General features: G+C 47.7%; 5 protein-coding genes, 1 long non-coding RNA gene and 1 pseudogene across 7 annotated transcripts; 3 read left to right on the top strand and 4 right to left on the bottom strand.

Annotated features, from left to right (window-relative positions):
* The first annotated feature begins 7,169 nt into the window (after window positions 1–7,169).
* Window positions 7,170–9,514, top strand: LOC120961896 (uncharacterized). The gene is made up of 4 exons (XM_073509166.1): window positions 7,170–7,348; window positions 8,476–8,688; window positions 8,855–8,914; window positions 9,061–9,514. The coding sequence occupies exons 1-4, from the start codon at window positions 7,298–7,300 to the stop codon at window positions 9,442–9,444; spliced, it is 708 nt and encodes a 235-aa protein (XP_073365267.1). The 5' UTR covers window positions 7,170–7,297; the 3' UTR covers window positions 9,445–9,514.
* A 12,078-nt stretch (window positions 9,515–21,592) lies between these two features.
* Window positions 21,593–23,623, top strand: LOC109754633 (uncharacterized; annotated as a pseudogene).
* Window positions 23,624–27,520: 3,897 nt separating this feature from the next.
* On the bottom strand, window positions 27,521–29,238 carry LOC109754632 (protein FAR1-RELATED SEQUENCE 5-like). Its single transcript, XM_020313551.1, has 2 exons — window positions 27,717–29,238; window positions 27,521–27,594 (listed from the first exon to the last, which is right to left on the bottom strand). The coding sequence occupies exons 1-2, from the start codon at window positions 29,236–29,238 to the stop codon at window positions 27,521–27,523; spliced, it is 1,596 nt and encodes a 531-aa protein (XP_020169140.1).
* A 58,522-nt stretch (window positions 29,239–87,760) lies between these two features.
* On the top strand, window positions 87,761–93,126 carry LOC109754648 (ent-kaur-16-ene synthase, chloroplastic-like; the record flags this gene model as incomplete). Its single annotated transcript, XM_045233653.1, has 12 exons — window positions 87,761–88,055; window positions 88,179–88,359; window positions 88,686–88,903; window positions 88,989–89,109; window positions 89,181–89,278; window positions 89,361–89,575; window positions 89,669–89,781; window positions 89,865–89,966; window positions 90,041–90,256; window positions 90,367–90,508; window positions 90,621–90,866; window positions 92,375–93,126. Coding segments are annotated over 12 exons (2,283 nt in total), but the record flags the coding sequence as incomplete, so codon positions are not given.
* Window positions 93,127–111,704: 18,578 nt separating this feature from the next.
* On the bottom strand, window positions 111,705–114,716 carry LOC109754640 (G-type lectin S-receptor-like serine/threonine-protein kinase At2g19130). Of its 2 annotated transcripts, XM_073509164.1 has the most exons (2): window positions 114,151–114,716; window positions 111,705–114,059 (listed from the first exon to the last, which is right to left on the bottom strand). In XM_073509164.1, exons 1-2 carry the CDS (start codon window positions 114,552–114,554, stop codon window positions 111,806–111,808), a joined length of 2,658 nt encoding a protein of 885 aa, XP_073365265.1. In that variant the 5' UTR covers window positions 114,555–114,716; the 3' UTR covers window positions 111,705–111,805. The 2 variants fall into 2 exon arrangements, with proteins under 2 accessions (XP_073365265.1, XP_020169147.3); XM_020313558.4 differs by having other exon boundaries at window positions 111,705–114,416.
* A 168-nt stretch (window positions 114,717–114,884) lies between these two features.
* Window positions 114,885–115,959, bottom strand: LOC123497169 (uncharacterized). Its single transcript, XR_006670690.1, has 2 exons — window positions 115,617–115,959; window positions 114,885–115,284 (listed from the first exon to the last, which is right to left on the bottom strand). It is a non-coding gene; the product is annotated as an uncharacterized lncRNA (long non-coding RNA).
* A 19,456-nt stretch (window positions 115,960–135,415) lies between these two features.
* On the bottom strand, window positions 135,416–138,477 carry LOC109754638 (sucrose transport protein SUT5-like). Its single transcript, XM_020313555.3, has 9 exons — window positions 138,153–138,477; window positions 137,957–138,022; window positions 137,570–137,668; window positions 137,265–137,448; window positions 137,067–137,169; window positions 136,727–136,985; window positions 136,242–136,616; window positions 136,024–136,140; window positions 135,416–135,928 (listed from the first exon to the last, which is right to left on the bottom strand). The coding sequence occupies exons 1-9, from the start codon at window positions 138,369–138,371 to the stop codon at window positions 135,758–135,760; spliced, it is 1,593 nt and encodes a 530-aa protein (XP_020169144.1). The 5' UTR covers window positions 138,372–138,477; the 3' UTR covers window positions 135,416–135,757.
* Between the last annotated feature and the right edge of the window lie 5,702 nt (window positions 138,478–144,179).

Below are 144,179 nucleotides of genomic sequence, written 5' to 3'. Positions count from 1 at the left end.
CTCGGGTTTGGGTTCAACCTTGGGTTTCTTCACTAGAGCAGCAACTGATTTGCCGTTTCATGAAGTATCCCTTCTTGCCCTTGCCCTTCTAGAAACTAGTGGATTTACTAACCATCAACAATTGATGCTCCTACTTGATTTCTACTTTCGCGGTGTCAAACATCGCGAGTTGCTCAAGGATCATCATGTCTATCCCTGATATGTTATAGTTCATCACGAACCATCACTATCTTATCTGGAAGATTAACTCCCACTTGATTCAAGTGATTGTAGTACTCAGACAATCTGAGCACATGCTCAACGATTGAGCTTTTCTCCCTTAGTTTGCAGGCTTAAGAAACTTGTCAGAGGTCTCATACCTCTTGACATGGGCACTAGTCTGAAATTCCAATTTCAGTCTTTGGAACATCTCATATGTTCTGCGACGTTTCAAAACCGTCTTTGGTGCCACAATTTTAAACCGTTCAACATTACGCACTGAACTATCACGTAGTCATCAAAACGTGTATGTCAGATATTCGCAACATCCACAAAGACGCTCGAGGTTCAGCACACCGAGCGGTGCATTAAGGACATAAGCCTTCTGTGCAGCAATGAGGACAATCCTCAGTTTACGGACCCAGTTCACATAATTGCTACTATCAACTTTCAACTAAATTTTCTCTAGGAACATATCTTAGTAGAACTAAAGCGTAAGCTACGACATTATTTGCAAAGACCTTTTGACTATGTTCATGATAATTAAGTTCATCTTATTATTTAATGAACTCCCACTTAGATAGACATCCCTCTAGTCATCTAAGTGATACATGATCCGAATCGACTAGGCCGTGTCCGATCATCACGTGAGACGGACTAGTCATCATCGGTGAACATCTCCATGTTGATCGTATCTACTATACGACTCATGTTCGACCTTTCGGTCTCTTGTGTTCCGAGGCCATGTCTGTACATGCTAGGCTCGTCAAGTCAACCTAAGTGTTTTGCTTGTGTTCCGAGGCCATGTCTGTACATGCTAGGCTCGTCAACACCCGTTGTATGCGAACGTTAGAATCTATCACACCCGATCATCACGTGGTGCTTCGAAACAACGAACCTTCGCAACGGTGCACAGTTAGGGGGGACACATCTCTTGAAATTTTAGTGAGGGATCATCTTATTTATGCTACCGTCATTCTAAGCAAATAAGAAACATGACAAACATCACATGCAAATCATAAAGTGACATGATATGGCCAATATCATCTTGCGCCTTTGATCTCCATCTTCGAGGCGCGACATGATCACCTTCGTCACCGGCATGACACCATGATCTCCATCATCGTGTCTTCATGAAGTTGTCTCGCCAACTATTACTTCTACTACTATGGCTAACGGTTAGCAACAAAGTAAAGTAATTACATGGCGTTTTCATTGACACGCAGGTCATACAATAAATTAAGACAACTCCTATGGCTCCTGCCGGTTGTCATACTCATCGACATGCAAGTCGTGATTCCTATTACAAGAACATGATCAATCTCATACATCACATATATAATTCATCACATCCTTTTGGCCATATCACATCACATAGCATACCCTGCAAAAACAAGTTAGACGTCTTCTAATTGTTGTTGCATGTTTTACGTGGCTGCTATGGGTTTCTAGCAAGAACGTTTCTTACCTACGCAAAAGCCACAACGGTGATATGCCAATTGCTATTTACCCTTCATAAGGACCCTTTTCATCGAATCTAATCCAACTAAAGTGGGAGAGACAGACACCCGCTAGCCACCTTATGCATCAAGTGCATGTCAGTCGGTGGAACCTGTCTCACGTAAGAGTACGTGTAAGGTCGGTCCGGGCCGCTTCATCCCACAATGCCGCCGAATCATGATAAGACTAGTAACGGCAAGCAAATTGAACAAATCATCGTCCACAACTACTTTGTGTTCTACTTGTGCATAGAATCTACGCATAGACCTGGCTCATGATGCCACTGTTGGGGAACGTAGCAGAAATTCAAAATTTTCCTACGTGTCACCAAGATCAATCTAGGAGATGCTAGCAACGAGAGGGGATGAGTGCATCTACATACCCTTGTAGATCGCGAGCGGAAGCGTTCAAGAGAACGGGGTTGATGGAGTCGTAATCGTCGTGATCCAAATCACCGATGATCCTAGCGCCAAACGGATGGCACCTCCGCGTTCAACACACGTACGGAGCGGGGACGTCTCCTCCTTCTTGATACAGCAAGGGGGGAGGAGAAGTTGATGGAGATCCAGCAGCACGACGGCGTGGTGGTGGAAGTAGCGGGATCCCGGCAGGGCTTCGCCAAGCGCAAGCGGGGAGGAAGAGGTGTCACGGGAGGGAGGGAGGCGCCAGGGCTTGGGGTGCTACTCCCATGCGCCTCCCCACTATATATAGGGGTGGAGGGGGCTGGTTTCTTGCCCTCCAAGTCCATTGGGGCGTTGGAAAAGGTGGGGGAAAGAAATCCCATCATTTCCCTTCCCCACCGATTGTTATCCCCCTTTTTTAGGGATCTTGATCTTATCCCTTCGGGATATGATCTTATTCCTTCTAAGGTGGGATCTTGGTGCGCCTTGACCAGGGGTGTGGGGCCTTGCCCCCACTACCCACGTTCATGTGGGTCCCCCCAGCAGGTGGGCCCCACTTCGGAACCTTCTAGAACCTTCCCGGTACAATACCGAAAAATCCCGAACATTTTCCGGTGGCCAAAATAGGACTTCCCATATATAAATCTTTACCTCCGGACCATTCCGGAACTCCTCGTGACGTCTGGGATCTCATCCGGGACTCCGGAGGACTTTCGGATTTCCGCATACTAATATCTCTACAACCCTAGCGTCACCGAACCTTAAGTGTGTAGACCCTACGAGTTCGGGAGACATGCAGACATGGCCGAGACGACTCTCCGGTCAATAACCAACAGCGGGATCTGGATACCCATGTTGGCTCCCACATGTTCCACGATGATCTCATCGGATGAACCACGATGTCGAGGATTCAATCAATCCCGTATACAATTCCCTTTGTCAATCGGTACGTTACTTGCCCGAGATTCGATCGTCGGTATCCCAATACCTTGTTCAATCTGGTTACCGGCAAGTCACTTTACTCGTACCGTAATGCATGATCCCGTGACCAAACACTTGGTCACATTGAGCTCATTATGATGATGCATTACCGAGTGGGCCCAGAGATACTTCTCCGTCATACGGAGTGACAAATCCCTATCTCGATTCGTGCCAACCCAACAGACACTTTCGGAGATACCTGTAGTGCACCTTTATAGCCACCCAGTTACGTTGTGATGTTTGGTACACCCAAAGCATTCCTACGGTATCCGGGAGTTGCACAATCTCATGGTCTAAGGAAATGATACTTGACATTAGAAAAGCTCTAGCAAACGAACTACACGATCTTGTGCTATGCTTAGGATTGGGTCTTGTCCATCACATCATTCTCCTAATGATGTGATCCCCTTATCAATGACATCCAATGTCCATGGTCAGGAAACCATAACGAAAGATTTGGTTGAAGCGAAGCTCGCTCTCAGACGAGCTAGGATACGAATCGAGGCTGTCAATTGGATTCCCCCATCCAATTGAAGACAATCCAGTGGACGTGTTTATTAAATGTATAAGGTATAAAACCCCTCTTTCTCTAATTTAGAATTAGAAGGAATTCCACTAACAACACAACGTAATTAACTCGATTCGTTAGAACAGCTTCCATTGAGTCTCTGCACGTTCCGCTCGCAATAGTCCGATTAATTCCCCAGGCGAAAAAACATTAGACATTCCATCTTCGGAAACCCGCACTTTTGATGCTAAACCTAAGCAAAAGAAAAAGAGGTCCAAGAGACAGACCCGAATAAAGAAGAAATAGTAATCTTTGACGAATTAGGAAGAAAAAGGCGTCATTGGGTCAAGAGAAGTTCCGATTGAAGTTCAATCAACGAGCTAGTCAACTAGAGGCTTACTAGGGACATGTTGTGGTCTATGTATTCACACATGTATTACGGTTTCCAGTTAATACAATTATAGCATGAACAAAAGACAATTATCATGAACAAGGAAATACAATAATAACCATTTTATTATTGCCTCTAGGGCATATTTCCAACAAGCGCAACCGGGGGTCGGGGCAGAGGGCTGTCGGTGCCGATGAAATTGGTTCCATTTTTTCTTTTGTTCTGGGATTATTTTTGTTTGTAGTTGCAACCGCACCAACCCGAGCGCAATCTCAACTCAACACACCCAAGCGCAATTGCAAGAAATAGAACGTGACCGCAACCGGGGGTTGGGGCGGAGGGCTGTCGGCGCCGTTGAAATCGGTTCCATTTTTCTTTTTGATTAGGATTTTTTTCTTAGCAGTTGCAACGCCCCAACCCAACCGCAATCGCAACTCTGCACACCCAAGCGCAATTGCAAGACATATAACATGACCGCAACCAGGGGTCAGGGCGGAGGGTTGTTGGTGTCGATGAGATCGGTTCTATTTTTCTTTTGTTTTAGGGAGTTTTTTTGTTTGTAATTGCAACCGCCCCAACCCGAGCGCAATTGCAAGTCAGCACACCCAAGCGCAATTGCAAGACATATAACGTGACCGCAACCGGGGGTCAGGGCGGAGGGTTTGTCGGCGCCGATGAGATCGGTTCCATTTTTCTTTTGTTTTAGGGAGTTTTTTTGTTTGTAATTGCAACCGCCCCAACCCGAGGGCAATCGCAAGTCAGCACACCCAAGCGCAATTGCAAGGCATATAACGTGACCGCAATCGGGGTCGGGGCGGAGGGTTTTGTCGGCGCCGATGAAATCGGTTCCATTTTTTATTATTGTTAGCTTTTTTTTCTTCGTAGTTGCAACCGCCCCGACCCGAGCGCAATCACAACTCAGCACACCCAAGCGCAATTGCAAGATATATAACGTGAACGCAATCGGGGATCAGGGCGGAAGTCTGTCGGCGCCAATGAAATCGGTTCCATTTTTTCTTTTGTTTGGGATTCTTTTTGTTTCTAGTTGCAACCGCCCCAACCCAAGCGCAATCGCAACTCAACACACCCAAGCGCAATTTCAAGACATATAACGTGACCGCAACCGGGGGATCGGGGCGGGGAGGGCTGTCGGCACCGATGAAATCGGTTCCATTTTTTCTTTTGTTGGGGGGTTCTTTTTGTTTGTTGTTGCAACCGCCCCAACCCGAGCGCAATCGCAACTCAACACACCCAAGCGCAACCAGGGTTGCAACCGCCCCAACCCGAGCGCAATCTCAACTCAACACACCCAAGCGCAATTGCAAGAAATATAACGTGACCGCAACCGGGGGTTGGGGCGGAGGGCTGTCGGCGCCGTTGAAATCGGTTCCATTTTTCTTTTTGATTAGGATTTTTTTTCTTAGTAGTTGCAATGCCCCAACCCGACCGCAATCGCAACTCAGCACACCCAAGCGCAACCGGGGGTCGGGGGAGAAGGCTGTCGGCGCCGATGAAATCGGTTCCATTTTTTCTTTTGTTTGGGATTCTTTTTTGTTTGTAGTTGCAACCGCCCCAACCCGAGCGCAATCGCAACTCAACACACCCAAGCGCAATTGCAAGACATATAACGTGACCGCAACCAGGGGTGGGGGCGGAGGGCTGTCGGCGCCGATGAAATCAATTCCATTTTTCTTTGCTAGGGTTCGTTTATTTGCAGTTGCAACCGCCCCAAGCCAAGCGCAATCACAACTCAACACACCCAAGCGCAACCGGGGGTCGGAGCGGAAGGCTATCGTCACGATGAAATTGGTTCCATTTTTTTAACTTCTTGTTAGGTTTTTTGTTGTAGTTGCAACTGCCCCAACCTAAGTGCAATCGCAACTCAACACACCCAAGCGTAACCAGGGGTCGGGGCGGAAGGCTGTCGGCGCCGATAAAACCGGTTCCATTTTTGTATTTTTTGTTAGTTTTTTTGTTGTAGTTGCAACCTCCCCAACCCGAGCGTAATCAGAACTCAGAACACCCAAGCGCAACCCGGGGTCAGGACGGTTGTCGGTGATGATGGGAATCACGGCCCAATCCTCAGCGCAATCTCAAACTCAACACACTCAATCGTAACTGCGGAACATCTATTTGCGACCATGACCGAGGGTCTGGGCGGACGGATATCGGCGCCGATGAAATCAGTTCTGTTTTTTAGGCATTCTTTGTTTTGTAGTTGCAATCGCCGCAATTCGACCGCAATCGCAACTCAACACAACCAAGTGCACCTGCAAGACATATAATGTGACCACATCCGGGGGGTCAAGGGCAGTGTTTGTCAGTGACGGCGAAAACTTTGTTTAATCATTTTGTACAGGCCGTCTGTTGTTTTTAGCGTTTTTTAGATGGTTGTTTGTAGTCATTATTTTTTTCATATATCATAGTTATATATTTTTTCACACACATATGTAATCATTTTCTAAGGATGAAAATAGTATAAAGCCACTAGTTCTTGTATATCCTTCTTCCTTTTTCTTTATCCTAAAGTCTATGGCAGGTGGCCCCTCCTTTAACGTATCTTTTCCAAAGAGCCGTCCTCATTTTTGGTGGGTGTTGTTACTGTTTCAAATCAGATCTTTTGCTAGCTTTTTTGGGCTTCCAGAATAAGCTGCCCCCTACCCAGCTTATTCTAGAAGCCCAAACAAAATTTTCTTTTTATAAGCCTAAGGGACACGGAGGAATTGATCCCGAGCTCATATGCTCCCGCATGAACAGTAAAATCGAAAAAATATCGAATTTTTTTTAAAAAATTCCAATTTTTTTTGGGAGAAACATTGACAAAACTTCTAAGTGCCTGCAAAAATTCGTCGTGAAATCACATTCCTAGAAGGCATGGCAAAAAAACAAAAACAGTACTCTGAAAAAGCTACTTTCAAAAGCATTTTGAAGCACTGAATTTTTTTTTTGCCACGCCTTACAGGAATGTGATTTCATGATGAATTTTTGCAGGCACTTAGAACTTTTGTCAATGTTTCTCTCAAAAAAAATTGGAATTTTTGGAATATTTTTGATATTTTTTCGATTTTACTGTTCATGCGGGAGCATATGAGCTCGGGATCAAAAGATGACTTTCGATTAGTCAAGCCCTAACTACTAGGCTTCTAAAAAGATAATTTGATTGGGCTTTTAGAATAAGCTAGGTAAGGGGCAGCTTATTGCAGTTTATTCTAGAAGCCACCAAAAGAACAGGCCCGAAGGCAGGGGAGGGACGAGAGGAGGTCTAGCACGGGAGCCCGCTGGTCCAAGGTTGCTGCGGCCGGAGTCGCTGGCGTCGAGATGCCCGCCGGCGAGGGCAAGGATCCAGGGTCGTCACGCGCAGAGGAGCAGGTTCCTTCCTACCCCCCGACCCCCTCGTCCCCAGCCCCCCGCCGCCGTACCAAATCCCGCCCGCAGCTGTGTGCCGAGGTCAAATCCCTCCGTCTATAACCTCAGATTCGCCTCTAGGGTTCACGAATTTTGTGGTTACGGTGACTATCATGTACTGAGAGGTTTGAATCGCAACAGAGATTTGCCAAAATAGCAGGAGGCCCAGGGGATTATTCTGTGTTCTGCGTAGGGGGCGTGGTTGTGTGTTAGGCAGCAAAATCCCCACTGTTAATCCACATGTTCATTTTCGTCTACAGGAGATTTTGATTTTTTCTTGTTCAAATCAGGCATAGCTAGATGCGCCTACTATGTAGTCAATCGATATGGGTATTTTTTGGTTTTCCAGTTTTGGTTCTGTGAGTACAGAGCATACGAAAGTCATGCAGAAGGACACACACTTTGCTGCATATGTGTGTTCAACAGCCTGGGAAACTCAGTAACCTTTTTCTCTCACTCCATGGGATGTACAGAGTCAGATGAAAAGTCCATTTTGGAACTATAATCAAGTTGGGGCGGTCTTCCTCTTGACAAAATAAGAGAGATAATTTGTGGTAGTTCAACAAAGTTTGTTTGTTGTTCGTCAGTATTTACGCCCAGTTTTTATCCGTTGAATGTTCATGGCTACAGGGGATGTGCACAAAATCTTCAGCAGTAGTTATTGTTTGTTTCTGTATTTTTGTACCCTAATCATCATTTTCCTATGCAAAAGGATACATGTTTTTTTTTTCTGAATTCAGCTTTGAGGCAGAGGTTAGATTCACAGGAGACAAGCCCAAAATCACTAGAAGGTCCTGTGTTTTTTTTGGGTTTTGTCAGTAACTGAATGTAAGCTAGTTTTTTGGACACTGATCAAAATAGAAGAGTACGTGTGGAGCCTGCGGGATGCGTCGATGTAACGGGAATAATTTGATGGTTACGCTCACGTCAGTGTTACTAGTAGCCGGTAGTAATAGATGAACTGAGCAACTGTGTTTTCTAGTATTATGGCACACTGACAGACCAGCTGTGTTTTTTTTTATATATATGTAGCCTAATCATCCTTTTTTCTTTTTTTGTTATTTTTTTGTGTTGGTAAAATACATGATCAGGATGTTAAAGGAGATGATGAAGAGAATAAGGGAGGCATTGATCAACCCGAGGGCCCAACAGTTGATAAAGAGAAGAATGACACAACTGCAAGTCAGATCTTGAAGATTGACGAAGATACAGTGGATGCCGAAAGCGAACAGTACCACGGGAATGATGACCTAACTGAAACCGATGTGTCCAACGACCTACTTTGTGCTGGAGTAAATTTTTTGGTGAAGTCATCCCCCCCCTCCACCCCCTGCATTTCTTCAGCTTCTCTTTTTTTTGTACATTCAAAGTTCCTCTTATATATATATATATATATATATATATATATATATATATATGTTTTGTTTTTACTCACAATGATTTTTTGTTCTTATTTTATCACAATATCAGATTGTGAAGAGCTTTAAAAGGAAGCAAAGACGGACCATTGTACGAAAGGGGAGCATAAAGGTAGACTTTAGTTATCCTTGTCACGCGTAATTCATTTTTCATGCGTGTAATCATTTCTATGTCACATACTACTTCAATTTTATTCATTTATAACTCTTTTTTTGTTTGGGTGAAACTTTTTAATTTCCCCCTTTTGATGTACACAGAGACCAAGACTAACTGAAGCGACTTCACATGATGATTTTGGCGATGCAGTATGTAAAGCATATAGTAGGTGCAGCATACCATATTTCTCCGAGGTCGTGAATAGCATTTGCAAGAGCAAGAACAAAGTGGACTTAGTCAGGTCTACTGGTTTTGGTTACATGCTGGAGTTAGATGATTGTCTTGTGCCTAGGCCGTTTGCTCAGTGGATAGCAGACAAGGTCATTGTTGACGATGAAGCAATTTTCATCAACAAGAAGCGCATACCACTGAATGCACTGGGTGTTCTGCATGTTTTTGGCATTCCGGCAGGGGACATCAACATTAGCATGGTCGACGATGCAGGGAAGTCAGAGTTCCTTGCATTTTTCGGGCTCACACACTAGTAGAAAAAGGATCATCTGTCCCGGTTGGTAAGGGCCTTTTGTCCCGGTTGTTGAACCGGGACTAAAGGGTCGTTACTAATGCCCTAGCCCTTTAGTCCCGGTTCTTACACGAACCGGGACAGATGGGCCTCCACGTGGCCGGTGCGGTGAGCCCAGGCAAGAGGGCTTTTGGTCCTGGTTAAACCGGGACCAATAGGCATCCACGCGTCAGTATTTCAGGGGCTGGGGTTTTTGTTTTTTTAAGGGGGGAGGGTTAATTTAGGTGTTTCATATATTGTGTTAGCTAGCTAATTAATAGAGAGAAGTGTCCTCTCTTATCTCCGTGCTTGGTCGACGCTACGTACTATATACGTATAGAGAGGACTAGACACGCTAGCTAGTAAGCAAATGAAGGAAACAGAAGATCGTCATGAACATATATATGCATACAGAGAGAAGTGATATTGACCACCTCTCCTTCTCCGAGAGATTGGTCGAACAACAAGTTCTCGTATATCTATCTGACACTACCGGCTACATATATACAATAACTATCTCTTACAATATAATCTCCTAATTATATATGTACACAGGGTCCACATAGTATTCTCCGTTTTTAGCGATCGCGTGGTCAAGGAAGAATGCCGTCAATTCCTCTTGAATTGCTCGCATACGATCTGGTGGTAGGAGTTCATCCCGCATCCGAAAGATCTAATTTGAAGAAGGGGTCGATACATATATATATGAATAAATGAAACTCAACACAAATGATGGTAATAAAATAAAATTGTGAATATTATTGCTTACACACTTCATATTGTTCGTCAAAGTAGCCCGCTCACAGGTCGTGTAGCGGATTGACTCGCAAACGTAGTATCCACAGTAATTATTCCCGGCTTCCTGCCACAACCACTTTACAAGAAATAGATGATAAGCAAGCATGCTAAATGGTATTGATGAAACTAGCGCTTGAATCACTAGGAGATGAGCGGAACATGCTACTATTGTACTTACTTACGGGTGTCTAAGTTGCAGCTTCTTCGGCAGTCCCGAAGCTTTTTTGGTGAATTTTCTCCAAACCCTGCCAGACAAAAAAAACAATTAATTGATATCAGGAAATGAACAAAGTTGCTGATATGGTGGATAATGATCGATTTAACTTACTTCTCGAGCATTTGAGTCATGTCCGCATAGTCCTGGGGATCTTTTCGTCTCGAGTCTAAGACGGTTACTAGTCCCTGCTCAAGCTTAATCTCTAGGAGAATATAGTGGAAGCTGCGCACACATGCATAAGTCATCAATTACATCACTATAACCTGGACTAATAAGGGAAATCGGATATGCACAAGACAGTAACACTCACTTGAAGTTGTAAGGAAAGAGTATTATATCTTTGTTTTCATTTATTACCAACGATCGTAGCAAGTTGGCCTCGGTATTTTCGGCATGATATTTAACCTCAGTTGCATCTATGAGATTTGTGTTAATGAATCCAATATCACCGATTTGTCTTTTCTTCAATTCGGCGATCTTCAATCTGCATAATATAGTGAGGATAATTATAAATACATGCAATGAAAGAGCTGACCTATATAGAGAGACTTAATGACAGAAGTAGTACTACTTACAGACAGTAGCAAGTGATCGTTGATTTATCGAGGGCCTTTTGATTGAAAAACTGGAAGAACTCCTCAAATGGAACATTCAACATTTCAATTCCAACGAGGTCATGCTCCTCTTTAACTCTCAGCGTCAAAGTATTCCTCCCCCCAGACTCTCTGCAGGTTTTCATGTACCAATCATGTAATCTTCGCATCATCGTTTTTAGAGATCTTTCATCTTTGACGAGAGGCTTCCCGTAATGGTATTTGTGTTCGTCCACCTCCAAGAAATCATAATGTATATCGTCGGGCAGGTAATCTCCAAGATTGCTATAACCGGGCACCATCCTCGGATCATTAGCGACGATGTCGCTAGACACCTTGAGCGGGGGGCACGATTGGTTCGCTTGTTCGCCGAGCTGGGCAATTTTTTTTCCCAGCTCGTCGTTCTTTTAACCTTTGATCACTGACAGTACTTCCCGACCGCTCCGCTTCGACAAATGTCTTTGCAATAATGTGCTCATAGTTGCCTTTTGGCGGAGACTTTGGTGGTTTTGTCAGGGCAGCCAGAGTGCGCTTCGCTTTCACCAGATCTACCTTCTCCTCCGGAGGTGGATGTTTCTTTGCTTTCACCCCTTCAAAGAAGTTCGTCACTTCGGCTCGCACGATCTTCGTGGTTTCCTCCTCGGTCCTCTCGTATGGTAACTTCTCTGGAGTCTTCAGAGAAGGACCGAATCTGTATTGCCTCCCGCCTCTGGCTGTACTGCTAGACGCCGGCAGAGCAGATGGAGCGGCTGCGGCTGTCTTCTTTCCTTGCTTACGAGGCGGAGGAGAAGGACTACGACGCGCCGGAGCAGCCGGAGCGGCGGCGGGTCTCTTCCGCCCTTGCTAACGAGGCGGAGAAGGAGGAGGCTGGCTGCTTGGGCGCGCCGGCGTAGGTGGAGAAGGAGGCGGAGTGCCGCCACGCGCCGGAGAAGGAGGCTGAGTGCCCTGATCACTCGCCGGAGGAGGAGGCGGAGTGCCGCCACGCGCCAGAGAAGGAGGCTGAGTGCCCTGATCACTCGCCGGAGGAGGAGCCGGAGGAGGAGGCGGAGTGCCCTTACTCGCCGGAGGAGGAGGAGGAGGCGGAGGCGTCCAGTTCGGAAGGTTGATGAGATCCTTCCGCCATAGGCATGGAGTCTTCAGAGCAGAACCCAGCCGAGTCTCCCCTTCACCGGTAGGGTGGTCAAGCTGGAGGTCCTCAAATCCCTCCGTTATTTCGTCCACCGTCACCCTAGCATATCCTTCTGGAATCGGACGACAGTGAAAAGTTGCGCCGGGTTCAGGAGGTCGAACAGAGCCGACAGCCGCCTTGACTTTGAAGTTCTGCCATTGCGTCATAAGGTGGCAATGTTGAGTCTCCGTGATAGCATCCACGGGGTAGCTAGCAGGAGCCGTCAAGACATGCTCCGGCTGAAGCAGCTCGGTGGAAGCCACGCTGCTTCTCCGCTGAGATGGCGGGGTAGTTTCGGCAGGTCGCTTGCTGCGAGCTACGTCTCGTTCCTCTAGCGCTTGAACCCTTTTCGTGCAGCTTCTGAATTTGGGTCTGCTCCACTTTTTTCTTCCTCTCCTGGCATTTGTAACCGCCTGCGTCCGGAAAACCAGCCTTCCACGGAACGGAGCCTGGCGTGCCTCGTGTCCGTCCAGGGTGCTCAGGATTCCCGAGGGCCATTGTGAGCTCGTCGTTCTCTCTGTCTGGAACGAACGTCCCTTGCTGCGCTGCATCGATATAGTGTTGAAGCCTCTTGACTGGTATTCTCAAAAGCTCGTCCGTCCAAACGCACTTCCCTGATACAGGGTCCAAGGTTCCGCCAGCCCCGAAGAACCAAGTCCGGCAACGGTCTGGCCAGTTCATTGTCTCTGGTTCGATCCCTTTATCAAGCAGATCATTCTCAGCCTTGGCCCACTTAGGTCGGGCTTTGCGGTAGCAACCTCACCCCGTGCGATGGTGAAGCTTCTTCTTTGCAGCATTTTTCTTGTTTGTCGCTGACAACTTCTTACTCTTTTCCGATGTCTTGCGGGCCACAAATGCGGGCCAGTGATCTCTGATCTTCTCATATTTGCCGATGAATTCTGGTGTCTCTTCTTTGTCGACAAACGTTTTCAGCTCATTCTTCCACCTCCTGAAGAGGTCTGCCATCTTCTTAAGAGCATGAGACTTGATTAATTGCTCTTTAACTGGCTTCTCCAGATCCTCCTCTGGCGGTAGGGTGAAATTTGCCTTCAGCTCAGTCCAAAGATCATCTTTCTGCATATCATTGACATAAGACACCTCAGGGTCTTCCTTCTTAGGCTTATACCATTGGTGGATGCTGATCGGGATCTTGTCCCTAACAAGAACCCCGCACTGAGCAGCAAATGCTTCCTTTGTCCGGATGGGTTCAATCGGTTGGCCGTCACGCGCGATTGTTGTGATCTCAAACCTTTCATTCGAGCGCAACTTTCTCTTTAGGCCTCGTCTCTTTACCAAAGTTGTGCTCGATCTGGAGGGCTAGAAAAAAGAAGAAAGACGAGAGTTAATTAATATGTGTACATACCAAAACAATGAATGCATCAATTAGCTAGTCAGCACAGGCTTAACTAATATATTTACCTGGCCGGACTCTGTTCGGTCACCGGAGCCGTCACCACGGGCTCCTTCTTGCACCAGTATTGGGTCACCAGAGCCATCATAATCATGTCTTTCTTCCTCCACTCTTCGATCACCGTAGCCTGCTTCTTCACCCTGTTCTTCCAGACCATCATTGTCGTTAAGATACGACAAGACATCACCTCCGGCTAAGATTATGTCCCCCAACACCTCTTCTGCTTCCTCGTCTCGTCCATGCTCCATTGTTTCTGCAAATATTACAACATGGCAATTATTACACAAACATGATAGCAGGTGGATATATTAGTGCAAACGTAGACCTAGCTTATTCCGGGTTTGGGGTGGCCTCGGCAACGCTTCAAGGGTAGGGGCGCGGCGGGAGGGGGTAGGAGACCGACATCGTTTTTTCTAGGGTTTGGGTGTCCTCGAGAGTTTTGGTCGAGCGAGAGGGCTGGGGGGTGCTCCCGTGGTATAAGTTATCACGGTCGAAGTTATCCGGGAGGGGGTTATATCGACAACGACGACATACATACATGGGAAAATAATGTTATCGGGGAGGGGGTAGGTCGAACCCCCCTCGTGTTGAAGTTATCAGGACACGGGGTATATCGACAACGACATATCCGATAAAAAATAAGAAGACGAAGAAGAAATAAAAAGAGGAGAAGAAGATATTAATAGAGGAGAAGATTGAAGAAAAAAAGAAGAAAAATAGAGGAGAAGAAGAAAGGAATAGAGGAGAAGAAGAGAAAATAGAATAATATTCTATTTTCTCTTCTTCTCCTCTATTCCTTTCTTCTTCTCCTCTATTTTTTCTTCTTTTTTCTTCTTCTTATTTATTTCTCATCTTCTTCCTCTCCTCTTCTTCTCCTTTCTTCTTCTTCTTATTTCCCTTTTTCCTCTCATTCTTTTTCTTCTTCTTCCTTTCCTAGCTAGATATATAAAACTTTTCAAAATATGTAACTTTTGCATATATAAAACTTTTTCTTTTTCCTTCTATTCCTTCTTCCTAAATATATAAATTTTTTCTAAAAATGAAACTAACCTAAAATGTACTAAATCAGAGAACATATATAGATAAACTTTTCTAAAAATCTAACTTTTGCATATATGTATTTTTAAAACATCATTACAATTGAAAAAAATACATACATACATACAAAAAACATGTAAAAAATACATACATACATATATGAACATACATCAAAAAAATACATATATCTAAAAAATACTTACATACATATATGAAAATCTAAAAACATGTAAAAAATAGCACGGCGGCGGGGCCGGCAGAGGCGCGGTGCTCACAGAGGGAGGAGCGCGCGGCGGGCGGTGTTGGGGCAAGCAGGGGCGCGGAGACGGCGTCGGGGCAGGAGCGGCGCGCATCGGGGCAGGGGCGGCGCGCGTCGGGGCAGGGACGGCGCGCAACGACGACGTCGGGCGAGGGCGCGGCCACGGCGAGGGCGCGGGCGAGGGCGACGGCGACGGCGGGGCGGGTCGGGGGCGCGACAGAGGCACGGCGAGGGCGCGCGGCATGGTCGGGGGGCAGGGGCGACGGCGGCGTGGTCGGGGGACGCGACAGAGGCACGGCGAGCTCGGGCAGCCTGACGTCATCGTCGGAGGGATCAAAGAACTGACGAAATTTTCACAAGTGCTGGCTTATATAGCAAACCCATTGGTACCGGTTTGTGGCACAAACCGGTACCAATGCCACCCTTTAGTCCCGGTTGGTGTCACCAACCGGGACCAAAGGCCTCTTTTCAGCAGCCCAAAGGGCGGGAAGCGGCGGCCTTTGGTCCCGGTTGGTGGCACCAACCGGGACTAAAGGGGGGCATTGGTACCGGTTAGTGCCACGAACCGGCTTGTGCTGCTGCGCCCGCGTCGAAACTTTAGTCCCACCTCGCTAGTTGAGAGGGGCGCGCAGTGGTTTATAAGCCCCACTGCCGCTCCCCTCTCGAGCTCCTCTCCATTGCAGGCTTACGGGCTTAATTGTCATTGTATGCCTAATGAGCCTATTGGGCCTTCTGCGGGCCTGAATCCTGGCCCATCCATGGGTTTCTAGTCGTATTCAGGCCGTGGTGGCCCAGTAGGTGGCATATTTTTGATTTTTTTGCCTGTTTTTTTGTTTTCTTTTTTGCTTTATTTATTTTGTTTTGTTTCTACTTACAACAAAAAACTTATTTATTTTATTTTATTTTGTTTCTAATTACTTATTTATTTTACTTTATGATAATTCTTTTTGCTATTAAAGTTTCTAACAAAAAAAGTTCTTTATGAAAATTCTTTTTTCTTTCAATGATTTTGAACAGAAAATACTTCGATAATTTTAGTTGCATCAATTTTATATAATTTTAGTTTCAATAATACTAGAGGCTGCTTATAATGTTTTGAACAGAAAATACTTTGATAATTTTAGTTTCATAAATTTTATCTATGTTATTAAAGTTTATTTTATTTTGTTTCTACTTATATATTTTATTAAATTTTATATTATTTTGTTTCTAATTACTTATTTATTTTATTTGTTATTTTTCATGCACCATTTTTCATGCATTTACTGATTATTTTGAGCTATAAGACCCTAGAATTGATAAGCATTTCAAATGAACTCTGAAAAGGTTGAAAGTTGGCATGGTATCATCATTTCATCCACATAACATGTGCAAGAAAGTTGAGAGGGTTACGACAAAAACTGGATGCACTTCGTGTACAAAACGGACAATCTCTTTCGAAGTATCGGGATTTCATACGGAAACTCGTCTGTTACAAAGGGATTTCATTTTTTAAAACTTATTTGAACTCCTGACTTTTTGTGTGTTCAAAATGCACCATTCAAAGCCACATCATCAATTTTCAACCATTTCTGACTTCATTTGTTATTTTTCATGCATTTATTGATTATTTTGAGCTATAAGACCCTAAAATTGAAAAGCATTTCAAATGAACTCTGAAAAGGTTGAAAGTTGGCATGGTATCATCATTTCATCCACATAGCATGTGCAAGAAAGTTGAGAGAGTAACGGCAAAAAGTGGATGCACTTCGTGTACAAAACGGACAATGGTATCATACTCGTCTGTTACAAAGTTGGCATGGTATCATCATAATAGTTGCGGGAGAAAGTCTTCACTTTTTCTTCGCTTGTGTCATTTGCTTATTGCGCCGTAACCATGGATAATCTTCATCGTTTATCAGGATGCTTGGGTCAGCCTTGACTTTGAAGGGAGGAATTTCATGAAACTTTTCATAATCTTTAGACATGTCTGTCTTGCCCTCCACTCCCACGATGTCCCTTTTTCCTGAAAGAACTATGTGCGCTTTGGCTCATCGTATGATGTATTCGCTTCCTTATCTTTTCTTTTTCTCGGTTTGGTAGACATGTCCTTCACATAGATAACCTGTGCCACATCATTGGCTAGGACGAACGGTTCGTCAGTGTACCCAAGATTTTTCAGATCCACTGTTGTCATTCCGTACTGTGGGTCTACCTGTACCCCGCCTCCTAACATATTGACCCATTTGCACTTAAACTAAGGGACCTTAAAATCATGTCCGTAGTCAAGTTCCCATATGTCCACTATGTAACCATAATATGTGTCCTTTCCCCTCTCGGTTGCTGCATCAAAGCGGACACCGCTGTTTTGGTTGGTGCTCTTTTGATCTTGGGCGATCGTGTAAAATGTATTCCCATTTATCTCGTATCCTTTGTAAGTCAATACAGTCAAAGATGGTCCCCTGGACAACGAGTACAGCTCATCACAAACAGTGTTGTCACCTCTGAGACGTGTTTCCAACCAACTGCTGAAAGTCCTGATGTGTTCACATGTAATCCAGTCGTCGCACTGCTCCGGGTGTTTGGAGCGCAGACTGTTCTTGTGTTCATCGACATACGGGGTCACCAAGGTAGAGTTCTGTAGAACTGTGTAGTGTGCTTGAGACCAAGAATGCCCGTCCCTGCATATTATTGAGTCCGCTCCTAGCGTGCCTTTTCCACTCAGTCTCCCCTCATACCGCGATTTAGGGAGACCTATCTTCTTAAGGCCAGGAATGAAGTCAACACAAAACCCAATGACATCCTCTGTTTGATGGCCCATGGAGATGCTTCCTTCTGGCCTAGCGCGGTTACGGACATATTTCTTTAGGACTCCCATGACCCTCTCAAAGGGGAACATATTGTGTAGAAATACGGGCCCCAGAATGACAATCTCGTCGACTAGATGAACTAGGACATGCGTCATGATATTGAAGAAGGATAGTGGGAACACCAGCTCAAAACTGACAAGACATTGCGCCACATCACTCCTTAGCCTTGGTATGATTTCTGGATCGATCACCTTCTGAGAGATTGCATTGAGGAATGCACATAGCTTCACAATGGCTAATCGGACATTTTCCGGTAGAAGCCCCCTCAATGCAACCGGAAGCAGTTGCGTCATAATCATGTGGCAGTCATGAGACTTTAGGTTCTGGAACTTTTTCTCTGGCATATTTATTATTCCCTTTATATTCGACGAGAAGCCAGTCGGGACCTTCATACTGAGCAGGCATTCAAAGAAGATTTCTTTCTCTTCTTTCGTAAGAGCGTAGCTGGCAGGACCTTCATACTGCTTCGGAGGCATGCCGTCTACTTCGTGCAAACGTTGCAGGTCCTCCCGTGCCTCAGGTGTATCTTTTGTCTTCCCATACACGCCCAACAAGCCTAGCAGGTTCATGCAAAGGTTCTTCGTCACGTGCATCACGTCGATTGAAGAGCGGACCTCTAGGTCTTTCCAGTAGGGTAGGTCCCAAAATATAGATTTCTTCTTCCATATGGGTGCGTGTCCCTCAGCGTCATTCGGAACAGCTAGTCCGCCGGGACCCTTTCCTAAGATTACGTGTAAATTATTGACCATAGGAAGTACGTGATCACCGGTACGCATGGCGGGCTTCTTCCGGTGATCTGCCTCGCCTTTGAAATGCTTGCCTTTCTTTCGACATTGATGGTTGGTCGGAAGAAATCGACGATGGCCTAGGTACACATTCTTCCTGCATTTGTCTAGGTATATACTTTCAGTGTCATCTAAACAGTGCGTGCATGCGTGGTATCCCTTGTTTGTCTGTCCTGAAAGGTTACTGAGAGCGGGCCAATCGTTGATGGTTACAAACATCAACGCGTGCAGGTTAAATTCCTCCTGTTTGTGCTCATCCCACGTACGTACACCGTTTCCATTCCACAGCTATAAAAGTTCTTCAACTAATGGCCTTAGGTACACATCAATGTCATTGCCGGGTTGCTTAGGGCCTTGGATGAGAACTGGCATCATAATGAACTTCCGCTTCATGCACATCCAAGGAGGAAGGTTATACATACATAGAGTCACGGGCCAGGTGCTGTGATTGCTGCTCTGCTCCCCGAAAGGATTAATGCCATCCGCGCTTAAACCAAACCATACGTTCCTTGGGTCACCTGCAAACTCAGCCCAGTACTTTCTCTCGATTTTTCTCCACTGCGACCCGTCAGCGGGTGCTCTCAACTTCCCCGTCTTTCTTACGGTCCTCACTGTGCCATCGCATCAACTTGGCATGCTCTTCGTTTCTGAACAGACGTTTCAACCGTGGTATTATAGGAGCATACCACATCACCTTCGCAGGAACCCTCTTCCTGGGGGGCTCGCCGTCAACATCACCAAGGTCATCTCGTCTGATCTTATACCGCAATGCACCGCATACCGGGCATGCGTTCAGATCCTTTTACGCACCACGGTAGAGGATGCAGTCATTAGGGCATGCATGTATCTTCTGCACCTCCAATCCTAGAGGGCATACGACCTTCTTTGCTGCGTATGTACTGTCGGGCAATTCATTATCCTTTGGAAGCTTCTTCTTCAATATTTTCAATAGCTTCTCAAATCCTTTGTCAGGCACAGCATTCTCTGCCTTCCACTGCAGCAATTCCAGTACGGTACCGAGCTTTGTGTTGCCATCTTCGCAATTGGGGTACAACCCTTTTTTGTGATCCTCTAACATGCGATCGAACTTCAGCTTCTCCTTTTGACTTTCGCATTGCGTCCTTACATCGACAATGACCCGGCGGAGATCATCATCATCGGGCACTGGTTCCTCTTGATCTTCAGCAGCTTCCCCCGTTGCAGCATCATTGGGCACATCGTCTGGTTCCTCTTGATCTTCAGCAGCTTCCCCCGTTGCAGTATCACCATATTCAGGGGGCACATAGTTGTCATCGTCCTCTTCTTCTTCGCCATCTTCCATCATAACCCCTATTTCTCCGTGCCTCGTCCAAACATTATAGTGTGGCACGAAACCCTTGTAAAGCAGGTGGGTGTGAAGGATTTTCCGGTCAGAGTAAGACTTCGTATTCCCACATTTAGGGCATGGACAACACGTAAAACCATTCTGCTTGTTTGCCTCAGCCACTTCGAGAAAATCATGCACGCCCTTAATGTACTCGGAGGTGTGTCTGTCACCGTACATCCATTGCCGGTTCATCTGCGTGCATTATATATAATTAAGTGTGTCACAAACCATTACAGAACATCATGAATAGATAAATAAGTGACCAAATTAATACAAGTTCATCATCACATTAAAACCAAAGTACATACATAGTTCTCATCTAACAACATATAGCTCTACAGAGCATCTAATTAATTAAACCATACATTGAAACTATGTAAAACATTTCAATGCGAAAACAAATGCGATCATAATCGCAACCAAGGTAACAATTGATCCAACGGCATAATGATACCAAGCCTCGGTATGAATGGCATATTTTCTAATCTTTCTAATCTTCAAGCGCATTGCATCCATCTTGATCTTGTGATCATCGACGACATCCGCAACATGCAACTCCAATATCATCTTCTCCTCCTCAATTTTTTTTTATTTTTTCCTTCAAGAAATTGTTTTCTTCTTCAACTAAATTTAACCTCTCGACAATAGGGTCGGTTGGAATTTCCGGTTCACATACCTCCTAGATAAATAAAATCTATGTCACGTTGGTCGGCATAATTTTCATAAACAATAAATGAACCAATAGTTATAAAGATAATATATACCACATCCGAATCATAGACAGGACGAGGGCCGACGGGGGCGGATACCAAAACCATCGCACTATATAATAACAAGCAATAAAATAGTAAGAAAATTAGACAAGTATCTATCTAAAGCAAGAATTTTTTTTCTTTCAGAAAGAAGATAAGAACAAGAGGCTCACCACGGTGGTGCCGGCGACGAGATCGGCGCGGGCGATCGACGGCGGTGAAGACGGGAATGGGACGTGACGGGCCGCTAAACCTAGACAAATCTCGAGGAAAATGGAGCTTTGAGGTCGAGCTTCGAGACGAGAAAGCTTAACTAGTGTGGCTCGGGCATTTCATCGAACACCTCATGTGCATAGGAGGTGAGGTAGAGCACCACAAAGTCCTCCCCTCGCCGGCCAGAGAAAAACAGAGCACTGGAGTGCTCTGCTCGCGGGCGAGGGGTATATATAGGCACCTCATTGGTCTCGGTTCGTGGTATGAACCGGGACTAAAGGGCAGCCTATGGTCCCGGTTCAAGCCACCAACCGGGACCAATAGTGGTGGGCCAGGAGCGAGGCCTATTGGTCCCGGTTCGTCCCACCAACCAGGACCAAAGGGGCCAGACGAACCGGGACCAATGCCCCCACGAGGCCCGGCAGGCCCCTGGCCTCACGAACCGGGACCAGTGCCCCCATGGGTCCCGGTTCTGGACTGAACCGGGACTAATGGGCTGACCCGGCCTGAACCAAAGCCCTCTTTTCTACTAGTGACAGAAGTGCCCACAATAAAGTTTTTTGGCAACAGGATTATTGAAGGAGAAGATTTGTCTGACGAGCAGCTCATTCGATGTTTCATGATTGTTGCCCTGTCAACTGTGTTGTGCCCAACTTCAAACAGTAAACCAAGCACGAAGTACATGGGATCACTAATAGATGTCAGTAAAATCAGAGACCTAAATTGGTGCAAGTTCACTCACATGTGGCTGTTGCAAGCTATTAGGAAGTATAAAAAAGAGAAGACGAAGCAAAACCGCTTGACACTGACACTAGGAGGGTGCATATACCAACTAGTGGTACATTTTCTTTTATTTTTTACCTTCTTTTTCTATTTATAGTTTTTGTGTCTTCCTTTTTCCTTTCTTTTCCTTTTTTTCATCAAAACAAGTTGACATCTGTTATTCTTTTTTTCTTTTTCCAAGGTCTGCTTCCTTGACTTCACAGACTTTGGAGCAATACAAGTACCATCAATCATGTATGGAAAGGCAGTCTTGTCAAAAATTTCAGTGATATGCTCATAGACCAAAATGGCATGTACAGACCAAGTAAAGTAAGTTTTTCTCATATATACTTATTTCTATCTTTGTTTGTATTCTCTGTTTCTAATGTAACGACAGAGAACAAAATAGCAGATATTCTGTTGGGCCAGGGTCAATTTAAGAGAACTTTAATTTCTTTTACTTTGGTCTTTTTTCACACATGTAGATAAAAGATGAATCTGAAACATGCTATGCTCAAGAGTCATTCAGTTGGGCCAGCACGATAAATAACTCAAACTTAAGGGCTGCTATTGACAGAACAGTGGGGAATTCTCTTCCCGAGGAGGTTCCCCCCTAATCTTATTTTTCTATTTTTATTTTTCTGCATGCATTTATGATTTATTTTTTCATTTCATCATTTTCTCACTTTTTTGTTTCTTCACATGTATCAGGTGAAAGAAGAGATATACACATCATTCCAGTTTTACATGAAAGATGAAAACGTAAGCACTTGCATGAAAGCAAAGAATTTGCTTTTAAAGACCCTGGAATTAGTGACACCAAGAAATGGTGATTCAGAGAAAACTTTGAAACTTGAGTCATCCGAGAAGAGCCATAATACAGTGAGCAATCAACACTGGTCAGGATCTACTGTAAAGTAAACTCAGTGGAGATTATGAAGAAGATGAGGGTAAATATCCTATTGTTTGCAAAAGAGAACCCTGTTTTTTACAACCATGTGTTTAAAGCACTGTTATTTGTTTTTTAATTCTATTTCGACAGGCCTTCTACTCATTTACTTTTTCTCTTTTTTTATTTTCTATAATTATGCTCCCTTTTTTAGGAACGACTCTACTTCGAAGGACTAAGAGGGTGAAACAAATCAGCGAACAATCACCTGCTTCAATTGAAACTGAAAGAATGAGCCATGAGCAAGAAGTATTCCAAGGAAAGAGTGATGAAGGGGTTGATGTTATTGGGAGCTCAAAGTTAGAAGATGCATATGTAAGTTCATGAATCTTTTTACTGTACTTTTTTAGGATATATTCCCATGTTCTTTTTCCCTTTTTATTGTCCATTTTTAAAACTCTTGCTACTTACCTCCCACATTTTTTCAGAATCAAATGGACAAGGGTAATGAAGAATTTCAAGAACACAACAACAAAGAGACAATAACCACACAAGAAGAAATTCAAGATCAAGTGAACACAAGCAAAGATGATACAGAGGCAGTGAAAGCACCCCAAGAAGTGAGCATCGAAGATGGACTAGGAAGAGAAAACAAGGTTACAGTGCAGAACAAGGTGCTAGAAGTGAAGATCAATGAAACAAGAGCAGAGAGCACGACAAGTTTTGAGTACTTACTTCTACCAGACAACACTGCTCTGTTACCTCAGATTCAGAGCAAAGAAGCTGGAAAAGGAAATGCATCAAGTTTTTCCGGTTTCATGAGCCAGAAGACATCCAGTAATGAACATATCTCCCAAGTAAGAAGTTTTAACTAGCTACTTGTTACTTAACATCTTTCTTTTTCTTTTTACTACTTTTGTTATTTTTTAACATCCCATGCTCCTTGTTGTTTTTTTCTCGACAGCAAAAAGACGACACCAACGTGATCAACCAGCAACAGAAGGGGTCCTGCAGCAAAATAGATTTCGACATAAATGTCACATTAGCTGCAGGTACCTTTAACTTTTTTGATGATCCTTTTTCCTTCGCACCATTTTTCTGGTTCAAAACTGAAGAAACCAGCAACAACTATTCATTTTGGTTTCATTTTTTTTGGAACTGATGATCATCATTTGCTTCTCAAATCTAGATGAGGATGACGCAAATGACCATGAAGCAGACAAGCATGTCATAGATAATGCTATAGGAAACAAAGACGAATCCTGGGCTGATTACTTGGATAAAGCAAGGCAAAAGTACTTCTTCTATGATGATGACACACCAACTTGTCGTATACTCGAAGATATGGATGACTGCGGGAATGAAATAACTGAGCCTGAGCTATGGCGTCCTGTGCACATGGCAACAAAGGAATATAACGAAAAAATCGAGGTGCGCAAAACGTAGGAAAGGAGCCTCATCAAATCAAAATATATGCCCCCATGTGTTATATGTTACTAGTGTAGACACTTTATGTCTTTAACTCGTTTTCTTTGGTGCGTCAATAATCAGAATGCAAAGAAAATCATTGTTCACCAGACAATGAAAGAAAGGGAATCAGGCAACTACCATCAAGAGCAAGAGATCAAGAGCTGCGAGGTTTCATCTTCTTTTTTCCTTTTCAATATTTTTTATTTAATCACTTTTTTTAGAAAAAGATAATTTTCTGCCTTGTTGCTTTCAAGCAACACCTTCATCCCCTGTCCTTTTTGTGTCAACAGTTTTCTGTACATTGCGCGCAACAGCAACAAAGTGTTGGACAAAGATGCACTTCACCACGTCCACTGACCGCAATAACACCAGACGGAGGAATAATTGACCTGGTTTTTTTTCTCTGCATTTTGCTGCTGAGCAGTTTCTGTTTTCTTATGAAATGTTTTTCATTTTTTTATTCATGGTCTTTGATTTTCTCTTGCTTTCTAAAATGATACAGACATCACCAAACACAAGCATTCGAAATGAGTGGAACGAGCCGCATACATGCTATTCTCCTGGGAATAGGAACACAACTTACAAGACAACGACTACCACACCAAAGTACATTTTTCTTTTTTCTCTTCTTTTTTCTCCCCATTTTTTGATTTTTTTCTACATTAGCAGTTTTCCTAGGCACATTTCTTTGATTTTCTCATATTTCTTTCTTTTTTCGTTTTTTGATACAGCATTTTTTCTCAGAAGCCACAATGACAGGGAGAATTCTGTTCCCAGAAAGAGCTAACATTGAATGCAATTTAGATGGGACAGAGGATAACCCTATAACGTTCTTGGATCATAACAGTGTAAGTATTTTTCTTCTTCTTTGTGTTGTTTTTCCTAAAAGCTGAAGTCCAAAAGAAAATATCCCAGAATGTCTATAGTTTCATACTTATATTTTTTTATTTGTTGAATTTTACCAGGCATCACCAGAGGTCCAAATCCTCAGTCAAAGTCCTTTCAAACAGTCCTGCAGCAACTTAGTTGATAGATCAGATGATCACTATAACACCAGACTCTTCTTAGGGAGTACAAGCAGCTCTAGGGGCAAAGAAAATATACCACCTAAAAGGGTAATACAACCAAGCAAATTTTTGTGCTTGCCTTATGACCAAGACAGGGGGCCCATCATGAGATACGAGCTTCATCTATATCACAACATCTTACTCCTAAGCGAGAATAATTACTACAAAGGGTTAGGACACTTTTTTCCCTCCCAGACCACCGACTTTTTGTTGAGTTGTTCGTGTGTGTTTTTATTTTTTCTTCCTTCTTTTTGTGCATCTGAAGTGTATATAGCAGTTCCCCCCTTGCACTGACATTTTTTCTGTGGACAAATCATGAAAATGCAGGGACTACTGGGCAATTGAGATTGATAAATGCAGAGTGTCATTGGAACAACTAGGCAATTCATTCAAACCATCAGGGTGGGTGGAGTCATATGTCATCAATGCATACTGTCGAAAATTATTCAGAGATAACCACCCCAGAACATCCCAGAGGCACTACTTTTTCCACACGGCGGCAGTGAGTTCCAATACAATCTTGTTTTGATGTTTGTTTATCTCTCACTTTTTTCAGTTGAAACTTTAATTTTATCTTTCTTTTCTTTTTGTTTGTTTGTAATAGGAGTACTTTTTGGAGAAGTGGAGGACTGAAGTGGGGAGACTATCTTTCAAATATAAAGTTCTAAGGAGCTTCCACAGAGCAGGGAAAGCAAGACGACTAGAGCTGAGCAATGAAGTAATGTCTCAAGCCAGTTTTTGCTCACCAAAACACTTTTGAAGTCATTGAATTATGGTTTCTTGAATTCCATCTACATTTTCATTTTTTCATTTTTGTTCGTTCTAATTGTTCTTTCCTACTCTTCATGTGGATCATTGGTTTGTCTTCCTCGTCGACTTGAAAGCACGACAGTTCATATTCCTTGACTCAAAGTACGCAGAAAACAGCGAGTACCACACGAACATCAAGAACATGATGGTTATGCATCCTTCCTTTTTAAAGAAAATCAAGAGAATTTTATCTTCTTCTTCCTTCCCCCAAGATTTTGTTGTCTTATTATAGGATTTTTTCCAGATAACAAAATTTATCAAAGCGTGGCGTGATGCTAACCTGAGAAACATGGGGTTCAATCAATATCAAACAGCATATCCAGTATTACCGAAACAAGTAGGGAGGTAAATCATAAACAACTTTTTCCAATACCATTTTTTCATATGAAATATCAACTATATTTTTATTCCCTCTAATGTTTTTAAATTGATTTTCCTCATCTGTTGGTTTTTCTTTTTTCTCACACCCCCCCTTGAAACAGCGATGATTGTGGAATTTTCACAATAAACAAGATGCAAAATTATCGAGCAAGGAACCCGTTGCAGACAGTATTCCAATCAAAAGATGTTCCAGATGCGCGCGTGAGACTTGCTGTTGATCTACTATTCAGCACTCACAACGAAATAGATGAAGCAAAGACACTTGTCAAGGACTTGTGATACAGAACTGTATATCTTTTCCCCTATTTTTCCCATCTGTCATGTTTTTTTTTGCGTTTGCAACTATAAACAAATATCCTTTTTCTTGTCTCTCATTTTAAGGTTTCTAACTAGTTCATTTTTTTGCACATCCTCACATGGGCAAGCAGGTCAATCAACTAGAATATTTCTGTCATACATGGAGGAACAATACCAGAACGTTCTTCAGCAAGATGATAAAAAACAATCACAAAAGTTAACGAGACGACAAAATGTCCAGTGTACATGGAGGAACGATACAATTTTTTTCTCTTTTATTTTTTTCCTTTTCTTACTTGAAAGCGAATCCAAAATGTAAAGCAGTGCGTGTATTTTGACCTCAAGGATTTTTTTACCGTCATATGCATAGTTGTAGAAACTGGTCATTAACCAGAAAACAATCCCATGTGTATAATGTTGCTTTCATGTCAATATCAAACATCGGTTCTTAAGCGTTTTTATGATTATTTTTTATTTTTTCAAGTTTGATTTTTCTCCCTCGCCCAGACATTAACCAGAAATTGTTTTTTCGTGTTTTTTCTCCTCTTGTTTCTATCACTTCTCCTCCTTCTTTCTTTTGTGCAGGTTTTCAAAATTCTTACTGGACAGAAGATAGCTAAACAGCACAAGCAGAAAAGTGGATCAAGAACCTTAAGTAACCAACTGGGGTAAGGTAAGTGTCGCTACCCCCACGTGAAACATTTTTTCCCTGGTTTTTTTCACAGTACAAATAAAAGATAGAAACATCGGCATTTTTCTTAAAAACAGTAGCAAAAGTGCTATCATCCATGAACCATCATATAGTTCTGTTCTTTGGTTTATGTTCGTTGGCAGAACGAGGACCACACTTGGCTCATTTTTACATTTTTTCAGTGCTTGCGGGGACAATAAAAAAACCAGCCAATGCCTTCTTGAACTTGTAGCACCCAGTTTCTCAGTTTCCTTTTCTCGCCTTCTTGCTCGGTTTTGCATGAGCTAGCTGCTTCTCTGTAGATGTCCCAGCAGAGGCTGCAAAATTTTTAGGGCATAAACAATTCATCAAAATCAGATTATATGAAGTACAAGTCCATTTTTTATGCTGAAAATTACTTGCTAACACTCAAAAGAAAAAGTTTTTTTTGCTGGGAAACCTGAGACATGTTTGCGGCTGAATTTTTCTTTCTGAGCCAAATTGACATCTTCAGTACTTGCAGTACAAGAACTTTTATAATGATCAGGCTTCCCACAGCGACTGCATGTGACTTTCTGTTTAGATGCTAAACTTTCCATGAAAGTTTTGTAACGTCCTTTTTGTGGACGCCCTTTTGACACTGCAACATCAGGATCTTGAAGTTTGTCTCCATAGCCATCATGATGCGGTGCTGCATTAGTCTCTGTTGTGTCCTTGTCAACATTTGCTTGTTGCGCTTCTGCAAGTTCATCCTCTTTAGTCATCTCATCCAACCTTTGTTGCACCCTTTCACATTCTGCTACAACATACAGATATTTTCTGTTTGTTGATGCACCGTCCGAGGCCATCTCATTGAGCCTGTTGGATAGCAGGGTATACCTTAAGTGTTGACTTCCAGCAGTTAGTTCCAAAGGAACATTGAAACGGATGTCCCGTATGTCCATTGTATTTTTTGGCCTCCACCTGTCTATGTAATATTTTTCTGGCAGCATAGACATGTTGAGATGAGAAAGGACTCTCAAGACATGGCAACACACAATGCCATCTTTCTGAAATTTCCCACAGATACAACTGAACAACTGTTGCTGCAAGTTCACAATCACAACAAATCTTCGCGTTCTGAAATCCTTTTCAGCTAGCATTGGTGTCTTGTAGACTTCATATTTCACATTTCTCTCAACCTCTTCAACATGCAAATTCAGCACAAACTTTATCTGTCTTTGGAATCTGTAAAATATCTTTCTGTTGTACATTTTTGCAGCTTGTATCTCAAGCTCACTTCGTGCCCAGAATGTCGGCGAAGTTGTTCTTGTGATAGAGTCTTGCTCCCTCTCCTTATCTTGTATGGTTTCTGAAATCTTCTGGTACTCTTGGAGGAAGCTGATCACATTGTGAGTTGACGTGATGTTGTCCTTGAAAATGGCGTTGGTGCCTTCACTACACGCAGTAGAGTGAATGAAGGGGAAGAAGTCCGTCTTGAAATACACAGGGACAAACCTTTTCCTTTTCTTCCACATGATTTGGAAATACTTCACATGCCCAATGTTGTATTTCTGGATCATCTCTGTCCACAATTGCTCAAACTCAGCCACCGTCAGAGAGTTGTGAATGATGTCACTGAAATCATCATGCAGTGTTTTATTTGCTGCAAAAGTCCTAGTACATTTTTCCTCAGCCTTCTTTTTAATATGAAACAAACAACACCTGTGGCAGATATGCGGGAAAACTAAAGGGATAGTTGTCGTCATCCAAGCATCCTCGTCTGTTATGATTGTGGACGGAGATTTCCCACCCATGCAATGCAAGAATGTCTCAAACAACCATTGAAAGGTGTCAGCTGTTTCATTCTCTATGATAGAGCAAGCAAACAAACAGTTCTGGCCATGTCCTGTGACACCAACAAAGGGAGCAAATGGGAGGTAGTATCTGTTTGTCTTGAATGTTGTGTCGAAGCTGAGGCAGTCTCCATACAGCTCGTACATTTTTCTAGAATACCCGTCAGCCCAGAAAATGCACAAAACTTTACTTGCGTCATCAGAGACTTTAGTTGTTTTGAACGCATAGTAAAATTGTGGATCTTCAGCTTGTCTCTTCCTGAAATATGTGAGCACCTGCATCATGTCATTTTGATTGCTCTCTTTGCCAATGGCTGTTCTAACATTGCTTACATGCTTTTTGGTGTAAGGAGTGTTCCCGCCTCGCAAGTAACTTAGGATTGCTATTATTTGTCTTGTTGGTAGCTAAACAGCATTGAAAGTTCGGATTAGGAGTTTCTCCTCCTCTGTCATGTAGTTATGAGAACGAAGGTATTTCACTTCTGTGTGAGGACTCAAATCATGTTTGTGTTCTAGGTTTATGGTTGTTATCACCCACTTCTCATCCTTCTTGGTGACAATGAGCTGAGCTTTACACCCTGCTATTGCAATGGTGTTTGCTTTTTTCTTCCTTGCGTTGCGATAGGGCTCTTGTCCTGTCTTCTATTGCCTTGTGTCACATCGTTTCTTCTTCCTATTCTCTTCTTCTTCTTCTTCTTCATCAATTACTCTTCCTGACCGATTGCACTTGAAAGTTACCCGAGTTGCTGCACTGCCTCCTTGTTTCTTGCCACAATAGCGAGATGCTTTAATCACAGAAAAACCAGCAATTGAGGCATACTCATTGTAAAAGTTGTAAGCTGCATCATCCGTATCAAAGACCATGTCCACATGGGGTACGTGATGCTTCGCACTTCTTGGCTAGCACTCTGAGCAGCTTCTATACTGTCATTTTCAAGGAAAATCAGTATATCTTCCTGTGTCAATTGTTCAACTTCGTCAGCTGCACCACTGTTTTCTTGTTGTCCAGCAGTTACAGCAGTCATATCAGAGCTTCTTTGCAACAACGTTGGAGGCAGATCATCCTCAGAATCATTGTCACAAGGATTATCAGTTGAATCTATCAAGCAGTTTTTGTTTCCTCCATCCATCTCCATATCTCTGTCCCAGTTCAAATAATTCAAGCTTTCTGTAAAATGGTTGTCAACAAAAGGTTCCACCTCTTCTTCATGTTGTGTATCAAGTTGAGACAAACACTGATCTGCAGAACGAGCATCAGGTCGGGCTGTATCTTCGGATGATCTCCCATATCGCCCAGTTATCATGTACATATCATTCTGCAGTTTTTTCCAGAAAAACAAAGAACAATCAGAGAATTTTCCATAGTTCTACCCAACAGGCACACAATTTTTGTTTGTGCGACACAGATAGAAGTTTAAGCACCAAAAAACATACCTCAGTACGGACTAGGTGATCTTCTTGCGATTGTGAGGATCCGTATCTAGCCCCCTGGAAAAATAAAAACATCATTCAGTTACTTTTTTGTCAAATTTTTACTGCTGACAACAACAGTTTATTCTTTTGTGCATGTACATATCGTTGAAAGAGTACATTTTATTACTATACATTTTTTTGGGATTCTATGTTAAAAGAATACATTTTACTACTATACATCAACATATATGACAAGTCTGTTAGGGGGGTGGGGGTGGATGGGCAAATAACCTCTTGTTCAGCAGCAAGGAGCAGCTGCATGTATGATATGGGGGCATCATGCACCATGGTCTCTACCTGCATATTCATTCATTTTTTATGAAAAATATGAGCAAAGTCTTGGTGCCTTTTTCCCCCTTCTATTGGTCACGACATCATTTTTTTCGCAAAATACTTACAAGGTGTTGGAGTGGTGGAGACATTTGAGTGGACTTGCCCTTTGAAGTGTCTCCCCTCATGTTTGTATGAAAGCCCACCTGCGCACGACAGTGTTTTCAGACTATTTAAAGACAATTTTTTTGGCAAGGTGGAAATACCTCTATGCTATCAACATTATTGTAGCTACAAAAGAGAGATGTATGCATTACATTGTTTTGGTCATTCCCATGCATTGTATTGTCATCAGCAGCAACATACACTGGGTGTTGCATCCAGGGGTATGCTTGATATGGCATTTCATTCGGAGAAGCAGAACTTAACCATTGTTGTTGCTGGCTTATATGGGTGCCCTGCATTTTGTAGTTTCAGAGACTCTTTTTTAGGCAAAGCAAAGTGCAAAATTCATTTTCAGTTTGATAACAATCATCACTTTTCTGTTTTTTCAGGACACTAACCTGAGAACCATGAAGATAAGCTCCATATGCATCAAATATAGCTGCAAGCAAGGCAAAAATTGTCATGTATGGACATTTCTGTTCACAACTTTTTTTCTATAAGAAACAACCCTTGTCTATTTTGTTCACAATGAAAATCAATTCTTTTTCCCTATTTTTCAAAGTCCTGAATGTTCTACTCGATTTCCTGTGTAGGGATCAACACAAAGCAGAACTAGATCTGAGGGGAGGAGGAGGAACATACCCTGGTGAGTGTTGTCTGCTCCTGGACCTCTCCATGCATCCATGAGCAGCTTCCCCTGTATTTCTTCTCTCTCCTCCAACTTTTTCAGAGTTCTTCAGAGTTTTCTGCTGTTTTTGAGCAAATTGAGTGAGTTCATCTCCTCAATTTTGATTGAGTAGAGGGGAAAGGTTGGGGGTGGCGGCATGGAGGGTTGGGGAGGGGGAAGAACAGGGACGAGGGATGTGTCTTTGGGGGGGGGGTTGGGGGGCTGGGTTTACCCTAGGGACATGGGAGATCACCTGGGAAGAAAAAGTGATCGAGAAAAGCAGAGCAACTTTCTCTCTTTGTCTGTATCCGGGGCTCTTATGTTTTCTCGTGACAACCCAAAACAAACAACCCAAAACGGCCCACAACCCAAAAAAAGGCCCACAACACAAAGGCCCACAACCAACAACAAGGGAGAAGTTTTCAACCCAATTGTGCGGGGGAGAGAAGAGCCTGGCTCGGTCTGCTAGGTGATCGGGCTGCGACAAATAACGTGCAACGTCATCACCCACGTCATTCGACTGAGACCATTTTCTTTCTCATTCGAATGAGTTCCAGGCGCTCCCTTTAAATTTACCTCTACACCAGCTAAGCAGGCACGGGGATTGGTTGACGATCCAGATTCCTTATGTGCTATGTTTTTGAAAGCTAGATATTACCCAACTGGAGATTTGTTGAATGTTGAGTCTAAGAATGGGAGTTCTTTCACTTGGCAAAATAGATATATGGAAGGATGAATGGATTCCAAATTGTGCTACAAGGAGAATTATCAAAGGAGAGGACTGAATGCACACTGCGCACCACCGGGCCCACCACCACCAACGACCACCACCAAGGCTACAGCCGGGAAAGAACGGGTGTGGCTCTCCTTCCTCAAACATTGCTTCTAGCCCTAGACACTTCCTAGTGACGGGTGCAGCTCTCTTTCCTCAAGCATTGCTTCTAGCCCCAGTCACTTCCCGGTGATGGGTGCAGCTCTCCTTCCCACGGTGGCAATTCCGCCTTGCGATGGCTTTCCACGTCTTCGTTTCCTGATCTGATAGCTTTTGGGATTGTTCCGTGGTAGGCCGGGCGAAATCCCCGCTCGGCTTACCGATGCTGACGGTGGCGACACCTACGGGTGTCGTTTCCTTCTTGGAGGCGCCACCATGATCTTCTCTCTGTGACCCTTTTTCGAGTAGGAGGGGGGACTCTGGATCCGGTTTGCCGGATCAGACAACAGCGGCGTCTTGTCATCGTTTCCCTTCATGAAGGCTCCATCTTCGTTGCTCGAGGTACGCTCGGTGTTGGAATTGGAGTTGTTTGGAGGCTATGTTGGGTTAGGGTTGCTAGTCAAGGCGTGGGCCTCCGGAGCGCAATGTACGTCATCGGTGGCGCTTCCTCCATGGCTTCTCCCTCCGGTCCGGCTGGGTCCTACAACCCACGTGGCGATCCTCTAGGCGCTTGAGGTGGGAGGTACGTTAATTCAGACTGTCCTAGAGTCGTGGTCATGCGATGGAGGTTTCTAGCGTTGGTCGTGACGCGGTCTAGATGCCCTATATCTCTTCTCTTTGCCTTCTCGGACAAAGTTTGAGCTAGGAGAGTTGTGTGATGTACGTGTTGTACTCGTTTGTCCTCTTCCCACACCTAGCGTGGTGCCCCCGCCTTCCTCGTGTACGTTACTATTGTTTCTCTCCCTTCTATCAATGAAATGATATGCAAGCTTTGCGTATGCAAAATGAGGGGACCGAATGCCCTGTCTAGGGTGACTGAATAGAATAAATGTGGGCCTAAGATTTAATTATTCCTAGCACAAATCAGTGGATGAAGATTTGATAAGGAATATGTTCTAGCCGACAGATGTGCAGAGAATTTTAGCTATTCTATCGTGGAATTGTCACGGCAGATGTCCTAGCAGAAGGACTTATGTGGAGCCGCCGCAACTAGGTTAGCTTAAAGGGGTTAAATGGGACAAATGACACGAGGAGTTTATACTGGTTTGGCCCCTTGCGGTGAAGTAAAGGCCTAATCCAGTTTGAGGTGGTATTGCTTATGTTTCGATTACCAGGGAGTGAATACGCTTGACCTAGCTTTCGATCTCTTGTTTCTTGTCCTAAACCGCCGTCGGGTCATCCCTTTATATACACAGGTTGACACCCAGTGGCACACGGAGTCCCGGCCGGCTTATAGACAATGTGTCCGGCTCGGTGACTAATTATACTTGCCCTACAATGGTAGCCATACATATATGGCGATTTACACTTATGGGCCTTAAGTCGCCTTTGGGCTTCGGGCCCTTAGCCAGTCTGCTTCCTGAATCGCCATCTTCAACATCTTCATGGGCTTTGTCTGATGAACCGCCATAGGTATAACCCGGCCCCTCCTGGGTGGGTCATACCAAATAGTTATATCCCCAACATTAGGCCCCGGGTTGATTTGAACTTGTTCATATCAATCTTGAACACTTAGAAAACAATCCTTCTTCATTTATCCTTGCGAAGCCCTGTAACTCGCCGTGACGTCATATCTTATGATTGTGGTAACCCACCATGACGTCACCTGTCATTAATATTACACAAGCCCAAATCTTAATATATCTTCTCTTTTAATGATCCTCCGAAAATCGAGGCGTCCGCGCTGTCGCATATCCATTTTTGGCCTCCTCGATTCCCGAGCCAGTCACTTATCCTTTCGTCTTATAAATAGGGCCAGGGGTCCCTTTCACTTTTTCCCCTTGCCTCTTCATCTCTGTCTTCCACCTTGCGTCGTCTCAGCACCCGTGCGCCGCTGCCGCCATCGACCTTCGCCGCTGCCTCAACAACGGCCGCTGCATCGACCTGATTTGACCAGAATTCGCCTCCGCTGTTGAACAGCTCTGGTGAGTTCTCTTCCTTTTCCCATAGATCCCATTAGGGTTTCCACAAGTTCATCGGAGTTCTTCTTCGTTCTTCGCTGTAGCTTGTGTTTTAGATTCAAAGTGGGTATCCTTCCTGCGCGGTGATAATTGTAGCACTCATTTTTGTTATTGGAGCATCTCCTTTACTACAAGAAATCCGATCTGGACACATGAACTGCTCAAGCACTGTAATTTAGGGCTAAATATTTCCTTTATCTGAAGTGCCGTAGACCCAGAATTATAGCATCTGTCTGTGAAATTTGTTTTTCCAACACTTAGCAATTTTGCCACTCTCAGATCTATAAATAAATATTTGTGTGGGCGGCTTAACTCAGAAATCGTAACCCGCCAGGTATCATTAGTCCCCTCTTAAGCCGCCAATAGCTCCTCTTTATGGCTTTAGTGCCAATCTCCGGCTTAATACCTATGCATGCTTCATTACTATTTTGCCTTCTAATTCTTTAACCGGCTTAACCATATAATCTTGAACCGGCATAATCTTTCTTTCAGATCATCGAAAAAATGGCTAAGACATACACCGCTTGCAACTGGGTCCAATCCCGGATTACTGAAGAAGAGCTAAACATTTTCGTTGCCACTGGCGGCCTAGCCAAGAAAGAGGACATCCACTGGAGGGCCCCTGGTGAAGAAAATCCTCCTAAACCCAAGGATGGAGAAGTGATTGTCTTTGCTGACCATCTGAGTCGGGGGTTCAGCCCACCCGGCTCAAAAAAAGTCCGTGATGTGCTTCATTTTTTCCAACTTCACCCTCAAGATATTGGACCCAACTCCGTATCCAACATTTGCAATTTCCAAGTATTCTGTGAAGCTCACCTTCAAGAGGAGCCCACGGTTGATTTATTCAGAGAGTTCTACTATTTGAACCGTCAGACAGAGTTTGTTGACGGGCCCAACACCGAACTTGGTGGGGTTTCAATTCAAAAGAGAAAATATGTCAGCTTTCCCCACGCTAAGCCGCCGAGTCATCCCAAAGATTGGAACCAGACTTGGTTCTATTGTCAAGACACATCTCCAACTGGCGAGAATCCTCTGCCAGGTTACCGCAAACACTGGCTTAGCAGCACACACCCACTCCCCACACGGCTCAGCGCAAAGGAACGGGCCAAATGCGCGCCATCATTTTCAAAACTCAGAGCCTTTATGGCCAATGGCTTAACCGGCATTGACTTTCCCCGGTGCTGGGTATCCTGGAGTATCTTGCCATTAAGTCATCGCCCCGGCTTAATGTGCGAATACACTGGTGATGTACGAGGTCCCCAACGCCACTGTGACATTCAATTGTCTGATGCAGAAATTACTGAAGCCACTAAGAAATTGCTAAACGAACCCTTAAAGGAATGTAGCAAGACAGGGCTTAGCCCTTTCAGCACCTTCAATAAGCCGCCATCCGTAACTGTTGCACTCCTTTCGTTCAACAACTTTTTCAATGATTGTGCCCAGCTATGACCCCTTTTTTAACTTCAACAGGCCGATTCTCCATTTTGGAAGAAGAAACCACAGGATAAGCCGGCCAAACCAGCTCGTATCAAGACTAAAGCCACCAAGAAACCTGCCAAGAAGAAGATCACCGAACCTGTCGGGTCAAACATTGATGATGATAATGATGATGAAGAGTCAGAGGTAGAACTTGATTCTCTTGGCTCTTTTTTTATACATCTCATTGACAATGATTGTTATCACGACGACACAGAAGACAGCCGTGCAGGTGACGCAGAGGTAATTATTCTTTCCTCCAGCTCAGAACCTCTGCCAACACAGAAAACCCGACAAGCAAGCCGGAAAGTAAGCTTTTCTCACTCTCTAGCTCACTTGGATCCCAACTTTCTATTGAAGAAACAGCAACATGAAGCTCGCCGCACCACCCGACATAGTGGTGGTGTGATTACTTCTTCCGGCTTACCAAACACGCCGGCTCGCAAACGTCGCTCAGAGGTCGTACATACTTCTAATATACTTTATCCCAAGGCGGGTCATTTCCGACAACCTCTTAACCCATCTAATTCAAACTGTCAGGGGACTTCTCATTCCTTCTCTGGCAATTCAATGGGAACTCAAATCCCAGCTTTCAAGACTGTACTTGGGTAAGAATATATTCCTTTATTCAAACCTTTATACCTAATCATTATACTGATCTCTTTATACTCTTTATTTTCAGGGGCCGGGGCAAACCCAACAAGAAGGCGAAGCTGAATAAGCCGATCGACGACTCCAACCCGTCTGAACCGGAAAAACAACAATCAGAACCTTCTAACCCGATTGCTGAGGCCACCCTTGACGATACACCACCACAAGATCATGGAGTCTCCCCAGATGATATGGATGTTGAACCGGCTATCTCTAAGCCGCCAAGCCCAATCAAGCCTGCTGAGGAGAAGACTGATGATGTTGTTTTCACTGGATTTGGATTCACAGCTCCGGGTCAACCTACTGTCTTGTCCAAGCACAGTGCTAAGGAAAAAATTTCCTCTGAAGATAAAGGCAAGTGGAAGGTAGACTTAGAGAGCTACACCCATTTCAGTGCCCAAGACATCCACTCTGGTTACTTGAACCGTCTGTACACCAGCCGTGACTTTGAAGCCGGCTTAGTAAACCTGAGGAAGGAGCGTTATGAGGTAAACGCTGCAACTCCTTTTTATATAAATATGCTTCCCTTAGCCGCCAAGTTTATTGGACATGATAGAATAGAATGTACTGTAAACTTTAATAGTTGCATAGATCAAATCCAGTAGCCCCCAAGGGCCAGTTTAATAGATATGTTAAGCCGGGACTTTAAGTAACAAGGATCAATATTGCATCCATAGCCCCCAAGGGCCGGCTTAACTCGCATATTAAGCCGGGACTTTAAGTAACAAGGATCAAAATTGCATCCGTAGCCCCCAAGGGTCGGCTTAACTAGCATATTAAGCCGGGACTTTAGTAGCAAAAATCAACTTTGCCTCTGTAGCCCCAAAGAGTCGGCTTAACTAGCATATTAAGCCAGGACTTTTAGTAGCAAAAATCAACTCTGCCTCCGTAGCCCCCAAGGGCCGGCTTAATCAATGTTGAATAAGTCAGGACTAATCATCTTGTTTAAAATCAATCAACCCAATTTGTAGTAATATGACTTGAAAAAAAGCAATAGGCACTAGCCCCCAAGTGCCAAGAGTAATACTTGTATTGTACTTGGGACTTTCAAAATTTTGTGTTAAAAAAGAGCAATATGCATTAGCCCCCAAGTGCCAAGAGTAATACTTGTATTGTACTTGGGACTTCAAAGAGTTACCATGACTGCAATCTTATCCGCATGTGCTTATGTCCCAGGCTGAATTGACTGAAAAAGACTCGCAGCTTAATGATCTTAAGGCCAATATCAAAACTCAGCAGTCGGAGACATCCAAGGCCAAGTCAGAACTGAAATCTGCTTTGGAGAATATTGAGCAGCTGAAACTGAACTGGAACTCTTACAAAGAGGGCTGGGAAACTGAAAAATTAGCTCTACTGAAGAGAGCCGAAGAGGCTGAAGCCGCGGTTAAGCCGGTGACTAAAGAGTTATCTGGCTTAAAGCAACAGATTAATATCATGTCGTCAGCCATCTTTGGTAAGTTGAAAAACATGTCTCCCTTGTACCTCAAGAATCATCTCGTCAATATCTGCCGGCTTACCCATAAATGCACTAATGTAGGTTCACGGAGCACGAAATTGGGATCAGACATGCGCGTCCGGCATAAGGTTGTCTACACTCTTGTAGAACATTTATATACTGGTGCCCAACGAACCATTGCCACTACAGTGCATAAGAAAACTCCTTCAACACTTATCCAAGATACCTTGAAGTAGTTGTCTGTGCTGCCCAAAAGAATTGACGACTTAAAACGGGGAGCTGCCAGAGCCGGAGCCTTAACTGCCTTAAGCCGAGCAAAGGCGTGGCAAGCTGATCTTGACCTGGAAGATTTGGCCAACGGCTGCCCCAGTGTGAAAGAAGATGGATCTGCCTTCAGTGCTGACGATTTCGCGGAGATAGCCAGAGCGATGCGTCCCTTAGCAAGCAAGCTGGCTGATGAGACCAGTCTGTCTTCATACCAGGCGGCTTATGATGCTGACAACAAGAAAATTAGCGTGCCGGTTCACGAGCCAAAAAACCTCATCCCGCCGATTCGTAAGCACACCTTCGCTTCTGACATTGATCCATCCAATCTTATTGATGATGAAGCTGTGTTTAGAGCGTTGACGAGTATCAACTGGGCTACGCCTGACTTCCAGCTAACAGTTAAGCAAGGAACTGAAGATGAAGAAGAGGCGCAGGAAGATCCGGAGGCTTCAACCCGCCCACAGTCATAAGCTGGTTTATTAAGCAGAATACTTTGCTGTGTTGACAACTCCAAAACACTTATTCTGGTTGGGCCATCAGATGCCTTGTAATAGGTTAGTTTAAACTCTTGATCTGCCATGCCATCGTGCATGTTTTGTTTTGCATGATACTGCTGATCCACCAGTTGAAGATATGGCACGTATGTTGTGACGCCCCCGATTCAATGAAATGGGTAGTATCTGTGGACTGAACTGCAGAATGCTAGAAGAGAAGGGGAAAGCCTAGCCTATCGAAGACTAGCATCTTCAACATCTTCAGAGGTCTTGCAGCATTAGAAGAGTGCATATTAGCATAATGTAAAGTAGTAGTGTCATCAACCTCGCCCAGAGATCCTTTCTCGACTCCCTGCGAGAAAGCAATCCCAGAGCCATACTATCCAGATATCACCTCAAGTATCCAGTTTAGTTGTATCGATCGGGATACAACTCCGAGTGTCCGTTACCGTAGGACAGGCTATCGGTAGATGTTTTCTTCCCTGCAGGGGTGCACCAACTTACCCACCACGCTCGCTTAACTCCGGCCGGACACACTTTACTGGGTCATGCCCGGCCTCGGCCAAACGATACGCCACAACCCGACCTAGGCTTAATAGAGAGGTCAGCACGCCGGACTAAACCTATGCCCGCATGGGTCTTGGGCCATCGCCCCGGGAACTCCTGCACGTTGCGTGGGCGGCTGATAAGCAGACCTAGCTACCTCCTTAAAAAGGCAGGTGCTTACCAGTCCAACCCGGCACGCGCCGCTCAGTCGCATGACATCTATTAAGCTTCAGGTGATGCATACGACGCAGAACGCCCATACTATGCCCACGTGATGGTTAGTGCTATCAGGCCAGAGGCCTTCTCGGATCAAATATCCAAACCGTTAGTGTGTTGGTAGTGCGGTCACGAGCAGAGACTCACGAAAAATGTGACCCCGTTGCCCCGTCTCGAGGACTTGGGGCAAGGGCGAAGAATGCCCGGCCACGCCTCGTATTCAACTCTCGGGTACCCTCCAGGTCAACCCGTCTCCACATCACTCGCGGGTACCCCTCAGGGTCGACCCACCTTTCCAAGTAACAGTTGTAAAGTCCAAGTATCCGTGTGTCAAAACACCAGGGGGAAACCCCGAGGAATCACCCTCGGTGGATTCCACTTGATGTAATCATCAAGGTGAACGTAGGAGGAACCACCCTCGAGGTTCACACTTGAGGGGTTGCACGACAGAGTCGTATCGAAAGTGGTTAAGGAGGAATCACCCTCGATGACCACGACCAAATAGCTACACTACAGGGTTAACATCAGAAGTGCTGATGAGGTATCACCCTCGGCACTTGATAGTAACTCTGCAGAGTCGTACAACTAAGGGGGGGGGTGATGTGCGGTGCCGGGGCCTGGACGTCGATCACGTTGGTCGAGTCATCGAACATAAAGCGGGGCAACTGTGACAAGGTGGTGGTCACTGATGGATCACTAACCAGCCTATACTAAGCAGTTTAGGATAAGCAGGTAGGTAACAATAAGCAGGTTACAAAAGAAGGCTATGCATCAGAATAGGAGCAAACAATAACAGTAGCAAAATCTAATGCAAGCATGAGAGAATGGAATGGGAGATATCGGGATGATCAAAGGGGGGGCTTGCCTGAAAGCTCTGCTGTAAAGGAAGAAGGATTGTCGGAGACGTAGTTGATCACAGGGGCAGCATCAGTCTCAGGGTCTACCGAAGAGAAGAGGGGGAAGAAACAATTATAAAGCAAACAAAGCATCATAAAGCAAACATGGTAATACGCAATGTTAGGGTGAATGAAAGTGCGTTATATCGACTAGAGGGGGGTGAATAGGCGATTTTTAGAAATTCTTCACTGAGGAATTTGTGGGTGAGGAAATTCCTTAGCGAAGAACTACTTGCAGCGGAATAAGTACTCAAAAGTATGCATAGCAGAACACAAGCATAGTCATCATGATGAAATGAAGACAATCACAGAGTACAGAAAGCGTAAACACGGGATAACACAGGATGAAGACAAACAGACTAAAGAAATTGAACTGAGGAAATTGAGAAAGTCTTCAGTCAAAGTCTTCAAACACAGATATGAACGAGCATACAACACAGTAATGAGGAAATGAAAGAGTTGAGGAAATAGAACCAGTTGGCTTGGTGAAGACAATGATTTGGTAGACCAGTTCCAACTGCTGTCTCAGTTGTACGTCTGGTTGGAGTGGCTAGGTATTTAAACCTGAGGACACCCAGTCCCGGACACACAGTCCTCACCGTATTCTCCTTGAGCTAAGGTCACACAGACCTCGCCCAATCACTCGTGGTAAGTCTTCAGGTGACTTCCAAACCTTCACAAACTCGGTCACTCGGCGATCCACAATTTCCTCTTGGATGCTCTAGACCATGACGCCTAACCGTCTGGAAGAAGCACAGTCTTCAAAGGTAACAAGCATCGGATCCACGCAGGATCAATCTCTTCAGTGATGCTCAATCACTTTGGGTTTGTAGGTGTTTGGGTTTGGGGTTTTCCTCACTTGATGATTTTCACTCAAAGTCCTCGGAGGATGGGATGCTCTCAATTGACAAGTGTCAGTTTCTCTCGGAGCAGCCAACCAGCTAGTGGTTGTAGGGGGCGGCTATTTATAGCCTAGGGAGCAGCCCGACATGATAAGACATAAATGCCCTTCAATGATATGACCGTTAGGTGGATAAGATATTTTGGGACAGCTGGCGCGCAGCACAACAACGGTCGGAAATTTGCGGTTCAAATTCCTCAGGGCTATCATGTTCCTCACTGTGTAGGCAATCCGCACTGGCGAATTCCTAACTCCTCAGTCAGAACAAATTCCTCAGAGACCAGAAGAACTTTGTCTCTGTCACTGAAGAATATGACTGAACTGTATGAGATTTTCAATGGCTTCACTCGAAGGGATTGGTAGGTGTAGGATTTTGAGTTGAGCATCACATGGAAATGTTTCCTTAGTATTTCCTCGACCCCCTTTAACAGTACGGTGTTTCCTATGACTCAAGAAAGAGAAAAATGAAAACTACGAAAACAAAAGTCTTCACGCTTCATATTCCTCAAATGAATACTAAGTCTTCAAGGTCACACCAATTTCTTCACTTTCAAAGTCTTCAGAAAGTCTTCAGAAATCCAAAGTCTTCAGTCGAAGAACTTCATTTTTTAGTGGTCGACTTTCTTTGTAAATATCAAACTCCTCATAGACTTATAGATCTGTGTACACTCATAAACGCATTAGTCCCTTAACCTATAAGTCTTCAATACACCAAAATCACTAAGGGGCACTAGATGCACTTACAATCTCCCCCTTTTGGTGATTGATGACAATATAGGTTAAGTTTTCAACGGGGATAAACATATGAAGTGTAAATACTGATATTGAGGAATTTGATTGCAAGATATAGAAGAACTCCCCCTGAAGATGTGCATAGTGAGGAATTTGCTTTTGAAGCAATGCACACTTGAAGAGTTGAATCATGGAAATCTCCCCCTATATCTTGTAATTCATACACGCATTTGACATAATATATGAAGAATTTGAAATGCATGATGAAATATGGTGACTGATGTAATTCAGCATGCGTGCAATAACATTAACGAGGAATAAGCATGCAGAAGAAACAGCAAAAGTATCAGGTCACCATAGAGTTTAAGTTTACAACTCGATCCAGCAAAGTCTTCAAAAGAACGAGAGTTGCAACTTAGAAAAAAACGCCCATATAAGATAGACCCGCTTGAAGACTAACTCAAATTTCTCCCCCTTTGTCATCAAATGACCAAAAGGGTCGAAAATGAGGACTAATGCCCCTGAAGAATATCAAGGTGATGAAGGAGCGTCAGCGTTGTTGGGGTCGTTTGTCGATGTAGGGCCTGCCGCAGTGTCGTCCAAATCTTCATGTTCATCAGTGTCACGTGATGAAGAATAGGAGCTGGCCACCAAGGAAGGAACCTTGACCTTGTACTTCTTCAGAGGAGGTGCAGCCTAGTCAAGATCGTCCTTGAGACCCATTGTCCTCAGATCTTCTTCAGCGTAGACTTGAGACAGAACAACCCAGGTGCGGTTGAGGATTTCATGAAGGTAGTAGTGGTTTTTCTTCACTGCATTTTGGGTAGCAGTCATGTTGTGAAGAATTGAACCAAACTGACGTTTGACCCATTTATGATTTCGATCAACCTTCTGGTGAAGACTGAGGAGAAGCTCACGGTCAGTGATCACCCTGGGTGCTGTGCCTTGAGGATTTTGCTTGGGTGTGTTGGCGGCAGAGTCATGGGTGGCAGAGTCATCATTGGTGGAGTAGGATGCAGCCTTGCGAAATTGTCCATCCAATGGACGAATGCCTTCATCAATTACAGCAGTAGCCTTGCCCTTTTCATCAGCTGAGGAAAATGTCCGTTTGAGGACTTCAATTGGGGGCAACTAGCTGCAATGGTTCAGTGTATCAGCCTTATAGTTGAGTGAAGACCTTGTCCTGATGAATCTCATAATCCAAGGTGCATAAGGCTTCAGCTCAAACGGTGACATGGCGACGTTGGCCAGAGTCCTCATGAAGAAATCATGGAAGTTGATGGGAATGCCATGAATGATATTGAAAAGCAGATTCTTCATGATGCCAACGACTTCTTCTTCATTTGAGTCGTGGCCCTTGATTGGACTCAATGTCTTCATCAGAATGCGATAGACAGTCCGAGGGACATACAACAATTCCTTCATAAGGAATTTTGTTCTTGAGGTCTGACCTGGCTTCAAAGGCTTCATCAGCACTTGCATGTAGTGATCGCTTAGCTCAGGTTCATTGTAGACGCAACAAGCACCTTCAAGAGGCGGACTGAGAGGTAAGGCATGAAGCAATTCAGTAGCTGGTGCCTTGTAGTGAGTGTTTTCAGACATCCAATCCAGCACCCATGAATTCACATCTTCTGAATTTCCGGTGATGTGCAGCGTTGCATAGAATTGAAGAATAAGTTCTTCATTCCAATCACAGATGTCAGTGCAGAAATTTAACAGTCCAGCGTCGTGAAGAACGCTAAGGACTGGCTCGAAGCACGGCATGGATTCCATGTCCACGTGAGGAATGTGCTCATGATCGAAGACTTTGTCTTTGTCGAACAACACTGAGGAATAGAAATTTGCCTGGCTGGCAGTCCAGAAATGCCTCTTCCTTATGCGAGCAGAGTCATAAGGGTTGTAATCAGTGAAGAATACACGCTCGCCAAAGAAGGCATCAGTCTTGAATTTCTGCTTCCTGGAGAATGGATCCTTTGGCTTGGGCGGAGGAGTGTCAGTGGCTGGAATTTCTTCAGTGGCAGGAATGCAGTCATCAGCCTTGGAACTCACATTGTCTTCAGCAGCCTGATTTTCATCAGCGGTGCTGGCATGTTCTTCAGTTTGCTGAGCAGATGCTTCAGCCTGAGTGAATTCAATGTGCACAGGGGCAGCGGCACTTGAAGTGAGTGTCTTCGTCAGATTGATGAACCTGACCTTGGCTCCTTTCCAATCAGCATAGTAAGCATTGAAATCATCGCTGAGGACTTTGATTTCAGACTGGAGCTTTACAAGTTCATCAGTTGTCATAGAGACAACGTTGTTCTTCAGGAACTTCTCCTTCCTGTACTGTGCTTTCTTGAGCTGCCTGGCCTTCTCATATTTCCATTTTTCTTCACTGATGAAATGGGTCAGCATGTGACTTTGGCCAGGTGTCAACTTGAAATCAGGCATAGGAGTGTTTGGGTCCTTGTGCCAGAGATCAATATAGTCGAGGATCAGTTTTGGATCCAAAAGCAGTGGCACTTCTGTGCCCTTGGCTCTAGCGGCCCTGACTTGCCTGTCTCTGATGATCTCAGCAAGTTCTTCATCATCAGCTTCGTCTTCTTCAGACGATACTTGGAAGGCGACCTGCTTCTTCTGAGGACTTGGGTGAGAGCCTCGTCCTGCAGTGGTCTTAGTCTTCAGCAGAGAGGGTCCTATTGAAGAATTTGGTGCAGCTGAGGAACTAGCTGAAGCTCCTGAGGCAATGGAGATGCTTGTGGTCCTTTGGCACGTGGCAAGATGCACAGGTGCTGAGGATTTTGTCGGAGCAGCTGAGGACTTTGGAGGAGCAGGAGCGGCTTGAGGAATTGCCATGAGGGCTTGGCTGAGGAAATTGGCCGTGAGGGCATTGAAGATGAGGCACTTGGCTTGTGCGCAGGCTTCTTTGCCATGGATTTCTTCGGCCTTACAGAGGCCTCAACAGCAGCAGTGGAATCTTTGTTGAATTTCCTCACTGCATCTTTAGCCTGTTTGGCCAACTTGGCCTGGCGCTTGGGCCATTCTTCAGGAAATTCCTCACCGCGCTTGATGCTAGTGGGATCTGCCTCTTGGCCAGGTGCCAATGGAGGTCTTGAGCATGGAGGAGTAATAGCGAATTTCTTCATGTATTTTGGAGTCACATACCTGTACTCCCTCCACTCTTTTGCCCATCTCCTTTCTATCCTCTGAATGCGCACCTTGCACTGGTTTTTATCTTCCTCAGGGGTGTGCAGTACCCAGCATAAATGTCCTCAGGGATTTCAAAGGCAGTATTGACCTCAGGCCTCTTTCCTCCTTTTTGTGGCCTCTTTTCACTAGCCATTTTCTTCAGTTGAGGAATTTGAACAATTGAACTCTCTGAAGAAGTATGCAACTTTTCTTCAAGGAACACTGCAAATGAGTTAAGTTGAGAGAACCTAGTGATTCAGCAGCGGACATGAGTACCTGTGAACAGAGTATAGTTGCGAGGAATGTGGAGAGGTCATATGCGTTCTTAGAAGGTTTTTCAAAAAGAACAAGTTTGAGGAATTTGACCAGATGAGTCTTGAAGAATTTCACTAAGCGTTCTTTGTCTTAGGTTCCAGAGTTGTATAGATCGAAGATCCACACGATTGAGGAATCTTGAAGAAAAATGATGCTTAGAGAAACGAATCAAGAACAGATGACATGTGAGGTGTTTTAGCGTGTGAGGATTTGAAGAAAAACACCTTTGAAGATTTTGTAGTAAATATTTGAATCAAAGTGGGCAGTAAAAGTAACTTTTAATTACCCTGAACGAAGAACACGACGAACTGAGGTGTGGAGAAGTGAAGCTCGTCTGTGCAGATCTTCCACGCCCTAACTTGGCGGAGGAAGACGGCTACGGCGGCGGCGGAGTGAAGATTTCCGCAGCCGGCGTGAGTACGGCGGCGACGAGGTCGAGGCAGTGAAGCTCTTCCTCACCGGCGACGATGATGTAGCGCCAGCGCTAGGGTTTGAGAAGCTCGAGCGGGAGAGAGGTCGAGCGGAGTAAAAGAAGTGAGGAAGGGGAGAGGGGGTATTTATAGCCACAGTGAAAAACGGTTCGCCCGAAGAAATTGGACGAACGTGCCCCTGACCCTTCTCATCCGCATGACATGTGTCACCCACGTACTGAGAAGTGGAGATCGTGTTAGATCGTGGGTGAATAGATAAGTATATCGTGGGAAGCGGAACGGTTTGAGCGGCAAAGCCGAAAATTTTGGATAAGATAAGTTAAAAGTTCCGTTCGCAAATTCTTCAGCTGTCAAGGACACAGTGAAGATTTTGAACGAGTTTCAAATAGAACGCACATGAAGAATTTGTGAATAGATTGGGTTGAGTATAGCATAGAGGGGGAAGGGTCCGATCACATTCACTTAGCAGAAAAACCAACTTGAAGAATTAGCCATAAGTGAATGTTGTAGAGGACATAAACTTATATATATAGCCAATGAAGAAAAACGACGGAAACAGTGAAGATTTTGCAAAGTAGAAGAATATGAACAACTGAGGAATTTCAAAACTGAGGAAAAACTCAAATTGAAGATTTTCAATTTTTGTGGTGGCGTGACCCACCGTATAAGAATGATGATTTCAGACACCGCGTACAATTATCGTAGGGTTCTGAGAATCAAATTCTTCATTAATTTCTTCACACTTAGAGTGTTATTCTTCATCGATTGAAGAAAAACGTTTCTTCATGTGTTGCACATCTAAGTCATCAATTTTGCATAAGTGTTAGGATGAGTGTCCTTTTCAAAGAACATTCGAAGATTATAAGATATTTAGCTCACACCGCAACTTGCTAAATCTCTTCTCATCCAAGGGCTTTGTGAAGATAACGGCTAGCTGTTCTTCAGTCTTCACATGCTCAATAGAAATGTTGCCCTTCAACACATGATCGCGAAGAAAATGATGACGAATCTGAATGTGCTTTGTCTTCGAGTGCTGAACTGGGTTGTGAGCAATCTTGATGGCACTCTCATTGTCACAAAACAGAGGCACATTCTTCACGTTGACGCCGTAGTCCTTGAGAGTTTGCTTCATCCATAGCAATTGAGCACAGCAAGAACCAGCAGCAATGTACTTAGCTTCAGCAGTAGACAGTGATACGCAGTTCTGTTTCTTCTAGGACCAACAGACCAAAGATCGTCCGAGGAAATGACATGTACCAGATGTTGACTTGCGATCCACACGATCACCAGCATAGTCAGAGTCAGAATATCCAACGAGATCAAAAGCCGAGCCCTTGGGGTACCATAATTCTAGTGTTGGTGTGTGAGCTAGATATCGAAGAATATGCTTCATAGCCTTATGGTGTGATTCCTTCGGTGTAGCTTGAAATCGGGCACACATGCAAACACTAAGCATAATATCTGGCCTAGATGCACATAAGTACAATAAAGAACCAATCATGGAGCGGTATACCTTTTGATCGAAGTCAATACCATTTTCATCAGTGCACAGATGGCCATTTGTGGGCATCGGAATTTTGACGCCTTTGCAATCTTGCATGCCGAATTTCCTCAGTACATCCTTGAGGTATTTCTCCTGAGATATGAATATGCCATTTCTCTGTTGACGAATTTGAAGACCTAAGAACAATTTCAACTCTCCCATCATAGACATTTGATATTCTTCACTCATCATATAGGCAAATTCATCACTATAACATTGGTCAGTACAGCCAAAGATGATATCATCAACATATATTTGGCATACAAACAATTCATCATCATAGGATTTAGTGAAAAGAGTAGGGTCGAGTGAACCGGGTTTGAAGCCTTTCTTCATGAGGAATTCCTTCAAAGTATCATACCACGCCCGAGGGGCCTGCTTGAGGCCATAGAGGGCCTTATTTAGTCTGAAGACTTTGTCAGGATGCTTAGGATCTTCAAAACCTGGGGGTTGAGCAACATATACTTCTTCTCAAGCTTACCACTGAGGAATGCACTTTTCACATCCATTTGATATAAAGTGATATCATGATGGTTAGCATAAGCAAGTAATATGCGAATAGCTTCAAGTCTAGCAACAGGTGCAAAAGTTTCATCGAAATCAATTCCTTCAACCTGTGTGTAGCCTTGAGCTACTAGTCGTGCCTTATTCCTCACCACAAGGCCATTTTCATCTTGCTTGTTGCGGTAGATCCACTTTGTGCCAATGATATTGTGTTTGCGAGGATCTGGACGATTGACCTGTTCCCAAATGTTGTTGAGCTCGAACTGATGTAATTCTTCTTGCATGGCCTGAATCCACTCAGGCTCCAGAAATGCTTCATCTACCTTAGTGGGCTCTGAGATAGAGACAAAAGCATAGTGCCCACAAAAGTTAGATAAATGTGAAGCTTTTGAGCGTGTGAGAGGACCTAGTGCTTCAATGTCATCGATGATCTTCTCAACTTGCACTTCTTTTGCAACGCGAGGATGAGTTGGTTGTCGTCGAGGAATTTGATCAGCATTTTCTTCAGCACCATTTTCTTCAGCAATTTCTTCAGGTGCATTAGCTCGACGTTCTTCACGTTCTGGAATGAATTCTTCAGCAGATTCTTCAGTAGGAATGACATCCTTAGTAGCCTTGAACTTGATAGTTTCCTCAGGTGCTGGTTAATCTATCACAGAGGGTAGGTGCTCTCTTTGCGAGCCATTAGTTTCATCGAACCGCACATCTACAGTTTCAACAACCTTGTGAAGAACGGTGTTGAAGACTCTGTAGGTGTGCGAGTCCTTTCCGTAACCAAGCATAAAACCTTCATGTGCTTTCGGTGCAAATTTAGCATTGTGATGAGGATCTCTAATCCAACATTTAGCACCGAAGACTTTGAAATAAATCACATTGGGTTTCTTGTCAGTGAGGAGTTCATAGGAAGTCTTCTTGAAGAATTTGTGAAGATATACCATGTTGATGATGTGGCACACAGTATAAATTGCCTCAATCCAGAAGTGACGAGGCGTCTTGTACTCATCAAGCATAGTGCGAGCCATCTCAACAAGAGTTCTGTTCTTGCGCTCCATGACGCCATTTTGCTGAGGAGTGTAAGGAGCAGATAACTCATGAGTAATACCAAGTTCATCAAGATAGTCATCAAGACCAGAATTCTTGAACTCAGTTCCATTGTCACTTCTGATGTGCTTGATCTTCACACCAAAGTTGGTTGAAGCCCTCGAGGAAAATCGTTTGAAGACTTCCTGCACTTCATGTTTGTAAGTAACAATGTGTACCCATGTGTAACGAGAGTAATCATCAACAATAACAAGCCCATAGAGAGATGCGTCATTTGTGACAGCTGAGTAATGGTTAGGACCAAAGAGATCCATGTGAAGCAATTCGAATGGTCGAGTAGTGGTCATGATAGTCTTCGTTGGATGCTTAGCCTTGGTCATCTTTCCAGCTTCACAAGCTCCACATAGGTGACCCTTGAGGAATTTGACATTCTCAATGCCAATGACATGCTTCTTCTTCGCAAGCGTGTGCAAATTCCTCATGCCTGCATGACCAAGTCGTCGATGCCATAGCCATCCTTCTGAAGCTTTTGCAAGTAGGCACACGGCTGGTTGCGGTCCTGTAGAGAAATCAACAATATACAAGTCTCCTCACCTAAAGCCTTCGAAGACTTTGGAATTGTCAGCTTCCATAACCACAACACAACGATACTTGCCAAAGACAACTACCATATCAAGATCACAAAGCATTGAGACAGACATGAGGTTGTATCCTAAGGACTCGACAAGCATGACTTTGTCCATGTGTCGATCCTTTGTGATCGCAACCTTACCTAGACCCAATACCTGACTTTTGCCTTTGTCAGCGAAGATGATATGCTTCAGATGCGATGGTGATAAGGGAGCATCAATCAATAGATTCTTGTCACCAGTCATGTGATTTGTACATCCACTATCGAGGACCCACTCAGTGGCTTTGGGTTGATCATCCTGCAGATGAATTAGTGCAGCTTACGAACTTCATATACTTCTTCAGTGAAGAATATGACATCAATTCATCAGATCAATTTCATCAAGCAATAGAACAGCTAAAGCAGTATGAGGACGAGAGAAATGAAAGTTCATTTCTTCATGATTAGCCTGCGTCCTTTCAGGCAGACTTCAGGTCTCCAGCAAATTCTTCAGACGTTTAAGTACGTCTGGAGACCTGACCCTGCAGGAGAGATTAGTTCTTTTTCTTCACCACCCACATCTGAAGGGGTGGCAAAGAGTTCATCACTCTGCGAGCTCCATATGAGAAAGGTGGCATAGAAGCCAATCCGTTTCTTTTCACATAAGAGAAGTTAGGGTAAGCATATGAATAAGCAGAGAAATTCTTCGAGGACTTATGAACATAATGATTAGAAGAATAATGCTCATATTCATAGCCCTTGGCACTTCCCTGCGAAACAGAGTTGTTAGCACGATGATGTTCATATGAGGACTTTGATCCTCTTGAGGAATTTGATCCATGTGAGGAATTTCGTCCGTATGAAGAATTTGATCTGGGGTTCCTATTCCTCACAGGTGGTGTCATGAGGACATCCACCTGAAGACTTTCAAGGCATCTATTGGGAACCCAGATTTTCTTCATAGGGGAACCGTTCCTGCAGTTAGTGCCAACATATCTAGCAAATACTTCACCATTCTGATTTTTGAACAGTTTATAGTTGGAGTCAAATGACTCATCAGACGAATGAGAAGATTCACATGTAAAGCCAGATAAATTAGATGGATCAACCGGAGGTCCCTTTGCAGCAACCCATGAGGTTTTGGGGTACTGCTCAGGCTTCCAATATGTACCATCAACATTGAGTTTCCTCTCAAAGGCAATACCCTCTTTCCTAGGGTTCCTGTTGAGGATCTGCTTTTTAAGCACATCACAAAGAGTCTGATGCCCTTTGAGGCTTTTGTGCATGCCTGTCATGTACAATTCCTTCAGCCCTGCATCGTTAGTGATACTAGCAATGTCCTCAGATGAGGAATTAATGATAGCAGAGACAGTTGAGGAATTTGTAGCATTAGAAGCATTTGAACATTCAGGTGAAGAATTAGAAGATTCACGTTCAATGCATTTCAAACATGGAGGAACAAATTCTTCCTGAGCAGCGCTGATTTGTTGAGCAAGTAATGAATCGCGCTCCTTCTGAAGATCTTCATAACTCACTCTTAGCTTTTCAAGATCTTGCTTTCTTTGAAGAAATTCATAAGAAAGCTTCTCATGATCAGACAAGAGAGTGTTATGATGACCTTGAAGGTTGTTAAACCTAGTCTTAATTCTCTGAAGATTTTCAGTCAAGGTTTTAGTGCGATCCATTTCTTCACCCAACATATCATCACTTTTGTCTAGCATGTTTTGAACCTTTTCAAATGCCCTTTGTTGTTTCACCGCAATCTTAGCAAGTTTAGAATAGTTGGGCTTAAGGTTTTCATCAGCATTTTCACTTGATTCAGATGAGGAATATTTGAGTACCTTGGCACCCTTTTCCATGAAGCAATAGGTGGGAGCGTAGTCATCATTGCCTTCATTAGCCTTGTTGGTGAGGTCATTTTCTTCAGGGTTGAAGATAGACTTGGTGACGAATGCAGTAGCGAGGGCTAGGCTCGCCACACCGGATTCGGAATCCTCAGATGCCTCCTCTTCCTCATTTTCTTCAGATTCAGCTTCAGAGTCCATTTCCTTGCCAATGAATGCCCGAGCCTTCTTGGAGCTGATCTTCTTGTGAGATGAAGACTTTGAGGATTTTGATGATGAAGATTTTGAGGATTTCTTCTTTTTCTTAGCATCATCAGAACTGTAATCCTTGTATTTCTTCTTCTTTGATTCCTTTTCCCACTGAGGACCATCTTGAATGTAGTGTCCTGGTTTCTTGCATTTGTGACAAAGCCTCTTCTTGTAGTCACTGGATGAGGAATCATTGCTCCTTGAGGGTCTTCCAAAGCGACCACGTCTTGAGAACTTCTGGAATTTCTTCACGAGCAGTGCTAGATCATTGCTCAATTCTTCAGGATCACCAAGGCTGCCGTCAGAGTCTTCATCTTCAGACTCAGAAACTGCCTTGGCCTTCAGTGCACGTGATCTGCCATAGCTCGAACCATAGAGATCTCTCTTTTCAGCAAGCTGGAACTCATGAGTGTTTAGCCTTTTGAGGATATCAGCGGGGTCAAGTGACTTGTAATCAGCACGCTCTTGTATCATCAATGGCAGAGTATCAAATGAAGAGTCAAGCGATCTCAGCTGTTTCTTCACCACCTCGTGGTCGGTGATGTCATTGGCACCAAGTGCTTGAAGCTCATTTGAGATGTCAGTGAGGCGATCGAAGGTTTGTTGAACATTTTCATTGTCGAGTCTTTTGAAGTGGTTGAAGAGATTGCGAAGAACATCAACTCGAGAGTCACGTTGTGTTGAGACTCCTTCATTTACTTTGGGCAGCCTATCCCAGATAAGCTTAGCAGTTTCCAAAGCACTCACTCTTCCATACTGTCCTTTGCTCAGATGGCCACATATGATATTCTTCGCTTGAGAATCGAGTTGCTTGAATCTCTTCACATTGGCAGCGTTCAGTGAGGGTGAGACAGAGGGAACACCTTTTTCCACAACATACCAGAGATCGTTATCAATTGCCTCAAGATGGATTCGCATCTTATTCTTCCAGTAGGGTAGTCCGTCCCATCGAAGGTAGGACACCCAGCAGAGACCTTGATCATACCTGCGGTTGACATAAATAAAACTCCAGGCGGTTAAACCAAAATCACACAGAACAAGGGAGTACCTTGCTCTGATACCAATTGAAAGTGTGTTATATCGACTAGAGGGGGGTGAATAGGCGATTTTTAGAAATTCTTCACTGAGGAATTTGTGGGTGAGGAAATTCCTTAGCGAAGAACTACTTGCAGTGGAATAAGTACTCAAAAGTATGCATAGCAGAACACAAGCATAGTCATCATGATGAAATGAAGACAATCACAGAGTACAGAAAGCGTAAACACAGGATAACAGAGGATGAAGACAAACAGACTGAAGAAATTGAACTAAGGAAATTGAGAAAGTCTTCAGTCAAAGTCTTCAAACACAGATATGGACAAGCATACAACACAGTAATGAGGAAATGAAAGAGTTGAGGAAATAGAACCAGTTGGCTTGGTGAAGAAAATGATTTGGTAGACCAGTTCCAACTGTTGTCTCAGTTGTACGTCCGGTTGGAGTGGCTAGGTATTTAAACCTGAGGACACACAGTCCTCACCGTATTCTCCTTGAGCTAAGGTCACACAGACCTCGCCCAATCACTCGTGGTAAGTCTTCAGGTGACTTCCAAACCTTCACAAACTCGGTCACTCGGCGATCCACAATTTCCTCTTGGATGCTCTAGACCATGGCGCCTAACCGTCTGGAAGAAGCACAGTCTTCAAAGGTAACAAGCGTCAGATCCACGCAGGATCAATCTCTTCAGTGATGCTCAATCACTTTGGATTTGTAGGTGTTTGGGTTTGGGGTTTTCCTCACTTGATGATTTTCACTCAAAGTCCTCGGAGGATGGGATGCTCTCAATTGACAAGTGTCAGTTTCTCTCGGAGCAGCCAACCAGCTAGTGGTTGTAGGGGGCGGCTATTTATAGCCTAGGGAGCAGCCCGACATGATAAGACATAAATGCCCTTCAATGATATGACCGTTAGGTGGATAAGATATTTTGGGACAGCTGGCGCGCAACACAGCAACGATCGGAAATTTGCGGTTCAAATTCCTCAGGGCTATCATGTTCCTCACTGTGTAGGCAATCCGCACTGGCGAATTGCCAACTCCTCAGTCAGAACAAATTCCTCAGAGACCAGAAGAACTTTGTCTCTGTCACTGAAGAATATGACTGAACTGTATGAGATTTTAATGGCTTCACTCGAAGGGATTGGTTGGTGTAGGATTTTGAGTTGAGCATCACATGGAAATTTTTTCTTAGTATTTCCTCGACCCCCTTTAACAGTACGGTGTTTCCTATGACTCAAGAAAGAGAAAAATGAAAACTACGAAAACAAAAGTCTACACGCTTCATATTCCTTAAATGAATACTAAGTCTTCAAGGTCACACCAATTTCTTCACTTTCAAAGTCTTCAGAAATCCAAAGTCTTCAGTCGAAGAACTTCATTTTTAGGGGTCAACTTTCTCTGTAAATATCAAACTCCTCATAGACTTGTAGATCTGTGTACACTCATAAACGCATTAGTCCCTTAACCTATAAGTCTTCAATACACCAAAATCACTAAGGGGCACTAGATGCACTTACAGTGAACTAACGCAGTGCTAGACATTGCACACGGAGAGGGAAAACATCCGGAGGGGTTTTTCCGCTGTCTGACATTTTCCGGACAGATGAAAAGAGAGGGGACGGTTCCATGTTCAGCATGCTAGGGGGCATGTGACAGATGAATGGAATGCGTATTCGGATTCATTGGATTTTTCTGAGCAACTTTCATGTATAAGACATTTTCATCAGACTAACGGGTTAATTACTATGATTTTCCAAAGTTTTAAGTATTTTCTACATTTCTTTTATCTAATTCGTTTAATTACTAAATAGGCAGAATCCTTTTTACACCTACTACAGGGCTAGCCATGTGTATGACAGTGGGGCCAGGGTTGTAATCAACAGTTGACCAGTCAGGGTTGACTAGTCAACAAGGTCAAAGCGGGGCCCATTTGTCATTTGCCCATGTGCAAAAAGAGAATTAACTAAACTAATTTAAAACAGAGGGCCACATGTCATGGGGTACAACTAAACGAGACATAAAATAGTCTAACCAGGGGGTGTTTTAATAGGGGATTAGCCCCTAATCTAGAGAGAGAGATGGCTAGCCCGTACGTGAAGTGGCCTTGGGCCATGGCTGGGGCGGACGCAAGCTCAACTTGGCCACGGCCGAGCGCGGCCAGAGGAGGTGCAGGGCGAGGGCGAGGGTGATGCGCCGGCTGGCCGAGGTGGGAGCAGGCAAGGCACACGGCCAGGGCGCCGGCGCAGCTGTACGCAGATAGCAGTGTTGAACATATGGTTTGTGCATGTATATTGTATACCTCGGTCCACCTCCTAGACATTGTATAGTTGAGGTTGTGGCCCACTTTGTACTTCATATATACGTGCGCTATGCACCGGTCAATATATCGTGTAGCATTGTCAAAACTCTCGTCTCCAACAGGGTATCATACTTGCGATCCTAACCCTAACCCTTGTCGCCGCCGCCGCCGCTGCACCACGCCGCCGCTGCCACCACCCGCCGCGGCCGCCGCCGCGTCCCTACGCCACCACGCCGCCGCCCACGTGTGCAGCCGCCGCCCCCCTTCTCCACGCTTCCGCCCGCTCCACGCCACGTCGCCCCAAGCCGCGCCGCCCTTCCTGCGTGCCGCCGCACCACCTCCCCTCTCGGACCCATGGCCTCTCCCGATTCCTCCGGCACCACCCGCAGTCGCTGCACCAACCCGTTCGATGGTCCCGACCCCGTCGTCATCCGCGATCTCAACATCTTCGCTCGGGTTCCCGTCGCTCTCGATCATCACACCTCCACCTACTATGCCTGGAAGACGTACTTCTCCCTTGTGTTCCGTGAGTACAACCTCTGCGATCACATCGATGGCTCCGTGGATTCCCGCTTCATGGAGGACGATGAGGAGTGGACGTCCATCGACGCCACTCTCATCCGTTGGTTCTACACCACCAACTCGAAGGACCTCTTCCACACGGTGGTCTCCGCCGACGATGATGCTCACGCCGTTTGGACCAAGCTCACTGGCCTCTTCACCGACAATGCGCTCCAACGCAAGGTCTTCTTGCTCGACGAGTTCTTTGGGTGCCAGCAGCTCGACTCGTCTGTTGATGACTATTGCATGCGCCTCAAGAAGCCTGTTGACGAGCTTCGTGACCTCGGTGAGAAGGTCTCCGACGAGCTTCTTCTTAGCACCCTCATCGCCGGCATGAACGACGACTTCGGGAACGCCGCCTCCAACACCCCCCTCATCACCAACCCGACTTTCCCCAAGATCGTCGCGTACCTGAAGCTGGAGGAGAGGAGGATGCTGATGTCGCGCACACGGGTCACTCACACGGCCCTCACCGCCGGTACCCGCGGCGGCGCGCCGCCCACCGCCCCGGCTCCTCTGCCGCGGCCTGCACCGGGTCCTTTCCAGGCGCAGCGGCCACCCGGGTTCCCCTACCCGCAGCCGCCGCCGGCTCCCCCGCCGCCCCCCGCCGAGCAGCAGCAGCGCCGCGATGGCCGCCGTGGCCGCGGCGGCCGCAAATAGCAGCAGCAGCAGTCGGCCGCGCCCGGCGGGGCGCCGCGCCACCCGCAGCAGCAGCTCCCGCCGGCGCCCTGGCAGGCCGGCCAGAACCCCTGGACGGGGGTCGTTCACGTGTACTCCATGCCTGTACCGCGCGGCCCCATCCCCGGCTTCTTCGGCGCCTGCCCGGCCTCTCATCAGGCGCTTCACGCGGCTCGTCGGCCGTACGCGCCCGCGCTGCCCTACGGCCCCTCTGCGGCCTACGGGTTGCCTTCGGCTGGTGTTTGCGGCACCGCCGCCATAGTCGCTGTCGTCGGCCCCGGCCCTCCCGCCGGTGCCTTGGGACCCCGCGCTTCTAGCAGCCCTCCACACCGCTCCCACGCCACAGCAGTACACTGGCGGTGGCGACTGGTACATGGACACCGGAGCCACGGCTCACATGGCCGCCAACCCCGGTAACCTTCTTACCGCTCACCCCGTTCACACTGCTGCTCGCATTACCGTGGGCGACGGTTCCTCCATGCCTATTACTCATGTCGGTCATGCTGCTTTTCCTTCTAACTCCATGCCATTATATCTTTCTAACGTACTTGTCTCTCCTGACAGCATTGAAAACCTTGTTTCTGTTCGTTCTCTTACACGTGAAAATCCTGTGACCGTTGAATTTGACATGTTTGGCTTTTCTGTTAAGGATGCCTCTACCCGGATGGTGCTCCACCAATGTGACAGCCCCGACGAGCTCTACCCGTTCCACTCATCCACCTCCTCCGTCGCTGCACCCATGGCGCTTTCCGTCGGAGTGGACCTTTGGCATGCTCGTCTCGGTCATCCCAACACCGCCCCCTTCGTCATATTCTTCGGGGTTTTTCATTCACATGTAATAAGATCGACGATCACACTTGTCATGCTTGTCGTCTCGGCAAACATGCTCGTCTTCCTTTTAGCACTTCCTCACATGTTGCATCATACCCGTTTGAGTTAATTCATAGTGATGTTTGGACCTCTCCTGTTGCAAGTAACACGGGCTATCTTTATTATCTTGTCATACTTGATGATTTTTCGCACTGTGTGTGGACCTTCTCGTTGCAGCAAAAGTCGGATGCTGTTGCCACTCTCACTGCGTTCTACTCCTATGTGTCCACCCAGTTTGGACGTCCCATACATGCGTTGCAAACAGACAACGGGAAGGAGTTTGATAATCTTGCGATCCGCAACCTTCTCGCCACACACGACACGATTTTTCGTCTCACTTGCCCATACACTTCGCAACAAAATGGCCGCGCTGAGCGCGTGCTTCGCACTCTTAATGACTGCGTCCGCACCCTCCTTTTGCACGCCAACGTGCCACCACGGTTTTGGCCTGACGCGCTTGCCACCGCTTCACTACTCATCAACATTCATCCCTGTCGCACTCAGGGGAATTTTGCACCTCATCACCTTTTGTTCGGCACGCCCCCCTCCTATGCTGAGCTCCGCATCTTCGGTTGCCTGTGCTATCCTAGCATCGCTTCCACTACTCCTCATAAGCTCGCACCTCGGTCTGTGGACTGCATTTTCTCGGCTATCCCCCCAACACCAAAGGCTACCGCTGCTATGATCCTATCTCACATCGGGTGATCACTTCCATACACGTTTACTTTGATGCGATGGTTTTTCCATTTCAGCAGGTACCTTCATATGTTGCGGCTTTGCCCGCTCCCGGTGACGGCCGCCCGCGTGCTTCTCTTGGGCCGCCTTCCGGCTTTGAGGATGCCCCCCGCGCCACGGGTCGAGTTTCTCCCCGGCTGGCTGCCTCAGGGGTTGCACCCCCCCGGCGCCTGCGACACCCTCGGCGTACCCGGCCCCAACCACGCCATCGGTATCCATGGCCGCCACGCCGCCGTCGGCCTCCCCGGTGGCCGTGACGCCTCATGCGTCCCCTGCACCCTCCTCGGCGTCCCCCGCGGCCTCACCCGCGGCCTCGGAGGTGGCGGGCTCTTCTTCGTCATCGCCCGCCGCCACCCCGGACTCGCTGCCCCGCCTGATGACTCGCTCTCGGGCTCGCACTTTCCGCCCGAGCACGCGGTACACCAGCGATGAGTACCTTCTTGCTGCTTCCGTGTCTGAGCCGTCCCCTCTCCCATCGTCAGCTTGAGCCGCCCTTCAGGATCCTCATTGGCTCACTGCAATGCAGGAAGAGTTCGACGCTCTCCAGCGGAACCGCACCTGGCAGCTTGTCCCTCGGTCGCCTCGTGCCAACATCATCACGGGCAAGTGGGTCTCTCGGCACAAGACTCGTCCGGATGGCACTCTCGAGCGCTACAAAGCTCGCTGGGTGGTTTGGGGATTTCGGCAACGTGCGGGCGTGGACTTCACTGACACTTTTGCCCCGGTTGTTAAACCGGGCACGATCTGCATCGTGCTCCAGCTAGCCGTCTCCCGAGCTTGGCCTGTGCATAAGTTGGATGTTTCCAATGCCTTCTTGCCCGGCCACCTCGCTGAGCAGGTGTTCTGTGAGCAGCCCACCGGCTTCGTTGATGCCACGCATCCAGACCATGTGTGCTTGCTCTCCCGTTCTCTTTATGGGTTGAAGCAGGCGCCTCGGGCCTGGTACCAGCGCATCGCTGCATTCCTGCAGACGGTCGGATTTACATTGACTCGCTCTGATGCGTCCCTCTTCATGTACCATCACGGAGTTGACATGGCCTACTTGCTGCTATACGTCGACGACATCATCCTGGCGGCATCCGCTGCCGAGCTCCTTCAGCGGCTCATTGCTCGTCTACGCGATGAGTTTTCCCTCAAGGACTTGGGGCCCCTACACTACTTCATTGGCATTGAGGTGGTTCGATGGCCAGATGGGTTCTTCCTGCATCAGCAGCGCTACGCCCATGTGCTTCTTGATCAGGTCGGCATGCTTAACTGCAAGCCCGCTCCCACGCCCATCGACACCAAGGCCATGGTTTCCGCTCTGGAGGGTTCTCCTGCATCCGATGCGGCCTTCTATCGCTCCATTGTGGGCGCTCTGCAGTACCTGACCCTGACGCGCCCCGACTTGCAGTACACTGTTCAGCAGGTCTGTCTTCACATGCGTGCTCCGCGTGACTCTCACTGGACCCTGGCGAAGCGTATCCTCCATTACATACGCGGCACGCCGTCCATGGGACTTACGCTGACGGCCTCCGCCTCCACCGACCCCGTCGCCTACTCTGATGCGGACTGGGCTGGCTGCCCGGACACACGGCGCTCCACCTCGGGGTACTGTGTCTACCTTGGGGCCATCCTTGATCTCTTGGTCCTCCAAGAGACAGCCCACCATCTCCCGCTCGAGTGCCGAGGCCGAGTATCGGGCAGTGGGTAACACCGTTGCTGAGTGCTCTTGGCTTCGTCAACTGCTCCAGGAGTTGCTTTGTGATGTTCACAAGGCCATGCTCGTCTACTGCGACGACATCTCCGCCGACCGTGTACCTCTCAACCAACCCGGTCCACCATCGTCGAACGAAGCATATTGAGTTCGACATACACTTTGTTCATGAGCAGGTGGCTCTTGGGCGCATACGGGTCCTCCACGTCCCCACGGCGCAACAGTTCGCCTATGTCATGACAAAAGGACTGCCTACTTCTGTTTTCGAGGAGTTCAGGTCCTGTCTTTGCGTCTCTGGCGATGCTTCGACTGCGGGGGGGGGGGGTGTTGAACATAGGGTTTGTGCATGTATATTGTATACCTCGGCCCACCTCCTAGTCATTGTATAGTTGAGGTTGTGGCCCACTTTTTACTCCATATATACGCGCGCTATGCACTGATCAATGTATCATGTAGCATTGCCAAAACTCTCGTCTCCAACAAGCAGCAGGCAGCGGCGGTCGCAGGGAACGAGCAGCAGCGGCAGCGCTGGAGGCCGCGGCAGCAGCAGCCAAAGGCAGCGGGGCCATCAGCGGAGCAACGCGCGGCTGGCGAAGGCCGCTCCTGGGGCAGCCATGAGCAACAGCAGGAACAGCGCCGCAGCAAAGCATCAGCAGCAGTTCGTGCGCGTACATGAAGCTCCAGCCACGGTCGCGGGACAGCGTCAGGTGCAGCAGTACGCGCGCGCGGAAGGTGACGGATCCGGCCAGGGCGGGCGACGACCGGCGAGCGGGTGGCGCGGGCGCGGACGACGAGCAGGGGGCCAACACGGCGCGCAGCGACGGCAGCTGCGGCAACAGCAGAAGGTAGCAGCGAGTGGGGGCGCGCAGGCCTGAGGCAGAGGCGGGGCGAGGCAACAGCGGCGGTGGCCAACGACGGCAAGCAGCAGCAGCAATAGAGCGACATCGGCACGCAGGAGCAACCGCTAGAGTCCAAGCAGAGAGCGTGTGTGCGCGGACGAGTTCCGGCCATGGTGAGCGGCGGCGCGCATGGGACGACATCTACAGTGATAGATTCAAAGGGGAAACAGGGGGGCTGGGAGAGGAGCTCACCGCGGAGCCGTAGGTGTGCTCAGGGAAGGCCGGAGTGGTCGGAGCAGAGTAGTTGGGCGGTGGCGCGCCGGCGACCGAAGAGGAAGGAGCGCTCGATCCCGGCGATGTAGAGGTGCCCAGCTCGAGCCATTCGATGTAGTCGAAGTAGAGGAGCGAGGCGGAGCTCGCGGACATGTCGGGACAGTGCGGGCTGGCTAGTGGCCGCAGGGTCGACACGGTGACGGCGATGGAAGCGCTCGTCGTTGAACAAAGGAGGAGATCGAGCGAGAGGAAAGCAAGTGCGGCCTAGGGTTTGTCCAAGGGGAGTGCTCGGGGTCAAGTAGGACGCCGGGAGGGGTCGGATGGCCGCCACGCAAGTGGCCACGACCGGCGGATGGCCACCACGACCATGCTGACTCCCCTTTGTACAGTAAAGAGGTAGGGGAGAGGCCGGTGGTGGGCTTGGGCTGCATTGTTCATACGGGCCAAAGTGCATAGCAGCACTTTCTCATTTCTTTTTCTGTCTAACCTTTTGTCTCAGTTTTCTATTCATTTTATGCACTAAATGATATTAGTTCTACAAGGTACTGCACCTATAATTCAAATACAACATTTTGGGTCCTACCCACAAGGTTCTATTTTATTTGGGAAGGTTTAGGCATTTGTTTAATTTGAAAAGGCCATTTTACTTTTGTGTTAGACCACTTATTACATTCCTAGGAATTTATATGTGAGTCCAAAGAAGTTGGTTTCGGCGTGAAGACGATCAGGGGAACTTATAGAATTATTCAAACATTTTTGTTTTACCTTGAAGAAATAATTATTTTGCCTTTATTTTAAGTTTGAAAATGTCTTTGATTTTTACCAAGAGGAAATTTGGCTTAGCTAATAATGATGACACGGCACCATTAGCATGGGTTTACTGTAGCTTGACATCGGGGGTGCTACATATGTTTATGATATCATCATGTAGATCAACGGTTTATCCTTCTTTCCTGCACACAAACAAATCACAATTGCCCTGGCGGTTTACCGCGGGGCGGGTCACGATGCCCCATACAGAACCACTGGTGACTAAAACAGTTCATAACTAGGGCCGGTTTAATCATAACCATATATAATCATAACAAAAATATCATACCTGTGACATTTGATCATACTGCTGGCTTATCATACCAGTGCAGTAAGGGTGACAACTCAAAAGATTGAGCGCACAATGCCCTGTTCAATTGTCATGTACTGCCGGCTTACAACGCCGTAGGCAGCAAGGGGTAATATCCCAAAACTTAGAGCACAACACTTCCAAGTATATAAAATCATCATATACTGGCGACTTATAGTCCAAAGCCAGGCTGGGTTAATAAACACCGGATAATTTCATATATGACCCGTAAAGCCCTTATAGCCCTCATTGATTTTCAACCATGTATTAACATGTCACAATAGATAAACCTCAAAAAATGTTCAGATCAAAAAACAAAAAATCAAGGCTTTCATAGGCGGCCAGGCCTAAAAATCAAGTGCTTTCAAAGGGCCGCACAGCCACTGAGTTAAACCTTTATGCAAACCTTATAAGCCGGGCCTCACGTGACCAATCGTCGTTTTAACTTTGACAAGTTCAGGGTCTGTATAAGATTGACTGTCAAAAGACGGCGGGTCATTCCAGTCAATCTGGGCGGAGTGGCAGACTTAAAAAGGCAGGATAACCCGGATTTTTAGGTGAATACACCTGGCTTTTAAGCCTATTACAAGGGTCATAAAAACTCTTGTCCGTTGAATGAAGAGCCCCAAGTAATATTTTATTCCAGGCATACAAGTCGGATCAACAAGGGTAGTCAGAGCTATGCTCAATGAGCAGGAAGCCCCCAAGTGATATATATTGAGCCGTCAAGGCAGGGTACCTATGAAGTGACAATAAAGGCTCATTATTACCAGAAATGAAACGACAGAGGCCTTGATTTATCAGGGATGCCGGCTTTATTATATTCATCATAAAATATACATTGTCAAAATATGCACATCACAAGAGCCAGTAGCTCAGGTGTAATAAGGTCGAAGATGAGCAATATTCCACGGCCGGCGAGTCTCCTCCTCCGACGTGCGTGATTCCTTGTGGTCTCGAACATCAACAAGGTAGTATGACCCATTGTTCAGATTCTTGCTGACCACAAAGGGTCCTTCCAAAGGTGGGGATAGCTTGTGCATATCAGTTTGATCCTGGATAAGCCGGAGCACCAAGTCACCTTCTTGAAAGGTTCTGGTCTTAACCCGGCGGCTGTGATAATAGCGCAGATCTTGTTGATAAATCGTCGAAAGAGTCGCCGCAAGGTCACGCTCCTCATCTAATAGGTCAAGTGCATCCTGCCGTGCTTTTTCATTGTCAGCTTTAACATAAGCCGGCATGCGGGGCGAGTCATGACGGATGTCACTAGGGAGAACCGCCTCTGCTCCATAAACCATGAAGAAAGGTGTATAACCCGTAGATCTGTTGGGGGTAGTATTGATACTCCATAACACTGAGGGTAACTCCTCCACCCAACAACCCGGCGTCCTTTGCAAAGGGACCATAAGCCGGGGCTTGATGCCTCGCAAAATCTCTTGATTAGCTCGCTCAGCTTGACCATTGGACTGGGGGTGAGCTACCGAGGATACATCAAGTCGAATATGCTCTCGTTGACAAAATTCTTTCATAGCGCCCTTGGACAGATTAGTGCCATTATCAGTTATAATGCTGTGGGGAAAACCAAAACGGAAAATCACTTTTATGATGAATTGAACCGTCGTCGCCACATCACACTTACTAACCGCCCTGCTTCAACCCACTTCGTAAATTTGTCAACTGACACCAGAAGGTGGGTCTTTTTATCCTTGGACCTTTTGAAATGCCCAACCATATCGAGCCCCCAGACTGCAAACGGCCAAGCAATTGGAATCATCCTCAACTCTTGAGCCGGCACGTGAGCCCGTCGTGAGAATTTCTGACAACCGTCACACTTACTGACCAAGTCTTCTGCATTAGCATGAGCCGTCAGCCAATAAAATCTATGACGAAAAGCCTTGGCTATGAGAGACTTAGAACCGGCATGATGACCACAATCTCCTTCATGAATCTCTCGCAGAATCTCACAGCCTTCCTCAGGAGAAACACAACATTGAAATGCTCCTGTGACACTGCGGTGATGCAACTCTCCATTGACAATAGTCATTGACTTAGACCGTCGGGTTATCTGCCTGGCCAAAGTTTCATCCTCAGGTAACTCGCCCCGGGTCATATAAGCCAAATATGGAACTTTCCAGTCAGGAATAGCATGAAGAGCCGCTACCAATTGTGCTTCTGGGTCAGGAATAGAAAGACCCTCCTCTGTAGGCAATTTGACAGAAGGGTTATGCAGAATATCCAGGAAAGTTTTAGGTGGTACTGGCTTACGCTGGGATCCTAACCGGCTCAAAGCATCAGCCGCCTCATTTTTCCTGCGATTAACATGTTCCACTTGATAACCCTTGAAGTGCCCTGCAATAGCATCAACTTCTCGGCGATAAGCCACCATGAGCGGATCCTTAGAATCCCAAGTGCCAGAAACTTGCTGAGCCACTAAGTCTAAGTCACCAAAACACCTCACCCGGCTTAGATTCATCTCCTTAGCCATCCGAAGACCATGGAGTAAGGCTTCATACTCAGCTGCATTGTTAGTACAAGGGAACATCAACCTTAAATCATAACAAAATTTATCACCTTGTGGGGAAGTCAAGATAACTCCAGCCCCCGAGCCTTCCAACTATCTGGATCCATCAAAGTGAATAGTCCAATATGTGTTATCCGGCTTCTCTTCAGGCGTCTGCAACTCTGTCTAATCATTAATGAAATCCACAAGTGCTTGAGACTTGATTGCTTTGCGAGGCATATACTTCAAACCATGGGGTCCGAGCTCAATGGCCCACTTGGCTACCCGACCTATGGCTTCTCTGTTCTGAATAATATCCCCTAAAGGAGCGGAACTAACCATAGTGATGGGATGACCCAGAAAATATTGCTTGAGTTTTCGACTAGCCATGAACACCCCATAGACAAGCTTCTGCCAATGTGGATACGTCTGCTTGGACTCAATAAGCACTTCACTGATGTAGTAAACCGGCCGCTGAACTGGATGCTCCTTGCCTAATTCCTTTCTTTCCACCACAATAGCTACACTAACAGCTCGGCTATTGGCAGCCACATATAACAATAAAGGCTCCTCATCAATAGGAGCAGCAAGAACCGGCGGCTCAGCCAATTGTTTCTTTAAGGCCTCAAATGCCTGATCAGCAGCATCACTCCAGACAAAGTGATCTGTCTTTTTCATCATCTGGTACAGAGGGATAGCCTTCTCACCCAACCGGCTTAAAGCCACAATACGACCCGCCAAACGCTGAACATCATTGATACACGCCGGCTTAGCGAGAGAGGTGATAGCCTTTATGTTCTCCGGGTTAGCTTCAATACCCCGTTCCGAAACCAGAAAACCCAAGAGCTTGCCTGCTGGCACACCAAAAACACACTTGGCCGGGTTAAGCATCATTTTGTAGACCCGGAGATTGTCAAAGGTCTCCTTTAAATCATCTATCAAGGTCTCCTTCTTCCTGGACTTCACCACAATATCATCCACATAGGCATGAACATTGCACCCAATCTGATCATGAAGACAATTCTGTACACATCACTGGTAAGTCGCCTGGGCACTCTTGAGCCCAAAAGGCATAGACACATAACAGAAGGCTCCAAAGGGAGTGATGAAGGTTGTCTTCTCCTGGTCCTTAACTGCCATTTTGATCTGATGATAACAAGAATAGGCATCCAAAAAACTCAAATGCTCACAACCCGCCGTAGCATCAATAATCTGATCAATATGGGGAAGAGCAAAGGGATCAGCCGGACAAGCTTGTTTAAGTCCGTGTAATCCACACACATGCGCCGGGTGCCATTTTTCTTAAGCACCAGCACCAGGTTAGCCAACCACTCAGGATGAAAAACTTCAACAATGAACCCAGCCGCCAAAAGCCGGGCTACCTCCTCACCAATAGCCTTACGCCTCTCTTCATTGAAACGGCGAAGGAATTGCTTGACCGGTTTAAACTTTGGATCAATATTGAGAGTGTGCTCAGCGAGTTCCCTCGGTACACCCGGCATGTCTGAAGGCTTCCATGCAAAGATGTCCCGGTTCTCACGGATGAACTCGATGAGCGCGCTTTCCTATTTCGGATCCAAATTAGCACTGATGCTGAACTGCTTGGATGAGTCGCCAGGAACGAAATCAACCAACTTAGTGTCATCTGCCATTTTAAATTTCAACAAGGGGTCATGCTCTGTGGTTGGCTTCTTCAAAGATGTCATATCCGCCGGGTCAACATTATCCTTGTAAAATTCCAGCTCCTCTGTTGCACAAACAGACTTAGCATAAGCAGCATCGCCCTCTTCACATTCCAAGGCTATCTTGCGACTCCCATACACCGTGATAGTGCCCTTGTGACCCGACATCTTAAGTTGCAAATAAACATAACATGGCCTTGCCATGAATTTAGCATAAGCCGGCCGTCCAAACAGAGCATGATACGGGCTCTGGATCTTAACAACTTCAAATGTTAAAGTCTCCGCTCTAGAATTATGTTCATCCCCAAAGGCTATTTCCAAAGCAATTTTGCCTACCGGGTACGCCGACTTACCAGGCATCACTCCATGAAAAACAGTATTTGACGGCTTAAGATTTTGTCAGTCAACCACATACGACGGAAAGTATCATAATAAAGGATATTAATACTGCTGCCTCCATCCATGAGTACCTTAGTGAACTTGTACCCTCCAACCTGAGGTGCCACCACCAGAGCCAAGTGACCCGGATTATCAACCCGGGGCGGGTGATCCTCACGACTCCACACAATGGGCTGCTCAGACCATCATAAGTAATGGGGAACCGCCGGCTCAACGGTGTTCACAACCCTTTTATGGAGCTTCTGATCCCGCTTGCATAAACTCGTGGTGAAGACATGGTACTGCCCACTATTCAATTGTTTCGGGTTACTCTGATAACCATATTGCTGCTGCTGCTGAGCCCCCTGACTGGACTATTGATTATAACCACCTTGATTGCCTTGATTGCCTTGGCCGTGGAAACCGGAATTAGAACTGCCACCACCGTAACCCGGACCGTGAGAGTCGGAACCTGAGCCGCCGCCCGGCCCATGATTGTTCTGGAAAAGATCGGAACTTTTGTACTCCTTCGTGATGAAGCAATCCTTCCAGAGGTGAGCAGACGGCCTTTCCCGTGTACCATGCTTCGGGCAGGGTTGATTCATCATCTGCTCAAGATTGAAACTTGGCCCTCCAAACCGAGGAGGTGGCTTTCCCTTACGACGCTAACCATTATTCTGCATGTTGGTATTAGCCACAAAATCCAAACTATTGTCAGCCTTGCGCTTACCATTGCCCCCCTGACTTGCTGGGTTATGATGTTGCCCCTTGGTGTTGCTACTCTTCTTTCCCTTTCCCGGTTTTTCATCATCAGACTCGGGGTCCTTGGTACTATCAGAGTCGGCATACTTAACCAGAGCCGCCATCAGCTCCCCCATGTCACTGCAGTGGCGCTTGAGCCGCCCTAGCTTCTGCTTAAGGGGCATAAAACGACAATTCTTCTCTAACATCAAGACTGCTGAGCCGACATTGATACAATCTGACGAATGCAGGATAGTCGAGACCCAGCGCACCCAATGGGTTGTTGACTCGCCCTCTTCTTGGACACAAGAGTCCAAATCCACAATCGACATAGGCTGCTTGCACGTATCTTTAAAATTCTGGATAAACCGGGATTTTAACTCGGCCCATGATCCAATGGAGTTACCAGGCAACCCTTTCAACCAAGTATGGGCCATCCATCCAACATCATGGTGAAATACTTAGCACACGCAGCATCGCTAACATCCAGCAGCTCCATGACCATCTCATAACTCTCAACCCATGCTTCAGGGGGTAAGTCAGCTATGTAGTTAGGCACCTTACGAGGACCCTTGAAATCCTTGGGCAAACGCTCATTACGCAGAGCCGACACTAAACATGGCACACCCAAGGTTCTAGAGGTCACGCCTGCCTCTACCGAAGTCGTCGGATGAGCCGGAGAATGTTGATGAGCCGCGTACTGAGCCGCCAACTCAGCCTCCCGACTAGCTCTACCCTGATCTACCAGAGTCTGAGCATTAGCACCACCGCGCGTCGGGTCATGTCCACGAGGCGGGTTATGACGCAGTTCACTGCTTGAGACCGCCGGGGAGTCAATGTGTCTGCTGTAACTCCGGCTTGGACGAGGGGTTGAGTGAATCCGCTCACGGTTATAAGAATAAGCCGGTTGCTTCTCTAATGCTGTGTGAAGAAGTTCTCTGGCCCTCTGCGTTTCAACCGCCGTCGGAGACTCGCCTTCGACTGGCAGAGCCGCCAATCGTGTCGCCGCAGCAATCATATTGTCAAAGGGTTGGAATAATGACCCGGCAGCGTCAAAACGTGCTAAGGCGGGGTATTATTCATACGTGGAGAACCCATCACTCGTGGCTGAACCGGCACTCCGCCCCCAGGCGCTTCAGCCTTCGGGTTTACCCCCGGCGGGTCACTGATCCCTGCTCCAGGTGTGTTGAAGAGGTTTCTCGGCTCATAAACCGGTGGTAGATGACTCCGGTGCCTCCTCCTCATAACCTCATTTGAATCATTCTGATCCAACGTGAGCCGGAAGGACTCTGCCTGAATTCGTTGTGCCTGAGCATCCAGAGGAGCCCACTCCATGGCCATCCTGGCGTTTTCTGCATTCAGCTCCTCCTTGGCCTGTGCTATTTCGTCTCGTAATTTTGCAACCTCCGCGTTATGCTGAGCTTGATTTGCCGGGTTTACCTCCACTGTTAACAGTGTTGTCAGAGTATCCAACAAGTCGGACAAGACCTGAGCCAGCGGGCGCATAGGGCCTCCTGCCCCGGCCGCCGTTGTCGTTGCTGACCCGGAGATCATTGCTGCTGCAGTCGTAGAATTCAGCCCTGGCTGTGTACTGGCCATAAAAATCGCGACCCTATTCGGCGGTTCATAGGGGTCCGGAATACTACCGCCATCGGAATAGCCCCCAAGCCGGCCGTCTTGCAGTTGATACAACGACTCAGTCTCGCCGATGGATGACCAACCATCAGAGTAGATGACCGTCTCACCGCCAGACACGGATCTATCCTCAAATTCCGCCCCATGGATGAACCCAACGAAGGCGCGTTTCACGGCAGGCTGGACTCGGGCGGGTCGTGCACGCCGAGCCGTCCCGATGATGTCGGTGCAGATGTCCGGCTCAGGGCCCGGTTCGCCAATCTTGCTGATGAAGACGTGGATTCCGCCGAAGGGGACCCGGTACCCATACTCGATTGAGCCGGCCTCGATTGAGCCGGCCTCGGGGCCCCATCCTGCATCGTCGATGTAGAGCTTGCCGCGATGTAGAGCATGCCGCGACGACTCTTGGTCATCCGGCCCACAGCGTATCCCTTGATCCCTTCAAAGCTGCCCTTCAAGAACTCGAAACCACCGTGCGCTGGCCCCACGGTGGGCGCCAACTGTCGTGGAATTGTCACGGCAGATGTCCTAGCAGAAGGACGTAGTCGTAGAGCCATCGCCACTAGGTTAGCTTAAAGGGGTTAAATGGGACAAAGGACACGAGGAGTTTATACTGGTTCGGCCCCTTGCGGTGAAGGTAAAGGTCTAATCCAGTTTGAGGTGGTATTACTTATGTTTCGATTACCAGGGAGCGAATACGCTTGACCTAACTTTCGATCTCTTGTTCCTTGTCCTAAACCGCCGCCGGGTTGTCCCTTTATATAAACAGGTTGACGCCCAGCGGCTCACGGAGTCCCGGCCGGCTTATAGACAATGCGTCTGGCTCGGTGACTAATTATACTTGCCCTACAATACAAGTCATACATATATGGCGATTTACATTTATGGGCCTTAAGTCGCCTTTGGGCTTCGGGCCCTTAGCCAGTCTGCTTCCTGAATCGCCATCTTCATGGGCTTTGTCTGATGAACCGCCATAGGTATAACCCGGCCCCACCTGCGCGGGTCATACCAAATAGTTATATCCCCAACATATTCCTTTGGCGTCTTAATTATCATATGGAAGATTTTGTTGCATGGCTCTTAACTCTTTCTGATTGCTTCTCTATTAAACCTACATACCATGTTGAGTGGGACGCATAGTATCGAAGTAAATTCCATCAAGGGATGCAAGCACAAGGTACTAGACCAGATGTCATCGTATTTACGATCTGTAAACTAAAAGTGCTAGTTGAAGTCAGAATATCTGCATGGCGACTGATGCATCGAATCATACCATGTCGAATTATTCTTGCAGCTCGACATATTAAGGCTATGGGTCAATGTCCGATATGTGCCAGTGAAGCAGAAACTATTTTACATGTTTTTCCATTGTCCGGCAGAGAGAAAGGTTTGGGAAAATCTGGGGCTAGAAGCAATGCTTGAGGAAGTGGGCGCTTAGTTTTCAGAGGGTCAACAAGCGTTTGAGTATCTATTACTCCCTCAGCAATGCTAAAGTAGTGATTTAAACGCTTTTATATTTTTTTTATGGAGAAAGTATCTCTTAAACCTATCCAGTCTTTTGTGTTCGGGTTGCGACCATCTGCTGAGATTATTGTTGAAGCTTGCTAGTGTTTATGGTGGGAGTGTAGCCAGCATTGCCACGAGGAACAAGTCTAGCCTCCGGCGCCGTCAGCTATGACCATAAGGACACTAGCTTCAAAACTTCATAGCGACATCTAGCGTTCGGCCCAGAGCTAGGAAAGCAATATGGGTTCCATCTCTTGTGGAGTTTTTTAAACTTAATGTTGACCCCTTTTTTGATGAGGACAATCTCGAGGGTCCAACGGGTTCTGTGATTAGAGATGGTAAGGGGAGATTCATTGCTGCTAGTAATTCGGAGATCGCTGATGTATATGGTGTTCTTTCCGTGGAAGCAATGACTTTGAGGGAAGGTCTACTTAAAAAAACAATATCGACTTTATTAATTAGAGATAATGGTTACATCGTCTATAAAGAGAGATACAATTTTTTCCATGGGCTCCTCAATCCAATCTCTAATCATGGATCATTTTGCTAATCTAGCAAGCTCATAGGCTACTTTGTTCGCTTATCTATTACAATGCTGAAAACTAGTAAGAGGAAATTCACAAGCCATAAAAAAGCAATCCTAAAAAATTGCAGCTGCCGCTCCTGCAGAATAACTTCCGTTCTTCATTGTGTTAATTACTTCCATGTTGTCAGAATAAATAATTAGACGATTGCAACCCGTCTTTTGTGCCAGTAATAGGCCAAACATAAGTGCTAGCGCTTCCACTGTCAGAGCGTCCGCGCAACATTCGATCTTGCATTTTCCACCTACAATGAAATTTCCTTTGTCATCCCTGATAACAGCACCCACTGTGGCCTTTAGTTGATCATGATCAAAAGAAGCGTCGACATTCAATTTAAGAAAATCCATGGGAGGTCTGCTCCATCCTCCATTCTTTCTCTTTGCCTCCGGTGAGTAGGCATTTACATAATTTGACGTTATAGCCCGAATCCTTATTGAGGTTTGTGACACCTCTTGTGACTTAACATCATGAACTAGCTTCCGTCTATTCCATCATAAGTACCATGCAGTTAGGGGCTGTTTGGTTGCTACCCTGAGAGAGATTTGCCTGGCCAGAAGCAAGCCGGACAAGCATCCACATCTTGTTTGGTTGGTGCCTAAGCGCTATTTGGAGTAACCTGACCTGAGCTCCTCCGGCGAGTAGTTAGCCGGAGTCAGGCCAGCAAAATCGGAGGCCTGACTCAGGCAAATGAAATCAGTGCGTGCATGCTATTATTTTAATATTTGTCAGGCTCCCATGCATGTCGTAAGCTGTATGCTATATTATTTTAATAATGTTTAGGCTCACGAAATGTTCAGGGAACGAACCAAACAGGCTCTCTCCAAGCTGCCTCACAGGCCAATGTCACGGAAACCTTTCATGCCTATCAGGCACCGATTTTCTTCAGGCAAAGTGCTCAGGTCACCAACCAAACAGCACTACCAGAATAACTGCTTGCGCCGATGGCCTCATCTATGTCGACGGACCTATGCCGACGGCCAAGGATAGGCCGTAGGCGTAGAAAAGCCATCGGCATACATCCATCTATGCCGACGGGGCCGTCGGCATAGACGATGCCATTGGGACCGCTCGAGATACGCCTACGGGGCCCGTCGGCATAGGCGCGGCCGTCGGCATAGCCCGGGCCCACCTACCCGGTCAGCGCTGACCGTTTGACGGCGTTGAAACTACGCCGACGGGAGGTAACGGCGGCCGTCGGCATATCTATGGCAGAGGTATGCCTACGGCATAGCCGTCGGCATAGACCTGGCCCATGCCCCTGCCACGTCATCGATCCGTGTGCGCAGCTATGCCGACGGCCTTGCCGTCGGCATATGTTTATTTAGTTTTATTTTTAATTTTGCTTTATACTATCTATGGCAAAGGTATGCCTACGGCACAGCCGTCGACATAGGCCCCTCTGCCACGTCATCGATCCGTGTGCCATGCCATGTCATCGATCCGTGGGACTGCACCTCCGTGTGTGCACAGATATGCCGACGGCCTTGCCGTCGGCATACATTTATTTTACTTTATTTTTATTTTTACTTTATTTTGTTATTTTTACTTTATTTTAGCTTTTGCTTTTGCATAATATAATTATGCCTTATCTTAAAAAAATACCCGATGGTATATCGATTGCCCCCTGCGAACGTCGCTATCGCCGTGTCACGGAGGGGGGAAACGGTCGACACGGAGGGAATTCTGGTTGGTGGGGGGATTCGGGGTGTAGCTATGTCACCGAAACATCGCACGGGTCCCGATGCATATGTGAAAGTGTTCAGGCATGCGTAGACGCCCGTCTTGGGGTTCCGCGGTGTGCCCCCTTGCACGCAAGGCAGTGCCGCCGTCACTTGGAGGGGGCCAAACCCCGGAGACGCGTGCCGCCTCTTCGGACATGCCACCACACCGTACGGCATGTATGAGATCCCGGTGCGATGCTCGGGTGGCATTGCTACCCCCGCAGGCCCCCCGTCCCGCTTAACCCTGTAGCGTTTGACCACGGGATCTAGCCCTTTGACTTTGCACGGACGGGCTTTGAGCAGTGGACCTATCCACCCGGTTGTGTTAGGTCAGCCCATAGGAACACTTTGGAGCAACATCCGGGCCAGACCCACAGCAAGATCCCCTCTGTGTAGACCCGACGCGTCCGTTTCCCCCCTCCAGGTGCCGGCGGCGGCGCCGTCCGTGAGGGGGGCACACCCCGGAGACGCGTGCCGGGCGTTTGCACCCGCCACAACACTTCCAGACTTGTGAGAGGCCGCCTACGCAAGATTTGGCGGCATGCTAGCCCCCGGAGGCCGCCGGCCACAGTCGTAGACACGCGAAGAGCAATCCGCGTAGAGGGAATTGTTCAGATACTACTCCATCACGAACAATTATGAAAAATTACCATCAGTCCTACAGCACATGTGCCCACGTCGTGTAAAAAACACATAATTTTATCGCACTCCGAGTATTTAATAATATTCACGCCGCATCGTTACCGCAGAACATCTACTACCGTGTCATCGCCGTCCGAGAGGGGGGCACACCCCGGAGACACGTGCTGCCTCTTCGGACATGCCACAACACCACCCCGCATGTATGAGGGCCTGGTGCGACGCTCGGGTGGCATTGCTACCCCCAGGGCCCCCGTCCCGCCTAACCCTGTAGCGTTTGACCACGGGATCTAGCCCTTTGACTTTGCACGGACGGGCTTTGAGCAGTGGACCTATCCACCCGGTTGTGTTAGGTCAGCCCATAGGAACACTTTGGAGCAACATCCGGGTCAGACCCACAGCAAGATCCCCTCCGTGTAGACCCGATGCTTCCGTTTCCCCCCTCAAGGTGCCGGCGGCGCCGTCCGTGAGGGGGGCACACCCCGGAGACGCGTGTCGGGCGTTTGCACCCGCCACAACACTTCCAGACTTGTGAGAGGCTGCCTACGCAAGATTTGGCGGCATGCTAGCCCCCGGAGGCCGCCGGCCACAGTCGTAGACACGCGAAGAGCAATCCGCGTAGAGGGAATTGTTCAGATACTACTCCATCACGAACAATTATGAAAAATTACCATCAGTCCTACAGCACATGTGCCCACGTCGTGTAAAAAACTCATGATTTTATCGCGCTCTGAGTATTTAATAATATTCACGCCGCATCGTTACCGCAGAACGTCTACTACCGTGTCATCGCCGTCCGTGATGGGGGCACACCCCGGAGACGCGTGCCGCCTCTTCGGACATGCCACCACACAACCCCGCATGTATGAGGGCCCGGTGCGACGCTCGGGTGGCATTGCTACCCCCGAGGACCCCGTCCCGCCTAACCCTGTAGCATTTGACCACGGAATCTAGCCCTTTGACTTTGCACGGACGGGCTTTGAGCAGTGGACCTATCCACCCGGTTGTGTTAGGTTAGCCCATAGGAATACTTTGGAGCAACATCCGGGCCAGACCCACAGCAAGATCCCCTACGTGTAGACCCGACGCGTCCGTTTCCCCCCTCCAGGTGCCGGCGGCGACACCGTCCGTGAGGGGGGGCACACCCCGGAGACGCGTGCCGCCTCTTGGGACATGCCACCACACCACCCCGCATGTATGAGGTCCCGGTGCGATGCTCGGGTGGCATTGCTACCCCCGCAGGCCCCCTGTCCCGCCTAACCCTGTAGCGTTTGACCACGGGATCTAGCCCTTTGACTTTGCACGGACGGGCTTTGAGCAGTGGACCTATCCACCCGGTTGTGTTAGGTCAGCCCATAGGAACACTTTGGAGCAACATCCGGGCTAGACCCACAGCAAGATCCCCTCCGTGTAGACCCGACGCGTCCGTTTCACCCCTCCAGGTGCCGGCGGCGGCGCCGTCCGTGAGGGGGGGCACACCCCGGAGACGCGTGCCGAGTGTTTGCACCCGCCACAACACTTCCAGACTTGTGAGAGGCCGCCTACGCAAGATTTGGCGGCACGCTAGCCCCCGGAGGCCGCCGGCCACAGTCGTAGACAGGCGAAGAGCAATCCGCGTAGAGGGAATTGTTCAGATACTAATCCATCACGAACAATTATGAAAAATCACCATCAGTCCTACAGCACATGTGCCCACGTCGTGTAAAAAACTCATGATTTTATCGCGCTCCAAGTATTTAATAATATTCACGCCGCATCGTTACCGCAGAACGTCTACTAACGTGGCATCGCCGTCCGTGAGGGGGGGTACACCCCGGAGACGCGTGCCGCCTCTTCGGACATGCCACCACACCACCCCGCATGTATGCGGGCCCGGTGCGACGCTCGGGTGGCATTTGTACCCCCCCAGGGGCCCCCGTCCCGCCTAACCCTGTAGCGTTTGACCACGGGATCTAGCCCTTTGACTTTGCACGGACGGGCTTTGAGCAGTGGACCTATCCACCCGGTTGTGTTAGGTCAGCCCATAGGAACACTTTGGAGCAACATCCGGGCCAGACCCATAGCAAGATCCCCTCCGTGTAGACCCGACGCATCCGTGTCCATTTTCTTAACACAATTCTAATGAATACCAGAGCTCACAAATATGCCGTAATAAAAATTAAAAAAATATGTCGTAATAAAAAAATGCAAAGTACCTATGCCGACGGCCTAGCTGTCGGCATAGATTGACACGTGGCATGTCCATCTATGTCGACGGCTAGGATGGGCTGACCTTATCCACAGCCGCACCCACCCCCTCAACTCATTCTTCCTCCCTCCATCGTCTCCCCCCCCCGCCCGACCCCGATCCCCACCCGCGCCACCGCGGCCGCCCTATCCCGACCCTCGCCGCTGCCCCCATCCCCTCCCCCAACTCCAGCGCCGCCCCGCCCCCGCCCCCATCCCATCCCCTCCTCCACCGCCGCCGCGCCGCCCGCCACTGCCTGCGCCGCCTCCCACTGCCCGCGCTGCCCCCATCCCCTCCCCCACCACCGCCGCACCGCCCCCACTGCCCGCGCCGCCCCCATCCCCTCCCCCACCGCCGCCGCACCGCCCCCACTGCCCGCGCCGCCCCAAGACCGCCGTCGACGCCGCCGGCCCGGCCCGTCCCCGTCTTCGGCCGCCCCGTCCCCGACGGCCCCATCCCCGGCTGCGCCGGCGGCCGACGCCACTGCCCCGCCCGTAACCGCCCTTCTCCGCCCCGACCTCGTCGCCGCCCCGCCCTGCTCCGCGCTGCCTCTACTTCGCCGGTGAGCCCCTTGCTGCTGCTTTGCTGCTACCGCTGCCGCTTGCTGCTTGCTGCCGCTGATGGTTGCTGCTGCCGCTGGTTGCTACTTGCTGCTGCTATGTTAGGTTAGTTAGTTTAGGGTTTAGATGGATAGATTAGTTAGATATATAAATAGTTAGATAGATGGATTATAAGATATAAAAATTTCGTTGATAGGTTAGTTGAGAAAAAATTGTTGTTGATATATAGATGGATAGATGAGTGGATACTACATCATGATATATAGATGGATAGATGATGATGATGAATATGTGACGAATAGATGATGAGCCCCTATAGTATTTTTGCCTACAGATGCAAAAATAAATGAATGCATGTTTAAATGTTTTAAATATGCTTTATGAGTTGTGATGTTCTAATTATTTGTCGCGATGGAATTTGCAGGCTTTGTGGTGTTGCATTCATCGGAGTGACCGTTGTCCGACGCGTTGGTCCCCCTGAGCACCTCTCTGCTGTTCGACTACTTCCTCTACAGCCGAGGGTGAGCTACAAGTCCATCTCCTCCATTTTTTCATATCACTAGATTTCATTCTCAAGTCAAGTGGCGTAACCTAGGCTTCTCCCGTCCGAAAGGGTTGCATCAATAAATATGCATTCAATTGCATATTTATCACCGCAGCTCTTTCGGATTGTCCAGCGTTTTCCACGGGCAGCCCGAGGATGTGTAGATTGGGTATGTTCTCCATGTTCTACCCCGTTCCGAGACAGGATTTCGGCGGCGCCTCCCCATTGTTCTCCGGAGCACATTCTCTCGGCTATTTGCCGAGACGTGTATCTGGAGAACAGCGGGGAGGTGCTGCCGAAATTTTGTCTCGGAACGAGGTAGAATGGAGAACGTACTCAATCTACACATCCTCGGGTGGGATTAGGACCCATCTTTACCTATTAGAGATGTAGGTGGATTCAACGCGGTAGAAACTGGAAATTTGATGTGATTAATTTAAGTGAATCCTTAATTATGTTGTGTGGCTTGCAAAAAAGCAGAGGATGGCAGATAATCAGTGGATGTGGTTTTATCCGTCGGAATCGATTAACATCAGAGTGGATCGCGAAAACCGATGTGTATTTGAAGGAGATATTCCGTCGTCCAATGAGAATTATCCCACCATGCCCCTGTGCGAGATGTGCCAGACGTCACTGTAGAAATCAGACGGACATGAGTGAGCACCTTCGCACGCACGGATATATGCCAAACTTTGACATGCCGCCGATAAACATAGCCGAGCAGGACCGTGGTAGAGAGGAGGTGATGCGACAACGCATCGATGGATATGAGGACGACGTGGTCAGGGACATGCTAGATGATGTCATTGTTGTAGAAACGGCAAATGCGACACCTTCAGAGAATGAACCGGAGGAGCCGGAGGCAACCACAAAGGCCTTCTTGGAGGTCTTGGCCTCGTCGAAGAAACCTCTTTATGCGGGTGCGAAAATATCTCAGCTGGATGCCATCTCGCAACTGATTGCAGTCAAGGTTGAGTACGGCTGTAGCCAGAAATGCTTCGAAGCATTCCTGGGAGTATGGGCTAGCAGCCTCCCTGAGGGTCATGAACTGCCGAAAAGCATGTACGGTACAAAGAAAATCATGAAGGCACTCTCTATGGATTATGAGAAAATAGATGTTTGCCCGAAGAATTGCCTTTTGTTTAGGCACGAGTATGCGGATGACAAGTACTGTAGGAAGTGCGGTTCGTCTCGGTACATTGAGGTGGTCGATGAGGATGGTGAGAAAAAGCAGCTAACCATCCCCGTTAAGGTTCTTCGGTATCTTGATTTTATAAAAAGACTGCAGCGCTTTTTCATCACGAAGGAGTCTGCCAAAATGATGAAGTGGCACAAGGAAGGTATAAGGTACAATCCAAAAAAATCGTACATCCATCGGAAGGGGAAGCATGGAAGTCGTTCGATGAAGAATACCCCGAGGAAGCAGCCGAGGCTGGGAATGTCAGAATAGCCATATCAGGTGATGGGTTGAATCCATATGGTATGTCGTCCAATCCATACAGCTGCTGGCCCGTGTTTGTAATTCCGCTCAATCTTCCTCCCGGTGCCCTAATGCAACGGAAGACCATGTTCTTGTCGCTCATCATTCCGGGGCCTGAATACCCGGGGAAGCAATTGGGAGTGTTTATGCAGCCGCTGGTGGATGCTTTGCACCATTATTGGTACTTTCCGAGGTTGACAGACGACCGGGATCTGCAGAGAAATTTCTTGATGAAAGTTTGGTTGCACTATTGCATGCATGACTTTCCCGGCTATGCTCTATTCTGCGGATGGTGTACAAGTGGGAAGATGCCGTGCCAGTGTGCATGCAGGCTCTGCGAATGATTTGGCTGAGTAAGGGTGGCAAGTATGTAGCCTTTGACCTGCATCGACAGTTCCTCCCTCCAGACCATCCAGACAGGGAAGACAAGAAGAACTTCACGAAAGGCCGGGTTGTTCATGAAGTAACCGAGATTCCAACATTTTTGGGGGCAGATGTTCTTGCTCAGCTAAAAGCTCTCAAGCCTAAAGTCAAAGCCAAAGCCAAAGGCTTCGAGGGATATGGTGAGACGCACAACTGGACTCACATTACCCCATTCTCGCAGCTTCCCTAAAGGGGTCCGTATTCCCAACGGCCTCATCACCGTCTTGCTGAAGTTATACTGGCCGGGGTTGTACTGTCCGGATCCAGTCAGGCACCCGGACCGTCGGGTTTTGGCCACGAGCTGGGACCACTGGGAAGCGGCCCTCCACGCGGACCATGAGACCCATGCCAAGGCCGTGATCACTACTTTCTGGGTGAGTTCTCTTCAGAAGCACAAGTTCATTCTAGTTTCATGAATGATTTAACTCATGGCTTCTTCCATTCTTGTTTCATGCATGATTGTAGAAATTCTATCGAGTTCTTCCGGAGCACAGGGCCAGAGCGGACTAGATCGTGTTGCGCCAATGCAAGAAGAAGGCCCGCCAGATGCAGTACGAGGTGCGCTATGTGGCCATCTCGACATACTACCACGACTATCTTGGTCTGAAGATGACCAAGGAAGAAGCGCGGAGGATGGGCATTACCTTGGAGAGGGACGAGTTCTTGGCGGTAAGTATAAAATATTTTTCATTATGCTTTCATTATGCTTTCATTACCTTGTGGTACATTTCACTGTTTCGTGTTGACATGCCATTATGCTTTTATTATGTAGGTGTGTCCAAATTGGTGTTATGGAAAAAGACGAGTCCTGGGCGGCATTGGTGGATCTTTGGTGTGATGAGGCTGGAGCCTGGGCGGCTATGAGAATAAAAAATAAGGCTAACCGAGGGAAGGAGGGAGTACATGCTCAAGGAAACCGAAACCACTATCTCCACAAGGCAGTTAATGTATGACTAACCCCATTAAACATTCTTCTTCTTCTATTTACCATCACTTTCTTATGTATGACTAACCTCTGTTTGGTGGTGCAGGAGGAGAAACTGAAGCGGCCGCTCTCAGACATGCAGGCGTGGGAAATCGCCCATACGCGGAAGGACCCCAAGCCTGGCGAGCCCAAGTACTACGGCAAGAAGACCGCGGGGAGGAAGAAGGCCTACTCCGAAGGGTATCTGAAGTTACATCCTGACACACCTGACCCCATTGCGGCGGATCTGGACGAGAGGGTGGTGGTGGGCATGGGGCCCAAGGAGCACGGTCGGGAGGTGGTTCTCGATGCTGTGATCACTCCTACTATCTCCTACACACAGCTCCGTCGGATCGACCCGAGCCTGAGCCAGCGCACGAGCCAGCCAGTGACCAGTGCACAGTCACAGTCCCTCTTTCAGGAGCAACAATCTGTAAGTATTTTCCCTCTTATCTTCATTGCTCACTTTATTTTCCGCACTTAGTAGTTTTATGAGTTCCATCATGTCATACCGTAGGCCTACCTGGAGTACACACGCCAGGAGACCATGGCGTGGCATGAGAGGCTTTATGAACACCAGGTGCAGAGGGACCGCCAGATGCAACAGGATTTTCAGGAAATGGCGGCCGGCAGGTGTCCTCAGTTGCAGCCAGCACAATGTCCTCCAGCACAACCAGTGCTGCTGACCTTTGAGGAGTTTGTGGCACAGAACGCTGGCCCCTCGCCGGTTAGTTCATCCCCAATCTATTCACCCAAAGCATGTCATGCCTTTCAACACAGTCATATATCCCGTTAATATGCCTTTTCAACATCCAGGGAACAGGTGGATCTACCGTTGGCGGTGGTCTTCGCAGCACTCCTGAGACATGGAGCCCGACCACTCCGATCTGCGGAGGCGGAGGCGGAGGTGGAGGCGGTCTTGGCGGTAGCGCTGCCGCTAGCAGTGACGACCTGGGCTTCGGCGGTCTTGGCGGTGACGACCTCCGCGGTGCTCGACGTCCTGGCGCTTAAGACTTTGGGTCACATTGTGGCGGTCTTGGTGGTGACGATACTTATATGCTAGTGATGTTTCTTATTGTTGTTTGTGAGATTCTTATATGCTTTGGTGATGATGATACTTATATGTTTATGCTTTGCGATGCTTCTTATGATGTGTGGTGATGAATTTGTTGTGTGATGCTGCTCCTTATTGTTATGTGATGCATATATTGCTGTATGATCCTTATATATGCTGTATATATTCAAATGAATTGAGCTGAAACAAAACAGAAAAAAGAAAAAAACAGACATAAACTATGCCGACGGCTAGGCCGTCGGCATAGAACTGGCGTGAGCTCCCAGTGGCTGACACGTGGCAGGTCTATGCCGACGGCCTAGCCGTCGGCATAGATTCAAACTAAGCCGACGGCCAGGCCGTCGGCATAGCCCTGCCCCAGGAGAGCCCAGTTGCTGCCACGTGGCAGGCCTATGCCGACGGCCTGGCCGTCGGCTTAGTTTTAAACTATGTCGACGGCTAGGCCGTCGGCATAGGCCTGCCCCAGGGGTGACGCCTGCTCGCCACGTGGCAGGCCTATGCCGACGGCCAGGCCGTCGGCATAGGCCTGCCACGTGGCGAGCAGGCATTGGTCAGCACTTAATGGCGGCCGCCGTTAGGAGGTATCGTTGCCGACGGCCAGGGCCGTCGGCATAGATGTACGGACACCGTCTGGATAGGTCCTATGCCGACGGCCTTTATATGCCGACGGCCACCCAGGCTACGCCGACGGATATGTTGCCGACGGGGGCCCTATGCCGACGGGGGCCGTCGGCATAGGCCTGTCCTGACGGCCAGTCAGGGCTATGCCGACGGCCCTGGCCGTCGGCATAGGGTGCGATTCCGGTAGTGAGCCCCTTATTGCTACCAGCTTCCGTGTATTCAGAGAGCTCAGTAAAGGCAATTCATGGTCAAGGCGAAGAAGTAATACTTCCAGGACTGCTTCTCCTACGCAGTCCACACCGCAAGCTTTTTTAACCACTTCATACAGTCCCAAATTTTCCCACACTTCTTTTGCCTTTTGGCATAGAAACAACACGTGTTTAGTATCCTCTGGCCCATTCGGACATGCTGGGCAAATGGGCGAAGTTTTTATGTGTCTATTCGCCAACGTCACACGACATGGCAGAGTCCCCTGAAGTGTACGCCAGATGATTTTTTTAACCTTTGCCGGACAAGCTAACTTCCATATCTTGCCCCTAATAGGGTTAGCCTTGCTTCTACCCATGTCATTTATATATTCCGACTTCGTCCCATGTTGTTTACACCATTCTTCTAAATAAGCTGATCGTATAGTGAATAAACCGTTTTTAGTGTACGTCCAAGCAATGAAATCCGTCATATTGTGCATCGGTAGAGGAATCACCAGGACTCTTTGAGCATCAACTGGCCACAATGTTTGTCTCACCAAATCCTCATCCCAAAAATTCGTCACTGGATCAATAAGGGCCGAAACTTTCGTCAAGATATTCCCTCTTCTAGGTGTAATGATTCTCCTATTTGCACTTCAGGATCCATGCATCTCTCCATATATCAATATTTTCTCCATTATCAACCCTCCATATATAACCATTCTTGAGAGAGTCCACTCCGGCCATAATACTTTGCCAAGTAAAAGAGGAACCGTTTTTTAAACTTGCGTTCATCAAATCGCCCTCCGGGGAATATTTGGCTCTTAAGATTGTGGCACATAACGATTTGGGATTATTCAGGAAACGCCAGGCTTGTTTAGCTAACAATGCCAGATTAAAACAGTGTATATCCCTGAATCCCATTCCTCCTTGGTCTTTTGGAACACACATCTTCCACCACGCCATCTAGTGCATCCTTTTCTGATTGTCCCTACTGTTAGCTAATTTAGTGTGCTGCACTAGACTGCTCATCAGTTTTGATAATATTGAAGTGATAGATGCCATGAAGAATGAAATGCATGCATCCAGTATGGCAGCCGCAGTCTTCCACGACTGTTACTTTATGTCCAGAGATTTTGCTAAGGTTTCTCTTGTTCATGAGAATCATGAGGCAAACTCTGTTGCTCAAGAATTAGCTCATTTTGCGAAGTTTAATGATGCTAGTACTTGGGCAGATATTCCACTCCCTCAATTGTACCTCTCTGTTAAACAATGATGTAACACTGATCTCCAATGAATAAAGAAGTATTAGTGATAGTAAAAAAGAAAACAGTAAACGACGAGCTTAGATGCGCGATGTTGATGTAGCTAGTGATGTCCACATGCCGGGTTTGCGCGCGTACGTCGGTCCAAACCCTGGCGAGGCTGCGTACGTACTTACTTGTAGTAATCGAGGCAGCATCTTCTGCGCCCTGGAAATGATTAAAGATGGACAGCTATTCATCCCAGCAAAGACAAATTTCAGCTTGAAAGGATCTCCTGCCTAACTAGCTAACGGCATCAAATGTTCCACACCAAGTGTCTATTCATAATTGCGAACCAACATGGGATGGATGGTAGGTGAACAGTGGTATCCTCAGTCCTTGTGCTTGCATTTATCCTGAATTTAGTTCAGGATTTTCGGCAAAGCACGTTTTGAGGCGACTGCGGTGACTTCATAAAATCTTAAAATGATATGTCGGCCTAGTCTCTCAAAGGTGTTTATAGATGGTCCCTTCTTCTGTTAATGAGCATGCACAATGGTACCTGCATATGCACCGTAGTGCAGAGATCGGGCGTAACAAACTAACTATCTGATTCATGTGATCATGTCCCTGGCTCCCTGCACAAAACAAAACAACTGCTACCCATATGCACGCAGTTTACTTGAAAATATCCATTGTACTAGTTGTCGGCTTATAATTTGAAAATACCCACATGCACGCAGTTTACTTAAAAATGCCCATATGCATGCAGTTCAAGACAGAACACAAAAGATGCTTGCTTAGCATTCGCACGTACCAACCCCAGCATGCATGATGCTGCCTAGCTAGCTACTTTGGGCTACTACGCTGCATTATACTGGAGTACTACATAGCAAGTGTCTCTACTCTCTATAGTAACAATATACTCCTATATACAAAGACGACGCATAAACCTTTTGAGCATTTGGCCACCGCTCTCCGACGTTCAGCTGATCGACCCTCTAGATGGCGAGCCCGAGGGTAGCTGGGGCATCTTCCGCCGTCCCGGCACGCCGGCGGCAGGCGCGCAGTTGCCTCCCTGCTGCGTCGTCGCCGTTCCTGGCAAACTCGTTTCGCCCACACCACCACCGAAGAAACCAACCTCTTGGCCTTGCCTCCGCCAACTCCGCCCAGCGTGCTTTCACCGGAGCACACAGCCCGGAGTTCTTCTCTCACTGTCATCATCGTCCTCCTCCTCCTCTCTACTCATTGTGCGTGAGGAGCACTCAGACGATGAGCCATTCCTGTTCAGGTAAGAAACTCTCTCTTGCTTGTTTCCTTTTTCTTGCTTTCTTTTAGATAGGGAAGAGAGGGGGGGACATACAGTCATACAGATAACTAGTTGATTCTAACAGCGGTCTGATAAGGATATATGTTTTTCATTTTGAACTTTTTTACTTTATATATATGGATCTCAGTTATTTATATCAGATGTTTCTCAGCGCCGAGTTAGAGAAATACTCGTCGTTGTTTATCGATCAGCCAGAACAAATAACCAGCTTTTAGAAAAATAAAGAGTCAATTACATTGATGGTCCTAGAACTTAGCGCAAACAGTCACTTTAGTGCTAGAAATTGCGGTGTACATCCAAGTGGTGCAAAAACTTGGCTCAAACGTGCAAATACAGTACTAATCGCGTGGGTATACAGAATCTGCGCTGACTGGGCGCGTAGGTCCACTAGTAGAAAAAGGGTCTAATGTGAAACTCATTAGTCCCGGTTTGGTATTGAACCGGCACTAATGTGATCATTAATGCCGGTTCCAACGGCCAGGCGGACGGCTCTCATTAGTACCGGTTCGTGGCGAATCTTTAGTACCGGTTCGTGTCACGAACCGGTACTAAAGATGTGGTGGCCTTTAGTACGGGTTGGTGGCTCCAACCGGTACTAAAGGGAGGGTCTTTAGTACCGGTTGGAGCCATCAACCGGTACTAAAGGTGGTTCGCTGCCACCCGCAGTGCACAATGTTTAGTCCCACCTCGCTAGTTGAGAGGAGCTCGCACCGGTTTATAAGCCCCGCCGCAACTACCGTGTCGAGCTCCTCTCTAAGCAGGCCTTTGTGGGCGTATTGCAAGTCTTCTGCCCTGTGGGGCCTATTGGGCCGTACGGGCCTGCATCCTGGCCCAACTAGAGATTGGGTTTCTAGTCGTATGCAGGCCGTGCCGGCCCAGTAGGCTGGCTGTTTTTGCTTTATTTCAAAAATAAAAATAAAAAAAATCCTTACCAACCGGGACTAAAGGTCCCCCAGACCACTGCGCGCCTCGTGCCACGTGGTGGGCCTTTGGTCCCGGTTCATGTTAAACCGGGACTAAAGGGGGGACATTTAGTCCCCACTCTTTAGTATCGGTTCCAGAACCGGTACTAAAGGTCCTTACGAACCGGTACTAAAAGTCGTTTTTCTACTAGTGGTCCCACTGTCAGCCACTAGACCTGGAAGAGGAGGGTGTGTGGCTTTTTTCCGAAAACACCCTCGAAATATATCTTTTTTTTTGAAAGAAAAGGTCCATATGGACGTGCCATTTTTCATCTACAACCAGCGTGTACCGTCGGTCAAAATTAACAGGAAAAAGGGGAGCTCAGGACTCGAACACGCGACCAAGGAAAAAAAAAGCAAACATGTCCTACCAGTACGCTATTAATAATCTTACAACGTACACAATGGATAATGAACCTGTATGTTTTCACAAAGTTCTTTTTAGCAACATGTATTTAATAGGTACGCATCTGAAGTTTGGATGGGCTGCAGGTATTGCGGCCCATTTTGCACTGATTTTTAAAGATAAATACAAACCATGGTTAGTAAATAAATAAAATTAAATACACATGCATGTACTATATAAAATATTTAGTTAATACAGAAATTTAAAATGTATACTAAATAAAAATGTTCATGTGTTATTTTCAATACAATGGTATATTTCTTTTAAAAATACCATGCATCCAAACGAAATAACTTATATTGAAAACATCTTCATGTATTATTTCAAAACACATTCGTTTATTTAAAATAATATTTATGAATTGTAAATATATTTATATTATTTAAAATGATACAATTTCTTTTAAAATTACATTTAAAAATAAATTTTTATTATACAGAAAATTCAATAATTATAATCACATTTGTATAGTTCAATTTTTATAATTATAAATATACATAAGTCATGAGTAAAAATATACTATTAAAAACTGTTGATATGGATATTTAATCGTGTATAATACTAAAAATATATACTGTTTTCGAATATAAGTCATTAGTAAAAATATACACTTGCGAATAATTATAGTTGTTAAGTAAATGTTTGTATTCATGATTTTAAAATTTAAATATAAGCCAGGAGTGTATACTTTTTTTGTATTCATTAAACATTGTATATAATACACATTATAAATGTCCGTATTAACTAAATATTTTATATATACACGTGTATATATTTCATTTTTTTTATTTACAAATTACTGATAACAAACATATTGGAACATAATTTTTATTACTTACGTTTTAAAATATCTTTTAAAAATTGCTTGTGCAAAATGAGCTGTAATATCTGCAGCCCACTTAAGGTCCACATGTGTTTTCACTGAATACTTATACGGTTGTGATCATTAGACAACTAATATGTGTTTAGTTTGGAGTGGTTAGCTAGTTGTTTTGGTAACCTGTGGTTGCGGGATCAAAACCTAGGTGAAATCTTTTTGTTTTAATATTGACACGGGCGGGACCCACTGGGCATAAATATATTTTTTGAGGGGGTTTTCGAAAAAAATATTCTGCCTCGTCCACGGGCTGACAGCGGACCCCATGCGCCTAGTCAGCACAGATTATGTATACAAAATGGGATATGCACTGTATTTGCACGCCCAAGCCAAGGTTTTGCACCACTTCAATGTACACCGCAACTTCTAGCACCAAAGTGACCATTTACGCCAAGTTCTAGCATCGCCGGTATAATTGACTTAAAAATAAAACATGAGAAAGCCTACTTAAAAATGCGGAATATGGGAGTACCCTTGATTGAACCAGCGGTCCAGCTCCACCCCTAATTGCTGTTGGATACCTGGATCTTCTCTAAGACATGCATGTGCACAGTTATTTGACAGGTGCTGCTAATTTACGTATTTCCCCACAAAAAAGGTAATTTGCGTATAAAAAAACAATTGTCATGACATCTTAGCAACTTGTCAGTTGTCAGTATACACAGTTCTATAATTGATGGAACTGAACTACGAGATGTGCTCGGGAGCATATGCTCTCTTGTAAAAAAAAATTCCACCGATCCATTTACAAGCTGTGCTAAAAATGGCGATTCATTTACAAGCTGAGAAAAAAAATAACATCCCAAGTATTTTTACATGTGAAATATTTGTTCTATAGTTTACCAGTTTCTCCCATTCATACCTCCTCCAATCAATGAATTTTCCCACAAAAATTTATTGGCACATTACTCATTCTAATACTATTCCCAGTGTTTTTTCCTGAAATTTCACACTTCTCAACTCAATTTTTGAATTTTCTGAAATCAAAGAGAGCCATTGCTTCAAGGTACCCCAAGCAAAAGAAACAGGGATCTTTGCGGGTCCACCACCCACAGGAGTTACGCTAGGGGCGACCACATTGGCTAGAGTAAAAAAGCAAAAAAAAAACACCACAATTGCAGCGTGATTAACTGTTTGCCACCACTTTACGAGTTCTGACAGAAAACCACCAGCGAAAACACTATTTTTTTTGACCAAAAAATAATAAACGTATAAGCTGGTAGATGATGGTGATTGACATAAATCTCCTTTCTTCAAACAGCCGAGGGGAGTTTGGTAGGACAAAATGCGAGCCTGCAAAATAAGGTATGAACATCACTGTTTCAGTTAAATTTTTTTAAAGGAGGATTACCCCCGGCCTGTGCATCTGAATGATGCATGTAGCCATATTATTAAAAAGCGGTCTCAGTTAAATGTTGAGGTTTGAGGGTTGCCCCCGATTCTACTGTCTCAACTGAATACCGCGATCGATTGCTCATACTAAACAGGAGCGGGAGGCTAGAATAAATAAGCAGCTCCAGAACCCTGAACTGTCACCATCTCCGTACGACACGGCATGGGTTGCTATGGTGCCCTTGCGGAATTATCCAAGGGCTCCATGCTTCCCTCACTGCGTCGAATGGATATTGCAAAACCAACAGGATGATGGTTCTTGGGGTATTGGCGAATTCAACTTGTCAGACAACAAGTCTATTCTCTTATCCACATTGGCTTGTGTTATTGCACTCAAGAAATGGAATGTTGGCCCGGAGCACATCAAGAGAGGTAGGGAAAAGGACTCACTTGCTGGTGTTGTCTTTTCAGTGTCTTCTACTTGGTCAATCTGAAAGCTCTAGTTGAGATCAAAGATGTGTACTGACATGACTATCTTTCCTCTTTGCGAGATAGGACTACATTTTGTTGGAAAACATTTCTCATTCTCTATGGATGAGCAGATTGCTGCTCCTATAGGCTTCAATATTACTTTTCCTGGTATGATTAACCTAGCCATTGGAATGGGTTTGGAATTTCCTGTTAGACAAACTGATGTTGATGAGATTCTTAGCGTCCGGCAGATGGAGTTGAAAAGGTTCGTCAAATGACAATTTTGGCATGAAAACTTTGTATATGCACACCCTTTCCATTTGTACATCAGGCTCACTCATATTAAGCTGGTAATGTGAGTGGGGAAATTTATTTGCTAATTTGATTCTTATCTCTTTCTTGTCATGAAGATCCTTTTTGTATTTTGTAATTTTTCTTTTTTCGCTTTTGAAGTTTTCTCTCACAAGAACCATGATTTGAATTGGAAAATGGGTGTAATGTTATTCATATTGTATTTTTATTACCATTGAAATTAAATAGCATTCAGCTACTTGTGAGTAACATTTTGAAAAAAAAATGTATTTGATACAGATTTTCTGGGGATAAATCCGATGGGAGAGAAGCATACATGGCTTATGTTGCCGAAGGGTTAGGAAACCTGGTGGACTGGAATGAAGTTATGAAGTTCCAGAGGAAGAATGGATCGTTGTTTAACTCTCCTTCCACTACTGCTGCTGCATTAATCTACCATTATGATGAAAAAGCCCTCCAATACCTAATTTTTCTCGTTAGTAAATTTGGTAGCGCAGGTGGGACTGTGTACCTTTTACTATGATGAGGAATTTGTAAGCTTTGGGTTGTTGTTGAATACCTTATTAAATTAGTCTATTGCAGTGCCAACAGTGTTCCCAACAAATATATCTTGTCAGCTTTCAATGGTGGATTCACTTGAGAAGATTGGAATATCTCGTCATTTTTCTGGCGAGATAAAGAGCATCCTGGATATGACATACAGGTAATGACCATCAGTAAAGATTTGGTACGTACCTTTTGTAGCTTGTAAACTTGACTATATTCAGTTTGCAGTTTATGGTTACAGAGAGATGAGGAAATCTTTCTGGACGTGGCAACATGCGCAATGGCGTTTCGTATTTTACGGATGAATGGATATGACGTTTCCTCAGGTGTTTCCTTAGGCTGGAATCCTCTTGTTATTGATTTTATCTTTGGTCTTAAAACTAACTAACAAGGTTCAATTTGACGTAGATGAGTTGTCCCATGTTGCTGAAGCCTCCACTTTCTGTAATTCACTTCAAGGATATCTAGATGATACAAAATCTTTATTGGAACTATACAAGGCTTCAAGAGTTAGTGTATCAGAAAATGAACTGATCCTAGATAACATAGGCTGCTGGTCAGGCGGCCTGTTATTGAAAAAGTTGTGTTCTGATGGGGTTCATAGAGAGCCAATCTTTGGGGAGGTGCTTGCATGAAAAACAATTATCACTCAGAAGATTATTGATCCTAAATTTGAGGGTTCAGTTTACATTAATCATATGCTTCCATAATTTCAGGTGGAGTATGCTCTTAATTTTCCCTTTTATGCCACAATGGAACGTCTAGACCACAGGAGGAACATTGAACATTTCAATGTTATGGGTTCTCAAATGCTTAAGACAACATACTTGTAAGATTCTTATTTTTTAAAAGGAATTGTTCATCTAATCATATTAACATAAATTACATCCAGCAACTTCAAATATGTCGTTGAATCAGGCCATGTCATGTGTACAAAGACCATCTTGCTTTGGCTATTGAAGATTTCACCTTTTCTCAGATTATTTACCAGAATGAACTCATGCATCTTGAAAGGTAATATGTCTATTTTGCTCTCTTATCTTATTAACTTTTTTTCTTGAACAATCTGCAAAATTTTGTTGCCATAGTTGGCTGAAAGAGAACAGGCTGGATCAACTACAATTTGCACGGCAGAAGCTGACATATTGCTATCTCTCTGCTTCTGCTACCATATTCCCCCCTGAACTATCTGATGCTCGGATTACATGGGCCAAAATTTCTGTACTCACAAGTATTTCTGATGACTTCTTCGATGTCGGTGGATCAAGAGAAGAGTTAGAAAACCTTGTAGCCTTAGTTGAGAAGTACAATTCCTCAATTTGATCTCCTTTTCCGCTTCTTCTTAAGTGTTGGTTTCTTGCGCACTTGCTAACATACTTTCATCCCTGCTTTTATTTCCAAATTGTTGTCTTAGGTGGGACAAGCACCAAGAACTTCAGTTTTACTCTGAGAGAGTAAAAATATTATTTTGTGCTACATATACTACAGTAAATCAGATTGGGGAAATGGCTTCTGCAGTACAAAACCGTGATGTTAGGAAACACCTGATAGAACTGGTGAGTTTCATTTGTGACCCCCTCATTTTGAATTGAGAGTGGTTTTCATTGTGTTGAGTATTACATGTTGAAGTTCATCCTTTTTAGATAATGAGTTCAACTTCATATGCAGTGGATAGATGCATTGAGGTCTATGATGACTGAAGCAGAATGGGCGAGGTGCAAATATTTGCCAACGACCAATGAGTACATGAAAAATGCAAATCTCTCCTACGTATTGGGGCCTATTGTGCTCCCGTCATTGTACTTTGTCGGGCAAGAGCTTTTGGAGTCAGTTGTCAAAGATCAAGAGTACAATGAGTTATTCAGGTTAATGAGCACTAATGGCCGTCTCCTGAATGACATCCAAACCATTGAGGTATATGTGCCATTTACGACAAAAAACACATGAAGATTTGCCATAGCTGCATAGAATATAAGTTACATATTTATATTATAATAGCATATATCATTACACAAATATTTCCCTTTTCCGATACATACAAGTAATGGGTGAGTTTACTGGTACCACTACCATATTTACCTCTAATGGGCAATAAGTTCTCACAAAAAGAATTGGTTCTTTCGATAAAGGGCATTCATTCAAATGTCATATCGAATTGATACAACCACAATGAGCAAATACACGGCTGATACAAGATGCACATAGCCAACAAGTCCGACAAAAGCGTAAAAGACAGTTTACAGAACTACTCCCTCCGTCCGAAAAAGCTTGTCCCAAACTTGTTTCTCAAATGGATGTATCTAGCACTAACTTGGTGCTAGATACATCCATTTGAGAGACGAGCTTTTTCGGACGGAGGGGGTAGTTAATAAAGAGCTGCCTAGGATGCAGTAGGTCCAATATTAAGACTACACGGCCATCCATGATGGGAGAAAACCTCCCCGGTAAAAATGATAGTTGTCATCTGTTTTATGTAAAACGGTGTCAACTTTTTGAATGATCACCCTGAGAGGCTATAAAGTTAAATTCCATATTAATTGATGAAGAAAGGATATCTACACACAACTTGTCATAGTGGATTCTGATTCAAACGTTGCAGATTAATCAACTGTGTTTTATAGTTGTCGAGAAAACACCTCTTTTAGGTTGTAACCTAAGTTCTATTATAGATAGAACTTCAGCGATATATATGTATTGTTTTTACCCAAAAACTATACAAGGGGCCCTTATAGGAGTTTCTACTCGTGAGCTCAAATGGTCCCTCACGAACTGTAAAATTAAAAAGGAATAACCAAAGTCAAGAAAATCTGAATTTTTTTGCAACAAACATTGATGTTCCTAAATGTTCTTGGGGGGGGGGGGCAACCGACACTCCAAAAGACTATGTTTTAAAGCATTTTGGACATTGATTGTGTTTTTTTGCGCAGAGCAATAGGAATGTTTCTTTTTCAATGTTTGTTGCCAAAATTTCGCGCGGGGCGGGGGGGGGGGGGGGGGGGGGGTTAACTATTGATTTTGATTTTACTATTCACCGCGCGTGCATTTGAGCTCGCAACTAGAAGGACACTTTCTGCCCTGATATTATATACTCCCTCCGTCCAAAAAAGCTTGTCCCTCAAATGGATGTGTCTAGTATCAAGTTAGTGCTAGATACATCCATTTGAGGGATAAGCTTTTTCGGACGGAGGGAGTATTTTATATGAGGAAAGCAGGGAGAGGGGATAGAAATCCATAATCTACTTAGACATGAATTATGATATCTAGTCACACAAACTTTATGGAAAATTCAGCTGGATTTTTATATCCAATTGGGAATAAAAATGTCAGCCGATAGTAATATTGATTGCTGCAATATTGTTTGAACTTTAAACGCGTAAGACTTGCTCGGAGATTGTGACAATCTTTTTGACCTACTCCTGCAGAGGGAGGATAGCCAGGGAAAAGTGAATAGTGTTTCGCTACTTGTTCTTCAAAGTGGTGGTTCTATGTCCACTGAAGCGGCTAAAAAGGTGATACAGAGGTCTATAGCCTCGTGTCGAAGAGAGTTGCTAAGGTTGGTTCTTAGGGAAGATAGTGTTGTTCCTAGGCCATGCAAGGAGCTGTTCTGGAAGATGTGCAAGATAAATGAATTGTTTTACTCTCACACTGATGGGTATAGCTCGTTAACAGAAATGGTCGGCGCAGTGAACGCAGTTATCTATGAGCCTCTCAAACTCCAAATCAGCAATCCATCTTCAGCTGTTAAAGCAGAGAAATAAGGATTTCTGGAAGGACCACGTACTTTCTTTGGAAAAAGGTGGAGCTGTCGAAGGAACTAATATTGCTTATTGTTTAAACGTTTTCAATATGAAGCCTAATGATGAAGGAATATCGGTCTCTTTATTTTCCGTGATCAGTTAGTAGTTGATAAGCTTTGCTATATCAACTTCTTGGCTATTTTGTTTGAACTTTCATAAACATTTCCTGTATGTTGCCAATTCTATATGAAGCAGAGGCAGCAGTACCAAACTTTTCATATTGTAACCATCCTGATGTAAAGATTGATTAGGGTAGGTTCAAGGTCAAAGTGTACATCATGCCTACTTTCCTTTTATGACTCGACTTGTGCCTGAGAAATCTTAACACTTATGTCTAACATCCAATCAAGACAAAACAACTGCTAGAATATAATCCTAATTCCATTAACCAAACTCAAACTCTTGATGATACCTTTTTAATCAAACAAAGACCGCAAGATACACAAGTGGGAAAACCATGCGGATTAAGATATAATAGACATGGCAGATAAACAAAAAGGTACTATATCAAGATAGAACTTCAACAGACCTACCATTGACATGATTTCAATAGTGAGGTAGCTATTTTATCCAGATATGAGGCTGAATCATCACTCACAGTAGAGACCTTTGCAGGTTTGGCAAACGCAAACTCTTGATGACACCTTTTTATTCAAACAAAGACCGCAAGATACACAAGTGGGTAAACCATACAGATTCAGATATAATAGACATAGCAGTTAAATAAAAAAGTAATATATCAAGATAAAACTTCAATAGACCTACCATCGACATGATTTGAATAGTAGGATAATAAATTTATTTAGATATGAGGCAGAACCTGTTGGGAATCGTAGCATAATTTTAAAATTTTCCTACGTTCACCAAGATGCATCTATGGAGTATACTAGCAACGAGGGGAAGGGAGTGCATCTACATACCCATGTAGATCGCGAGCGGAAGCGTTCCAATGAACGTGGATGACGGAGTCGTACTCGCCGTGATCCAAATCACCGATGACCGAGTGCCGAACGGACGGCACCTCCGCGTTCAACACACGTACGGTGCAGCGACGTCTCCTCCTTCTTGATCTAGCAAGGGGGGAGGAGAGGTTGATGGAGATCCAACAGCACGACGGCATGGTGGTGGATGTAGCGGGTCTCGGCAGGGCTTTGCTAAGCTTCTGCGAGAGAGAGAGAGAGAGAGAGGTGTTGCAGGGGAGGAGGGAGGCGCCCAAGGCTGTTATGTGCTGCCCTCCCTCCCCCCCCTTTATATAGGCCCCCTGGGGGGGCGCCGGCCCTGGAGATCAGATCCAAAGGGGGGGCAGCGGCCAAGTGGGGGGGAAGGGGTGCCTTGCCCCCCAAGGCAAGGGGGAAACTCCCCCCCCCCTAGGGTTTCAAACCCTAGGCGCATGGGGGGAGGCCCAAGGGGGGCGCCCCAGCCCACTAGGGGCTGGTTCCCTTCCACTTTCAGCCCACGGGGCCCTCCGGGACAGATGGCCCCACCCGGTGGACCCCCGGGACCCTTCTGGTGGTCCCGGTACAATACCGATAACCCCCGAAACTTTCCCGGTGGCCGAAACTGGACTTCCTATATATAATTCTTCACCTCCGGAACCTCTCGTGACGTCCGGGATCTCATCCGGGACTCCGAACAACTTTCGGGTTTCCGCATACATATATCTCTACAACCCTAGCGTCACCGAACCTTAAGTGTGTAGACCCTACGGGTTCGGGAGACATGCAGACATGACCAAGACGCCTCTCCGGTCAATAACCAACAGCGGGATCTGGATACCCATGTTGGCTCCCACATGCTCCACGATGATCTCATCGGATGAACCACGGTGTCGAGGATTCAATCAATCCGTATGCAATTCCCTTTGTCAATCGGTATGTTACTTGCCCGAGATTCGATCGTCGGTATCCCAATACCTTGTTCAATCTCGTTACCGGCAAGTCTCTTTACTCGTGCCGCAATGCATGATCCCGTGACTAACGCCTTAGTCACATTGAGCTCATTATGATGATGCATTACCGAGTGGGCCCAGAGATACCTCTCCGTCACACGGAGTGACAAATCCCAGTCTCGATCCGTGCCAACCCAACAGACACTTTCGGAGATACCCGTAATGCACCTTTATAGTCACCCAGTTACGTTGTGACGTTTGGCACACCCAAAGCACTCCTACGGTATCCGGGAGTTGCACGATCTCATGGTCTAAGGAAAAGATACTTGACATTGGAAAAGCTCTAGCAAACGAAACTACACGATCTTTTATGCTATGCTTAGGATTGGGTCTTGTCCATCACATCATTCTCCTAATGATGTGATCCCGTTATCAATGACATCCAATGTCCATAGTCAGGAAACCATGACTATCTGTTGATCAACGAGCTAGTCAACTAGAGGCTTACTAGGGACACTTTGTGGTCTACGTATTCACACATGTATTACGATTTCCGGACAATACAATTATAGCATGAATAATAGACAATTACCATGAACAAAGAAATATAATAATAACCATTTATTATTGCCTCTAGGGCATATTTCCAACAGTCTCCCACTTGCACTAGAGTCAATAATCTAGTTACATTGTGATGAATCGAACACCCATTGCGTCCTGGTGTTGATCATGTTTTGCCCTAGGGAGAGGTTTAGTCAACGGATCTGCTACATTCAGGTCCGTGTGTACTTTACAAATATCTATGTCTCCATTTTGAACACTTTCACGAATGGAGTTGAAGCGACGCTTGATATGCCTGGTCTTCCTGTGAAACCTGGGCTCCTTCGCAAGGGCAATAGCTCCAGTGTTGTCACAGAAGAGAGTCATCGGGCCCGACGCATTGGGAATCACCCCTAGGTCGGTAATGAACTCCTTCATCCAGACTGCTTCTTGTGCTGCCTCCGAGGCTGCCATGTACTCCGCTTCACATGTAGATCCCGCCACGACGCTTTGCTTGCAACTGCACCAGCTTACTGCTCCTCCATTCAAAATAAACACGTATCCGGTCTGTGACTTCGAGTCATCCAGATCTGTGTCGAAGCTAGCGTCGACGTAACCCTTTACGACGAGCTCTTCGTCACCTCCATAAACGAGAAACATATCCTTAGTCCTCTTCAGTTACTTCAGGATATTCTTGACCGCTGTCCAGTGTTCCTTGCCGGGATTACTTTGGTACCTTCCTACCAAACTTACGGCAAGGTTTACATCAGGTCTGGTACACAGCATGGCATACATAATAGACCCTATGGCCGAGGCATAGGGGATGACACTCATCTCTTCTATATCTTCTGCCGTGGTCGGGCATTGAGCCGTGCTCAACTGCACACCTTGCAATACAGGCAAGAACCCCTTCTTTGACTGATCCATATTGAACTTCTTCAATATCTTGTCAAGGTATGTACTCTGTGAAAGACCAATGAGGCGTCTTGATCTATCTCTATAGATCTTGATGCCTAATATATAAGCAGCTTCTCCAAGGTCCTTCATTGAAAAACACTTATTCAAATAGGCCTTTATACTCTCCAAGAATTCTATATCATTTCCCATCAACAATATGTCATCCACATATAATATGAGAAATGCTACAGAGCTCCCACTCACTTTCTTGTAAACACAGGCTTCTCCATAAGTCTGTGTGAACCCAAACGCTTTGATCATCTCATCAAAGCGAATGTTCCAACTCCGAGATGCTTGCACCAGCCCATAGATTGAGCGTTGGAGCTTGCATACTTTGTTAGCATTCTTAGGATCGACAAAACCTTCCGGCTGCATCATATACAACTCTTCCTTAAGGAAGCCGTTAAGGAATGCCGTTTTGACGGCCATCTGCCATATCTCATAATCATAGTATGCGGCAATTGCTAACATGATTCGGACGGACTTCAGCTTCGCTACGGGTGAGAAAGTCTCATCGTAGTCAACCCCTTGAACTTTTCGATAACCCTTAGCGACAAGTCGAGCTTTGTAGATGGTCACATTACCATCTGCGTCCGTCTTCTTCTTAAAGATCCATTTGTTTTCTATGGCTCGCCGCTCATCGGGCAAGTCAGTCAAAGTCCATACTTTGTTTTCATACATGGATTCTATCTCGGATTTCATGGCTTCTAGCCATTTGTCGGAATCCGGGCCCGCCATCGCTTCTTCATAGTTTGAAGGTTCACCGTTGTCTAACAACATGATTTCCAGGACAGGGTTGCCGTACCACTCTGGTGCGGAACATGTCCTTGTGGACCTACGAAGTTCAGTAACTTGATCTGAAGTTTCATGATCATCATCATTAACTTCCTCCCCAGTCGGTGTAGGCACCACAGGAACATTTTCCCGCGCTGCGCTACTTTCCGGTTCGGAAGGGGTGACTATCACCTCATCAAGTTCCACTTTCCTCTCACTCAATTCTTTCGAGAGAAACTCCTTCTCTAGAAAGGACCCGTTCTTGGCAACGAAGATCTTGCCTTCGGATCTGAGGTAGAAGGTATACCCAATAGTTTCCTTAGGGTATCCTATGAAGACGCATTTTTCCGATTTGGGTTCGAGCTTTTCAGGTTGAAGTTTCTTGACATAAGCATCGCATCCCCAAACTTTTAGAAACGACAGCTTAGGTTTCTTCCCAAACCATAATTCATACGGTGTCGTCTCAACGGATTTAGACGGTGCCCTATTTAAAGTGAATGCGGCAGTCTCTAAAGCATAACCCCAAAATGAGAGCGGTAAATCGGTAAGAGACATCATAGATCGCATCATATCCAATAGAGTGCGATTACGACGTTCGGACACACCATTTCTCTGAGGTGTTCCAGGCGGCGTGAGTTGTGAAACTATTCCACATTTCCTTAAGTGTGTTCCAAATTCGTGACTTAAATATTCTCCACCACGATCTGATCGTAAGAATTTTATTTTCCTGTCACGTTGATTCTCGACTTCACTCTGAAATTCCTTGAACTTTTCAAAGTTGTGTTTCATTAGGTAGACATACCCATATCTACTTAAATCATCAGTGAGAGTGAGAACATAACGATATCCTCCGCGAGCCTCAACACTCATTGGACCGCACACATCGGTATGTATGATTTCCAATAAGTTGGTTGCTCGCTCCATTGTTCCGGAGAACGGAGTCTTGGTCATCTTACCCATGAGGCATGGTTCGCACGTGTCAAATGATTCGTAATCAAGAGACTCCAAAAGTCCATCTGCATGGAGCTTCTTCATGCGCTTGACACCAATGTGACCAAGGCGGCAGTGCCACAAGTATGTGGGACTATCGTTATCAACTTTACATCTTTTGGTATTCACACTATGAACATGTGTAACATCACGTTCGAGATTCATCAAAAATAAACCATTGACCAGCGGGGCATGACCATAAAACATATCTCTCAAATAAATAGAACAACCATTATTCTCAGATTTAAATGAGTATCCATCTCGAATTAAACGAGATCCAGATACAATGTTCATGCTCAAAGCTGGCACTAAATAACAATTATTGAGGTTTAAAACTAATCCCGTGGGTAGATGCAGAGGTAGCGTGCCAACGGCGATCACATCGACCTTGGAACCATTCCCGACGCGCATCGTCACCTCGTCCTTTGCCAGTCTCCGTTTATTCCGTAGTTCCTGCTTTGAGTTACAACTATGAGCAACCGCACCGGTATCAAATACCCAGGAGCTACTACGAGTACTGGTAAGGTACACATCAATTACTTGTATATCACATATACCTTGGGTGTTGCCGGCCTTCTTCTTGTCCGCTAAATATTTGGGGCAGTTCCGCTTCCAGTGACCACTTCCCTTGCAATAAAAGCACTCAGTCTCGGGCTTGGGTCCATTCTTTGACTTCTTCCCGGTAACTGGCTTACCGGGCGCGGCAACTCCCTTGCCGTCCTTCTTGAAGTTCTTCTTACCCTTGCCCTTCTTGAACTTAGTGGTTTTATTCACCATCAATACTTGATGTTCTTTTCTGATCTCTACCTCAGCTGATTTCAGCATTGAATATACCTCGGGAATGGTCTTTTCCATCCCCTGCATATTGTAGTTCATCACAAAGCTCTTGTAGCTTGGTGGAAGCGACTGGAGGATTCTGTCAATGACCGCGTCATCCAGGAGATTAACTCCCAGCTGAGACAAGCGGTTGTGCAACCCAGACATTCTGAGTATGTGCTCACTAACAGAACTGTTCTCCTCCATTTTACAGCTGAAGAACTTGTCGGAGACATCATATCTCTCGACCCGGGCATGAGCTTGAAAAACCAGTTTCAGCTCCTCGAACATCTCATATGCTCCATGTTTCTCAAAACGCTTTTGGAGACCCGGTTCTAAGCTGTAAAGCATGCCGCACTGAACGAGGGAGTAATCATCAGCACGCTGCTGCCAAGCGTTCATAACGTCTTGGTTCTCAGGGATTGGTGCTTCACCTAGCGGTGCTTCTAAGACATAATCTTTCTTGGCTGCTATGAGGATGATCCTCAGGTTCCGGACCCAGTCCGTATAGTTGCTGCCATCATCTTTCAGCTTGGTTTTCTCTAGGAACGCGTTGAAATTGAGGACAACGTGGGCCATTTGATCTACAATACATAGTGTAAAGATTTTAGACTAAGTTCATGATAATTAAGTTCATATAATCAAATTATTTAATGAACTCCCACTCAGATAGACATCCCTCTAGTCATCTAAGTGAAACATGATCCGAATTCAACTAGGCCGTGTCCGATCATCACGCGAGACGGACTAGTCAAGATCGGTGAACATCTCCATGTTGATCGTATCTTCTATACGACTCATGCTCGACCTTTCGGTCCTCCGTGTTCTGAGGCCATGTCTGTACATGCTAGGCTCGTCAAGTCAACCTAAGTGTATTGCGTGTGTTCCGAGGCCATGTCTGTACATGCTAGGCTCGTCAACACCCGTTGTATTCAAACGTTTAGAATCTATCACACCCGATCATCACGTGGTGCTTCGAAACAACGAACCTTCGCAACGGTGCACAGTTAGGGTGAACACTTTCTTGAAATTATTATAAGGGATCATCTTACTTAATACCATCGTTCTAAGCAAATAAGATGCAAAATATGATAAACATCACATGCAATCAAATAGTGACATGATATGGCCAATATCATCATGCTCCTTTGATCTCCATCTTCGGGGCACCATGATAATCTTCGTCACCGGCATGACACCATGATCTCCATCATCATGATCTCCATCATTGTGTCTTCATGAAGTTGTCACGCCAACGATTACTTCTACTTGTATGGCTAACGCGTTTAGCAACAAAGTAAAGCAAATTACATGGCGTTATTCAATGACACGCAGGTCATGCAAAATAATAAAGACAACTCCTATGGCTCCTGCCGGTTGTCATACTCATCGACATGCAAGTCGTGATTCCTATTACAAGAATATGATCAATCTCATACATCACATATATCATTCATCACATCTTCTGGCCATATCACATCACATAGCACTTTCTGCAAAAACAAGTTAGACGTCCTCTAATTGTTGTTGCAAGTTTTTACGTGGTTTGTAGGTTTCTAGCAAGAACGTTTTGTTACCTACGTATGACCACAACGTGATTTGCCAATTTCTATTTACCCTTCATAAGGACCCTTTTCATCGAATCCGTTCCGACTAAAGTAGGAGAGACAGACACCCGCTAGCCACCTTATGCAACTAGTGCATGTCAGTCGGTGGAACCAGTCTCACGTAAGCATACGTGTAAGGTCGGTCCGGGCCGCTTCATCCTACAATGCCGCCGAAACAAGAAATGACTAGTAGCAGCAAGAAGAATTGGCAAACTCAACGCCCACAACTGCTTTGTGTTCTACTCGTGCATAGTAACTACGCATAGACCTGGCTCATGATGCCACTGTTGGGAATCGTAGCATAATTTTAAAATTTTCCTACGTTCACCAAGATGCATCTATGGAGTATACTAGCAACGAGGGGAAGGGAGTGCATCTACATACCCTTGTAGATCGCGAGCGGAAGCGTTCCAATGAACGTGGATGACGGAGTCGTACTCGTCGTGATCCAAATCACCGATGACCGAGTGCCGAACGGACGGCACCTCCGCGTTCAACACACGTACGGTGCAGCGACGTCTCCTCCTTCTTGATCCAGCAAGGGGGAAGGAGAGGTTGATGGAGATCCAACAGCACGACGGCGTGGTGGTGGATGTAGCGGGTCTCGGCAGGGCTTTGCTAAGCTTCTGCGAGAGAGAGAGAGGTGTTGCAGGGGAGGAGGGAGGCGCCCAAGGCTGTTATGTGCTGCCCTCCCTCCCCCCCCCCCTTTATATAGGCCCCCTGGGGGGGCGCCGGCCCTGGATATCAGATCCAAAGGGGGGGGCGGCGGCCAAGTGGGGGGGAAGGGTTGCCTTGCCCCCCAAGGCAAGGGGGAAACTCCCCCCCCCCTAGGGTTTCAAACCCTAGGCGCATGGGGGGAGGCCCAAGGGGGGCGCCCCAGCCCACTAGGGGCTGGTTCCCTTCCACTTTCAGCCCACGGGGCCCTCCGCGACAGGTGGCCCCACCCGGTGGACCCCCGGGACCCTTCTGGTGGTCCCGGTACAATACCGATAACCCCCGAAACTTTCCCGGTGGCCGAAACTGGACTTCCTATATATAATTCTTCACCTCCGGAACCTCTCGTGACGTCCGGGATCTCATCCGGGACTCCGAACAACTTTCGGGTTTCCGCATACATATATCTCTACAACCCTAGCGTCACCGAACCTTAAGTGTGTAGACCCTACGGGTTTGGGAGACATGCAGACATGACCGAGACGCCTCTCCGGTCAATAACCAACAGCGGGATCTGGATACCCATGTTGGCTCCCACATGCTCCACGATGATCTCATCGGATGAACCACGGTGTCGAGGATTCAATCAATCCGTATGCAATTCCCTTTGTCAATCGGTATGTTACTTGCCCGAGATTCGATCGTCGGTATCCCAATACCTTGTTCAATCTCGTTACCGGCAAGTCTCTTTACTCGTGCCGCAATGCATGATCCCGTGACTAACGCCTTAGTCACATTGAGCTCATTATGATGATGCATTACCGAGTGGGCCCAGAGATACCTCTCCGTCACACGGAGTGACAAATCCCAGTCTCGATCCGTGCCAACCCAACAGACACTTTCGGAGATACCCGTAATGCACCTTTATAGTCACCCAGTTACGTTGTGACGTTTGGCACACCCAAAGCACTCCTACGGTATCCGGGAGTTGCACGATCTCATGGTCTAAGGAAAAGATACTTGACATTGGAAAAGCTCTAGCAAACGAAACTACACGATCTTTTATGCTATGCTTAGGATTGGGTCTTGTCCATCACATCATTCTCCTAATGATGTGATCCCGTTATCAATGACATCCAATGTCCATAGTCAGGAAACCATGACTATCTGTTGATCAACGAGCTAGTCAACTAGAGGCTTACTAGGGACACTTTGTGGTCTACGTATTCACACATGTATTACGATTTCCGGACAATACAATTATAGCATGAATAATAGACAATTACCATGAACAAAGAAATATAATAATAACCATTTATTATTGCCTCTAGGGCATATTTCCAACAGAACCATCACTGGTAGTAGAGCCCTTTGCAGGTTTGCCTTCAGATGAATCAAGAATCCCATCCAGCTCCTTTGCCGTACAAAAATATAAGGATCATTAAGCCCATCACATTATAATATTTCTAAACAAATACAGAGGAATTATCCCCCCCCCCCTCATCACAAAACATGTTCAATCACAACAGGAAGGAGCAAAGCCTAAGTTTTCCCTAAATAAAAGTTGGTTTCTCAGGGATACAAGTTTGATTCCATTGGACAATAAATCAAAAACATGGTCTAAGTTTGTACATAGAACTATAACAGTAAAGATCTACCAAAACAATCTGCTTCACAAACTTTTTCGGTCAAGAGCAAACAATTGTGAGCCCCATAGCAAACAATTGCTTCAGGATGGTACAAAGCTACAACATCAGTAACACACTGTACAAATAAATTTGTGAGCTAGCTAGACATGGCCAAAGATGCAATAGCTATGCAAAAACTACAACCTTGTAGTTGTCCAGAACTTTACCAGAAACCATATTTAACAACCCTCCCATCAATTTTCTACAAGTTACACAGGACATGGAGATAGTTGAGTTACAAGGGGACTACAAAAGTTGCAGATCTAGGTAGTTCCAAAGTTGAAGTTACATGAGGCATCTACAATTTGATGATAGGAAAAGTTCTTAGAATTGGTGATTTACAAGGGCACTCTGATTTACTGGTGTTATATCTAGAGTTGCGTGGCAAACCGTAGCATGTGAGGGATCATATACTTTGGAAGTTAGTTGACTAAGATACATCATCCAAGCAACAGATGGACACAACACCTCCATAGTGCATGCCCATCGAGCAAAGAAATATCATCAACATTGGCAACAATCGGTAGAACTAAAACATAATCCAGTGAATCATCCATGTAAGTGAAATAGCATGTTCTTCATCCATGTAAGGTAAAACAAAGACAGGGGTCATACCAGTAGCATAGTAGCTACGGGGAATCGAACAAGAAAGGTAGATAATCAAGCCGAGGATTCTTCAAACTATCCTTGCAGGCTTTGACTACATGCCCGTGATCCTGAGTTTCACAACTACAATCACAACATGGAGCTTTTAATAACATAATAGATGTCGGAGAAACAAGATTGCAACATCCTCCCGTGCGAATGTTGACAAAGAAATTAGGTGTACAAACAAACTTATATCATGAGGGTCCCTATTGCATCGCATCAACCGTCACCCATAGATGCCCATAACAGTTTAAAAATTAGGAAACACAACAACTGATGAATAAAATCTTGAATTCAAGTTGCATTGACAAACAGATAACAAGTTCACGGTGTGGGAACCATGTTGCTAAACAAACACCGCCATGGCCCACAACCAGTCTTACTGCTTTTTAAGCCAGCTGGCAGTCCAAGGGATTAGTACATCCCTTTGTTACATTATTTAGATGAAGTTTCATGTCATCTTCTGCACAGTTAGTCAAAACAAGTGATGATTTCACATCCTTCCTAAATACTTAGGATTCCTACAAATAAAAGATTCCCATGTCTAAGTTATCTCTTTTGGAAAGAGGGCACCTCTGTCTAAATCATCTCCTTTGCAGAGAGGGAACAGAAAAATCATCAAGGGAGAGAAACATTTCAATTATTCTTTATCTTAGAATCATTAAAAAGACAGACAGGATCAATCAAGCATGTGTGTGTGTGTGTGTGTGTGTGTGTGTGTGTGTGTGTGTGTGTGTGTGTGTGTGGGTGTGTGTGTGTGTGTGTGTGTGTGTGTGTGTGTGTGTGTGTGTGGCAGGAAAGACCTCCCAATACTTTGGCATGGCATCCTCAAGGGATATCTTTGGGAGAAGCAGTGAGCTTGCTTGGGGCAAACTCTGTGCAGAACCGATAGCAACTCATATCAAGCATTGGGCAATGCCTCTTCCCGTCAAAGCACGCACAGGTTAGAGAGGCGTCCAAAATGCCGGCCTAGAGAGAGCTGGGAGGACAAAAAAGGGCCCGGTTGAGCTGCGTAAGCTTTGCATCTTTCTGTACTTGTGTTACTACTATCTTATACGCATTTCTCAAAAAAATAAAACTAGAATCTTACGCTAAGAAAAAGTTGCGTGCTACTCCTCCGTTTCAGAATATAAGATGCATCATTTTTCAGGAAACCAAGATTGTAGGATATAATATGAACGTCTGAAATACGAATTAATAAGATATAAAAATATTTTTCATGATGGATCTAATGATATAAAATTGGTATTGTAGGTATTGATATATTTTTCTAAAAACTTGGCCAAATGTGCACGTGTTCGATTTCTGAAAAAACTAATATATCTTATATTTGAAATGGAGGGAGTATCTCTCTCAAATAATCTCAAAAAACAAAAGATGAGTATATATCAGCATTTGAGTTCTTGACAAAAACATTAATGTGTAGTGGTCTTCAAAGAAAGTTAATCATCAGACCATCAGGCAGGAGAAACCAGAGATATCATGGATAAATAATACTGCACATTCTTTGCATTTTTTTCCAGATCAATATATTTGTAATTCACATCAGAACAAGCAACCCGGAGTGTTGCTGCAGAAATTGGTAGCAATATATTTTGACAAGATTCGGTTTTGATGGAATATGAATACTTTAACTGATAAAATGAGAACTCAAACTGAATTATATTTGCATATTAATATGAATAGTATAATAGAATGGAAATGGCTACGCCTTTTCCTGTTAATATAATGGAAATATTTATGCCCAAATCGTATGTTTGTATGTTAAAGTAAATGGTAAGAATACTCTGCAATGCATTTGCCCCCACGCCAGGAGGACTAGTGTGCACGAGTCCTTAGCAGCCTCCACCACCGTAAACAATAACGACGGGTTGGGCCTTGCGTTTCTTTTTGCGCTTGGCGTCTGACTCGTCCGCCCCGTCGGAGCAGCTGAACACGGCGACGACCACGACCGCGACGACGGCCACGAAGACGAAGGCTAGGCCAATGACATTGCCGGGGGCGGCGAAGCCCTTGGCCTCGGCGAGGTCCAGCATCCTGACCATTGCTGCGAATTGGATTGAGCTTCTGCGACTTGAGCTCTATGGCTTGTTGGTGAGATGTGAGAGGGTGGTGGCCATGGACCAGTATTTAAAGGTTTGGCATCGTGCGTAGTGGTTTGCTAGTCATTGGTCAAGGCTTTGCTTGCGGCGCAGTGAACAATCATACTGTACTTCATTAGACCGGAAATGGTGTTCTCAGGCGACAGCAGGAGAGCTAGGCGTGGAACGGATGCTGGACGGTGAGTCTCAGACGCGGAAACGAATGATTAGTCCGCTGAGAGGTTGCGAGGCAAGTTCGTGTTGGTCGTGGTCGGGCACTCGGATTGTAGTTTCGTGCAGTAGCTTGCATGCAGCGTGGAACTGTACGGACGGGTCATGGTGTCACGGAGGTTGTGGCCGGGACGTTATCTCCAGCTGCTTTGTGCGACCGATCAAGGGTCACTCCCCACGTGGCCTAGTGACCAGATTTCGTCGTGACTGATGTTGCACACAATAGCTGCACGATAGTGTGACGTGTGGCTACTGCGTCATCCCACGCATGGGCGACTTCGTACGAGCGCAAAACATGTTACACAAACCCGAGGGCGTACGCAAGCGGAGCCATAACCTCAAGCACAAGCCATAGGATTGTGGAGCAGAGCTTGCACGAGAGCAAAATGTCTTCCCGAATATCATCAATAACAGGGTCGTCTTCCAAGCTCTGCTTATGAATCATCTTCACGAGTTCCGCAACCGTGCTGATCCACCCTGGGCGAATATCATTTTGGAGACTTTTACTATTATAAAAACTCATTGCCTAATGACAGAATGGTGGGATCTTTCTAGTGAAAACCTATCTTGAAGCTATTGCCTGCATACAAGCAATTTGCTTCCTGCCAAGTTGGGCATGGTAACACGAGAGTGGATTTTTGGAACCCGGGTGTATTGGAGGACCTTATTTTAAATACTTTGAAAATCACATTTAAGGTTTCAAAAAATTCTGAAAAAAATTCTATGTGATCATATGGATGTATATTACACATGTGTAAAGTTTGGCGATGAAATAAGTAAATATGCGACCTATACAAAAATGACAAAATGGTGATTTCCAAATAGTGAATAATGCATGCACTGTTCATCTTTCTAAAATCATGATTTTGTCATTTTTGTGTAACTGACATAGTTGCTTATTTCAGCATCAGAATTTACACATGTGTAATATACATTCATATAAACATGTTGATTTGTTTTCAAAAAAAATTGGAACTTCAAAAAAGTATTTTGGCACAGTTTAAAAAATAGGGCTCCAATGCACCCGGGTTCCAAAGTGACTTTTTGATGGTAACACTTCTTTTCTGGCAGGACAAAAGGCTGGACTACCTGAACTTCAGTCTTTCACTTCTAGTGAGAACATTTCACTACAAAGAGTAATGCAACTTGATAACCTGGAAGATATTTTCTATAGACCCCTGAAATACTCTAGAGATATTTTTTTCGTAATTTTTTCTCGTGGCGGAAACCACCACCACCTTTGACTGGAGGGCTTTGCCTAGGCGTGGATCTAGCACCTACGTCTCATTGTGCATCTTAATTCCTACATTTTTTTCCATAATTATTGCTCTCTTTAAGATACTCGATTCTTTGGAAACTCATGGGTATTTGCCACTTCCTGTTTACTTCTCTGCAAACATAGAACATTCACTCTGTCACATTTGGCTATGAATAAATTCTCTCCAGTAACTATTTGTTTTTATGTGTGGTTCAATTGACAGCTCAAATGCTAAAGCTTATAAATATTATGCCGATCCCATCGCGTTGATTATAAATTAGGGTTGTTATACTTCCCAACGAAGACCACACGATCCACTATGCTTGTGGGTTATCAATGAGTAGCTAGGGGCACTCGTTACTGATGTGAACTTACCAGTGACGAGCGAGACACCCATCACTGATAACCACTTACTAGTGGCTAGTTACCACTGATCGGTGTATTGCTTGCCACTAATAGGGCTTTAGCACATGTCACCGGTAAGCCCTTCAGCAGTAGTGGGGAAAATAATGTTATAATCGACAAGAAGACACAAATATCACTTCCTTGCAAAGAACTACATGTTCATTCTATCGATTCGGGCAACTAGACCTATGATCTGTAAATCCACGTCCCATACATGACGACAGTGAAACCCATAAGAGCCAATAAAGGATGTTATTGTCAGGAGAAGTCACGAAGAGGTTTTGTCTTCAATATCAACAATGCATATTTGAGTCCTTTTTATTCACATAAACATCTTTTTTTAGTTGGTTCACATAAACATCTTAGGACTCAATCCAAAGGATTTTCCTTTCAGATATTTTCTTTGTAGGTTTAGAGTCACTATTTTTTTCGTTACACAGGTGGTCGACTTGTACATCCACTACCCCAACCAAAAGTGCTAGCCTCACTTCCTTAATATTGAAATATTTGTGATGAAAAACAATTTATAATATAATTTTAAATTTCTGGCAACATGTGCATATACACAAATAACAATACAAGTTGCATCTTGAATACTAATTCGGAAAGCATGGAGTAAATGAGAGAAGGCATCGAGTAATATGAAAAATATATGTGAAACTACTATTTATCGCAAAAATGTGAATATATATATATATATGAAACTATAAATATATTTTTAACAAATGAAGACAGTTCCTTCGCATATGTGAGGGCCACCATACTAGTTATATCATGAGTTCATGGCAAGCAAAACTGTTTGAACAAACAAAAAATACACGCATACACAATACACAAGTACAAATATTATAGATCCTAGAAAAGTTACAAATATTATCGACAACATGCATAAAATCTTCTTATGCACATTATTCTCCCAGAACTCCGTCGCCTGGCGCATGATAGAGTTTCCTTAGCAGCCCCCACCGGGCAGTCCACCCCTAACATGGCACCACGGCTATGGGTCTCACCCTGACGGCGTCCTCCGACACCGGCCTCGTCGCCTACTCCGACGTCGACTGGGCTGGGTGCCCCGACACTCGGCGCTCCACCTTCGGCTATTGTGTCTACCTCGGGCCCTCTCTGATCTCGTGGTCGTCTAAACGACAACCCACAGTTTCACGATCGAGCGCCGAGGCCGAGTCGTACAGGGCTGTGACTAACGCCGTCGCGGAGTGCTTCTGGCTACGACGGCTACTTCAGGAGTTGCTATGTGAGATTCTCAAGGCCACAATTGTCCACTGTGACAACGTCTCCGCGGTCTACCTCTCTGCCAACCCTGTTCATCATCGCCGGACGAAGCATATTGAGCTCGACATCCACTTCGTCCGGGAGCACGTCGCGTTTGGTCGTGTTCGAGTTTTGCACGTGCCAACCGATCAGCAGTTCGCCGATGTCATGACGAAGGGACTACCTACCTCGACTTTCGAGGGCTTTCGGTCCAGTATTTGCGTCACCGGCGGCGCTTCGACTGCGGGGGGTGTTGAACATGTATTTACGTATATAGGTCCGGGTTTTGTATGCCGCACCTGTATATAAGTCCGGGTCTTGTATGCCGCACCTGTAGTGTACATGTTTCCTTTTGTGTCTCGGACACAAGCTGTACGCTACGCATTCCTGGCCAGAGAAAGCCTATGGGTCCATTTCGGATTGTGCTGGTGTTGCTAAAGAAGCCAGAAGGTGCACGCACTTGATACTACTTCGGAGAGAAAGATGAGGCAGAGAGAAAGAGAACGGGAGGTTGGAGTCAGAGATAGAGAGGAGGAGTTTTGGAGAGTGCCGCAAAGGATAAGAACAGGTGGCACCGGGTAAATAAACAAGAAAAAGAAATCAAACTCAAAACTCTCAACTTTAAACTGCTTTAGTTCTCAAGTCATGTACTTTTTTTAGAAAAGGACAAGTCATGTACTTAGATTTAAAACTCTCAACTTTAAACTGCCTCGGTGATCGGTGAACTATTATAAGACCTTTTATATACACTACAGTAGATCACTAAATTACATAACAACGTGGGTATTTCTAAAAAAAAGCATAACAATGTGGGTAGAACTGCGTTTCTAGCTCTGCCTCAAGAACGATGACTTTTCTTAGCAGCCTCCTCCGCCCCCGCCATCGCCTCCCCCGCCCCCTCCGCCCCCGCCATCGCCTCCCCCGCCCCCTCCGCCCCCACCACCGTCGCCTCCGCCCCCACCGTCCCCATATCCGCCGCCGTCATCCCCTCCTCCGCCGCCATCGTCCCCGCCTGCGCGACGACGTCTGCGCTTCTTATCCGCGGGGCGCTTCTTGTGGCCGGCGCAGCCAAACACGGCGATGGCCACGATTGCAACGGCGGCCACGAAGCCGAAAGCCAGACCCACAACGCTGCTGGGCGCGTAGTGCGCCGAGCCAGCAGCGAGACCCAACGCCCGCACCATCATAGCTGCTCGATCGAGCTTCTTGATTGATTGATTATCTGCCAGCTTCTTGTATTTATAGGCTTGTGGGCTGTGCTGCAAGCAGAGAAATGTCAGCCGACGACTCCTTCAGTTGCTCTGTTCTTCACTCCTACGTAACCGGGGAAGTCTTGGAGCGTCGCTGTACGTGCCACGTTGATTGCAACGGCGTTGATTGGAGTAGTTTAGTGGCTATTTTATTAGGGGCGGTTGAATAATATAGCTGCTGGAGAAGTCTTGGACGCGTGAAGGAGTTGTCAGTTCAGACCTCAGACTTCAGAGCTTGCACGTCACCTTGGATTCGAGCTGACCAATTAGTAGCCAGTAGTTCCGTAACAATGTCCTGGCCTTCTAATATCTTTACTTCTGAAGCCAGTCAAGTACCTGCATCAAACTTGCAAGTGTGTGATGGTGGTTAATTCTACAGAATGTCAAAAATAAAGCAACTTAGTCAGGAACCAAACTGGCAAGCTTTCCCCCCTATAGTATTTCCATGTTTAGGACAAAGGAAATATATAGCATAGCACCCAGAGAGTACAATACGATGCATCCTCTACACTGACAGAATACGAAAAATGGCAAAATACATAAATTTGAACGTACCAGGCGATTATACAGCTTACGCAGTCTCTTGACTAGGTACAGTCCGAAAACAACTATTTAATCTGTACCTCGCATCTTGCCTAAGCAAGCTAATACTAGTAACCTTCATCCTCTCTTATGCTCCTTATTTCCCTTGGTTGTTCGTGGCTTTGTGCTGAAGCTGAATGGTGCTTTGGCTTACAGTGGAGACGTTTAGCTAGGTTCAAGTGTAGTTAGGTTCATGCAGAGGATGCGTACCCTTAGGTTCGTGCAGAGGTGATTCTTTTCATTGACAGTAACAACTATTTTTGGTTGAAAAAAAACAGTAACAACTATTTAGTTTGCACTGTTTTTAGTGAGGATGAATTGCTGCAGCCTTTTGTCTCAGCAATTTAGTACGAGCGTGTAAGCACAGTGCAATGCAGTACCTTGAGAAGCTTGTGCTTCATGCTTCGTTCCAGATGCCTATGCCTCCCAAGGTAAACATGACCTAACACAGTACATAAATTCATCAGAAGTTCAGAACATATGCAAGCAGTACAAAGGGGGAAAAAATGCCGCAATCAGAAGAGAAACAGTTGTTTGCTGCTGGTTGGAATCTTTACCAGATTTGCAAATTTTAGGATGCTTATTGAAACCCAAGGCGTTGTCTTCACAGTAGGAGGATGCTTCTTCGCTGTTTTGTCAGCATGGACTGAAGGAGCCAGAGCACTTCTGTGCTCTTCCTAAGTTCCTAACAGGGTTATGAATGTCAATGTCATCTTTACGCAACACCTTCTCGTCTACTGTGATTGTTTTCTTCTACGGGTTTGTTATAACCTCATGATTAGCAAAGTTACTTTGGAGCATTAACAATCTATAGAACGAAATAACAGTGGCAATGCATTCCTAGTTTATGTAACATGGTGAATCTGAAATAAGAGCTCTATCATCACTACAATCTCCAAGAAACTTACAAGGAAAACATATCCTCAAAAGAGAAGGCCATAACAGAAAGTTCAGCACACATCGAGTGAATTTATATGTCGACATAATCAACATATTACATACTGTCATATCAGCTTTGGCCGTCTTCAACCTGGATTCATTCTATCATGTGTACCCTTTTTTTTTCCTTCACAGCCATGCCAGCATTGAAGCCTGCCGCACATTTCATCGAGCAAGTGTGGGGCCAGGCTGCCGGTGCCATGTCAGAAGGTCACATCCTGGAGTGAGCATGAGGCACGCCCAGGCTATGTGTGCTCTCGATGAAGAACCAGTAGTGGCATACATATAAATCGACAGCTTCCTTCGATGTAAGGATTTAAGGATATATATCGAACTATCCAATCAACAAAACATACACATATTGGTAGTTCTGCCATATTTTGCTACAATGCTTGCCTTTATTTCTTCCACTCGACATTACTACAACTTTAAAATTTGCTGAAATTAACAAAGATTATTAGCATCGACTGTGAATTTAATTACACTGAATATGCAGCACCAGGTTGCGCCGTTATAGCAGCAAGCAGTCTTGGCATCGGGGGCACATCAATTTCCTGCAGACCCTCGAGAACCCGGACCACTTCACCCATCGTCGGCCGATCAAACTCATTATCTTGAATGCACCAACATGCAACTTTGCAAACCCTTTCAGCCTCTTCCAAATTGAAGTCACCATGCAACCGTGGATCCACCAAACTCTTCACATCTCCCCCATGAAGCTTGTTGATGGCTTGCACAGGGAAATATTCAGCGTGGTAACTGGTGCTGCTGCTAGTGTTGTGTGTTTCAGGTGAATTCCTGCTTCCGGATATGATCTCCATCAGTACCATGCCGAAGCCGTAAACATCGATTTTTGGTGTAATAGCAACTCCGGTAAGCCACTCTGGAGCAAGATAACCTTTGGTTCCTCTGAATGTGGTCAGAATTCGGCTAAAATCCCTTCCAACAAACGCTGCCAATCCAAAGTCTGCAACTTTGGGAGCAAAGGATGCGTCCACAAGTATGTTTTCTGGCTTAACATCACAGTGTATGATGCATTCGCGGCAACTCTGATGCAAGTAGGACAACCCTCTGGCAACTCCTAGGGTAATCTGATATCTGGTGTTCCAGTTTAGGACAGCAGCATCAGCATTATTGCTCTTCTTAAATAGATGACTATCAAGAGACCCATTGAACATGTGCTCGTACACAAGTAATCTGTGATGACCTTCGCAGCAGAAACCAATCAATTTGACTAGGTTGATATGTTGGATCAGTCCAATTGAGCTCACCTCGGCCCTGAATTGCTTCTCTCCTTGATTGGCACCATCAAGCTTTTTCACTGCTATGGTAGTCTTCGAGTCACTTAACACTCCCTTGTATACAGAACCAAAACCACCTCCTCCCAGCTTTTCGGAGAAGTTTTTAGTAGCACGAACTAAGTCAGTGTATCTGAAGGCTATGATCCCAGCAGAACTACCTTCATTGCTGTACAAAGGCAAACCACACCACTTGAATCTGTTCCTCCAAATCAGTAACAACACCATGAGCATTAGTAACCCAAAACCAATAATGCTTGCAGCGGTAACAGCTCCAACGTTTGGTTTTCTTTTGTTCTTCATCAAACTTGGCGGCAAATCTTTGGCGGCAAGGCGGAGGTATAGAACATCTTCAGAAGTATTATCAATGCCATCATTGCGATTTACACTAAGCAATTCCCCATGCCAGACAGAGCATCTGCTGTTGCTATAGGAATAAGCAGTGCAGGAGCAGGAACTGAGACAAGCTTCTTCACATTTGCTCTGTGTGGTAACAACGTCTATGCTTTGTGGGTTGTAGGGTAACGTAACATGAGCAATGGGGTTGAATATATCTGTTGAACTTGTCATGTTTTTGTTGTTACTGCTAGTGTTGCAGTGTAACGGTGTATTTCTGATGCACCCTCCTGTTCGATCATTAAACATCCAATCCCGCGGTGACTTCTGAGAGAAGCTCCCCATACAGTCACAGAATGGTTGTGCAGTGCCGTTGCATACTGTGAAAGCTCCACAGGTAGCGGCCGGAGTGCAGGCATCGGCGGGCTGGGCATATATGGTTTGCCAAGACTGGCTGGCTTGCGACCAAACATTCAGCTTTATCTGACCAGAGATGTCAAGTGAGACAAATGTGGAAGATGATTCATCTGGTGAGGTGTACATGTAGTACTCCTCTTGGTCGTTATCAACATATGCTGGGTTAATCAAACCTTTGGTCCGTGGATCCATATCCAGAATGGACTTGAGTATTGGTATAAGCTTCAATGATGATGTTTTGGAGGATGCCCAATGCCAATACACCACTGAGGGGTTTAGGCGCTTGAGGACGACCTGTCCGCTGATGTCTAGTTCAACGCTGTATGAGCCGAGACCCGGATCAATGAGGCTCTTCTTTGAGACGCCCTTACGATTCAAACCAGTGATCTTGTTTCGGCCAACCTTGGCACCAGGAAGCACAATATCTGTTGGGTGATCGAAGCTCTGCCACAACGGTAGGTCCGATGATGACGATGGGCTCTCTGTAACTGTAAGGGCGAGATTTCCACTGTTCAAGAGAACGGCAGCAGTAGCAGTGGTGTTTATGCTGCTGGCTTGTGTCCTATTATTGACAATGTGAGTGGACCAAACTACGGAATCATTGTGTACGATGACAAGATTGCCATCGCTTGATATCTGGAGCTGTGTTTGGTTGAGGCTGGGGCCGGTGATGGGTTGATCCCTATTGGCAACCCAAACGACAGTAAAAACTGGTAACTTGTTGAACCATATGCCAAGGTACCAGCTGGAGCCGGAGGTGTTCTGGGACTTACTGATGGTGCCTGCTGCTGGCTGGAAGAAGCCGAGTGCGAACTTGCCGTTCCCCGAGACGAGCTTGCTGCCGCCGACGGCGAGCGACTGGCCCGCCGTCAGGGTGTTGGTTGCAGCTGCAGAGGAGGAGCACCAATGAGGAACGTGCAGAAGGAGAAGCCCGAGTGATAGTATGTAGAGGGGAGACATGGAGAAGAGTTTGTGTGCTCTGCTTTGATACTCGGAGGAAGAAGCCGATGTGTGTATAGAATGGAAGAGGACCAATAGTGTGAACAAGCAGATTGGCATGTTCAGCTGACTGATGAGGGCAGTCAAGATTGGTGACTAGGACAGCAGTACACGCATCCACTTGGGCTGCCACTTGGAGTGGGTAAGAGCACACTCGTTTGGAGGTATCTCTAGGCATAATACCAGGCAGTATTGCAATAAAACCATGTGCTAGCCAGCACCTTTTATGAGCTTCCACCAAGGAGTATTGCCATCATATAAAGGCAATATTGCACACCAAGGAGGAAGCTTCCACGAAGCGGCTGAATGGAGGACAGAGCCACCCATGGACGACCCATGGTCAAGGTCAAGTCAGTTATGAGCCTTCTACCAAGTTTTTTGCCTGCAGAGAAATTGTATTTTAGTGCGCTCTGGGAAATGCTCAGCCAACAAGCAATGGCCTGAATGATCACTGTATTGACCTAAACAAGAAAGAATACCTCACTTATTTGAGGGTTAAATTCAAATGTAATTTCAAAAAGATCCTTTTTACTAACCAACCCACAAACACAAATTTTTGTGTCGACGAATATATTACAGATGCAAATTCAATGGATATCAATACAAAAGACCAACCTCACACAGTCACAAGGATGTAAGCTAACACATAAGAGAGAGCCAGCAATGAACACAAAAATAACCGAAAGAAACGGTGGCAGAAGCACTGATATCAGAGTACCAAGCTCACCTCTTCAGGACTGAGACAAGCTATGGAACTGTCCCTCGGAGTGCTCATCGGACCAAGGTCTTCTTGTTCGACAAAAGGTCAGTGAACTGATTCCCCAATCCCTCCAATAAGCTCAACCAATCACCCGCTGTTGCGAAGGCACCCAGTTCTCCGCAAAGTCTTGTAAGTTGGAATGGTTAGTCTGCAGAAGGTCAGAAGACAAGCAACTCAGGAACCGAACAGCTAGGAAGCTTTTCCTTTGTAGCGTTTCCATGTTCAAAGGAAATAAATCACGCGTCAATGCATCTGAATCTGAAAGAACAGGATGGTTCCCCTTCTATATTGGCACCAATTGTACTAAACAGTGTGTGTTTTTTAGAAAGAAAAAATCAGCAGTCTGATGTAGAACAACACAAAATGTAATCCAATTGTGAAGAAATTGGTTCTACCCTGTCTAGATTGTGGAAACTTGAATTTCGAGCTCTAGTGTACTACTAGTCCATAACAAGTCAAGACTGTTTGCCAGAGTTGGACCTGCAGCCATTGCTCGGCTTGTAGAACTGGATCAGGAAGACCGCCGCCGCCATGAACCGGGAAGTGAATAGATCCCGTGTGAAGACGGAGATTCTCCAGCTCGCCGCCCGAAGCTCCGACCTCTCTTCCCCTCGCCAGCCTCTCCATTGTTTCGCCGCCGCAAGCCTGCGTGCGTACCGCCTGCCGCGGTATCGCCACCACCTCCACTCCGCCACCGCCGGTGGTCGCCTCCCTCCCTCACGCTCTCTCTCTCCCCGCATGATTCAGGCCGTCGACGCCGCCGGCCACCGTGGCAGAAGGTCAGGTCAGGTAAGGTGCGGCGGGAGGGGCAGACTGAGTTCACGGTGATGGGAAATTTTTAGGATTGTTTACAGCCGTTGGATGTGAGGTAAATGCACTGGATTAAGGCGCGCTACGCTTCCGTCGACTGCCGCACGAGGAACATCGGCCGCCTCCCTAGCCATTTGATTCGGTGAACGAGAGTCGTTGATCCGCTACCTGAGTCACCACAGAGGCACAGACCGTTGCAACATGAGCCGTTGTTGCCATCGCAAAATTTCCCTCACCTTCTTCACCTGGTCGGACCGCAACACCTCGCGTGTTTGGTCGAGTGCTTGCAACTTGGCCCGTGTTGTAAACTAGCCGGTATGTCTACGTGGGGAGGGTACGCCGTCCGCTGAAAGTCATATCTGACGACAGCGGAGACGGCTGACACACGTCCAGTTTATAGGGTTGCTTGGGTGGGACGCTCTGCGAATAAGGTCGCACATGTTCTAGCTCCGGAAGGTCGCTGTAATTTGTGATGTAAAACTTGGTTCCATGCGGCTTCGGAGTGTGTGCTCTCAGAATTAGACGCAGATGGAGCTATAAACTCTGCATGAATAAGCATCAAGTTCCCCTAAAAAGAAAAGGACAGCGGAGACGGCCGACACACGTTTAGTTTTCATCCGATAAAGTCAAAGTGTTTACCATTAAACTAGCAAAACAACCCATGTGTTGCAACATGACATAAATATTTGGGTTAATTAGATAAATGCCACTCCAAATATGGTGATTCAGAGAAATGCCGCTGCAATTTTTAAACTTTGAAAAATGCCATTACAATTTTTGCAAACTTTAAAAAACGCCACTACAGACTTTGAAAAATACCACTGAAAATGGCATGAAATGACATTTTTTAAAGTTTGGAAATTGCAGTGGCATTTCTCGGAATCGCCAAATTTGAAGTGGCATTTATCAAATTAACCCGAAATATTTTAGCAGGTCAATATCAACCGTGTCAAACATAAAACTTTAGAATCCGCATGCACTTTAGATGGCATTTCTTTATTAAAATTTAAAGGTCGTTGACTTGCGTAAAGTTAATTCACTCTTCCTCCCCACTTGTCAAATCCAAATTTGCCGCCATCATTAATGGCGCGTCTGGCTCAAAACAAATTACACTATATCTGTGCAACACTGTAGATTTGAAATGATCGCGATGAATATAAACTACTTCCTCTGTCCTATAATATAAGAACAAAAATGAGAAACCCTATCTGGGTAGCTGCAAGTATAGCCGTACATCTCTTCCATTATATGGTCGAGGATTTAATCACATTGTTGTTTAGCCTCATCATCGCATCATTGACTTTCTGAAGCATCCTTAGAATGACTTGGTTTAACTCCTGAAATAGCATGCAGTGTTGACTAAAGAAATCTACAAAGTCACTACTCAAACCAATAAAAGGGAGAAGAAGGATGTACCAGACTTTCTTTCGGTAGCTCCATTGTGTGGAGGATCTATTTCAGTTCTTGCATCTTTAACTTCACTACTGTATTCACCCCACAAAGAAAAAACAACTTCACTACTGTATTCGGCTTTTGTAGTAGAGATTCAACAATCTTGTGCAGGTGTGCCCTCAGATCGGGGTGTTCTGGATCAATTCCATCATCAGCAGATGGTTCTATTGATTTGTGAAAATTATATATAACCAGGGTCAATGAAGATTTCTGGAAGACATATAATCCTAAACAACTGAGCCACGGTGAGTTCGTGGCCTGCCTTCCTTGCGCAGGCGGGTCCCCTCGCGTCCCCGGCAGCCCTTCCTCCCCCATCAAGCCACATGACGGCTCTAGCGCGGAGGTGATGAGGCTAGACAGTCCCGGGGCTTCTCAAGGTGGGTACTTGTTCGGCGCTGCTTCGGCACCGTTGACCTTGGACCTGCGTCTCTCCGGTGTCCATGGTTGACAGCGTCCTATGTCGGGCAGCTTCGGCCTCGGCGACCCAACAGCTACGTCCCTTCTAGCTTGCCTGGCTCACCGACGTCCCGGCGGCTATGGCCTCGATAACATGGATCTGCATCCCACCAGTCCCTATTTGTCGGCGTTGCTAATCGTCGTCGTCCCACCCCCTCGTTGTTTGCTTCGTCGCCTCCCCTACCATGTACGCCTCAAAGCCTCCCCTTTTGCTAGATCCAACGCTCGTGTGTCCAGTGGTGGTGGCACCCTCCAATGGCAGGTGCAACCCCGCCAATCCCCTTCCGGCATGGTGGCTCCGACCAGCGTTGGCATCCTCATCCCCGACTCCAGATACGGCGGCTATGGGATTGCTCAGCTTGAGGGCTGGGAGAAATCCTTGCTCGGCTTGCCGGTGCTGGCAGTGGTGGCGTCTGCAGATGTCGTTTCCTCCTTGGAGGCGTTGTCAAGGCCCTCAGGTGCACCCGACGACTTCCTTCTTGAAGGCGCTATGTTTGCTCGCTTGTAGTGTCCCTGGGTTCTGGCTTAGGCAATGCTGGAATTCTTGTCGGTTTAGCTTTGCTGCTCTTGGTTCAGGCTTGGTAGGTTTAGCTATGATGTATCCTCTATTCGGACCGAGCACCCCTTGTCTTTCTGCTCCAGACACTATGTTCATGCCTGCATGCATTCATGTCATGTGTTGTACCCCTCTTTGTACTCATTCTATCCCTTCTATCAATGCAATGATAGACAAGCTTTGCATATTCGCGAAAATAATAATCCTAAACATCGCCAAATCAATAAACTTCAGTAGAGTTATGGTGGGGAGGAATTTAAATTGATAGCCTTAAACAATATCAAATAAAAGAGAATCCTTACTACTAGAGTTACATGTTTCGATATACAAGGACGACAAAACAATTCGAGATGTCGTACATGCAAAGAAGGTAACAGGAAAGTCAAATAGGGAATAAAACGTGAATTTATGTGATTTGCAACCCAAAAGAATTACTATAAGATGCAACGTTAAGGGTAGAAATTTCTGTTGGGATAGAGTTGATATCACTATTTTCTTTAGAAAAAGAACAAAACACAGCCATGGGCAAGTTCAACTTGTCGAGGTTTAGGTAAATAAACGGATAAGAGCAAGCCACAAAACACATTATACCTTACCCTCTGCCCGATTCCGATCAAAGTTGTAGCCATCTCGATCATGACTTGTGTCTTCAGGCTTCAACATCCCAGCATCCATACTGCACAAAAAACTTTTTACATGAAATCTTCATTTAAAGTCGGTACGAGCGCCTCCCGCACCGGGAGGGAGCACCATCGCCGCCGCTCGATCTCCCTTCTCCGGCCACCTCCTCCACAACAGAGAGTAGATCCAGAACCCTCTCACCATCCTCCACAACAGAGAGTAGATCCAGAACCCTCTCACCATCCTCTCTCCATCCCATCCCGACCCCCGCGAGACGTTTCCTTTTTTTCAAATGCGAATATAGGTGGGACGAAACGAGTGAGGCGAAGGAACAAACGAAATGACAACCAGACCGACCATCACTACCATGGCCCCCGTTTAATGGTCATTACTGTAGTTTGTCGATTGCTAATTTGTTCGCTTTGATGTTTTCCCCTGCTTATGCATAGCTTTGGTCCTATATGACTTTGCTATTTGCTGATGGGATTTTATGTGTTGGTGTTGGCTGTGTGCATCTTAGTTATGCAGAGGCCGGGTGTGTATTCATTGTGTTTGTATCCGCTTGATGCTTTACTATGATTCAACAAAATCCACCCTTTGTCGAAAAAATAGTAGAGGATTAATCTCTACCGTTAAAGAGGAGTTGGTAGCCTTGTCTTAACCTCCTCCCTCGGTTTTTGCCTCCCCACACCTCCTCTTTCACTTTGGTTTTCTTTTGGGTTTCTGGTAATCTCAACAAATGCCGAACAAAATAAAAACCAACGTAAATAAAGTAACTTAAAATAATCAAAACAAAATTGATACTTTCCAAATCCATGTCATGCATTAACTCAATCAAATCAAATAAAATTAATTATTACCAAAATCTCAACTCAATCAAACTTTCCTTGTTTTACCTACACACATGCCCAAATCAAATCAAATGTAACAAAACCTCAACAAAATTAAAACTTTCCTATCTTTCCCCTCCGTGTACTCAAATTGAATTAAATCTTATCCAAATCTAGAATACGATGTGTAAGGTATACGTCGGACATGATCGACGTTGAACCACTAGAATATTTATGCCCCTGTTGCAACGCACGGGCAAATAGCTAGTTAATGTAGTTGATGTGCAAAAGCCCTATGATTACAATGGCAAAAGTAAGCGGTTCATCCGTATATTAAAAACCATAATCGATTTCAGATATTCATTATCATTAGAATTACAATTCCTTCGCAACAACAAAAAAAAAACTGAATTACAATCCCATGGGAACTCGATCATGCATACATAGGTTATTAACAGTAGTAAACTTAGATAGCTGGCTTTCAACACATACAGATTTAATCACTGAATGTCGGGTGGTTGGTGCGACATATGCCAAGGGATGGCTTATCATTGTGGGAGCCAATAAAACGTCGCCGGTGCCTGGAAACGGGATGAGGCGAAGACATGCACGCCGGCGAATCTTACCCAGGTTCGGGGCTCTCCGAGGAGATAACACCCCTAGTCCTGCTCTGCGGGGTCTCCGCATGATCACTAGATCGATAAGGGGTAGCTACAATCGCTCCTAGAGCTGTTGGGATCAAGGGAGAAGAAGAACAGGGCTAGCTCTTGCTCTCTCTATCTATGGTGTGTGTGCGTGTGCTATGCTTGGAAGCCAAACATGCAGAGGTGCGAACCCTTTGCATGGGTGCTCCGGGGGGTTTATATAGGCCTACCCCCCGGGGGTACAATAGTAATCCGACTGGGATCTGGTCCCAGCCATCAGTGTCTACGCTCGCCGGCTCCTCCGTCGGCTGCTGGGTCCCGCCGGCTGGTGGGTCCCGCTGGCTGCCGGCTACCTGGTCGACAGGCCGGCCCCACCGCCTAGGGTTTTGTCGGCGGCTGCTTACTGTAGCCGCGCCTCTGATGATGAGGGCCTTGTCGGGGTGAGCATGGCTACAGTGGGCCGCCTCGGGGGCTATCACTGTAGCTTCACCCCGTCTTGTCTCCTTAATGGGGCTCCTGCTTCGAGGAAGGGAGTCGCCGGCTTCTGGAGGCCGGCTATGCTCCCGGCCGACTAGGAAGAGCCGGGCCGCCTTCACGCCTCTCTCTGACTGAAGGGGCCCGCAGTCCTTGGGCCGTACAGGAGGGGGTCGTGGATGACGTCGCGGCTGGCGTGGCTATAGTGCCGGGCCGCACGGGTGACATCCCTCCCGTACGGCCTCCTGTAGCCATGCCTGCCTCGGGCTTCGGGGGTCGTGGGCCGCACTGTGGCCATGCCCCGTCAGGTCGTCGTTATGTAGGAGCGGTTGTGGTCTTGGCCGGCTTCTAGGAGTCGGCGTCCTTCTTGGCCGGCTTCTTGGAGTCGGTGAGGCTGGGTCGCCTTCCGGGAGTCGGCTTTTAGAGGTAGCTGGCCGGGGAAGGCGGCCCAAATGCTTGGAGTGCTGGAAGGCCCAAAGGCCTGATAAATTTTCTGAAGAACCAGGGGTAGTCGGTTAGGCTACCCGTGGTTAATTACTCCGACAGTAGTCCCCGAAGCTGATTGGGCTTCGAGGTGGAGTGGGGTTCGAGAAGCTCGATCAGCTTCCTATCATGACAAGCCGGCAGCTAGGAGCCGGCCTTGGTGCAGGCGTGCCGCCTTTAGTCAAATTCTTCTGGAGTCGGGGGGCGGGAACCCGCAGGCTCGTGCACCGGGCCGCGGGCCGGCCTCGGGCCGTTGGCGTGCAACGTGGCCGGAAAGCCTGCCAGCCCACGCGCGTGACGGGACATCACCGCAGGGAGGGGGCCCGCCACGTCCGCGCCCCGGCCCAGGCGCGGATCCTTTGTATCCCGAAACCGCCCGCACGCTCCGTGCGGCAGTTTCGGCTCGCACTTATGCGCAATAAACGCGAGACGTGGGGGGAGTGGGCGCAGTTAATCCCATGTCCCTCCCCACGTCCGGCCTCTTCGGCCGCACGAGGCTATAAGTGGGGGGAGGTGGAGGGCGGCAGACCCTCACACGCTCCTCCCGCTTCCTTCGCCTTCTCGCCTTGCTCGTTCTTGCGACGGCGCCTCGCCGCCGCGCTCTTCCTTCGCGCGCTCCTCCGCCGCCGTGCCAGCTTCCGCTATGCCTCCCCACGTAGAGCAGCTCGGCGGGGATTGGGATGGATCCATCGTTCACAACGACCACATCGACTTCCTCCGCGACACCCGGCGTCTACCCAGCGCGGACAAAGTGGAGGTCCGCCTCGCGCCAGAGAAGGAGGTCAGGCCGGCGCCGCGGGAGGGCGAGCGGGTGGTCTTCCGCTCGCACTTCCTGCGCGGCTTCGGCCTACCAGTGAGCGCTTTCTTCCGCTCCTGGTTGGACTTCTATCAACTCCAGCCGCACCACCTCACCCCCAACGCGGTGGTGCTGCTGTCGGCCTTCGTCACCCTGTGCGAGGGCTATCTTGGCGTCCTCCCCACCCTCGAGCTCTGGGGGGAGTTCTTCCAGTCGAAGCTGGGCACGCGCGTGAGGGGCGTGCTGGCTCAGACCGGCGCCTTCATCGCGTCGCGGAGATCAGGCGTCGACAACCCCTTCCCCGTCATCACGCTGATCCAATCGGTGAAGAAGTGGCAGAAGTCATACTTCTACGTGCGGAACATCGCTCCCCGAGGTGACTACCTCAACCTGCCGGCTTACGTAGCCGGCCCGCCGGCGGGGAGGCTGCCCCAGTGGTCCTTCCGGGCGGTGACGCTGTCGCAGGGAGGAAACGCCGCCATCGCCCGCCTGCGGGTGATGGTCCAGTCGGAGGGCCTGACGGGGCCCGACCTCCTGGCCGCGTTCGTCACACGCCGGGTCCTTCCGCTCCAGAGCCGGCCTCATCTGATTTGTCAGATGAGCGGCCAGCTCGATCCGAGCCGGATGTGTACCAAGGAGATGCCGCGGCCTGACGCCGCCGACATGGTGAACTACCTCGCCAATTGCCAGCTTTTCGATGACTGGCAATTTGGCAAGGAGCCATACAGCCGCGCCAATCCTCCGCCTACGGTACGCTCCCTTTCTCTTTTTCTCTTTCTCTCTCTCAGCTTTGTCGCCGAGTTCCTTTGGGCCGACTCTAACTCAGTCGGCTCGCTCTTTTTGACAGAGTCCTCTGCTTCGGCCGGCCGGCGGGGCGGACGCGGAGTGCCGCTTCGTCCCCGACCGGACCGAGCACGACCAGGAGGACCCTGACCTGGGGGCAGTCCATATGGAGGACGCCACCGAGCCGGCTGGCGGTGAAGCAGGCGGCTCCGGGTTTACCGCTACCTTCAAGGACTGGCCAGACAAGGACGAAACCGAAGCCGTCCCGCCCCGCCAGCCGGCCCCCGGACGCGGCGCGGGCTCTTCCGGCGCGCAGCCTGCTCGGGGTAGAGGCCAGAAACGTCGCGCCACCCAGGGCATGTTCGGCAGCGGGACGAAGAAGCCTAGGGGTGGGGCGGCGGCCACCAGGCGGGAAGAGGCGGCCGCGAAGGCGGCTCGCTTCCGCAAAGTGGTGAAGCAACCGCAGACGGTGTCGGCGTAAGCTCTCTCTTTCTTCGTACTGTCCTTCTTTCTTCCCTTTGGTGGTTCTTGAGTCTTCGTCTTCTTTTTCAACGGCCAGGGCTCCGCTATCACTTGAGCGGGCGGAGGCCGGCTCCGTCATCGAGTCGCCAGGGGGCTCTGGGAGCACCACCCGCCGCGTAGAACCCCGCGCCGCCCTCCTGGAGGCGACAGAAAGGAACGCGCGGGAGGCGCGGGAGGAGCAGGAAGCGCGGGAGGCGGAGGCACGGAGGGCAGCTGCCGCCCAGGCGGCTCGGGAGGAGGAAGCAGCGAAGGCGCTCGCCGAGGCCGCAGCCAAGGCCCAGGCAGAGGCCGAGGCCGAAGCGGCGGCAGGGGAGGCCTTGATGGTCACCCCCCTGCGCACCATGGCGCCCGGGGACGCGCATCCCTCGCCGGGGGGAGCCAGCGGTTCCCAGCCGGGGCTGGGAGGAAGCGGCGACGACGTCGTCATCTTGGGGAGGCGCCGGGGCCGACTCCTCCAACTAGGACGACCCAAGGCCGCCAGCCTGAGCCTGCGCCCGCACAGTCGGCGGGGGGCGAGCCGGCCGCGGGGGCTGAGGTGGCGGTCCGGGTTCCGCCAAGCCGGCGTGCGGGGAAGGCCGCGGCTGAACCGCAGAAGGCTGCGTCGGAGCCACAGCCGGCCGTGGGCTCCAGCTCGTCGGCTCGAGACGCGGAGGCGGCCAGCGCTACCTCGGGGTGGACGACGGGCGGAGGGTCGGCCGTGGTGAACGTCGCCGCGCAAGACGTCCGAACCCGGCTGCAGAGCCAAGCCGCGGCGCTGAGGCAGTTCACCGACGAATTCCTCGCCACGCGGGCAGCCATCCGGGTTAGTATTCTCATCTTGCTCTTTTTGAACTTGATTTCTCTCGTGGGGGCGCGTCAGCGCACCCACTGGGTGTAGTCCCCGAGTTCCGAGTCGGCTGCTGAGCAGGCGGCTTGGAACTTCTTGGAGATTTTTGTTTTTGCTGCTTTGGTTCTCACGTCGGTCTTCTGTCCGTCTTGCAGGACTACCACAATCTCCGAGCGGCTGCCTTCAACTCCCAGGCTCGGGAGCTGACTCAGAAGACCGCCGATCTCACGGAAAGCCGAGGTATGTGACTTGACCTTTTTCTCATGTGGGGGCGCGTCAGCGCACCCACTGGGTGTAGTCCCCGAGATTCAGGCCGACTGCTGAGCAGTCGGCTCGGATCTTCCTTGATCATTCCTTATTGTTCTTCTTTTTCTTCTATCTCTGCAGCGGCCAACGCCAGTCTGAGGGCGCAGCTGGGGGAGTCCCAGACTGCTCTTCGTGCCAAGGATGCGGAGCTCGCCGCCTTGGTGCGGGAGCGTGACCGCCTGGTCAAGAAGCTGGCCGACCAGGAGGAAGGCCACAAGGCTGCGCTGAAAGCTGCGCAGGATCGCGAGGCCGCCCTTCAGGCCGAGTTCGAGACGGAGGCGGCCAGCTGGGCAGAGGTCAAGCAGACTCTGGTCTCTGGCTATGGCCAGATTGAGGACCTGGTTGACGGTAAGTCATCTACCACTTCGTCCTTTCTTGCCATCCGCCATTCGACTTGTTTTTCTGATTTTGGTGTTTTTCTTTCCTTTTCTTCTTCGCACAGAGTACTTCCCCGGCTATTCTACTGCCGCCAACCAGGCCGTCGAAGCCCGTCGCCAGGCGAAGAGGCAAGCCGGCTTCGAGATCTCGCCAACCGCCGGCCGTTCGCTGGAGGAGCAGCTCCTGGCGATCCAGGCTCGCATCCAGCCGGCTCACAGGCTGCTCCGCCGGCTTCAGCGTGCCGGGTCGGCGGTCTTGGCCGCCCTCTGGCCCGGCCAAGTAGTCCCGCGTACTCCCAGTCGGACCGCCGACTGGCTGGAGGTGGCCGTCGGCCGCTTCGAGGCTTGGAAGGCGTCAGCGGCTCACTCCGGCGCCAGGCGGGCGCTGGAGTTCGTCAAGGCCTGGTACCCCGGCTTGAACCTGGACCAGCTGTCGACCTGGCGGCAGCAAGCCGACACGGAGCTGGAGCCGGCGCGGCCGGCCATCATTCGGCGAGCTTCGGCGATCGCCGACTACACCGACACCAACGTCTTCGCCCCCGAGGTGGACGACAATGGAGTCGCCCAGCCGGAAGATTGGTTCGGGCTGGACCCGGCGCATGGCGAGGACTCGGCGGAGGAGATCGACTCCAGCGACAAGGGCGAGGAGGAGGAGGAGGAGGGTGAAGACGCCGAGCCGGCTGGTGGAGAAGCCGGCCAGCCTGACCGCGCCTCCAGCACTACGTCGCGTGCGAGTGCGTCTCCTGCCGCGGGAGGTGGTCAGGCCGGGACCAACTAGGCGGCCACTCCTTCAGCCGGCGAGCTGCCTTCACCGATCAGCTCGGCCTCCAAGTCGCACCTTAGTCTTCTTTCTTTTGTTTTCCTGTCTTGTTGCTTTTGAACAATGTTTGGTTAAGTCTGCACAATTCCACCCACTGGGTGTATTGAAACTCAAGTCTGTTGCCAGCCTTTAGGCGGCTTTATGTATATAAGCTATGCAATCGGTTTTTCCTTGTACTTTCGCTTTTTGTCCTTCTGCTTTTTTCCTTTGCCGCCCTCCCTTGGTTCCGCCTCCCTAGTCAAACAGTTGTTCTACAAACTGTAGCCGGGAGTGCCTGGCCGATTGGGGAGGGGGAAGTACCTTTAGCTCTACTGGACTTAAGCTAAGTTTTTTAGGAAGCCGGCCAGCCGGCTGCTGTGGCAGCCGGCAGGCGTATATGGAGGCCGTCTCTTTGCTATATAGGTTAGTTGTTCTTTAGCCATTTTTCGTGTTGGCGTCCCTTCTGTCTTCTCTCTTGCTAGTCGGACAGTCAGTTCTTTGAGCTGCGACTTTCAACAAGAGAGGACTTGGGAGCCGGCGCACTACTTTGCTGACTTCGGGAAGAACTTAGAACATAGCTCAAGGCGGCCAGTCCTCGGGCCGACTAGTCGGACCCGGTGCTGGACAAGATTTCAAAATGTAATAATACATTCATGGATATGACACTCGTCATTCATAGATAAATAAAAGGCAGTCCCCGAGTACTGTTCGGGGGGCCTGTTGGTTTGTAACTTAATACAAAAGGGGTAGCGTGATACATACTGCTTTTCAGCTGTAAAATCGTCTTAGGAGGTTTGCGTTCCATGGTCGCTCCGACTCCTTGCCGGAGTCGTCTCTCTTGCGTGCTCTTGGCTTTTGCGCGTCGATCAAGTAGTAGGAGTCGTTGCCGAGTGCCTTGCTGACGACGAAGGGGCCTTCCCAAGGGGCCGAGAGCTTGTGCTGGCCGGCTGTTCGTTGGATCAGCCGGAGCACAAGGTCGCCCTCTTGGAAGGATCTTGGCTTGACCTTGCGGTTGTAGTAGCGGCGCAGGCCTTGCTGGTAAATGGCGGACCGGCTGAGGGCTAACAGCCGGCCTTCTTCCAGTAGGTCGACACCGTCTTCTCTTGCTTCTTTGGCTTCCTCCTCCGTGTACATGGTGATCCGAGGCGAGTCGAACTCGATGTCTGTTGGGATGACAGCCTCGGCACCGTACACAAGGAAGAATGGAGTGAAGCCGGTTGACTTGTTGGGTGTAGTGCGCAGACTCCAGAGGACAGCCGGCAGTTCTTCGAGCCAGCAGCCGGCCGATCGCTCCAGTGGTACAACCAGTCGGGGCTTGATGCCGGAGAGGATAAGTCCATTTGCTCGCTCGACTTGGCCGTTTGACTGCGGGTGGGCAACGGACGCTAAGTCCAGTCGGATGCCCTGTGTCGCGCAGAAACGTGCCAGTGCGCCTTTGGCGAAGTTCGTGCCGTTGTCGGTGATGATGTTGTGCGGCACGCCGTACCGAGTAGTGATGTCGGTGATGAATGTCACGGCAGTCGGCCCGTTCAGCTTCTTAATCGGCTTTGCTTCGATCCACTTTGTGAACTTGTCCACAGCAACGAGTAGATGTGTCAAGACACCGCGGGCCGTCTTGAAAGGGCCCACCATGTCCAGTCCCCAGACAGCAAAAGGCCAGGTGAGGGGAATGGTCTTGAGGGCAGAAGCCGGTAGGTGTTGTTTGGAACTGAAGACTTGACATCCTCTGCAGGTCTTGACTATTTCTTTAGCATCCTCCAAGGCAGTCGGCCAGAAGAACCCATGGCGGAAAGCTTTGGCCACGAGGGATCTTGAGGCGGCGTGATGGCCGCATTCGCCTTGGTGGATGTCTTTGAGGATTGCCACTCCTTTTTCTGGCTCGACGCAACGCTGGAAGATTGCAGTGACGCTGCGCTTCACAAGCTCCCTGTTGATTATTGTGTAAGCTGCGGCTCGTCGTTGCACTAGTCTTGCTGCGATCTCATCAGCCGGCAGCTCTCTGCTGACTAGGAACTTGAGGATGGGCTGGGCCCACGAGGGAGCTATGACTTCTTCTGCTGTTAATGTGGCCACCATGACTCGGGTGGGTGGGTTGGGTGTTGCGTTGGGGTCGACCACCACTTCTTGCGTCGTTGCAGTCCCCGGGCCGACTGCTGCAGTCCCCGGGCCGGGCTCTGAGGTCCTTGGGCCGGGTGCGACTACGTCAGTCCCCGGGGCAGTCGTCGAAGTCCCCGTGCCGCCTGCAGGATTTCTTGAGCCGGATCCAGCTGTTTCTGGTGCAGGCGGTACGAAGATGGAATCCGACTCTGGAGACGGCTTGATGGACGGCTTGAGGAGGCGCTGGAGGGAGACACCAGTCGGTATGGCTTGTCGGGTGGAGCCGATCCGTGCTAGGGCATCTGCTTGGTCGTTGTCAGCCATTGGCACGTGAAGGAACTCGCACCCTTTGAAGTATCCGCTCATCTGCTGGACGAGGAATCGGTAGCTTGCCATGTTTGCGTCTTTGGCGTCCCAGTCGCCAGATGATTGCTGGACCACTAAGTCTGAGTCGCCGTAGCACAGGATCCGGCGTATGCCGAGTTCTTTGGCTAGCCGGAGCCCATGTACGAGCGCCTCGTACTCGGCCACGTTGTTGGAGGCGGCGAAGTGGATCTGCAGCGTGTACTTGAGCTTGTCGCCTTTGGGAGAGGTGAGGACGATGCCGGCTCCCAAGCCGGTGCGCATCTTGGACCCGTCAAAGTGCATCCGCCAATGGGTAGAGTCGGGAGCCGGCGGTAAGTACTGGGTCTCGGCCCAGTCGACGAGGAAGTCGGCCAATGCTTGCGAATTGATGGCGGTGCGGGGTTGATAGAAGATCGTGTAGGGCGCCAAGGTAATGGCCCATTTGGCCACCCGGCCGGATGCATCCCGGCTGCCTATGATCTCGGCGAGCGGGGCAGTGCACACGACCGTGATGGGGTGCTCTTGGAAGTAGGGCTTCAATTTCTTGGCAGCGAAGTACACCCCATAGCACATCTTCTGGTAGTGCGGGTAGTTTTGCTTTGAGCTAGATAGTACTTCGCTGAGATAGTAGACCGGCCTCTGGACCAGCTGGGCTCGGCCTTCCTCCGGGCGCTGGACCACAACAACAGTGCTGACGACTCGGCTTGTCGCGGCGATGTAGAGGAGCATGGGCTCCTTTTCAGTCGGCGCAGCCAGGACAGGCGGAGTGGTCAACATTTTCTTCAACTCATGGAAGGCTTGGTCGGCTTGATCATTCCACTCAAAGTGAGTGGACTTCTTCATGAGTCGGTACAGGGGGAGAGTCTTCTCTCCTAGTCGGCTGATAAAACGGTTCAGGGAGGCTAAGCAGCCAGTGAACTTCTGCACATCTCGCAACTTGGTGGGTATCTCCATCCTCTCGATGGCCTTGATCTTGACAGGGTTGCACTCAATGCCGCGTTCGGATACCAAAAAGCCTAGCAGCTGGCCGGCTGGCACTCCGAACACACACTTCTCGGGGTTGAGCTTGATCTGGAATCGGCGCAAGTTGGCAAATGTTTCCTTCAGGTCTTCCAGCAGGGTACCGCGCTTCTCTGTCTTCACCACAATGTCGTCTACGTAGACGTGGGCATTTCTGCCGAGTTGTTTCAAGAGACATTTCTGCATGCAACGCTGAAAAGTGGCACCGGCGTTTCTCAAGCCGAATGTCATTGTCAGGTAGCAGAAAGCTCCAAAGGGTGTGATGAAGGCAGTCTTCAGGCGGTCAGCCGGGTCCAACTTGATCTGATGATACCCTGAGTATGCATCCAAAAAACACAACAGCTCGCATCCGGCTGTGGAGTCTATTACTTGATCAATCCGTGGCAAAGCAAACAGATCCTTTGGGCAGGCCTTGTTCAAGCTTGTGTAGTCTATACACATGCGCCACTTGTTATTCTTCTTCAAAACCAGAACTGGATTGGCAAGCCATTCTGGAAAGAACGCTTCCATGATGAAGCCGGCTGCAAGGAGCCGGGCTATCTCTTCTCCCACGATTCTTCGCTTCTCTTTTGATAGTCGGCGGAGGGGTTGCCTGACCGGCTTCGCATCAGCTCGGACATGTAACTTGTGCTCGGCGAAATCCTTCGGGACACCCGGCATGTCCTTTGGGGACCATGCAAAGATGTCTCGATTCTCACGGAGGAAGTCGGCGAGCTCGCCTTCCTATTTACTGTCCAAGTTCGCCCCAATCACGGCGAACCTCTCCGGGTGTTCCGGGTCCAGAGGTATCTTCTTTGTCTCTTTCGCAGGCTGGAAGGAGCCCTGCGCATCACAGTCCTTGGGGTTGGGGGACAAGGCCGGCTGCTTGCCGGTCATGGCCACAACCCGCTCCAACACCTTCTTCTCTTCGGCTACCACGAGGGACTCGGCCAGCCGGCTGCTGGCCATGGCGCACTCGATGGACTTCTTGTAGTCGCCGGCTACCGTGATGATCCCCCTCGAGCTCGACATCTTTATCTTCAGGTAGGCATAGTGGGGCACAGCCATGAACTTGGCCAAAGCAGGTCGGCCAAGTAGTGCATGATAGGGGCTCTCCAAATCCACCACCTCGAACCATATTGCTTCCCGGCGAAAGTGATCTTTGTCTCCGAAGAGAACATCCATCTTGATCTTGCCGATTGGAGAGCAAGATAGGCCGGGCACGATACCATGGAAGACAGTGCGGCTCGGCATGAGCTGCTTTGCTTTGATGTTCAGCTTGTCCATGGTGTCGCGGTACAGTATGTTGATACTGCTTCCGCCGTCTATCAGGACGCGGGAAAATCTGGCGGCTCGCCTCTCCGTCGCAAGGGTGACGTCCAAGACCATAGCATAGGAGCCAGGCGAAGGCATCACCTCTGGGTGGTCGGCCTGGCTCCAGCTGATGGGCTTTTCCGACCAGTGCATGAATTCGGCGGTGCTAGAGGCGACCGCGTTTACTTCTTGGTGTTGCCGGCGTCGGCTGCGCTTGTCGTCGACTTGACTCGTGAAGACGACGTAGGCGTCGTGCGCTTCGGGGAACTCGTCTTGGATGGCGCCGACTGCCGGCCGGGCCGCCGGCTGCTGGGGAGCTGGAGGCGGCGGGCCGGGAGGCGGAGGCGGCACCATCCCTTCGCCCTTGGTGATGCGGGTGAGCCAGTGGCATTTCCGTGTTGTATGGTTGGACGGCTTCGCGCCGCTGTGGAACTTGCAGGGGGCATCGAGTGCTTGTTCGTAGGAGAAGGACGGCTGCCAGGGCGGCCGGCCTCCCTTCTTCTTGGGAGCGGGCCGCTCCTCGGGCTGCTCGTCTTCAACTGTGGCCACCTGCCGACTGGAGGAAGTCGGCATGGGGCCCTTGCACTTGTGGTCGTTCTGGTGGGGGCGCCGGTTTGGGTCGCCAGCCGGCGTCCTGGGAGCCGGAGCGACTACCTTCCCCGAGGCGTCCACTCGGAGCTCGGTCTTCATGGAGGAGTCGGCAGTGGCATACTTGTCGGCAGTGATCAGCAACTCATCGAGGGTAGCCGGCTCGTCGCAGAGGAGTCGGTGCTTGAGGAGGGTGCCCTCTCGGCACCCGGCAGTGAAGTACTCGATGGCCTGGACCTCGTGCACTCCCTCGCAGGAGTTGCGGAGCTCGGCCCATCGCGTGAGGTAGTCGCGGGTCGACTCGTTGGGCCCTTGGACGCAGAGGGAGAGCTGGCGAGGCTTGGGAGGCCGCTTGTAGGTGGTGGTGAAGTTGCGGGCGAAAACCTCGGTGAAGTCCAGCCAGCTGTTGATGCTGTATGGCTTGAGGCTGTTGAGCCACGTGCGCGTCGTCCCCTGCAGCATCAAGGGGACGTACTTCACGGCGACGCGCCGATTGCCGTTGGTGTTGCTGACGGCTGTGGAGTAGTCGATGAGCCAATCTTCCGGCTTCACCGAGCCGTTGTACTTGGGTGTGTCTCTGGGGAGCGAGAACCCTTTGGGGAAGGGCTCGTCGCGGATGCGGGGGCCAAAGCATGGCGGGCCGACATCGTCTTCTTCTTCTAACGCCAAGGACCGAGCAAGGCGGTCGATCCTGTGGCGGGCGTCACTCTCGCCGACTCCTTCTCGGCGGCCGAGTCGGTCGCCAAGAGTCGGATGCGTGATGGGCGGCGGAGTGAGGCGTCTTTCTCTTCGAGGCGGGGGAGGCGGCAGGTTTCCTTGGTGTTCGACCGCGGTCGGCCATCCGGGTCGCGCTCGATAGTGATGCGAGTCCGGCTGCGGCTGGCAGCCGGCTCCTTGTCTTTCCTCTGGCGCGTGCCGCTCGCAGTCGGCGAACGGGACGTCACGGCGTGTTCCCTGCGCGGGGGATGACTATCCGCACGGGCGCCGGCTTCGTGCCGTTCTGCAGCCGCGTCAATCAGCTACTGGATCCGTCTTGTCATGTAGGGGAGCTCATCGGCTCCCAGCCCATGGAGCTCCTCTGCAGCCGCCTGAGCGGCTCGCAGATTCTCGAGCGGGGTGGCGTAGACGGGGCGATCTGCGCCCAGCATGCCGGCAACGGCTGCGCCGCGCTTCTGGACGAAGCCGGCTCGGCTCGGGCCGCTAGGCGGCGGCGTCCCGAAGGCGGCGCGGTCAACTTCGCGCTGGTGGGCCTCGGTGAGGCGTCTCACCGAGGCTATCTTCTTGCTCTCCGCGATGAGGGCAAGACGGCGTGCCTCCAGGGTCTCGGCGTCGGCGTCGGCTGGGAGGGGGACGGAGAGGTCGTGCATCGCCGCTTGCTGAGCGTCGCGGGCGCTTCCGCCCGAGTTGGAGACGTGGCTGATGACCAGCACTTCGGTGACAGCGCTGCTGCCGCTGTCAGCTCGAGGGAGTGGGTCGTCGAAGACCACCACGTCGGAGGGGTAGGCGTCGAGCGACGCGGTGTCGGAATCGATGAGCATCGGGTCGGTGGAGCCGACAGACTCCATGTCCGCAGCAGGCTCGCTAGAGACGTGAAGTTGGTCGAGGAGGCTGACGAGGCGGCTCTCGGGGTAGTCGGTGCCTGCGTCGGACGCAGGCTCGTCGGAGATGCGAGTCTCGCCGAGCAGATCGGCGAGGCGGCTCGCTGCGCAGACGTCGTCGACGCCTTGCAGCGCGTCGGGGCAAACGCCATCGGGCGCAGCAGGCTGGCTGCGCTCGCGGGGAAAGAAGAGGGTTCCCGTCCAGAACAGGTGTCCGGACGACGGTGCACCTTGCCCCATGGTGGGCGCCAAATGTCGGGTGGTTGGTGCGACATATGCCAAGGGATGGCTTATCATTGTGGGAGCCAATAAAACGTCGCCGGTGCCTGGAAACGGGATGAGGCGAAGACATGCACGCCGGCGAATCTTACCCAGGTTCGGGGCTCTCCGAGGAGATAACACCCCTAGTCCTGCTCTGCGGGGTCTCCGCATGATCACTAGATCGATAAGGGGTAGCTACAATCGCTCCTAGAGCTGTTGGGATCAAGGGAGAAGAAGAACAGGGCTAGCTCTTGCTCTCTCTATCTATGGTGTGTGTGCGTGTGCTATGCTTGGAAGCCAAACATGCAGAGGTGCGAACCCTTTGCATGGGTGCTCCGGGGGGTTTATATAGGCCTACCCCCACGAGGGTACAATAGTAATCCGACTGGGATCTGGTCCCAGCCATCAGTGTCTACGCTCGCCGGCTCCTCCGTCGGCTGCTGGGTCCCGCCGGCTGGTGGGTCCCGCTGGCTGCCGGCTACCTGGTCGACAGGCCGGCCCCACCGCCTAGGGTTTTGTCGGCGGCTGCTTACTGTAGCCGCGCCTCTGATGATGAGGGCCTTGTCGGGGTGAGCATGGCTACAGTGGGCCGCCTCGGGGGCTATCACTGTAGCTTCACCCCGTCTTGTCTCCTTAATGGGGCTCCTGCTTCGAGGAAGGGAGTCGCCGGCTTCTGGAGGCCGGCTATGCTCCCGGCCGACTAGGAAGAGCCGGGCCGCCTTCACGCCTCTCTCTGACTGAAGGGGCCCGCAGTCCTTGGGCCGTACAGGAGGAGGTCGTGGATGACGTCGCGGCTGGCGTGGCTACAGTGCCGGGCCGCACGGGTGACATCCCTCCCGTACGGCCTCCTGTAGCCATGCCTGCCTCGGGCTTCGGGGGTCGTGGGCCGCACTGTGGCCATGCCCCGTCAGGTCGTCGTTATGTAGGAGCGGTTGTGGTCTTGGCCGGCTTCTAGGAGTCGGCGTCCTTCTTGGCCGGCTTCTTGGAGTCGGTGAGGCTGGGTCGCCTTCCGAGAGTCGGCTTTTAGAGGTAGCCGGCCGGGGAAGGCGGCCCAAATGCTTGGAGTGCTGGAAGGCCCAAAGGCCTGATAAATTTTTTGAAGAGCCAGGGGTAGTCGGTTAGGCTACCCGTGGTTAATTACTCCGACGCTGAACTTAGGTAGCTGGCCAGGTGCAGGTACGTAGAACTTCGCTTGGCCGGAGCATACTTGCAATTAACCACAAGCGGCGGGGTAGTACTGTACACCTCGACCGCTAGTTTCCGGGGAAGACCTTGCGAGACGCGGCACCGGCGGCGGCCGGCCCTGCTACGTTTGCGGCGGCCGGTACGATGGGCGCCACGGCGGCGACGAGGCCAGGGGAGCAGCACTCGGGTCTACCATCACAGCAGTTGAGGCGGCAGCAGGGGACCGGCATCACCTGGCCGTCGCTCGGGGCCAGCGCCAGGAGCACCAGCAAGATGGTCACGCCGATCATCTTGGGAGCCATCGACATGGTCGTGGTAGCCCTTTTGGCTCTCTGTGGTCTCGTGTGTCGGTGTGTGGTAGTGTGAGATGTGCTCTATCGTCCTGGTCCTTGGTCTTTATATAGGCCTGAGCAGAGCAGGGCTTCAGAGTTCCAGCTCCATCTTGCATGTCTCCGTTTAGAAGGGAAACCTAACCGCCTAGCTTTGGCATGTCACATGGCCTTTGTTTTGCTCGTTGCAGGGAAGCATATGCTGCTCATGTCTTAGTCTGGTGTGCCTGCCTCTTTGAAAGATGAAACGGACGCTGAGCTCATAAGTATGGTGTCTCTTTGGTTGATTCGTCCAGACTACTTTTGTGTAAACATAGGTGATGTTCAGTGTGCAAGGACTACTTTTGTGTAAACAGATTTAGGAAGATTGGGTGTGTTCAGTGTGCAAGGACTATTTTTCTTGTAGAAAAAAAGCAGCTTTGCTATATCTCGGGTGCCTGAAAATTTTCTTCGTGTCGTCACCTTTTCTAGTTTATTCCGAGCTCATCGGAGAAGAGGCAGTCCCACTATCTATCTTTAGGGGTGGGGGTGCAGAGGATAGCCGGAGAAGGCGGTTAGGGGTGGGTCGGAGGTGGTCTGCACCATTGGGGAAGAAGATGAACAGTGAAGCGGCTGGGAGAAGTGGCCGAAGCAGAGGTGAATTTATTTTCAGGCACATGGGGGTAGACGGTCACAAAAAAGAGGGAAGACCTTTTCTTGCAGTCAGCCTTTTTTGAGAATTTTTCTTGGGAGTCAAAGAGGAAGGTGTTTTTGTTCTTTCTTTTCCCTCGCTTTCTCTAATTATTAGCTGGGGCAAGAAATTTTGCCGGGCCGCAAGTTGGAAACACGTTTGAGCAAACAAAATATATTAATGTCTGGAGATTACTCTCCATGACGCGCAAATATATTAAATCGGTACAGATTACCAATGTTCATCTCACTTGAATTTTTTCAAGAGGTTCCCAGAACAACTAAAACATTGCGACCAGGGAACTCGTCTCGTCCTCTACCACTGCACTCCCAGAGTCCCAGTCCCAGCTAAAAGCATGACGAATGAACAAACGGCAGTGGAAATGAAAACAGAAACACGACCTTGGCTCACATATATATCGACATCAGCTAGCTAGAGAACAACTACTGTAGTTTGCAGCCCAAGTCCCCGCCGGGCTCTCCTCAAGATGTACCGCCATATCAGTGCCCTCCGGCCATGACGGCGGCGTTGGAATTGCCCCTTGTCTTGGGGAGCAGGATGAGCGCCAGGATGGCGCAGATGAAGGCGAAGGCGCCGCCGATGCCGAATGCCGGCGTGTTGTCCTTCCCGAAGGCCTTGTCGATGGGCCCGGCGGTGAGCGCGATGATCAACTGCACAAAGGGCAATGAAAAGAAACAGGTTAAAAGTCAGGCCCCAGTTAACAAACAGCCTGACGATCGAGTTGCCATGGCAATAGATTGAAAACCTGTGGCACGACGATGGCAATGTTGAGGACACCAATGGCGAGGCCTTGGCCTTGGCCATCATCCTCCTCCGCGGCAACGACCTCAGAAGCAACAGCCCATGGCACACTGAACAGCACCTGCACGAACAGCATTTTGAAAAAAGAATAGTCAGTGGGCATGCAAATTAAAGCAGATCAAATTAGATCAGCAGCAGGAGCCATGGTGCGTGTGGACTCACGGCCTGCGGGATTCCGATGAGCGCGAAGAGCGTGAGCGCGATGGCCTTGAGCTTGGGGTCGGGCCCGGTGAGGTTGGCGGTCAGGGCCGCGTTGTACCCCTTGGTGGAGATCAAGCCGACGACGACCATGGCCGTCATGATGCCGAACACCATGAAGTTGCTGATGGACCAGACGACCTTGGACGTGAGCTTGCGGCAGAGCTTGGGGATGAGGAAGGAGGTGGCCCCGAGGGTGATGGAGCTGAGGAGCAGGCCGATGGCGCCCTCGCGGACGCCGGCGTCGTAGACGGACGCCTTGGGCCCCTGCGGCACGCCGTGGTAGATCTCCCGGCCCATCCAGTCGGTGTCGTACTGGAAGAAGGGGAACCAGGCGAGCTGAAGAAAAACAAAACAGAGCGGCATGCAGGACAATGTCAGTCAGATCAACGGGTGCATGGCATGAAGTGAGGACGATCGGCGTGCAGTGCAGCTATAGTACTACGTACCCAGGTAATGGCCGTGACGGCGAGCACTTTGAACATGGAAGGGGGGAGGTTCTTCAAGCTCTTGAAGAGGTCGCCGAAGGCGGAGAGGCAGCCGCGGCCGGAGGCGGCCTGGACGTCGGCCTTGTCGAGCTGCTTCTCGCCGGCGAGGTACATGGTGACCGTCATGCTGATGATAATGAGGAGCACAGCGGTGAGGAAGGCGCCCTTGAGGTTTGCGCAAGCGTCGCAGCACGCCGAGGATTTCAGCCAAGGGAACCACCTGCAACCAACGGCGTCAGTCTCGGTCCGTCCACGCGGTAGATGACGCCCGGGAAGAGAGAAGAAGAAGAAAAGAACTTACTCGTGCCACTTGCCGTTGGCGCCGGCCGTGTAGCCGAGGACGTTGCCGATGGCCATCCACAGGCAGAAGACTGCCTGGCCGACGTTGGGGCCATGGTTCCCAGCTGCACGCAATCGAGCTCCTCTGATCAGTATATATGACAAGAAACATCGACATTGAAGGAAGGCGGCCGGAGCTTGAGCTGGCTTGAACGCTCACCGGAAAGATCGGCCATCATGGCACGAGCAGGCCCCTGGACGGTGTTGTTGGCGAAGTCGAGGAACCAGAAGCCAACAATGTAGATGGCGGCGGCGGCCCATCGAGGGCCCGTGCTCACGCTGCAGTGCTCCTTGGTGTCGCCGAGCGCGCGCCCGATGTCCGCAGAGAAGCCGATGAGGAGCACCTGCACGTTAGTTTGGGCCAATCAGCACAATTAATCGACGGCGTCAGCACAAGACTGGTTGCATTGACAACTTGAAGATGAAGAAGAAGAAAACGCGACGATTAATTTGGTGGTGACTTACCGAGACGCAGATTATGATGCATCCGACGAGGATGAAGGGCCGCCGCCGGCCCATCCTGGCGGTGCACCGGTCGCTGTAGTAGCCCACGATGGGTTGCACCTGGCCATGGCGAACCGATTAGCAAATCAATTAATTAGTAATGCCTTTTTTAGCCCCTTTCCTTTTTAGTGCATCGGGTTTGGTAGCCGGGAATAATGAACGGATATGAAAACGATCGATCCATTTCCCTTTTACTACGTGAATACAGCAGATTCGCTTACTGGCTACGTGCGTGTGGTAGTTTCAGATTTTCCAGATTTCGTGCCTTAACAACAAATTCTCATTCTTTTTTCCACCGAACACTGAAAAGGAAACTAGTGACGGGGATAAAACCGCAAGAAAACTCACCACAAATCCTGCGATGGGGCCGCAGATCCAGGTCAGGGAGACGTACTGGTGGGGAATCCCAAGTGTCTGCAACCCAAGGATGAACACGAGATGTCAGAGAAAAACAATCACAGCACGAAGAACAATGGTGAAAAAGAAGTATGAGACAAAGGGGATGGAGGAGCTCAACAAGGGGAAATAACCAGCATCCACGTACCTGGGAGTAGGGCGAGAGGAGGGAGAGCTGCAGCGCCCAGCCGTACTGGATCCCGCCGGAGACCATGCAGGCCATGAACAGCCGGAGGAGCCCCCACAGCTTCTTGTTGCCGTCGACATTGTTGCCGTCGCCGCCGCCCTCGATCTGGCGGACCTTCTCCAAGGACGCGGCCAGCTCGATCATGCTGGCCTCCTTGGCATCACTCCGGCCGTCCTCCATTGCCGAGGCGCCGGAACTGCTGGCTCTACGGGAAGACAAGTGGGCGTTGGGTGGCGAGGAGGAGCAGGGGGCGAGAGGCGTCGATGGATGGGACGGACGAGCAAAGCCCGAGGTTGAAGGGGGGTTTTAAAGAGGACGCGGCGCAAATCCCTTGCGCGTGGGTTAATGGCGGGTGGCCCACGCGCAGTGGCACGCGCGGGGGGCACCGTCCGTGTGGTTTTATCTGTTGGGAGGTTATGGTTAAGGTTTCTAGTTAATGACCTACCATTTACATTTGTTTCTTGCTGAAGGGGTACATATTGGGAGGGTGGGATGGTGGGTATATATGGAAGCCAATTATGGTCATTGACTATGGTGCTGTATGTATGAGTTGTTGGTCTTATCCGCTTGTTTTGTCCCCACCGGCCATGATAATTGCACCGGTTGGAGACAGGTATGGTTTATCGTTAATACATCGATTTTTTTACCACTAGTTTAGCTGTGTCTTTGCCAGCTGACAATCGGGTCCACCAACTCGTAACGACATGGCTTTACATGATGAGTGAGGGCACGCTAAATGTGGAAAACTAATTATGATCGTTGACTATGGCGTTGTATGTATGAGTTGGCCTTGCATCCGCTCATTTATCGTAACCGTCCATAATAATTATACGGTTGGAGATAGGTGTGATTTTTTCATTAATACGTTAATATTTTCTTAGCATTGGCATGGTTGTCTCTACCACCGGGCAACTGTGTCATTTGTCCGCCCATTTGTCCCCACCGTCCATGATAATTGCACCGGTTAGAGACAGATGTGATTTACCATTAATATATTAATATTTTTACCACTTAGTTAGCTTTGTCTTTGACACCGGACAACTGGGTCCACCAACCCTTAGCGTCATGACTTTACATGGTGAGTGAGGGTACGCTATATGTGAAAGCTAATTATGGTCGTTGACTATGGTGTCGTATGTATGAGTTGGCTTTGTATTCGCTCATTTGTCGCAACCGTCCATAATAATTATACCGGTTGGAGACAGGTGTGATTTATCATTAATACATTAATATTTTCTTACCATTGGCTTAGCTGTGTCTGCCACCATACTCACCAACTGTTAACGCATGGCGAGTCAAGCTATTTTGCCGACAGTATGTTGTGAATCAATTTTTTTTAGTTGGACCATCTTGTTTCTTAACGACGAAGATTTCACAAAAATAAACCTTCTAGAAAAGCTCGAGTGCAAAATCAAGTTTTTTAGGAAGAAATTATCCTACCAAATGATGGATTTTAGCACTAGTACAAGTTCATGCAACATGTTTCAAATCCAAGTGTGTCAGGGAAGTTGCGGGCATGCGGTTAAACTTTGGGTAAACCCCGACCCTTTCAAAAAGCAAAACTTTGTAGATTAACCATCCCATTATTCTTATTATCGTTGATCGAGATGGTGGATAAGCAGATCGGGTGGAGTGGCTCAATGGGATCAAGTGTAGCAGTTCGAAAAGGGTCGGGGTTTACCTTATAGCAATCCACCTCCACTGTTATTTGGATGCGCTAGCCAAAAGGTTTTCAAATCTCATGTGAAGGCACCCGCAATCTACTAAAGCACCATCGATCGGGCTAGGCCAAATGGTCGTACAGGATACGACCAAAGCCAGAAAAATCGACATCAGTTGGATTTAAAAAAATAAAAGGAACAAAAAGACATATGGTCTCACCCACTAGTTTGGGGTGTCCCGTTTTCGGTCAGTACTAGTTTTCTTTTCTGTTTAGCTTTTAGCTATCTAGTTTTTATTCATATGTGCTCTGACAGTAATTTAGTGTATGGTAAGCACATTGTGTATCAAGGTATATATATCGACATTTTGTAAATTGATATGTGTTGGTCGATGCACAATCATTTTTTACATCATAATTATGGGCATGAAGATTTCATGCAGGATAGTTTGGACATATCCAAGAAAGACTTTGATGAGGTTTCCATTGACAACAGCAAATTTCGGACCCCGATGATGGATGTCAAGATTAACTTAGACGGCTCGGGATCTCTAATCTAGCGTGATCAATAGAGGGTAGTGATGATACCTAGAGCGCAAAGGGAATGGACATTCGTCAAATTCCATGACTTTGAGTCTATCGAAGCATACAACTATGTTGTGCACCAAGGCATCTCGAAGTTAAAATTCTACAATAGTGCGGTTTTAGATGCGGATCATATCAAGAAATGCTCTTCGTGTTTAGTCCTTCAATGAGGATTTGGCAATATCATCGGTAGTAAAGAAAAGTGTAGATGGGATGAGAAGCGGAATACGGATGGAGCTCAAAAGGGCAATAGTCGTTTCAAGAGAAATGACAAGGGTAGCAACTTTGAAGGTTGCTATACGTGTGGTTGTACAACTCGCGTTGCGAGGAAATGTGATACGTCCATGCATTTGGTGAATTTGTACATGCATCAATTAGCTAAGGGCAAAAGGCCTGGCTAAAGAGAAAGAAAACAGAAACAAGCCTCCGGTGGAAGGTTGTGAAGATCGTCGTATGACATGGAAACCAGTGTAGAGCCTCCTTCACTGGACTAAACAGTGATTTTCTAATTACTAAAAATTCCCAAGGTGTTTCCTCGTGTGCTTATGTAATTTCTCCAAAAGGGTTTTATTTAACAGAAACATAGAAATGGGATGGGTGGATAAGTTGGATAACACAACATTCAATGAAATAGTTCTACCCCTCATAGAAACAAACATTACCTTTTGAGGCATCAAACCTTTCAGATATTTAGCTCCCAGCCCAATCCACATATCTTAAGGAGTACTAATAAGGAAGTGGTTTATTTACAGCCAAAAAACAAATCAGCATTCCACTTAGTCACCTCATCATCGGCACCATGGTTCACTTCTTAGAAAAGTTAATTTTAAGGCTAGGGATAGGCTTAAAAATGTAACTGCTACTGCTAACTGAATAACCGTAATTTACGGGGGTCATTGTTCAGTTGAGGACGCGAGATTGGGGTAGAAAAATGGAGTTACATCTGGAACGGACGAGAAGGCACCGATCGATGGCAGGAACGCGCAGGAGATGGTTTATGTCTGTCTAGGGAAACGAGCCTTTCAAACATTGAGGTGATCTTATCCAATTTGCAAGGTCAGGAGAGATTTAGCTGCGCACGTCTATCCCGGTTTCCTAGGACTAGCATTTAAATCTTTCGATGGGTCAAACTTATCCAATTAAGATTTTCCTCTCCATGAAGAAAATAATTTGGATAAGGATAACAGCAGATTAGGCTCCTGTATAAATATAGCATCTTCTGTTAAGTATATTAACAAATGGGGGTTAATATATAATAACTGATTTTTATTTGATACTTAAAGACATGCATGGTGTAGACACAGATATTCCAACAATATTACAATGCCATATATTTATACGTGGGAACTTGGTACATCTGATCTTACGAGTACGAAATATTTGCTCGCTTGTGGGATTCATCAAGAATGAAAGCGCTCAAGGCCGGCCTTTGGCATTATCACCTTGTAGTATACTCAATAATTCGTGCGATCGTGATCCTCATCCACTGATGCGGCGGATCATGGTTGCCTTCCAAGTATAGCATAGGCTCGCGGAGCGGATAAGCACGTACTCATATTTATGTTTGCCTTCCAAGTATAGCATAGCATAGGCACGCGGAGGCCGGTGGCAGCACCCCTACGGAGCTACACACGGCGATGGAATATTCACCCATACGGATAATCTCACCGTTCATGAGAAGCTCAGTTGAGAGCTCAAACAATCTCACCGTTCATATGCGAAGCTCAGTTGAGAGGTCAAAAGCGCATACCTCCTCGTCAGCTTCGGATCCTGTATGACCAGTTTTTTTTTTTTTAAATCTCGCAAAGCTTTATTACTGATTCAGAATGTTCATCGGTACAAAGACAAGATCGCCAGGCTGGCCTAGCCAGGTGTGACGGCCAAACCCTAAAGATAAAGCATACTTTGCGAGATTATGGGCCTCCGTATTGGAAGTCCTATACTCATGACTAAACGAACATGAAATAAAGGTAGTTGCTCTAGCCTTGATCTCTTGAACAATGGCACCAAAGTTTGCTGAGCTTCCTTTCCTGATTGCATCAATCACCACCTTACAATCCGAGGCCACCAATATTTGGTTGAGGTAGAGATCTTCTGAAAGTGCCAATGCCTCCCGTACAGCTAGTGCTTCTAGCACCTGGGGGTCACGGAGTCCCCTGAAAACGAGGGCCGAAGCTCCCATGAACAAACCCCTTTCATCCCTGCAAATCACTCCAACTGCGCCAAAGATGCCCGAGCGGGACACAGCAGGGTCCACATTAAACTTGAAGTGGTCCGTGGGTGGCGGCACCCACGTCCTCGGTCGCGGTACCGCTCTCAGCTGTGTTTTCTCCTTCTTCTTCAAGAATTCTATGTCTGACAAGTAGGATTTGATGAAGTTGTCAGTGGCAAATGGGGTCTGGAAGATATCTTCATGTATGGCTTTCCGTCGTGCACTCCAGATAGCCCACAAGGTGACGATCATCAACGTAAATTGCTCCGTTGGAAGTGACTCGCTCATAGCAAAAAGCCATAGCCTTGCATCTGGTTCCGATGTTGCCAACATGTGCTCGACCAGCTCGGCCTCTGACAATGCCCACACGCACCGAGACGCATTACAATCCAGCAAGGAATGGCGCCAGCTGTCCTGCCCTCCATAGAGTGGGCAAACACTCGAAGTAGCCATGTGACGATGGCGTAGAACATCGCCCGTGGGGAGCGAGTGTTGCGCCAATCGCCAAGTGAAAAATCGCAGCTTCGGTGGCACTGTCGTCTTCCAGAGCGAGTTCCATCCCCTCATCTCAGCTTCGGAGTTAGAAGGATCCTCCCTGTCCTCCAGCCATGCCTCGCGCCCGATCTTGATTCTGACAATCATTTTATAAGCTGACCGTACAGAGAAGCGTCCCTTTGGATCATCATTCCATGCCCAAAATTTTTCTGCGGTGGTTCATCAATTAAAGATGCAATCGGCCTCATCAGTCCGTTCCGTGGAATCCAATTGTGTTTCCATATGTGCGTGGACGTACCGTCTCCAACTCGTCTGATCGCTCCTTGGGTGATAATATCCCTCCCATCTAGTATAGAACCCAAATCTGAGAAGGATGTGGGCCTAGTTGAGCTTCTAGAACAGAGCATTGTGGAAAATATGCTGCTTTAAGAATTTGTGCACTATGAGAGGAGGGGTCATTCAGTAATCTCCATACTTGCCGGGACAAAAGTGCCAGGTTGAAGATCTCCATGTCCCGAAAACCAATTCCTCCCAAACTTTTCGGTCGAGTCACCAAATCCCAAGATACCCAACATGGTTTCCTCTTGCCTCTCTTACTCCCCCACCAAAATTGACGGATAAGTGAAGTAATACTTTCACAAAGGCCTCGAGGTAGTCTGAAGCATGGCATCGAAAAAACTGGTATAGCTTGAGCCACAGATTTTATTAGAACCTCCTTTCCGGCAACAGATAAAAGTTTCTCCATCCATCCATTTATCCTTTCCCACACTCTGTCTCGTAAAAAATTGAAAGTGCCATTTTTTGACTGTCCCACATCAGTCGGCAGACCCAAATACTTTTCACTCAAAGATTCATTCTGCACATTCAGTATATTCTTTATCTCCACTCTAAGGGTCTCCGGGCACCCCTTACTGAAGAAGATGGACGATTTATCATAGTTTACCCTTTGACCTGAAGCCAAGCAGTATGCATCAAGTAGGTTTGATACCTCATTTGCCCCCTGGACACTAGACTTGAAAAGCAGCAGGTTGTCATC

The sequence above is a fragment of the Aegilops tauschii genome, chromosome 2, assembly GCF_002575655.3.
Source record: "Aegilops tauschii subsp. strangulata cultivar AL8/78 chromosome 2, Aet v6.0, whole genome shotgun sequence".
NCBI classification, from domain to species: Eukaryota; Viridiplantae; Streptophyta; class Magnoliopsida; order Poales; family Poaceae; genus Aegilops; species Aegilops tauschii.
This window is presented reverse-complemented; position numbering and strand designations above follow the sequence as displayed.

Bases quoted from the DNA above. Each gene is read 5' to 3' on its own strand.
- LOC120961896 (XM_073509166.1), top strand. From the start codon at position 7,298: ATGCCCGCCGGCGAGGGCAAGGATCCAGGGTCGTCACGCGCAGAGGAG. The intron at 7,349-8,475 runs GTTCCTTCCTAC...ATACATGATCAG, and splicing joins CGTCACGCGCAGAGGAGCAG to GATGTTAAAGGAGATGATGA. The intron at 8,689-8,854 runs GTGAAGTCATCC...TCACAATATCAG, and splicing joins GTGCTGGAGTAAATTTTTTG to ATTGTGAAGAGCTTTAAAAG.
- LOC109754632 (XM_020313551.1), bottom strand. From the start codon at position 29,238: ATGTACGAGCTGTATGGAGACTGCCTCAGCTTCGACACAACATTCAAG. The intron at 27,595-27,716 runs GTTTCCCAGCAA...AAAATTTTGCAG, and splicing joins CAGCCGCAAACATGTCTCAG to CCTCTGCTGGGACATCTACA.
- LOC109754640 (XM_073509164.1), bottom strand. From the start codon at position 114,554: ATGCCTAGAGATACCTCCAAACGAGTGTGCTCTTACCCACTCCAAGTG. The intron at 114,060-114,150 runs GTAAGTCCCAGA...GGTTGCCAATAG, and splicing joins GCCAGCAGCAGGCACCATCA to GGATCAACCCATCACCGGCC.
- LOC109754638 (XM_020313555.3), bottom strand. From the start codon at position 138,371: ATGGAGGACGGCCGGAGTGATGCCAAGGAGGCCAGCATGATCGAGCTG. The intron at 137,449-137,569 runs GTAAGTCACCAC...ACTAACGTGCAG, and splicing joins GCATCATAATCTGCGTCTCG to GTGCTCCTCATCGGCTTCTC. The intron at 136,141-136,241 runs GTGAGTCCACAC...CTGTTCGTGCAG, and splicing joins TCATCGGAATCCCGCAGGCC to GTGCTGTTCAGTGTGCCATG.